The following is a 144,179-nucleotide window of genomic DNA, read 5'->3' as shown; positions in this document are numbered from 1 at the left end:
AGTATCGAAGACATACACTGACACGAAGTAACAAAGACTTACACTGACACCAAGTAACAAAGACATACACTGACACCAAGTAACAAAGACATTCACTGATACCCAGTAACACAGGCACACACCTACACCAAGTAACAAAGACATACACTGATACCCAGTAACACAGACACACACTTACACCAAGTAACAAAGACATACACTGACACCAAGTAACAAAGACATACACTTACACCAAGTAACAAAGACATACACTGACACCAAGTAACAAAGACATACACTTACACCAAGTAACAAAGACATACACTGACACCAAGTAACAAAGACATACACTGATACCCAGTAACACAGACACACACTTACACCAAGTAACAAAGGCATACACTGACACCAAGTAACAAAGACATACACTGACACCAAGTAAAAAAGACATCCACTTGCAACAAGTACAAAGACATACACTGACACCAAGTAACAAAGACATGCACTTACAACAAATAACAAAGACATACACTGGTACCCAGCAACACCGACACACACTTTCACCGAGTAACAAAGACAGACACTGATACCCAGTAACACAGACACACACTTACACCAAGTATCAAAGACATACACTGACACCAAGTAACAAAGACATACACTGACACAAACTAACAAAGACATGCACTTACATCAAGTAAGAAAGACACACACTAACACCAAGTAACACAGACATACACTGACACCAAGTAACAAAGACATACACTGATACCCAGCAACACAGACACACTCTTACACCAAGTAAGACAGACACTGATACCCAGTAACAAAGGCAAACACTGACACCAAGTAACAAAGACATACACTGACACCAAGTAACAAAGACATACATTTACACCAAGTAACAAAGACAAACACTGACACCAAGTAACAAAGACATAAACTGATACCCAGTAACACAGGCACACACCTACACCAAGTAACAAAGACATACACTGATACCCAGTAACACAGACACACACTTACACCAAGTAACAAAAACATACTCTGAAACCAAGTAACAAAGACATACACTGGCACCAAGTAACAAAGACATACACTTACACCAAGTAGCAAAGACATACACTGACACCAAGTAACAAAGACATACACTGACACCAAGTAACAAAGACATACACTGACACCCAGTAACACAGACACACACTTACACCAAGTAAGAAAGGCATACACTGACACCAAGTAACAAAGACATACACTTACACCAAGTAACAAAGACATACACTGACACCAAGTAACAAAGACATACAGTGATACACAGTAACACAGGCACACACCTACACCAAGTAACAAAGACATACACTGATACCCAGTAACACAGACACACACTTACACCAAGTAACACATACATACACTGACACCAAGTAACAAAGACATATACTGACACCCAGGAACACAGATACACACTGACACCCAGTAACACTGAGAAACACTGACACCAAGTAACAAAGACACAAACTGACACCAAGTAACACAGACATACACTGACACCAAGTAAAAAAGACATCCACTTACAACAAGTACAAAGACATACACTGACACCAAGTAACAAAGACATGCACTTACAACAAATAACAAAGACATACACTGATACCCAGCAACACAGACACACACTTTCACCAAGTATCAAAGACATACACTGACACCAAGTAACAAAGACATACACTGACACCAAGTCACAAAGACATGCACTGACACCAAGTCACAAAGACATGCACTTACATCAAGTAACACAGACATACACTGACACCAAGTAACAAAGACATACACTGATACCCAGCAACACAGACACACTCTTACACCAAGTAACAAAGACAGACACTGATACCCAGTAACAAAGGCAAACACTGACACTCAGTAACAAAGACATACACTTACACCAAGTAACAAAGACATACTCTGACACCAAGTAACAAAGACATACACTGGCACCAAGTAACAAAGACATACACTTACACCAAGTAACAAAGACATACACTGACACCAAGTAACAAAGATATACACTGATACCCAGTAACACAGGCACACACCTACACCAAGTAACAAAGACATACACTTACACCAAGTAACAAAGACACACACTGACACCCAGGAACAAAGACATCCACTGACACCAAGTCACAAAGACTGACACTGAGACCCAGAAACACAGACGCACACTTACACCAAGTACCACAGACATACAATGACACCAAGTAACAAAGACATACACTGATACCCAGTAACACAGACATACACTTACACCAAGTAACAAAGACAAACACTTACGCCAAGTAACAAAGACATACACTGACACCAAGTAACAAAGACAAACACTTACACCAAGTAACAAAGACATACACTGACACCAAGTAACAAAGACATGGACTTACACCAAGTATTTTGACATACACTGACACCAAGTAACAAAGACATAAACTGATACGCAGTAACTCAGGCACACACCTACACCAAGTAACAAAGACATACACTGATTCCCAGTAACACAGACACACACTTAAACCAAGTATCAAAGACATACACTGACACCAAGTAACAAAGACATACACTTACACCAAGTAACAAAGACACACACTGACACCAAGTAACAGAGACATACGCTTACACCAAGTAACAAAGACATACACTGATACCAAGTAACAAAGACATACACTTACACCAAGTCACAAAGACATGCACTTACACCAAGTAAGAAAGACATACACTTACACCAAGTAACAAAGACATACACTGACACCAATTAACAAAGACATACACTGATACCTAGTAACACAGCTACACACTTACACCAAGTAACAAAGTCATACACTGACACCAAGTAACAAAGACATACACTTACACCAAGTAACAAAGACATACACTGACACCAAGTAACAAAGACATACACTGATACCCAGTAACACAGGCACACACCGACTCCAAGTAACACAGACATACACTGACACCAAGTAACAAAGTCATATACTGACACCCAGGAACACAGATACACACTGACACCCAGTAACACAGAGGGCGGCACAGTGGCGCAGTGGTTAGCACCGCAGCCTCACAGCTCCAGGGGCACGGGTTCGATTCCAGGTACTGCCTGTGTGGAGTTTGCAAGTTCTCCCTGTGTCTGCGTGGGTTTTCTCCGGGTGCTCCGGTTTCCTCCCACAAGCCAAAAGACTTGCAGGTTGATAGGTAAATTGGCCATTATAAATTGTCACTAGTGTAGGTAGGTGGTAGGGAAATATAGGGACAGGTGGGGATGTTTGGTAGCAATATGGGATTAGTGTAGGATTAGTATAAATGGGTGGTTGATGTTCGGCACAGACTCGGTGGGCCGAAGGGCCTGTTTCAGTGCTGTATCTCTAATCTCTAACCTAAATCTGGAAACACTGACACCAAGTAACACAGACATACACTGACACCAAGGAACAAATACAGACACTGATACCCAGTAACCCAAGTAACAAAGACAGACACTGATACCCAGTAACACAGACACACACTTGCACCAAGTATCAAAGACATACACTTACACCAAGTAACAAAGACATACACTGACACCAAGTAACAAAGACATACACTTACACCAAGTCACAAAGACATACACTGATACCCAGTAACACAGACACACACTGACAACCAGTAACAAAGACATACACTGACACCAAGTCACAAAGACATACACTGATACCAAGTCACAAAGACATACACTGATACCCAGCAACACAGACACACACTGACACCAAGTAACAAAGACATGCACTGACACCGAGTAACAAAGACATGCACTTACACCATCTACCAAAGACACACACTTACACCAAGTAACAAAGACAGACAATTACACCAAGTAACAAAGACATACACTTACACCAATTATTTTGACATACACTGACACCAAGTAACAAAGACATGCACTGATACCCATTAACACAGACACACACTTATACCAAGTAACAAAGACATACACTGACACCAAGTAACAAAGACTTACACAGATACCCAGCAACACAGACACACTCTTACACCAAGTAAGAAAGACAGACACTGATACCCAGGAACACAGACACACACTTACACCAAGTATCAAAGACATACACTGACTCCAAGTAACAAAGACATACACTGACACCAAGTAACAAAGACATACACTTACACCAAGTAACAAAGACATACACTGACACCAAGTAACACAGACATACACTGACACCAAGTAACACAGACATACACTGATACCCAGTAACACAGGCACACACCTACACCAAGTAACAAAGACGTACACTGTGACCAAGTAACAAAGACATACACTGACACCAAGTAACAAAGACATACACTGACACCTAGTAACAAAGACATACACTGATACCCAGTAACACAGGCACACACCTACACCAAGTAACAAAGACATACACTGATACCCAGTAACACAGACACACACTTACACCAAGTAACACAGACATACACTGACACCAAGTAACAAAGTCATATACTGACACCCAGGAACACAGATACACGCTGACACCCAGTAACACAGAGAAACACTGACACCAAGTAACAAAGACATACACTGACACCAAGTAACAAAGACATACACTTACACCAAGTCACAAAGACATGCACTTACACCAAGTACGAAAGACACACACTTACACCAAGTAACACAGACCTACACTGAGACCAAGTATCAAAGACATACACTGATACCCAGCAACACAGACACACTCTGACACTAAGTAACATGGACAGACACTGATACCCAGTAACACAGGCACACACTTACACCAAGTATCAAAGACATACACTGACACCAAGTAACAAAGACATACACTGACACCAAGTAACAAAGACATACACTGATACCTAGTCACACAGACACACACTTACACCAAGTAACAAAGACATACACTGACACCAAGTAACAAAGACATACACTTACACCAAGTAACAAAGACATACACTGACACCAAGTAACACAGGCACACACCTACACCAAGTAACACAGGCACACACCTACACCAAGTAACAAAGACATACACTGATACCCAGGAACACAGATACACACTGACACCCAGTAACACAGAGAAACACTGACATCAAGTAACAAAGACACACACTGACACCAAGTAACACAGACATACAATGACACCAAGTAACAAACACATCCACTTCCACCAAGTACAAAGACATACACTGACACCAAGTAACAAAGACATGCACTTACACCAAGTAACAAAGACATACACTGATACCCAGTAACACAGACACACACTTTCACCAAGTAACAAAGACAGACACTGATACCCAGTAACACAGACACACACTTACACCAAGTATCAAAGACATACACTGACACCAAGTAACAAAGACAGACACTTACACGAAGTAACAAAGACATACACTGACACCAAGTACCAAAGACATACACTGATAACCAGCAACACAGACACACTCTTACACCAAGTAACAAAGACAGACACTGATACCCAGTAACACAGACACACACTTGCACCAAGTAACAGAGTCATACACTTACACCAAGTAACAAAGACATACACTGACACCAAGTAACAAAGACATACACATACAGCAAGTCACAAAGAAATACACTGACACCAAGTTACAAAGACATACACTTACACCAAGTAACACAGACATACACTTACACCAAGTAACACAGACATACACTTACACCAAGTAACAAAGACACACACTTACACCAAGTAAAAAGACACACACTTACACCAAGTAACACAGACATACACTGACACCAAGTAACAAAGACATACACTGATCCCCAGTAACACAGACACACACTTACACCAGCTCACAAAGACACACACTGACACCCAGTAACAAAGACAGACACTGATACCCAGTAACACAGACACACACTTACACCAAGTAACAAAGACAGACACTGATACACAGTAACACAGACACACAATTACACCAAGTCACAAAGACACACACTGACACCCAGTAACAAAGACATACACTTAGACCAAGCAACAAAGACACACACTTACACCAAGTAACAAAGACATACACTGACACCAAGTAACAAACACATGCACTGACACCAAGTAACAAAGACACAAACCTACACCAAGTAACAAAGACACACACTTACACCAAGTAGCACAGACATACACTTACATCAAGTAACAAAGACACAAACATACACCAAGTAACAAAGACACACACTTACACCAAGTAACACAGACACAAACTTACACCAAGTAACAAAGACACACACTGACACCCAGTAACAAAGACATACACTTACACCAAGTAACAAAGACACACACTTACACCAAGTAACACAGACATACACTGACACCAAGTAACAAACACATGCACTGACACCAAGTAACAAAGACACAAACGTACACCAAGTAACACAGACATACACTGACACCAAGTATCAAAGACATACACTGGCACCAAGTAACCAAGACATACACTGATACCCAGTAACACAGACACACACTTACACCCAGTAAGACAGACACACACTGACACCCAGTAACACAGACACACACTTACACCAAGTAACAGAGACATACACTGACACCAAGTTACAAAGACATACACTGACACCAAGTAACAAAGACACACACTGACACCAAGTAACAAAGACATACACTTACACCAAGTAACACAGACCTACACTGACACCAAGTAACAAAGACATACACTGATACCCAGCAACACAGACACACTCATACACCAAGTAACAAAGACAGACACTGATACCCAGTAACACAGAAACACACTTACACCAAGTATCAAAGACATACACTGACACCAAGTAACAAAGACATACACTGACACCAAGTAACAAAGACATACACTGACACCAAGTAACAAAGACATACACTAACACCAAGCAACAAAGACATACACTGATACCCAGTAACACAGGCACACACCTACACCAAGTAACAAAGACATACACTGATACCGAGTAACACAGACACACATTTACACCAAGTAACAAAGACATACACTGACACCAAGTAACAAAGACATACACTTAGACCAAGTAACAAAGACATACACTGACACCAAGTAACAAAGACATACACTGATACCCATTAACACAGACACACACTTACACCAGGTAACAAAGACATACACTGACACCAAGTAACAAAGACATACACTGATACCCAGTAACAACGGCACACACCTACACCAAGTAACAAAGACATACGCTGATACCCAGTAACACAGACACACACTTACACCAAGTAACACAGACATATACTGACACCCAGGAACACAGATACACACTGACACCCAGTAACACAGAGAAACACTGACACCAAGTAACAAAGACACACACTGACACCAGGTAACACAAACATACACAGACACCAAGTAACAAAGACATCCACTTACACCAAGTACAAAGACATACACTGACACCAAGTAACAAAGACATACACTTACACCAAGTCACAAAGACATACACTGACACCAAATAACAAAGACATGCACTTACACCAAGTAACACAGACATACACTTACACCAAGTCACAAAGACATACACTGACACCAAATAACAAAGACATGCACTTACACCAAGTAACAAAGACACACACTTACACCAAGTAACACAGACATACACTGACAAAAAGTAACAAAGACATATACTGAAACCCAGTAACACAGACACACACTTACACCAAGTAACAAAGACAGACACTGATACACAGTAACACAGACACACACTTACACCAAGTAACAAAGACAGACACTAATACCCAGTAACACAGGCACACACTTACACCAAGTCACAAAGACATACACTGACACCCAGTAACAAAGACATACAGTTACACCAAGTAACAAAGACACACACGTACACCAAGTAACAAAGACATACACTGAAACCAAGTAACAAAGACATACACTGAAACCAAGTAACAAAGACATACACTTACACCAAGTAACACAGACATACATTATCGCCAAGGAACAAATACATACACTGACACGAAGTAACAAAGACATACACTTACACCAAGTAACAAAGACATACACTGATACCCAGTAACACAGGCACACACCTACACCAAGTAACAAAGAAATACACTGACACCAAGTAACAAAGACATACACTTGCACCAAGTAACAAAGACATACACTGACACCAAGTAACAAAGACATACACCGATTCCCAGTAACTCAGGCACACACCTACACCAAGTAACAAAGACATACACTGATAACCAGTAACACAGACACACACTGACACCAAGTAACACAGACATACACTGACACCAAGTAACACAGACATACACTGACACCAAGTAACAAAGACACACACTGATACCCAGTAACACAGGCACACACCTACACCAAGTAACAAAGACATACACTGATAACCAGTAGCACAGACACACACTTAAACCAATTATCAAAGACATACACTGACACCAAGTAACAAAGTCATATACTGACACCCAGGAACACAGATACACACTGACACCCAGTAACACAGAGAAACACTGACACCAAGTAACAAAGACACACACTGACACCAAGTAACACAGACATACACTTAGAAACAAGTAACAAAGACATACACTGACACCAAGTAACAAAGACATACACTTACACCAAGTCACAAAGACATGCACTTACACCAAGTAAGAAAGACACACACTTACACCAAGTAACAAAGACCTACACTGAGACCAAGTAACAAAGACATACACTGATACGCATCAACACAGACACACTCTTACACCAAGTAACAAAGACAGACGCTGATAGCCAGTAACACAGACACACACTTACACCAAGTATCAAAGACATACACTGACACCAAGTAACAAAGACATACACTGACACCAAGTAACAAAGACATGCACTGACACCAAGTAACAAAGACATGCACTGACACCCAGTAACACAGGCACACCCCTACACCAAGTAACAAAGACATACACTGACACCAAGTAACAAAGACATACACTTACACCAAGTAACAAAGACATACACTGACTCCAAGTAACAAAGACATACACTGATACCCAGTAACACAGACACACACTTACACCAAGTAACACAGACATACACTCTCACCAAGTAACACAGACATACACTGATACCCAGTAACACAGACACTCACTTACACCAAGTAACAAAGGCATACACTGACACCAAGTAACAAAGACATACACTTACACCAAGTAACAAAGACAGACACTGACACCAAGTAACACAGACATACACTGATACCCAGTAGCACTGGCACACACCTACACCTAGTAACAAAGAGATACACTGATACCCAGTAACACAGACACACACTTACACCATGTAACACAGACATACACTGACACCAAGTAACAAAGACATCCACTTACACCAAGTACAAAGACATGCACTGATACCCAGTAACACAGACACACACTTTCACCAAGTAACAAAGACAGACACTGATACCCAGTAACACAGACACACACTTACACCAAGTATCAAAGACATACACTGACACCAAGTAACAAAGACATACACTTGCACCAAGTAACAAAGACATACACTGACACCAAGTAACAAAGACATACACTTACACCAAGTCACAAAGAAATGCACTTACACCAAGTCACAAAGACACACACTTACACCAAGTAACACAAACCTACACTGACGCCAAGTAACAAAGACAGACACTGATACCCAGTAACACAGACACACACTTACACCAAGTATCAAAGACATACTCTGACACCAAGTAACAAAGACATACACTTACACCAAGTAACAAAGACATACACTGACACCAAGTAACAAAGACATACACTGACACCAAGTAACAAAGACATACACTTACACCAAGTCACAAAGACATACACTGACACCAAGTAACAAAGAAAACACTGACACCAAGTAACACAGACATACACTTACACCAAGTAACAAAGACACACACTTACACCAAGTAACACAGACATACACTGACACCAAGTAACAAAGACATACACTGATACCCAGTAACACAGACACACACTTACACCATTTAACAAAGACAGACACTGATACCCAGTAACAGACACACACTTACACCAGCTCACAAAGACACACCCTGACACCCAGTAACAAAGACAGACACTGATACCCAGTAACACAGACACACACATACACCGAGTAACAAAGACAGACACTGATACCCAGTTACACAGACACACACTTACACCAAGTCACAAAGACATACACTGACACCCAGTAACAAAGACATACACTGACACCAAGTAACAAAGACATGCACTGATACCCAGTAACACAGGCACACCCATCCACCAAGTAACAAAGACATACACTGACACCAAGTAACAAAGACATACACTTACACCAAGTAACAAAGACATACACTGACACCAAGTAACAAAGACATACACTGACACCAAGTAACAAAGACATACACTGATACCCAGTAACACAGACACACACTTACACCAAGTAACACAGACATACACTGACACCAAGTAACAAAGACATACACTGATACCCAGTAACACAGACACACACTTACACCAAGTAACAAAGGCATACACTGACACCAAGTAGCAAAGACATACACTTACACCAAGTAACAAAGACATAAACTGACACCAGGTAACACAGACATACACTGATACCCAGTAGCACTGGCACACACCTACACCTAGTAACAAAGACATACACTGATATCCAGTAACACAGACACACACTTACACCATGTAACACAGACATACACTGACACCAAGTAACAAAGACATCCACTTACACCAAGTACAAAGACATACACTGACACCATGTAACAAAGACATGCACTTACACCAATTAACAAAGACATGCACTGATACCCAGTAACACAGACACACACTTTCACCAAGTAACAAAGACAGACACTGATACCCAGTAACACAGACACACACTTACACCAAGTATCAAAGACATACACTGACACCAAGTAACAAAGACATACACTTGCACCAAGTAACAAAGACATACACTGACACCAAGTCACAAAGACATACACTTACACCAAGTCACAAAGACATGCACTTACACCAAGTCACAAAGACATGCACTTACACCAAGTAAGAAAGACACACACGTACACCAAGTAACACAAACCTACACTGACGCCAAGTAACAAAGACAGACACTGATACCCAGTAACACAGACACACACTTACACCAAGTATCAAAGACATACTCTGACACCAAGTAACAAAGACATACACTTACACCAAGTAACAAAGACAGACACTGACAACAAGTAACAAAGACATACACTTACACCAAGTCACAAAGACATACACTGACACCAAGTAACAAAGACATACACTGACACCAAGTAACACAGACATACACTTACACCAAGTAACACAGACACACACTTACACCAAGTAACACAGACATACTGACACCAAGTAACAAAGACATACACTTACACCAAGTAACAAAGACAGACACTGATACCCAGTAACACAGACACACACTTACACCAGCTCACAAAGACACACCCTGACACCCAGTAACAAAGACAGACACTGATACCCAGTAACACAGACACACACATACACCGAGTAACAAAGACAGACACTGATACCCAGTAACACAGACACACACTTACACCAAGTCACAAAGACATACACTGACACCCAGTAACAAAGACAGACACTTACACCAAGTAACAAAGACACAAACTTACACCAAGTAACAAATACGTACACTGACACCAAGTAACAAAGACACACACTGACACCCAGTAAGACAGACACACACTGACACCCAGTAACACAGACACACACTTACACCAAGTAACACAGACATACAATGACACCAAGTAACAAAGACATACACTGATACCAAGTCACAAAGACACACACTGACACCAAGTAACAAAGACAGACACTGACACCAAGTAACAAAGACATACACTTACACCAAGTACGAAAGACACACACTTATATCAAGTGACACAGACCTACACTGACACCAAGTAACAAAGACATACACTGATACACAGCAACACAGACACACTCTTACACCAAGTAACAAAGACAGACACTGATACCAAGTAACAAAGACACACACTTACACCAAGTAACAAAGACATACACTGTCACCAAGTAACAAAGACATACACTTTCACCAAGTAACAAAGACATGCACTGACACCAAGTAACAAAGGCATACACTTACACCAAGTAACAAAGACATACACTGACACCAAGTAACAAAGACATACACTGATACCCAGTAACACAGACACACACTTATACCAAGTAACAAAGACATACACTGACACCAAGTAACAAAGACATACACTTACACCAAGTAACAAAGACATACACTGACACCAAGTAACAAAGACATACACTGATACCCAGTAACACAGGCACACACCTACACCAAGTAACAAAGACATACACTGATACCCAGTAACACAGACACACACTGACACCCAGTAACACAGAGAAACACTGACACCAAGTAACAAAGACACACACTGACACCAAGTAACAAAGACATACACTGACACCAAGTAACAAAGACATGCACTTACACTAAGTAACAAAGACATACACTGATACCCAGTAACACAGCCACACACTTTCACCAAGTAGCAAAGACAGACACTGACACCAAGTAACAAAGACATACACTTAGACCAAGTCACAAAGACATGCACTTACACCAAGTAAGAAAGACACACACTTACACCAAGTAACACAGACCTACACTGACACCAAGTAACAAAGACGTGCACTTACACCAAGTAACAAAGACATACACTGATACCCAGTAACACAGACACACACTTACACCAAGTATCAAAGACATACACTGACACCAAGTAACAAAGACATACACTTACACCAAGTCACAAAGACATGCACTTACACCAAGTCACAAAGACACACACTTACACCAAGTGACACAGACCTACACTGACACCAAGTAACAAAGACAGACACTGATACGCAGTAACACAGACACACACTTACACCAGCTCACAAAGACACACCCTGACACCCAGTAACAAAGACAGACACTGATACCCAGTAACACAGACACACACACATACACCGAGTAACAAAGACATGCACTGATACCCAGTAACACAGACACACACTTTCACCAAGTAACAAAGACAGACACTGATACCCAGTAACACAGACACACACTTACACCAAGTATCAAAGACATACACTGACACCAAGTAACAAAGACATACACTTGCACCAAGTAACAAAGACATACACTTGCACCAAGTAACAAAGACATACACTGACACCAAGTAACAAAGACATACACTTACACCAAGTCACAAAGACATGCACTTACACCAAGAAAGAAACACACTTACACCAAGTAACACAAACCTACACTGACACCAAGTAACAAAGACAGACACTGATACCCAGTAACACAGACACACACTTACACCAAGTATCAAAGACATACTCTGACACCAAGTTACAAAGACACACACTTTCACCAAGTAACACAGACATACACTGACACCAAGTAACAAAGACATACACTGATATCCAGTAACACAGACACACACTTACACCAAGTAACAAAGACAGACACTGATACCCAGTATCACAGACACACACTTACACCAGCTCACAAAGACACACCCTGACACCCAGTAACAAAGACAGACACTGATACCCAGTAACACAGACACACACATACACCGAGTAACAAAGACAGACACTGATACCCAGTAACACAGACACACACTTACACCAAGTCACAAAGACATACACTGACACCCAGTAACAAAGACATACACTTACACCAAGTAACAAAGACATAAACTTACACCAAGTAACAAATACATACACTGACACCAAGTAACAAAGACAGACACTGACACCAAGTAACAAAGACATGCACTGATACCCAGTAACACAGACACACACTTACACCCAGTAAGACAGACACACACTGACACCCAGTAACACAGACACACACTTACACCAAGTAACACAGACATACAATGACACCAAGTAACAAAGACATACACTGATAACAAGTCACAAAGACACACACTGACACCAAGTAACAAAGACATACACTGACACCAAGTAACAAAGACATACACTTACACCAAGTCACAAAGACATGCACTTACACCAAGTAAGAAAGACGCACACTGACACCAAGGAACAAAGACATACACTGATACACAGCAACACAGACACACTCTTACACCAAGTAACAAAGACATACTCTGACATCAAGTAACAAAGACATACACTGACACCAAGTAACAAAGACATACACTGACACCAAGTAACAAAGACATACACTGACACCCAGTAACACAGGCACACTCCTACACCAAGTAACAAAGACATACACTGATACCCAGTAACACAGACACATACTTACACCAAGTAACAAAGACATACACTGACACCAAGTAACAAAGACATACACTTACACCAAGTAACAAAGACATGCACTGACACCAAGTAACACAGACATACACTGACACCAAGTAACAAAGACATACACTGACACCAAGTAACAAAGACATACACTGACACCAAGTAACACAGACACACACTTATACCAAGTAACACAGACATACACTGACACCAAGTAACAAAGACATACACTTACACCAAGTAACAAAGACATACACTGACACCAAGTAACAAAGACATACACTGATACCCAGGAACACAGGCACACACCTACACCAAGTAACAAAGACATACACTGATACACAGTAACACAGACACACACTGACACCAATTAACAAAGACATACACTGACAGCAAGTAACAAAGACATACACTTACACCAAGTAACAAAGACATACACTTACACCAAGTAACAAAGACATACACTGACACCAAGTAACAAAGACATACACTGATACCCAGGAACACAGGCACACACCTACACCAAGTAACAAAGACATACACTGATACCCAGTAACACAGACACACACTGACACCCAGTAACACAGAGAAACACTGACACCAAGTAACAAAGACATGCACTTACACCAAGTAACAAAGACATACACTGATACCCAGTAACACAGCCACACACTTTCACCAAGTAACAAAGACAGACACTGACACCAAGTAACAAAGACATACACTTACACCAAGTCACAAAGACATGCACTTACACCAAGTCACAAAGACACACACTTACACCAAGTAACAGAGACCTACACTGACACCAAGTAACAAAGACGTGCACTTACACCAAGTAACAAAGACATACACTGATACCCAGTAACACAGACACACACTTACACCAAGTATCAAAGACATACACTGACACCAAGTAACAAAGACATACACTGACACCACGTAACAAAGACATACACTTACACCAAGTCACAAAGACATGCACTTGCACCAAGTAAGAAAGACACACACTTACACCAAGTGACACAGACCTACACTGACACCAAGTAACAAAGACAGACACTGATACCCAGTAACAGAGACACACACTTACACCAAGTATCAAAGACATACACTGACATCAATTAACAAAGACATACACTGACACCAAGTAACAAAGACATACACTTACACCAAGTAACAAAGACATACACTGACACCAAGTAACAAAGACATACACTGACACCAAGTAACAAAGACATACACTTATACCCAGTAACACAGGCACACTCCTACACCAAGTAACAAAGACATACACTGATACCCAGTAACACAGACACACACTTACACCAAGTAACAAAGACATACACTGACACCAAGTAACAAAGACATACACTTACACCAAGTAACAAAGACATGCACTGACAGCAAGTAACAAAGACATACACTTACACCAAGTAGCAAAGACATACACTGACACCAAGTAACAAAGACATACACTGATACCCAGTAACACAGACACACACTTATACCAAGTAACAAAGACATACACTGACACCAAGTAACAAAGGCATACACTTACACCAAGTAACAAAGACATACACTGACACCAAGTAGCAAAGACATACACTGATACCCAGTAACACAGGCACTCACCTACACCAAGTAACAAAGACATACACTGATACCCAGTAACACAGACACACACTGACACCCAGTAACACAGAGAAACACTGACACCAAGTAACAAAGACACACACTGACACCAAGTAACAAAGACATACACTGTCACCAAGTAACAAAGACATGCACTTACACTAAGTAACAAAGACATACACTGATACCCAGTAACACAGCCACACACTTTCACCAAGGAACAAAGACAGACACTGACACCAAGTAACAAAGACATACACTTACACCAAGTCACAAAGACATGGACTTACACCAAGTAAGAAAGACACACACTTACACCAAGTAACACAGACCTACACTGACACCAAGTAACAAAGACGTGCACTTACACCAAGTAACACAGACATACACTTACACCAAGTAACAAAGACACACACTTACACCAAGTAACACAGACATACACTGACACCAAGTAACAAAGACATACACTGATACCCAGTAACACAGACACACACATACACCGAGTAACAAAGACAGACACTGATACCCAGTAACACAGACACACACTTACACCAAGTCACAAAGACATACACTGACACACAGTAACAAAGACATACACTGACACCAAGTAACAAAGACATGCACTGATACCCAGTAACACAGGCACACCCCTACACCAAGCAACAAAGACATACACTGACACCAAGTAACAAAGACATACACTGATACCCAGTAACACAGACACACACTTACACCAAGTAACACAGACATACACTGACACCAAGTAACAAAGACACACACTGATACCCAGTAACACAGACACTCACTTACACCAAGTAACAAAGGCATAGACTGACACCAAGTAACAAAGACATACACTTACACCAAGTAACAAAGACATACACTGACACCAAGTAACACAGACATACACTGATACCCAGTAGCACTGGCACACACCTACACCTAGCAACAAAGACATACACTGATACCCAGTAACACAGACACACACTTACACCATGTAACACAGACATACACTGACACCAAGTAACAAAGACACACACTTACACCAAGTACAAAGACATACACTGACACCATGTAACAAAGACATGCACTTACACCAATTAACAAAGACATGCACTGATACCCAGTAACACAGACACACACTTTCACCAAGTATCAAAGACATACACTGACACCAAGTAACAAAGACATACACTGACACCAAGTAACAAAGACATACACTTACACCAAGTCACAAAGACATGCACTTACACCAAGTAAGAAAGACATGCACTTACACCAAGTAAGAAAGACACACACTTACACCAAGTAACACAAACCTACACTGACGCCAAGTAACAAAGACATACACTTACACCAAGTAACAAAGACACACACTTACACCAAGTAACACAGACATACACTGACACCAAGTAACAAAGACATACACTGACACCAAGTAACACAGACACACACTTACACCAAGTAACAAAGACAGACACTGATACCCAGTAACACAGACACACACTTACACCAGCTCACAAAGACACACCCTGACACCCAGTAACAAAGACAGACACTGAAACCCAGTAACACAGACACACACATACACCGAGTAACAAAGACAGACACTGATACCCAGTAACACAGACACACACTTACACCAAGTCTCAAAGACATACACTGACACCCAGTAACAAAGACATACACTTACACCAAGTAACAAAGACATACACTTACACCAAGTAACAAATACATACACTGACACCAAGTAACAAAGACACAAACTTACACCAAGTAACACAGACATACACTGACACCAAGAATCAAAGACATACACTGACACCAAGTAACAAAGACATGCACTGATACCCAGTAACACAGACACACACTTACACCAGGTAACAAAGACATACACTGATACCAAGTCACAAAGACACACACTTACACCAAGTAACAGAGATACACTGACACCAAGTAACAAAGACATACACTTACAACAAGTCACAAAGACATGCACTTACAACAAGTAAGAAAAACGCACACTTATATCAAGTAACACAGACCTACACTGACACCAAGTAACAAAGACATACACTGATACACAGCAACACAGACACACTCTTACACCAAGTAACAAAGACAGACACTGATACCCAGTAACAAAGACATACACTGACACCAAGTAACAAAGACATACACTTACACCAAGTAACAAAGACATACACTGACACCAAGTAACAAAGACATACACTGATACCCAGTAACACAGGCACACTCCTACACCAAGTAACAAAGACATACACTGATACCCAGTAACAGAGACACACACTTACACCAAGTAACAAAGACATACACTGACACCAAGTAACAAAGACATACACTTACACCAAGTAACAAAGATATGCACTGACACCAAGTAACAAAGACATACACTTACACCAAGTAACAAAGACATACACTGACACCAAGTAACAAAGACATACACTGATACCCAGTAACACAGACACACACTTATACCAAGTAAGAAAGACATACACTGACACCAAGTAACAAAGACATACACTGACACCAAGTAACAAAGACATGCACTTACACTAAGTAACAAAGACATGCACTTACACTAAGTAACAAAGACATACACTGATACCCAGTAACACAGCCACACATTTTCACCAAGTAACAAAGACAGACACAGACACCAAGTAACAAAGACATACACTTACACCAAGTCACAAAGACATGCACTTACACCAAGTCACAAAGACATGCACTTACACCAAGTCACAAAGACACACACTTACACCAAGTAACACAGACCTACACTGACACCAAGTAACAAAGACGTGCACTTACACCAAGTAACAAAGACATACACTGATACCCAGTAACACAGACACACACTTACACCAAGTAACAAAGACATACACTGACACCAAGTAACAAAGACATACACTTACACCAAGTCACAAAGACATGCACTTACACCAAGTAAGAAAGACACACACTTACACCAAGTGACACAGACCTACACTGACACCAAGTAACAAAGACATACACTGATACCCAGCAACACAGACACACTCTTACACCAAGTAACAAAGACAGACACTGATACGCAGTAACACAGACACACACTTACACCAGCTCACAAAGACACACCCTGACACCCAGTAACAAAGACAGACACTGATACCCAGTAACACAGACACACACATACACCGAGTAACAAAGACAGACACTGATACCCAGTAGCAGGGCGGCACAGTGGCGCAGTGGTTAGCACCGCAGCCTCACAGCTCCAGGGACCCGGGTTCGATTCCAGGTACTGCCTGTGTGGAGTTTGCAAGTTCTCCCTGTGTCTGCGTGGGTTTTCTCCGGGTGCTCCGGTTTCCTCCCACAAGCCAAAAGACTTGCAGGTTGATAGGTAAATTGGCCATTATAAATTGTCACTAGTGTAGGTAGCTGGTAGGGAAATATCGGGACAGGTGGGGATGTTTGGTAGGAATATGGGATTAGCGTAGGATTAGTATAAATGGGTGGTTGATGTTCGGCACAGACTCGGTGGGCCGAAGGGCCTGTTTCAGTGCTGTATCTCTAATCTAATCTAATCTAAAACACAGACACACACTTACACCAAGTAACAGACAGACACTGATACCCAGTAACAAAGACATAGACTTAAACCAAGTAACAAAGACATACACTGACACCAAGTAACGAAGGCATACACTGATACCCAGTAACACAGGCACACACCTACACCAAGTAACAATGGCATACACTGATACCCAGTAACACAGACAGACACTTACACCAAGTATCAAAGACATACACTGACACCAAGTAACAAAGACATACACTTACAGCAAGTAACAAAGACATACACTGACACCAAGTAACAAAGACATACACTGAAACCAAGTAACAAAGACATACACTTACACCAAGTCTCAAAGACATGCACTTACACCAAGTAAGAAAGACACACACTTACACCAAGTAACACAGACTTACACAGACACCAAGTAACAAAGACATACACTGATACGCATCAACACAGACACACTCTTACACCAAGTAACAAAGACAGACCCTGATAGCCAGTAACACAGACACACACTTACACCAAGTATCAAAGACATACACTGACACCAAGTAACAAAGACATACACTGACACCAAGTAACAAAGACATGCACTGACACCCAGTAACAAAGACATACACTGATACCCAGTAACACAGGCACACACCTGCACCAAGTAACAAAGACATACACTGATACCCAGTAACACAGACACATACTTACACCAAGTATCAAAGACATACACTGACACCAAGTAACAAAGACATACACTTACAGCAAGTAACAAAGACATACACTGAAACCAAGTAACAAAGACATACACTGAAACCAAGTAACAAAGACATACACTGAAACCAAGTAACAAAGACATACACTTACACCAAGTCTCAAAGACATGCACTTACACCAAGTAAGAAAGACACACACTTACACCAAGTAACACAGACTTACACAGACACCAAGTAACAAAGACATACACTGATACGCATCAACACAGACACACTCTTACACCAAGTAACAAAGACAGACCCTGATAGCCAGTAACACAGACACACACTTACACCAAGTATCAAAGACATACACTGACACCAAGTAACAAAGACATACACTGATACCAAGTAACAAAGACATGCACTGACACCCAGTAACAAAGACATGCACTGACACCCAGTAACACAGGCACACCCCTACACCAAGTAACAAAGACGTACACTGACACCAAGTAACAAAGACATACACTTACACCAAGTAACAAAGACAAACACTGACACCAAGTAACAAAGACATACACTGATACCCAGTAACACAGACACACACTTACACCAAGTGACACAGACATACACTGACACCAAGTAACAAAGACATACACTGATACCCAGTAACACAGACATACACTGACACCAAGTAACACAGACATACACTGACACCAAGTAGCACTGGCACACACCTACACCTAGTAACAAAGACAGACACTGATACCCAGTAACACAGACACACACATACACCGAGTAACAAAGACAGACACTGATACCTAGTAACACAGACACACACTTACACCAAGTCACAAAGACATACACTGACACCCAGTAACAAAGACATACACTGACACCAAGTAACAAAGACATGCACTGATTCCCAGTAACACAGGCACACCCCTACACCAAGTAACAAAGACATACACTGACACCAAGTAACAAAGACATACACTGATACCCAGTAACACAGACACACACTTACACCAAGTAACACAGACATACACTGACACCAAGTAACAAAGACATACACTGATACCCAGTAACACAGACACTCACTTACACCAAGTAACAAAGGCATACACTGACACCAAGTAACAAAGACATACACTTACACCAAGTAACAAAGACATACACTGATACCCAGTAGCACTGGCACACACTAACACCAAGTAACAAAGACATACACTGACACCAAGTAACAAAGACATACACTTACACCAAGTAACAAAGAATTACACTGACACCAAGTAACAAAGACATACAATGACACCAAGTAACAAAGACATCCACCTTCACCAAGTACAAAGACATACACTGACACCAAGTAACAAAGACATACACTGATACCCAGTAACACAGACACACTCTGACACCCAGTAACACAGAGAAACACTGACAGCAAGTAACAAAGACACACACTGACACCAAGTAACACAGACATACACTGACACCAAGTAACAAAGACATCCACCTTCACCAAGTACAAAGACATACACTGACACCAAGTAACAAAGACATGCACTTACACCAAGTAACAAAGACATACACTGATACCCAGTAACACAGACACACACTTTCACCAAGTAACAAAGACAGACACTGATACCCAGTAACACAGACACACACTTACACCAAGTATCAAAGACATACACTGACAACAAGTATCAAAGGCAGACACTTACACCAAGTAACAAAGACATACACTTACACCAAGTAACACAGACTTACACAGACACCAAGTAACAAAGACATACACTGATACGCATCAACACAGACACACTCTTACACCAAGTAACAAAGACAGACCCTGATAGCCAGTAACACAGACACACACTTACACCAAGTATCAAAGACATACACTGACACCAAGTAACAAAGACATACACTGACACCAAGTAACAAAGACATGCACTGACACCCAGTAACAAAGACATGCACTGACACCCAGTAACACAGGCACACCCCTACACCAAGTAACAAAGACGTACACTGACACCAAGTAACAAAGACATACACTTACACCAAGTAACAAAGACATACACTGACACCAAGTAACAAAGACATACACTGATACCCAGTAACACAGACACACACTTACACCAAGTGACACAGACATACACTGACACCAAGTAACAAAGACATACACTGATACCCAGTAACACAGACATACACTGACACCAAGTAACACAGACATACACTGACACCAAGTAGCACTGGCACACACCTACACCTAGTAACAAAGACAGACACTGATACCTAGTAACACAGACACACACTTACACCAAGTCACAAAGACATACACTGACACCCAGTAACAAAGACATACACTGACACCAAGTAACAAAGACATGCACTGATACCCAGTAACACAGGCACACCCCTACACCAAGTAACAAAGACGTACACTGACACCAAGTAACAAAGACATACACTGACACCAAGTAACAAAGACATACACTGATACCCAGTAACACAGACACACACTTACACCAAGTGACACAGACATACACTGACACCAAGTAACAAAGACATACACTGATACCCAGTAACACAGACATACACTGACACCAAGTAGCACTGGCACACACCTACACCTAGTAACAAAGACAGACACTGATACCCAGTAACACAGACACACACATACACCGAGTAACAAAGACAGACACTGATACCTAGTAACACAGACACACACTTACACCAAGTCACAAAGACATACACTGACACCCAGTAACAAAGACATACACTGACACCAAGTAACAAAGACATGCACTGATACCCAGTAACACAGGCACACCCCTACACCAAGTAACAAAGACATACACTGACACCAAGTAACAAAGACATACACTGATACCCAGTAACACAGACACACACTTACACCAAGTAACACAGACATACACTGACACCAAGTAACAAAGACATACACTGATACCCAGTAACACAGACACTCACTTACACCAAGTAACAAAGGCATACACTGACACCAAGTAACAAAGACATACACTTACACCAAGTAACAAAGACATACACTGATACCCAGTAGCACTGGCACACACCTACACCTAGTAACAAAGACATACACTGATACCCAGTAACACAGACACACACTAACACCAAGTAACAAAGACATACACTGACACCAAGTAACAAAGACATACACTTACACCAAGTAACAAAGAATTACACTGACACCAAGTAACAAAGACATACACTGACACCAAGTAACAAAGACATCCACCTTCACCAAGTACAAAGACATACACTGACACCAAGTAACAAAGACATACACTGATACCCAGTAACACAGACACACTCTGACACCCAGTAACACAGAGAAACACTGACAGCAAGTAACAAAGACACACACTGACACCAAGTAACACAGACATACACTGACACCAAGTAACAAAGACATCCACCTTCACCAAGTACAAAGACATACACTGACACCAAGTAACAAAGACATGCACTTACACCAAGTAACAAAGACATACACTGATACCCAGTAACACAGACACACACTTTCACCAAGTAACAAAGACAGACACTGATACCCAGTAACACAGACACACACTTACACCAAGTATCAAAGACATACACTGACAACAAGTATCAAAGGCAGACACTTACACCAAGTAACAAAGACATACACTTACACCAAGTAACAAAGACATACACTGACACCAAGTAACAGACATACACTTACACCAAGTCACAAAGACATGCACTTACACCAAGTAAGAAAGACACACACTTACACCAAGTGACACAGACCGACACTGACACCAAGTAACAAAGACATACACTGATACCCAGCAACACAGACACACTCTTACACCAAGTAACAAAGACAGACACTGATACCAAGTAAGAAAGTCAAACACTGATACCCAGTAACATAGACATACACTGATACCCAGTAACAAAGACATACACTTACACCAAGTAACAAAGACAAACACTGACACCAAGTAACAAAGACATACACTGACACCAAGTAACATAGGCACACACCTACACCAAGTAACAAAGACAGACACTGATACGCAGTAACACAGACACACACTTACACCAGCTCACAAAGACACACCCTGACACCCAGTAACAAAGACAGACACTGATACCCAGTAACACAGACACACACATACACCGAGTAACAAAGACAGACACTGATACCCAGTAGCAGGGCGGCACAGTGGCGCAGTGGTTAGCACCGCAGCCTCACAGCTCCAGGGACCCGGGTTCGATTCCAGGTACTGCCTGTGTGGAGTTTGCAAGTTCTCCCTGTGTCTGCGTGGGTTTTCTCCGGGTGCTCCGGTTTCCTCCCACAAGCCAAAAGACTTGCAGGTTGATAGGTAAATTGGCCATTATAAATTGTCACTAGTGTAGGTAGCTGGTAGGGAAATATCGGGACAGGTGGGGATGTTTGGTAGGAATATGGGATTAGCGTAGGATTAGTATAAATGGGTGGTTGATGTTCGGCACAGACTCGGTGGGCCGAAGGGCCTGTTTCAGTGCTGTATCTCTAATCTAATCTAATCTAAAACACAGACACACACTTACACCAAGTAACAGACAGACACTGATACCCAGTAACAAAGACATAGACTTAAACCAAGTAACAAAGACATACACTGACACCAAGTAACGAAGGCATACACTGATACCCAGTAACACAGGCACACACCTACACCAAGTAACAATGGCATACACTGATACCCAGTAACACAGACAGACACTTACACCAAGTATCAAAGACATACACTGACACCAAGTAACAAAGACATACACTTACAGCAAGTAACAAAGACATACACTGACACCAAGTAACAAAGACATACACTGAAACCAAGTAACAAAGACATACACTTACACCAAGTCTCAAAGACATGCACTTACACCAAGTAAGAAAGACACACACTTACACCAAGTAACACAGACTTACACAGACACCAAGTAACAAAGACATACACTGATACGCATCAACACAGACACACTCTTACACCAAGTAACAAAGACAGACCCTGATAGCCAGTAACACAGACACACACTTACACCAAGTATCAAAGACATACACTGACACCAAGTAACAAAGACATACACTGACACCAAGTAACAAAGACATGCACTGACACCCAGTAACAAAGACATACACTGATACCCAGTAACACAGGCACACACCTGCACCAAGTAACAAAGACATACACTGATACCCAGTAACACAGACACATACTTACACCAAGTATCAAAGACATACACTGACACCAAGTAACAAAGACATACACTTACAGCAAGTAACAAAGACATACACTGAAACCAAGTAACAAAGACATACACTGAAACCAAGTAACAAAGACATACACTTACACCAAGTCTCAAAGACATGCACTTACACCAAGTAAGAAAGACACACACTTACACCAAGTAACACAGACTTACACAGACACCAAGTAACAAAGACATACACTGATACGCATCAACACAGACACACTCTTACACCAAGTAACAAAGACAGACCCTGATAGCCAGTAACACAGACACACACTTACACCAAGTATCAAAGACATACACTGACACCAAGTAACAAAGACATACACTGACACCAAGTAACAAAGACATGCACTGACACCCAGTAACAAAGACATGCACTGACACCCAGTAACACAGGCACACCCCTACACCAAGTAACAAAGACGTACACTGACACCAAGTAACAAAGACATACACTTACACCAAGTAACAAAGACATACACTGACACCAAGTAACAAAGACATACACTGACACCAAGTAACAAAGACATACACTGATACCCAGTAACACAGACACACACTTACACCAAGTGACACAGACATACACTGACACCAAGTAACAAAGACATACACTGATACCCAGTAACACAGACATACACTGACACCAAGTAACACAGACATACACTGACACCAAGTAGCACTGGCACACACCTACACCTAGTAACAAAGACAGACACTGATACCCAGTAACACAGACACACACATACACCGAGTAACAAAGACAGACACTGATACCTAGTAACACAGACACACACTTACACCAAGTCACAAAGACATACACTGACACCCAGTAACAAAGACATACACTGACACCAAGTAACAAAGACATGCACTGATACCCAGTAACACAGGCACACCCCTACACCAAGTAACAAAGACATACACTGACACCAAGTAACAAAGACATACACTGATACCCAGTAACACAGACACACACTTACACCAAGTAACACAGACATACACTGACACCAAGTAACAAAGACATACACTGATACCCAGTAACACAGACACTCACTTACACCAAGTAACAAAGGCATACACTGACACCAAGTAACAAAGACATACACTGATACCCAGTAGCACTGGCACACACCTACACCTAGTAACAAAGACATACACTGATACCCAGTAACACAGACACACACTAACACCAAGTAACAAAGACATACACTGACACCAAGTAACAAAGACATACACTTACACCAAGTAACAAAGAATTACACTGACACCAAGTAACAAAGACATACACTGACACCAAGTAACAAAGACATCCACCTTCACCAAGTACAAAGACATACACTGACACCAAGTAACAAAGACATACACTGATACCCAGTAACACAGACACACTCTGACACCCAGTAACACAGAGAAACACTGACAGCAAGTAACAAAGACACACACTGACACCAAGTAACACAGACATACACTGACACCAAGTAACAAAGACATCCACCTTCACCAAGTACGAAGACATACACTGACACCAAGTAACAAAGACATGCACTTACACCAAGTAACAAAGACATACACTGATACCCAGTAACACAGACACACACTTTCACCAAGTAACAAAGACAGACACTGATACCCAGTAACACAGACACACACTTACACCAAGTATCAAAGACATACACTGACAACAAGTATCAAAGGCAGACACTTACACCAAGTAACAAAGACATACACTTACACCAAGTAACAAAGACATACACTGACACCAAGTAACAGACATACACTTACACCAAGTCACAAAGACATGCACTTACACCAAGTAAGAAAGACACACACTTACACCAAGTGACACAGACCGACACTGACACCAAGTAACAAAGACATACACTGATACCCAGCAACACAGACACACTCTTACACCAAGTAACAAAGACAGACACTGATACCAAGTAAGAAAGTCAAACACTGATACCCAGTAACATAGACATACACTGATACCCAGTAACAAAGACATACACTTACACCAAGTAACAAAGACAAACACTGACACCAAGTAACAAAGACATACACTGACACCAAGTAACATAGGCACACACCTACACCAAGTAACAAAGACATACACTGATACCCAGTAACACAGACACACACTAACACCAAGTAACAAAGACATACACTGACACCAAGTAACAAAGACATACACTTACACCAAGTAACAAAGAATTACACTGACACCAAGTAACATAGACATACACTGACACCAAGTAACATAGACATACACTGACACCAAGTAACAAAGACATACACTGATACCCAGTAACACAGACACACACTTACAACAAGTAAAAAAGACATACACTGACACCAAGTAACAAAGACATACACTTACACCAAGTAGCAAAGACATACACTGACACCCAGTAACACAGGCACACAATTACACCAAGTAACACAGACATACACTGAAACCAAGTAACAAAGACATATATGACACCCAGGAACACAGATACACACTGACACCCAGTAACACAGAGAAACACTGACACCAAGTAACAAAGACACACACTGACACCAAGTAACACAGACATACACTGACACCAAGTAACAAAGACATCCACTTAAACCAAGTACAAAGAAATACACTGACACCAAGTAACAAAGACACGCACTTACACCAAGTAACAAAGACATACACTGATACCCAGGAACACAGACACACACTTTCACCAATTAACAAAGACAGACACTGATACCAAGTAACACAGACACACACTTACACCAAGGATCAAAGACATACACTGACACCAAGTAACAAAGACATACACTGACACCAAGTAACAAAGACATACAAAGATACCCAGTAACACAGACACACACTTACACCAAGTAACAAAGACATACACTGACACCTGGTAACAAAGACATACACTTACGCCAAGTAACAAAGACATACACTGACACCAAGTAACAAAGACATACACTGATACCCAGTAACACAGGCACACTCCTACACCAAGTAACAAAGACATATACTGACACCCAGAAACACAGATACACTCTGACAGCCAGTAACACAGAGAAACACTGACAGCAAGTTACAAAGACACACACTTACACCAAGTATCAAAGACATACTCTGACATCAAGTAACAAAGACATACACTGACACCAAGTAACAAAGACATCCACCTTCAATAAGTACAAAGACATACACTGACACCAAGTAACAAAGACATACACTGATACCCAGTAACACAGACACACACTTACACCAAATAATACAGACATACACTGACACCAAGTAACAAAGACATATACTGACACCCAGAAACACAGATACACTCTGACACCCAGTAACACAGAGAAACACTGACAGCAAGTTACAAAGACACACACTTACACCAAGTAACAAAGACACACACTGACACCAAGTAACACAGACATACACTGACACCAAGTAACAAAGACATCCACCTTCACCAAGTACAAAGACATACACTGACACCAAGTAACAAAGACATGCACTTACACCAAGTAACAAAGACATACACTGATACCCAGTAACACAGACACACACTTTCACCAAGTAACAAAGACAGACACTGATACCCAGTAACACAGACACACACTTACACCAAGTATCAAAGACATACACTGACAACAAGTATCAAAGGCAGACACTTACACCAAGTAACAAAGACATACACTTACACCAAGTAACAAAGACATACACTGACACCAAGTAACAGACATACACTTACACCAAGTCACAAAGACATGCACTTACACCAAGTAAGAAAGACACACACTTACACCAAGTGACACAGACCGACACTGACACCAAGTAACAAAGACATACACTGATACCCAGCAACACAGACACACTCTTACACCAAGTAACAAAGACAGACACTGATACCAAGTAACAAAGACAAACACTGATACCCAGTAACATAGACATACACTGATACCCAGTAACAAAGACATACACTTACACCAAGTAACAAAGACAAACACTGACACCAAGTAACAAAGACATACACTGACACCAAGTAACATAGGCACACACCTACACCAAGTAACAAAGACATACACTGATACCCAGTAACACAGACACACACTAACACCAAGTAACAAAGACATACACTGACACCAAGTAACAAAGACATACACTTACACCAAGTAACATAGACATACACTGACACCAAGTAACAAAGACATACACTGATACCCAGTAACACAGACACACACATACAACAAGTAAAAAAGACATACACTGACACCAAGTAACAAAGACATACACTTACACCAAGTAACAAAGACATACACTGACACCCAGTAACACAGGCACACACCTACACCAAGTAACAAAGACATACACTGATACCCAGTAACACAGACACACACTTACACCAAGTAACACAGACATACACTGAAACCAAGTAACAAAGACATATACTGACACCCAGGAACACAGATACACACTGACACCCAGTAACACAGAGAAACACTGACACCAAGTAACAAAGACACACACTGACACCAAGTAACACAGACATACACTGACACCAAGTAACAAAGACATCCACTTAAACCAAGTACAAAGAAATACACTGACACCAAGTAACAAAGACATGCACTTACACCAAGTAACAAAGACATACACTGATACCCAGGAACACAGACACACACATTCACCAATTAACAAAGACAGACACTGATACCAAGTAACACAGACACACACTTACACCAAGGATCAAAGACATACACTGACACCAAGTAACAAAGACATACACTGACACCAAGTAACAAAGACATACAAAGATACCCAGTAACACAGACACACACTGACACCTGGTAACAAAGACTTACACTTACGCCAAGTAACAAAGACATACACTGACACCAAGTAACACAGGCACACTCCTACACCAAGTAACAAAGACATATACTGACACCCAGAAACACAGATACACTCTGACAGCCAGTAACACAGAGAAACACTGACAGCAAGTAACAAAGACACACACTGACACCAAGTAACACAGACATACACTGACACCAAGTAACAAAGACATCCACCTTCACCAAGTACAAAGACATACACTGACACCAAGTAACAAAGACATGCACTTACACCAAGTAACAAAGACATACACTGATACCCAGTAACACAGACACACACTTTCACCAAGTAAAAAGACAGACACTGATACCCAGTAACAGACACACACTTACACCAAGTATTAAAGACATACACTGACAACAAGTATCAAAGGCATACACAGACACCAAGTAACAAAGACATACACTGACACCAAGTAACAAAGACATACACGTACAACAAGTCACAAAGACATGCACTTACACCAAGTAAGAAAGACACACACTTACACCAAGTAACACAGACCTACACTGACACCAAGTAACAAAGACATACACTGATACCCAGCAACACAGACACACACTTACACCAAGTATCAAAGACATACACTGACACCAAGTAACAAAGACGTACACTTACACCAAGTAACAAAGACATACACTGATACCCAGTAACACAGGCACACTCCTACACCAAGTAACAAAGACATACACTGATACCCAGTAACACAGACACACACTTACACCAAATAACACAGACATACACTGACACCAATTAACAAAGACATATACTGACACCCAGAAACACAGATACACTCTAACACCCAGTAACACAGAGAAACACTGACAGCAAGTAACAAAGACACACACTGACACCAAGTAACACAGACATACACTGACACCAAGTAACAAAGACATCCACCTTCACCAAGTACAAAGACATACACTGACACCAAGTAACAAAGACATGCACTTACACCAAGTAACAAAGACAGACACTGATACCCAGTAACACAGACACACACTTACACCAAGTATCAAAGACATACACTGACAACAAGTATCAAAGGCAGACACTTACACCAAGTAACAAAGACACACACTGACACCAAGTAACACAGACATACACTGACACCAAGTAACAAAGACATCCACCTTCACCAAGTACAAAGACATACACTGACACCAAGTAACAAAGACATGCACTTACACCAAGTAACAAAGACAGACACTGATACCAAGTCACAAAGACACACACTGACACCAAGTAACAAAGACACACACTGACACCAAGTCACGAAGACATGCACTTACACCAAGTAAGAAAGACACACACTTACACCAAGTAACACAGACCTACACTGACACCAAGTAACAAAGACATACACTGACACCAAGTAACAAAGACATACACTTACACCAAGTAACAAAGACATACACTTACACCAAGTAACAAAGACATCCACTGACACCAAGTAACAAAGACATACACTGACACCAAGTAACAAAGACATACACTGATACCCAGTAACACAGGCACACCCTTACACCAAGTAACAAAGACATACACTGACACCAAGCAACAAAGACATACACTGACACCAAGTAACAAAGACATACACTGACACCAAGTAACAAAGACATACACTGATACCCAGTAACAAAGACACACACTTACACCAAGTAACAAAGACATACACTGACACCAAGTAACAAAGACATACACTGACACCAAGTAACAAAGACATACACTTACACCAAGTAACAAAGACATATACTGACACCAAGTAACAAAGACATACAATGACAACAAGTAACAAAGACATACACTGATACCCAGTAACACAGGCACACACCAACACCTAGTAACAAAGACATACACTGATACCCAGTAACACAGACACACACTTACACCAAGTAACACAGACATACACTAACACCAAGTAACAAAGACATATACTGACACCCAGGAACACAGTTACACACTGAAACCCAGAAACAGAGAAACACTGACACCAAGTAACAAAGACACACACTGACACCAAGTAACACACACATACACTGACACCAAGTAACACAGACATACACTGACACCAAGTAACAAAGACATCCACTTACACCAAGTACAAAGACAGACACTGATACCCAGTAACACAGACACACACTGACACCAAGTAACAAAGACATACACTTGCACCAAGTAACAAAGACATACACTGACACCAAGTCACAAAGACATGCACTTACACCAAGTAAGAAAGACTCACACTTACACCAAGTAACACAAACCTACACTGACACCACGTCACAAAGACATACACTGATACCCAGCAACACAGACACACTCTTACACCAAGTAACAAAGACAGACACTGATACCCAGTAACACAGACACACACTTACACCAAGTATCAAAGACATACACTGACACCAAGTAACAAAGACATACACTTGCACCAAGTAACAAAGACATACACTGACACCAAGTAACAAAGACATACACTTACACCAAGTAACACAGACATACACTTACACCAAGTAACAAAGACACACACTTACACCAAGTAACACAGACATACACTGACACCAAGTAACAAAGACATACACTGATACCCAGTAACACAGACACACACTTACACCAAGTAACAAAGACATACACTGATACCCAGTAACAGACACACACATACACCAGCTCACAAAGACACACCCTGACACCCAGTAACAAAGACAGACATTGATACCCAGTAACACAGACACACTTACACCAAGTAACAAATACAGACACTGATACCAAGTAACACAGACACACACTTACACCAAGTCACAAAGACATACACTGACACCCAGAAATAAAGACATAAACTTAAACCAAGTAACAAAGACACACACTTACACAAAGTAACAAAGACATACACTGACACCAAGTAACAAAGACATACAATTACACCAAGTAACACAGACATACACTGACACCAAGTAACAAATACATACACTGACACCAAGTAACAAAGACACAAACTTACACCAAGTAACACAGACATACACTGACACCAAGCATCAAAGACATACAGTGACACCAATTAACAAAGACATGCACTGATGCCCAGTAACACAGACGAAAAATTACACCCAGTAAGACAGGCACACACTTACACCATGTAACGCAGACATACATTGACACCAAGTAACAAAGACATACACTGATACCAAGTCACAAAGACACACACTGACACCATGTAACAAAGACATACACTGACACGAGGTAACAAAGACATACACTTACACCAAGACACAAAGACATGCACTTACACCAATTAAGAAAGACACACACTTACACCAAGTAACACAGACCTACACTGACACCAAGTAACAAAGACATACACTGATACCCAGCAACACAGACACACTCTAACACCAAGCAACAAAGACAGACACTGATACCCAGTAACACAGACATACACTGACATCAAGTAACAAAGACATACACTTACACCAAGTAACAAAGACATACACTGACACCAAGTAACAAAGACATACACTGATACCCAGTAACACAGGCACACACCTATACCAAGTAACAAAGACATACACTGATACCCAGTAACACAGACACACACTTACACCAAGTAACAAAGACATACACTGACACCAAGTAACAAAGACATACACTTACACCAAGTAACAAAGACATACACTGACACCAAGTAACAAAGACATACACTGATACCCAGTAACACAGGCACACACCTATACCAAGTAACAAAGACATACACTGATACCCAGTAACACAGACACACACTTACACCAAGTAACAAAGACATACACTGACACCAAGTAACAAAGAAATACACTGATACCCAGTAACACAGGCATACACCTACACCAAGGAACAAAGACATACACTGACACCAAGTAACAAAGACATACACTTACACCAAGTAACAAAGACATACACTGACACCAAGTAACAAAGACATACACTGATACCCAGTAACACAGGCATACACCTACACCAAGTAACAAAGACATACACTGATACCCAGTAACACAGTCACACACTTACACCAAGTAACACAGACAAACACTGACACCAAGTAACAAAGACATATACTGACACCGAAGAACACAGATACACACTGACACCCAGTAACACAGAGAAACACTGACACCAAGTAACAAAGACACACACTGACACCAAGTAACACAGACATGCACTGACACCAAGTACAAAGAAATACACTGACACCAAGTAACAAAGACATGCACTTACACCAAGTAACAAAGACATGCACTGATACCCAGTAACACAGACACACACTTTCACCAAGTAAAAAAGACAGACACTGATACCAAGTAACAAAGACATACACTGACACCAAGTAACAAAGACATACAACTACACCAAGTCACAAAGACATGCACTTACACCAAGTAAGAAAGACACACACTTACACCAAGTAACACAGACCTACACTGACACCAAGTAACAATGACATACACTGATACCCAGCAACACAGACACACTCTTACACAAAGTAACAAAGACAGACACTGATACCAAGTAACAAAGACATACACTTACACCAAGTCACAAAGACATGCAATTACACCAAGAAAGAAAGACGCACACTTACACCAAGTAACACAGACCTACACTGACACCAAGTAACAAAGACATACACTGATACCCAGCAACACAGACACACTCTTACACCAAGTAACAAAGGCAGACACTGATACCCAGTAACACAGACACACACTTACACCAAGTAACAAAGACATACACTGACACCAAGTAACAAAGACATACACTTCCACCAAGTAACAAAGACATACACTGACACCAAGTAACAAAGATATGTACTGACACCAAGTAACAAAGACATACACTGACACCAAGTAACAAAGACATACACTTCCACCAAGTAACAAAGACATACACTGACACCAAGTAACACAGGCACACACCTACACAAAGTAACACAGACATACACTGACACCAAGTAACAAAGATATATACTGATACCCAGTAACACAGAGAAACACTGATACCAAGTAACACAGACATCCACTTTCACCAAGTGACAAAGACATCCACTTTCACCAAGTACAAAGACATACACTGACACCAAGTAACAAAGACATGCACTTACACCAAGTCACAAAGACACGCACTTACACCAAGTAACACAGACCTACACAGACACCAAGTAACAAAGACATACACTGATACCCAGCAACACAGACACACTCTTGCACCAAGTATCAAAGACATACACTGACAACAAGCATCAAAGACAAACACTTACACCAAGTAACAAAGACATACACGTACACCAAGTCACAAAGACATGCACTTACACCAAGTAAGAAAGACACACACTTACACCAAGTAACACAGACCTGCACAGACACCAAGTAACAAAGACATACACTGATACCCAGCAACACAGACACACTCTTGCACAATGTAACAAAGACAGACACTGACACCAAGTAACAAAGAGATACACTTACACCAAGTCACAAAGACATACACTGACACCAAGTAAGAAAGACACACACTTACACCAAGTAACACAGACACACACTTACACCAAGTATCAAAGACATACACTGACACCAAGTAACAAAGACATACACTTACACCAAGTAACAAAGACATACACTGACACCAAGTAACAAAGACATACACTTACACCAAGTCACAAAGACATACACTGACACCAAGTAACTAAGACATACACTGACACCAAGTAACAAAGACATACACTTACACCAAGTAACACAGACATACACTTACACCCAGGAACAAAGATACACACTTACACCAGCTCACAAAGACACACACTGACACCCAGTAACAAAGACAGACACTGATACCCAGTATCACAGACACACACTTACACCAAGTAACAAAGACAGACACTGATACCCAGTAACACAGACACACACTTACACCAAGTCACAAAGACATACACTGACACCCAGTAACAAAGACATACACTTACACCAAGTAACAAAGACACACACTTACACCAAGTAACAAAGACATACACTGACACCAACTAACAAATATATACACTGACACCAAGTAACAAAGACATACACTTAAACCAAGTAACAAAGACATGCACTTACACCAAGTAACAAAGACATACACTGATACCCAGTAACACAGACAACACTTTCACCAAGTAACAAAGACAGACACTGATACCCAGTAACACAGACACACACTTACACCAAGTATCAAAGACATACACTGACAACAAGCATCAAAGACAAACACTTACACCAAGTAACAAAGACATACACGTACACCAAGTCACAAAGACATGCACTTACACCAAGTAAGAAAGACATACACTGATACCCAGTAACACAGACACACACTTACACCAAGTAACACAGACATACACTGACACCAAGTAACAAAGACATATACTGACACCCAGTAACACAGAGAAACACTGACACCAAGTAACAAAGACACACACTGACACCAAGTAACACAGACATGCACTGACACCAAGTACAAAGAAATACACTGACACCAAGTAACAAAGACATGCACTTTCACCAAGTAACAAAGACATGCACTTTCACCAAGTAACAAAGACATGCACTTACACCAAGTAACAAAGACATACACTGATACCAAGTCACAAAGCCACACACTGACACCATGTAACAAAGACATACACGGACAACAAGTAACAAAGACATACACTTACACCAAGTCACTAAGACATGCACTTACACCAAGAAAGAAAGACACACACTTACACCAAGTAACACAGATCTACACTGACACCAAGTAACAAAGACATACACTGATACCCAGCAACACAGACATGCACTGACACCAAGTAACAAAGACATACACTTCCACCAAGTAACAAAGACATACACTGACACCAAGTAACAAAGACATACACTGATACCCAGTAACACAGGCACACACCTATACCAAGTAACAAAGACATACACTGACACCAAGTAACAAAGACATACACTGACACCAAGTAACAAAGACATACACTGACACCAAGTAACAAAGACATACACTGACACCAAGTAACACAGACATACACTGACACCAAGTAACACAGACATACACTGACACCAAGTAACAAAGACATACACTGATACCCAGTAACACAGGCATACACCTACACCAAGTAACAAAGACATACACTGATACCCAGTAACACAGACACACACTTACACCAAGTAACACAGACAAACACTGACACCAAGTAACAAAGACATATACTGACACCCAGGAACACAGATTCACACTGACACCCAGTAACACAGAGAAACACTGACACCAAGTAACAAAGACACACACTGACACCAAGTAACACAGACATGCACTGACACCAAGTACAAAGAAATACACTGACACCAAGTAACAAAGACATGCACTTACACCAAGTAACCAAGACATGCACTGATACCCAGTAACACAGACACACACTGACACCAAGTAACACAGACATGCACTGACACCAAGTACAAAGAAATACACTGACACCAAGTAACAAAGACATGCACTTACACCAAGTAACCAAGACATGCACTGATACCAAGTAACACAGACACACACTTACACCAAGTATCAAAGACATACACTGACACCAAGTAACAATGACATACACTGATACCCAGCAACACAGACACACTCTTACACCAAGTAACAAAGACAGACACTGATACCAAGTAACAAAGACATACACTTACACCAAGTCACAAAGACATGCACTTACACCAAGAAAGAAAGACGCACACTTACACCAAGTAACAAAGACAGACACTGATACCCAGTAACACAGACACACACTTACACCAAGTAACAAAGACATACACTGACACCAAGTAACAAAGACATACACTTAAACCAAGTCACAAAGACATGCACTTAAACCAAGTCACAAAGACATGCACTTACCCCAAGTCACAAAGACATACACTGACACCAAGTAACAAAGACATACACTTACACCCAGTAACAAAGTCACACACTTACACCAAGTAACAAAGACATACACTGACACCAAGTAACAAAGACATACACTGACACCAAGTAACAAATACATACACTGACACCAAGTAACAAAGACATACACTTAAACCAAGTAACAAAGACATACACTGACACCAAGTCACAAAGACATACACTGATACACAGTAACACAGGCACACACCTACACCAAGTAACAAAGACATACAATGACACCAAGTAACAACGACATCCACTTGCACCAAGTACAAAGACATACACTGACACCAAGTAACAAAGACATGCACTTACACCCTGTAACAAAGACAGACACTGATACCCAGTAACACAGACACACACTTACACCAAGTAACAAAGACAGACACTGATACCCAGTAACACAGACACACACATACACCAAGTCACAAAGACATACACTGACACCCAGTAACAAAGGCATACACTTACACCAAGTAACAAAGACACACACTTACACCAAGTAACAAAGACACACACTGACACCAAGTAACAAAGACATACACTGACACCAAGTAACAAAGACATACATTGACACCAAGTAACAAAGACATACGCTGATACCCAGGAACAGAGATACCCACAGACACCCAGTAACACAGAGAAACACTGACACCAAGTAACAAAGACACACACTGACACCAAGTAACACAGACATACACTGACACCAAGTAACAAAGACATCCACTTGCATCAAGTACAAAGACATACACTGACACCAACATAGACATGCACTTACACCAAGTAACAAAGACATACACTTACACCAAGTAACAAAGACATACACTGACACCAAGTAACAAAGACATACACTGATACCCAGTAACACTGGCACACACCTACACCAAGTAACAAAGACACACACTTACACCAAGTAACACAGACATACACTGACACCAAGTAACAAAGACATATACTGACACCCAGGAACACAGATACACACTGACACCCAGTAACACAGAGAAACACTGACACCAAGTAACAAAGACACACTCTGACACCAAGTAACACAGACATACACAGACACAGAGTAACAAAGACATCCACTGACACCAAGTGCAAAGACATACACTGACACCAAGTAACAAAGACATACACTGACACCAAGTAACAAAGACATACACTGATACCCAGTAACACAGACACACCTACACCAAGTAACAAAGACATACACTGATACCCAGTAACACAGACACACACTTACACCAAGTATCAAAGACATACACTGACACCAAGTAACAAAGACATATACTTACAGCAAGTAACAAAGACATACACTTACAGCAAGTAACAAAGACATACACTGACACCAAGTAACAAAGACATCCACTTACACCAAGTCTCAAAGACATGCACTTACACCAAGTAAGAAAGACACACACTTACACCAAGTAACACAGACCTACACTGACACCAAGTAACAAAGACATACACTGACACCAAGTAACAAAGACATACACTGACACCAAGTAACAAAGACACACTCTTACACCAAGTAACAAAGACATACATTGACACCAAGTAACAAAGACATACACTGATACCCAGTAACACAGGCACACCCCTACACCAAGTAACAAAGACATACACTGACACCAAGTAACAAAGACATACACTTACACCAAGTAACAAAGACATGCACTGATACCCAGTAACGCATGCACACACCTACACCAAGTAACAAAGACATACACTGACACCAAGTAACAAAGCCATACACTGATACACAGTAACACAGACACACACTTACACCAAGTAACACAGACATACACTGACACCAAATAACAAAGACATACACTTACACCAAGTAACAAAGCATACACTGACACCAAGTAACAAAGACATACACTGATACCCAATAACACAGGCACACACCTACACCTAGTAACAAAGACATACACAGATACCCAGTAACACAGACACACACTTACACCAAGTAACACAGACATACACTGACAACAAGTAACAAAGACATACACTGACACCAAGTAACAAAGACATATAATGACACCCAGGAACACAGATACACACTGACACCCACTAACACAGATACACACTGACACCAAGTAACAAAGACACACACTGACACCAAGTAACACAGACATACAATGACACCAAGTAACAAAGACATCCACTTACACCAAGTACAAAGACATACACTGACACCAATTAACAAAGACATTCACTTACACCAAGTAACAAAGACATACACTTACACCAAGTAACAAAGACATACACTGATACCCAGCGACACAGGCACACACCTACACCTAGTAACAAAGACATACACTGATACCCAGTCACACAGACACACAGTTACACCAAGTAACACAGACATACACTGACACCAAGTAACAAAGACATATACTGACACCCAGGAACACAGAGAAACACTGACACCAAGTAACAAAGACACACACTGACACCAAGTAACAAAGACATCCACTGATACCAAGACACACACTGAAACCAAGTAACAAAGACATACACTGACACCAAGTAACAAAGACATACACTTACACCAAGTCACAAAGACATGAACTTACACCAAGTCACAAAGACATGCACTTACACCAAGTAAGAAAGACACACACTTACACCAAGTAACACAGACCTACACTGACACCAAGTAACAAAGACATACACTGATACCGAGCAACACAGACACACTCTTACACCAAGTAACAAAGACAGACACTGATACCCAGTAACACAGACACACACTTACAATAAGTATCAAAGACATACAATGACACGAAGTAACACAGACATACACTGACACCAAGTAACAAAGACATACACTGATACCCAGTAACACAGGCACACACCTACACCAAGTAACAAAGACATGCACTTACACCAAGTCACAAAGACATGCTCTTAAACCAAGTAACAAAGACATACACTGATACCCAGTAACACAGACACACACTTACACTAAGTATCAAATAAATACACTGACACGAAGTAACAAAGACTTACACTGACACCAAGTAACAAAGACATACACTTACACCAAGTAACAAAGACATACACTGATACCCATTAACACAGGCACACACCTACAGCAAGTAACAAAGACATACACTGATACCCAGTAACACAGACACACGCTTACACCAAGTAACAAAGACATACACTGACACCAAGTAACAAAGACACACACTGACACCAAGTAACAAAGACATACACTGACACCAAGTAACAAAGACATACACTGACACCAAGTAACAAAGTCACACACTTACACCAAGTAACAAAGACATACACTGACACCAAGTAACAAAGACATACACTGACACCAAGTAACAAATACATACACTGACACCAAGTAACAAAGACATACACTTAAACCAAGTAACAAAGACATACACTGACACCAAGTCACAAAGACATACACTGATACACAGTAACACAGGCACACACCTACACCAAGTAACAAAGACATACAATGACACCAAGTAACAACGACATCCACTTGCACCAAGTACAAAGACATACACTGACACCAAGTAACAAAGACATGCACTTACACCCTGTAACAAAGACAGACACTGATACCCAGTAACACAGACACACACTTACACCAAGTAACAAAGACAGACACTGATACCCAGTAACACAGACACACACATACACCAAGTCACAAAGACATACACTGACACCCAGTAACAAAGGCATACACTTACACCAAGTAACAAAGACACACACTTACACCAAGTAACAAAGACACACACTGACACCAAGTTACAAAGACATACACTGACACCAAGTAACAAAGACATACATTGACACCAAGTAACAAAGACATACGCTGATACCCAGGAACAGAGATACCCACAGACACCCAGTAACACAGAGAAACACTGACACCAAGTAACAAAGACACACACTGACACCAAGTAACACAGACATACACTGACACCAAGTAACAAAGACATCCACTTGCATCAAGTACAAAGACATACACTGACACCAACATAGACATGCACTTACACCAAGTAACAAAGACATACACTTACACCAAGTAACAAAGACATACACTGACACCAAGTAACAAAGACATACACTGATACCCAGTAACACTGGCACACACCTACACCAAGTAACAAAGACACACACTTACACCAAGTAACACAGACATACACTGACACCAAGTAACAAAGACATATACTGACACCCAGGAACACAGATACACACTGACACCCAGTAACACAGAGAAACACTGACACCAAGTAACAAAGACACACTCTGACACCAAGTAACACAGACATACACAGACACAGAGTAACAAAGACATCCACTGACACCAAGTGCAAAGACATACACTGACACCAAGTAACAAAGACATACACTGACACCAAGTAACAAAGACATACACTGATACCCAGTAACACAGACACACCTACACCAAGTAACAAAGACATACACTGATACCCAGTAACACAGACACACACTTACACCAAGTATCAAAGACATACACTGACACCAAGTAACAAAGACATATACTTACAGCAAGTAACAAAGACATACACTTACAGCAAGTAACAAAGACATACACTGACACCAAGTAACAAAGACATCCACTTACACCAAGTCTCAAAGACATGCACTTACACCAAGTAAGAAAGACACACACTTACACCAAGTAACACAGTCCTACACTGACACCAAGTAACAAAGACATACACTGACACCAAGTAACAAAGACATACACTGACACCAAGTAACAAAGACACACTCTTACACCAAGTAACAAAGACATACATTGACACCAAGTAACAAAGACATACACTGATACCCAGTAACACAGGCACACCCCTACACCAAGTAACAAAGACATACACTGACACCAAGCAACAAAGACATACACTTACACCAAGTAACAAAGACATGCACTGATACCCAGTAACGCATGCACACACCTACACCAAGTAACAAAGACATACACTGACACCAAGTAACAAAGCCATACACTGATACACAGTAACACAGACACACACTTACACCAAGTAACACAGACATACACTGACACCAAATAACAAAGACATACACTTACACCAAGTAACAAAGGCATACACTGACACCAAGTAACAAAGACATACACTGATACCCAATAACACAGGCACACACCTACACCTAGTAACAAAGACATACACAGATACCCAGTAACACAGACACACACTTACACCAAGTAACACAGACATACACTGACAACAAGTAACAAAGACATACACTGACACCAAGTAACAAAGACATATAATGACACCCAGGAACACAGATACACACTGACACCCACTAACACAGATACACACTGACACCAAGTAACAAAGACACACACTGACACCAAGTAACACAGACATACAATGACACCAAGTAACAAAGACATCCACTTACACCAAGTACAAAGACATACACTGACACCAATTAACAAAGACATTCACTTACACCAAGTAACAAAGACATACACTTACACCAAGTAACAAAGACATACACTGATACCCAGCGACACAGGCACACACCTACACCTAGTAACAAAGACATACACTGATACCCAGTCACACAGACACACAGTTACACCAAGTAACACAGACATACACTGACACCAAGTAACAAAGACATATACTGACACCCAGGAACACAGAGAAACACTGACACCAAGTAACAAAGACACACACTGACACCAAGTAACAAAGACATCCACTGATACCAAGACACACACTGAAACCAAGTAACAAAGACATACACTGACACCAAGTAACAAAGACATACACTTACACCAAGTCACAAAGACATGAACTTACACCAAGTCACAAAGACATGCACTTACACCAAGTAAGAAAGACACACACTTACACCAAGTAACACAGACCTACACTGACACCAAGTAACAAAGACATACACTGATACCGAGCAACACAGACACACTCTTACACCAAGTAACAAAGACAGACACTGATACCCAGTAACACAGACACACACTTACAATAAGTATCAAAGACATACAATGACACGAAGTAACACAGACATACACTGACACCAAGTAACAAAGACATACACTGATACCCAGTAACACAGGCACACACCTACACCAAGTAACAAAGACATGCACTTACACCAAGTCACAAAGACATGCTCTTAAACCAAGTAACAAAGACATACACTGATACCCAGTAACACAGACACACACTTACACTAAGTATCAAATAAATACACTGACACGAAGTAACAAAGACTTACACTGACACCAAGTAACAAAGACATACACTTACACCAAGTAACAAAGACATACACTGATACCCATTAACACAGGCACACACCTACACCAAGTAACAAAGACATACACTGATACCCAGTAACACAGACACACGCTTACACCAAGTAACAAAGACATACACTGACACCAAGTAACAAAGACACACACTGACACCAAGTAACACAGACATACACTGACACCAAGTAACAAAGACATACACTGATACCCAGCAACACAGACACACTCTTACACCAAGTAACAAAGACAGACACTGATACCCAGTAACAAAGACAAACACTGACACCAAGTAACAAAGACATACACTGACACGAAGCAACAAAGACATACATTTACACCAAGTAACAAAGACAAACACTGACACCAAGTAACAAAGACATAAACTGATACCCAGTAACACAGGCACACACCTACACCAAGTAACAAAGACATACACTGATACCCAGTAACACAGACACACACTTACACCAAGTAACAAAAACATACACTGACACCAAATAACAAAGACATACACTTACACCAAGTAACAAAGACAAACACTGGCACCAAGTAACAAAGACATACACTTACTCCAAGTAACAAAGACATACACTGACACCAAGTAACAAAGACATACACTGATACCCAGTAACAAAGACAAACACTTACAACAAGTAACAAAGACATACACTGACACCAAGTAACAAAGACATACACTGATACCCAGTAACACAGACACACACTTACACCAAGTAACAAGGACAGACACTGATACCAAGTAACAAATACAAACACTGACAACAAGTAACAAAGACAGACACTGATACCCAGTAACACAGACACACACTTACACCAAGTAACACAGGCATACACTGACACCAAGTAACAAAGACATACACTGATACCCAGTAACACAGACACGCAATTACACCAAGTAACAAAGAAAGACACTGATACCCAGTAACACAGACACACAATTACACCAAGTAACAAAGACAGACACTGATACCCAGTAACACAGACACACACTTACACCAAGTAACAAAGACAGACACTGATACCCAGTAACACAGACACACACTTACACCAAGTCACAAAGACATACACTGACACCCAGTAACAAAGACATACACTTACACCAAGTAACAACGACACACACTTACACCAAGTAACAAAGACATACACTGACACCAAGTAACAAAGACATACACTGACACCAAGTAACAAAGACATACACTGACACCAAGTAACAAAGACACAAACTTACACCAAGTAACACAGACATAGACTGACAGAAAGTAGAAAAGGCATACACTGATACCAAGCAACAAAGACATGCACTGATACCCAGTAACACAGACACACACTTACACCCAGTAAGACAGACACGCACTGACACCCAGTAACAAAGACATACACTGATACCAAGTCACAAAGACACACACTGACACCAAGTAACAAAGACATACACTGACACCAAGTAACAAAGACATGCACTTACACCAAGTCACAAAGACATGCTCTTAAACCAAGTAAGAAAGACACACACTTACACCAAGTAACACAGACCTACACTGACACCAAGTAACAAAGACAGACACTGATACCCAGTAACACAGACACACTTACACTAAGTATCAAAGAAATACACTGACACGAAGTAACAAAGACTTACACTGACACCAAGTAACAAAGACACACAATTACACCAAGTAACAAAGACAGACACTGATACCCATTAACACAGGCACACACCTACACCAAGTAACAAAGACATACACTGATACCCAGTAACACAGACACACGCTTACACCAAGTAACAAAGACATACACTGACACCAAGTAACAAAGACATACACTTACACCAACTAACAAAGACATACACTGACACCAAGTAACAAAGACATACACTTACACCAAGTAACAAAGACATACAATGACACCAAGTAACAAAGACATACACTGTTACCCAGTAACACAGACACACACTTACACCAAGTAACAAAGGCATACACTGACACCAAGTAACAAAGACATACACTTACACCAAGAAACAAAGACATACACTGACACCAAGTAACAAAGACATACACTGACACCAAGTAACAAAGACATACACTTACACCAAGTCACAAAGACATGCACTTACATCAAGGAAGAAAGACACACACTTACACCAAGTAACACAGACATACACTGACACCAAGTAACAAAGACATGCACTGACACCAAGTAACAAAGACATACATTTACACCAAGTAACAAAGACAAACACTGACACCAAGTAACAAAGACATAAACTGATACCCAGTAACACAGGCACACACCGACACCAAGTAACAAAGACATACACTGATACCCAGTAACGCAGACACACACTTACACCAAGTAACAAAAACATACACTGACACCAAGTAACAAAGACAAACACTGGCACCAAGTAACAAAGACATACACTTACACCAAGTAACAAAGACATACACTGACACCAAGTAACAAAGACATACACTGATACCCAGTAACACAGACACACACTTTCACCAAGTAACAAAGACAGACACTGATACCCATTTACACAGACACACACTTACACCAAGTATCAAAGACGTACACTGACACCAAGTAACAAAGACATACACTTACACCAAGTCACAAAGACATGCACTTACACCAAGTCACAAAGACACACACTTACACCAAGTAACACAGACATACACTGATATCCAGCAACACAGACACACTCTTACACCAAGTAACAAAGACAGACACTGATACCAAGTAACAAAGAGAAACACTGACACCAAGTAACAAAGACAAACACTGATACCCAGTAACACAGACAAACACTTACAACAAGTAACAAAGGCATACACTGACACCAAGTAACAAAGACATACACTGATACCCAGTAACACAGACACACACTTATACCAAGTAACAAAGACAGACAATGATACCAAGTAACAAAGACAAACACTGACACCAAGTAACAAAGACATACACTGACACCAAGTAACAAAGACATACACTGACACCAAGTAACAAAGACATACACTGACACCAAGTAACAAAGACATACACTGACACCAAGTAACAAAGACATACACTGACACCAAGTAACACAGACACACACTTACACCAAGTAACAAAGAGACACTGATACCCAGTAACACAGACACACACTTACACCAAGTCACAAAGACATACACTGACACCCAGTAACAAAGACATACACTTGCACCAAGTAACAAAGACATACATTTACACCAAGTAACAAAGACATACACTGATACCCAGTAACACAGGCACACACCTACACCAAGTAACAAAGACATGCACTGATACCCAGTTACACAGACACACACTTACACCAAGTAACAAAGACATACACTGACACCAAGTAACAAAGACATACACATACACCAAGTAACAAAGACATACACTGACACCAAGTAACAAAGACATACACTGACACCAAGTAACAAAGACATACACTGACACCAAGTAACACAGACACACACTTACACCAAGTAACAAAGAGACACTGATACCCAGTAACACAGACACACACTTACACCAAGTCACAAAGACATACACTGACACCCAGTAACAAAGACATACACTTGCACCAAGTAACAACGACACACACTTCCACCAAGTAACAAAGACATACAGTGACACCAAGTAACACAGACATACACTGACACCAAGTAACACAGGCATACACTGACACCAAGTAAAAAAGACATCCACTTACACCAAGTACAAAGACATACACTGACACCAAGTAACAAAGACATGCACTTACAACAAACAACAAAGACATACACTGACACAAAGTAACAAAGACATACACTGACACCAAGTAACAAAGACATACACTTACACCAAGTCACAAAGACATGCACTTACATCAAGTAAGAAAGACACACACTTACACCAAGTAACACAGACATACACTGACACCAAGTAACAAAGACATACACTGACACCAAGTAACAGACACACTCTTACACCAAGTAACAAAGACAGACACTGATACCCAGTAACAAAGAGAAACACTGACACCAAGTAACAAAGACATACACTGACACCAAGTAACAAAGACATACATTTACACCAAGTAACAAAGACAAACACTGACACCAAGTAACAAAGACTTAAACTGATACCCAGTAACACAGGCACACACCTACACCAAGTAACAAAGACATGCACTGATACCCAGTTACACAGACACACACTTTCACCAAGTAACAAAGACATACACTGACATCAAGTAACAAAGACATACACTTACACCAAGTAACAAAGACATACACTTACACCAAGTAACAAAGACATACACTTACACCAAGTAACAAAGACATACACTGACACCAAGTAACAAAGACATACACTTACACCAAGTTAAAAATACATCCACTTACACCAAGTTAAAAATACATCCACTTACACCAAGTACAAAGACATACACTGACACCAAGTAACAAAGACATGCACTTACACCAAGTAACAAAGACATATACTGATACCCAGTAACACAGACACACACTTTCACCAAGTAACAAAGACAGACACTGATACGCAGTAACACAGACACACACTTACACCAAGCATCAAAGACATACACTGACACCAAGTAACAAATACATACACTGACACCAAGTCACAAAGACATGCACTTACACCAAGTAAGAAAGACACACACTTACACCAAGAAACACAGACATACACTGACACCAAGTAACAAAGACATACACTGATACCCAGCAACACAGACACACACTTACACCAAGTAACAAAGGCAGACACTGATACCAAGTAACAAAGACACACACTTTCACCAAGTATCAAAGACAAACACTGACACCAAGTAACAAAGACATACACTGACACCAAGTAACAAAGACATACACTGACACCAAGTAACAAAGACATACACTTACACCAAGTCACAAAGACATGCACTTACACCAAGTCACAAAGACATGCACTTACACCAAGTCAGAAAGACACACACTTACACCAAGTAACAAAGACATACATTTACACCAAGTAACAAAGACAAACACTGACACCAAATAACAAAGACATACACTGATACCCAGTAACACAGGCACACACCTACACCAAGTAACAAAGACATGCACAGATACCCAGTTACACAGACACACACTTACACCAAGTAACAAAGACATACACTGACACCAAGTAACAAAGACATACACTTACACCAAGTAACAAAGACATACACTGACACCAAGTAACAAAGACATACACTGACACCAAGTAACAAAGACATACACTGATGCCCAGTAACACAGACACACACTTACACCCAGGAACACAGATACACACTGACACCCAGTAACACAGAGAAACACTGACACCAAGAAACAAAGACACACACGGACACCAAGTAACACAGACATACACTGACACCAAGTAAAAAAGACATCCACTTACACCAAGTACAAAGACATACACTGACACCAAGTAACAAAGACATGCACTTACACCAAGTAACAAATACATACACTGATACCCAGTAACACAGACACACACTTTCACCAAGTAACAAAGACAGACACTGATACCCAGTAACACAGACACACACTTACACCAAGTATCAAAGACAAACACTGACACCAAGTCACAAAGACATACACTGACACCAAGTAACAAAGACATACACTGACACCAAGTAACAAAGACATACACTTACACCAAGTCACAAAGACATGCACTTACACCAAGTCAGAAAGACACACACTTACACCAAGTAACACAGACATACACTGACACCAAGTAACAAAGACATACACTGATACCCAGCAACACAGACACACTCTTACACCAAGTAACAAAGACAGACACTGATACCAGGTAACAAAGTCAAACACTGACACCAAGCAACAAAGACATACACTGATACCCAGTAACACAGACACACACTTACAACAAGTAACAAAGACATACACTGACACCAAGTAACAAAGACAGACACTGATACCCAGTAACACAGACACACACTTACACCAAGTAACGAAAACATACACTGACACCAAGTAACAAAGACATACACTTACACCAAGTAACAAAGACATACTCTGACACCAAGCAACAAAGACATACTCTTGCACCAAGTAACAAAGACATACACTTGCACCAAGTAACAAAGACATACACTGACACCAAGTAACAAAGACATACACTGATACCCAGTAACACAGACAAACTCTTACACCAAGTAACAAAGACAGACACTGATACCAAGTAACAAAGACAAACACTGACACCAAGTAACAAAGACATACACTGACACCAAGTAACAAAGACATACATTTACACCAAGTAACGAAGACAAACACTGACACCAAGTAACAAAGACATACACTGATACCCAGTAACACAGGCACACACCTACACCAAGTAACAAAGACATGCACTGATACCCAGTTACACAGACACACACTTACACCAAGTAACAAAGACATACACTGACACCAAGTAACAAAGACATACACTGACACCAAGTAACAAAGACATACACTTACACCAAGTAACAAAGACATACACTGATACCCAGTAACACAGACACACACTTACACCAAGTAACACAGACATACACTGACACCAAGTAACAAAGACATATACTGACACCCAGGAACACAGATACACACTGACACCCAGTAACAGAGAAACACTGATACCAACTTAAAAATAAATCCACTTACACCAAGTACAAAGACATACACTGACACCAAGTAACAAAGACATGCACTTACACCAAGTAACAAAGACATATACTGATACCCAGTAACACAGACACACACTTTCACCAAGTAACAAAGACAGACACTGATACGCAGTAACACAGACACACACTTACACCAAGTATCAAAGACATACACTGACACCAAGTAACAAAGACATACACTGACACCAAGTCACAAAGACATGCACTGACACCAAGTAAGAAAGACACACACTTACACCAAGTAACACAGACATACACTGACACCAAGTAACAAAGACATACACTGATACCCAGCAACACAGACACACTCTTACACCAAGTAACAAAGACAGACACTGATACCAAGTAACAAAGACATACACTTACACCAAGTAACAAAGACATACACTGACACCAAGTAACAAAGACACACACTTACACCAAGTAACAAAGACACACACTTACACCAAGTAACAAAGACATAGACAGACACCAAGTAACAAAGACATACACTGACACCAAGTAACAAAGACATACACTGATACCCAGTTACACAGACACACACTTACACAAAGTCACAAAGAGATGCACTGACACCCAGTAACAAAGACATACACTTACACCAAGTAACAAAGACACACACTTACACCAAGTAACAAAGACATACACTGACACCAAGTAACAAAGACATACACTGACACCAAGTAACAAAGACATACACTGATACCCAGTAACACAGGCACACACCTACACCAAGTAACAAAGACATGCACTGATACCCAGTTACACAGACACACACTTACACCAAGTAACAAAGACATACACTGACACCAAGTAACAAAGACATACACTTACACCAAGTAACAAAGACATACACTGACACCAAGTAACAAAGACATACACTGACACCAAGTAACAAAGACTTACACTTACACCAAGTAACAAAGACAAACACTGACACCAAGTAACAAAGACATACACTGATACCCAGTAACAGACACACACTTACACCAAGTAACAAAGACATACACTGACACCAAGTAACAAAGACATATACTGACACCCAGGAACACAGATACACACTGACACCAAGTTAAAAATAGATCCACTTACACCAAGTGCAAAGACATACACTGACACCAAGTAACAAAGACATGCACTTACACCAAGTAACAAAGACATATACTGATACCCAGTAACACAGACACACACTTACACCAGGTAACACAGACATACACTGACACCAAGTAAAAAAGACATCCACTTACACCAAGTACAAAGACATACACTGACACCAAGTAACAAAGACATGCACTTACACCAAGTAACAAAGACAAACACTGATACCCAGTAGCACAGACACACACTTTCACCAAGTAACAAAGACAGACACTGATACCCAGTAACACAGACACACACTTACACCAAGCATCAAAGACATACACTGACACCAAGTAACAAAGACATACACTGATACCCAGTAACAAAGACACACACTTTCACCAAGTAACAAAGACAGACACTGATACCCAGTAACACAGACACACACTTACACCAACCATCAAAGACATACACTGACACCAAGTAACAAACACATACACTGATACCCAGTAACACAGACACACACTTACACCAAGTAACACAGACATACACTGACACCAAGTAACAAAGACATGCACTTACACCAAGTAACAAAGACATACACTGATACCCAGTAACACAGACACACACTTTCACCAAGTAACAAAGACAGACACTGATACCCAGTAACACAGACACACACTTACACCAAGTATCAAAGACAAACACTGACACCAAGTAACAAAGACATACACTGACACCAAGTAACAAAGACATACACTGACACCAAGTAACAAAGACATACACTTACACCAAGTCACAAAGACATGCACTTACACCAAGTAAGAAAGACACACACTTACACCAAGTAACACAGACATACACTGACACCAAGTAACAAAGACATACACTGATACCCAGCAACACAGACACACTCTTACACCAAGTAACACAGACATACACTGACACCAAGTAACCAAGACATATACTGACACCCAGGAACACAGATACACACTGACACCCAGTAACACAGACATACACTGACACCAAGTAACAAAGACATACACTGATACCCAGCAACACAGACACACACTTACACCAAGTAACAAAGAAAGACACTGATACCAAGTAACAAAGACAAACACTGACACCAAGTAACAAAGACATACACAGATACCCAGTAACACAGACAAACACTTACAACTAGTAACAAAGACATACACTGACACCAAGTAACAAAGACATACACTGACACCCAGTAACACAGACACACACTTACACCAAGTAACAAAGACAGACACTGATACCAAGTAACCAAGACAAACACTGACACCAAGTAACAAAGACATACACTGACACCAAGTAACAAAGACAAACACTGACACCAAATAACAAATACATACACTGATACCCAGTAACACAGGCACACACCTACACCAAGTAACAAAGACATGCACAGATACGCAGTTGCACAGACACACACTTACACCAAGTAACAAAGACATACACTGACACCAAGTAACAAAGACATACACTTACAAAAAGAAACAAAGACATACACTGAAACCAAGTAACAAAGACATACACTTACACCAGGTAACAAAGACATACACTGACACCAAGTAACAAAGACATACACTGACACCAAGTAACAAAGACATACACTGATACCCAGTAACACAGACACACACTTACACCAAGTAACACAGACATACACTGACACCAATTAACAAAGACATATACTGACACCCAGGAACACAGATACACACTGACACCCAGTAACACAGAGAAACACTGACACCAAGTAACAAAGACACACACGGACACCAAGTAACACAGACATACACTGACACCAATTAACAAAGACATACACTGATACCCAGTAACACAGACACACACTTACACCAAGTAACACAGACATACACTGACACCAAGTAACAATGACATATACTGTCACTCAGGCACACAGATACACACTAACACCCAGTAACACAGAGAAACACTGACACCAAGTTAAAAATACATCCACTTACACCAGGTACAAAGACATACAATGACACCAAGTAACAAAGACATACACTGACACCAAGTGCAAAGACATACACTGACACCAAGTAACAAAGACATGCACTTACACCAAGTAACAAAGACATATACTGATACCCAGTAACACAGACACACACTTACACCAGGTAACACAGACATACACTGACACCAAGTAAAAAAGACATCCACTTACACCAAGTACAAAGACATACACTGACACCAAGTAACAAAGACATGCACTTACACCAAGTAACAAAGACAAACACTGATACCCAGTAGCACAGACACACACTTTCACCAAGTAACAAAGACAGACACTGATACCCAGTAACACAGACACACACTTACACCAAGCATCAAAGACATACACTGACACCAAGTAACAAAGACATACACTGATACCCAGTAACAAAGACACACACTTTCACCAAGTAACAAAGACAGACACTGATACCCAGTAACACAGACACACACTTACACCAACCATCAAAGACATACACTGACACCAAGTAACAAACACATACACTGATACCCAGTAACACAGACACACACTTACACCAAGTAACACAGACATACACTGACACCAAGTAACAAAGACATGCACTTACACCAAGTAACAAAGACATGCACTTACACCAAGTAACAAAGACATACACTGATACCCAGTAACACAGACACACACTTACACCAAGTATCAAAGACAAACACTGACACCAAGTAACAAAGACATACACTGACACCAAGTAACAAAGACATACACTGACACCAAGTAACAAAGACATACACTTACACCAAGTCACAAAGACATGCACTTACACCAAGTAAGAAAGACACACACTTACACCAAGTAACACAGACATACACTGACACCAAGTAACAAAGACATACACTGATACCCAGCAACACAGACACACTCTTACACCAAGTAACACAGACATACACTGACACCAAGTAACCAAGACATATACTGACACCCAGGAACACAGATACACACTGACACCCAGTAACACAGACATACACTGACACCAAGTAACAAAGACATACACTGATACCCAGCAACACAGACACACACTTACACCAAGTAACAAAGAAAGACACTGATACCAAGTAACAAAGACAAACACTGACACCAAGTAACAAAGACATACACAGATACCCAGTAACACAGACAAACACTTACAACTAGTAACAAAGACATACACTGACACCCAGTAACACAGACACACACTTACACCAAGTAACAAAGACAGACACTGATACCAAGTAACCAAGACAAACACTGACACCAAGTAACAAAGACATACACTGACACCAAGTAACAAAGACATACACTGACACCAAGTAACAAAGACAAACACTGACACCAAATAACAAATACATACACTGATACCCAGTAACACAGGCACACACCTACACCAAGTAACAAAGACATGCACAGATACGCAGTTGCACAGACACACACTTACACCAAGTAACAAAGACATACACTGACACCAAGTAACAAAGACATACACTTACAAAAAGAAACAAAGACATACACTGAAACCAAGTAACAAAGACATACACTTACACCAGGTAACAAAGACATACACTGACACCAAGTAACAAAGACATACACTGATACCCAGTAACACAGACACACACTTACACCAAGTAACACAGACATACACTGACACCAATTAACAAAGACATATACTGACACCCAGGAACACAGATACACACTGACACCCAGTAACACAGAGAAACACTGACACCAAGTAACAAAGACACACACGGACACCAAGTAACACAGACATACACTGACACCAATTAACAAAGACATACACTGATACCCAGTAACACAGACACACACTTACACCAAGTAACACAGACATACACTGACACCAAGTAACAATGACATATACTGTCACTCAGGCACACAGATACACACTAACACCCAGTAACACAGAGAAACACTGACACCAAGTTAAAAATACATCCACTTACACCAGGTACAAAGACATACAATGACACCAAGTAACAAAGACATACACTGACACCAAGTAACAAAGACATACACTTACACCAAGTACAAAGACATACACTTACACCAAGTCACAAAGACATGCACTTACACCAAGTAAGAAAGACACACACTTACACCAAGTAACACAGACATACACTGACACCAAGTAACAAAGACATTCACTGATACCAAGCAACACAGACACACTCTTACACCAAGTATCAAAGACATACACTGACACCAAGTAACAAAGACATACACTGACACCAAGTAACAAAGACATACACTTACACCAAGTCACAAAGACATGCACTTACACCAAGTCACAAAGACACGCACTTACACCAAGTAACACAGACATACACTGACACCAAGTAACAAAGACATACACTGATACCCAGCAACACAGACACACTCTTACACCAAGTAACAAAGACAGACACTGATACCCAGTAACACAGACAAACACTTACAACATGTAACAAAGACATACACTGACACCAAGTAACAAAGACTTACACTGATACCCAGTAACAGACACACACTTACACCAAGTAACAAAGACAGACACTGATACCAAGTAACAAAGACAAACACTGACACCAAGTAACAAAGACATACACTGACACCAAGTAACAAAGACATACACTGACACCAAGTAACAAAGACATACACTGACACCAAGTAACAAAGACAAACACTGACACCAAGTAACAAAGACATACACTGATACCCAGTAACACAGGCACACACCTACACCAAGTAACAAAGACATGCACAGATACCCAGTTACACAGACACACACTTACACGAAGTAACAAAGACATACACTGACACCAAGTAACAAAGACATACACTTACACCAAGTAACAAAGACATACACTGACACCAAGTAACAAAGACATACACTGATACCCAGCAACACAGACACACTCTTACACCAAGTAACAAAGACAGACACTGATACCAAGTAACAAAGACAAACACTGACACCAAGTAACAAAGACATACACTGATACCCAGTAACACAGGCACACACCTACACCAAGTAACAAAGACATACACTGATACCAAGTAACAAAGACATACACTTACACCAAGTAACAAAGACATACACTGACACCAAGTAACAAAGACATACACTGATACACAGTAACACAGGCACACACCTACACCAAGTAACAAAGACATACACTGATACCCAGTAACACAGACACACACTTACAACAAGTAACACAGAGAAACACTGATACCAAGTAACAAAGCCACACACTGACACCAAGTAACAAAGACATGCACTTACACCAAGTAACAAAGAGAGACACTGATGCCCAGTAACAGACAGACACTTTCACCAAGGATCAAAGACATACACTGACACCAAGTAACAAAGACATACACTTACACCAAGTAAGAAAGACACACACTTACACCAAGTAACACAGACCTACAATGACACCAAGTAACAAAGACATACACTGATACCCAGCAACACAGACTCACTCTTACACCAAGTAACAAAGACAGACACTGATACCAAGTAACAAAGACATACACTTCCACCAAGTCACAAAGACATGCACTTACACAAAGTAAGAAAGACACACACTTACACCAAGTAACACAGACCTACACTGACACCAAGTAACAAAGACATACACTGATACCCAGCAACACAGACACACACTGACACCAAGTAACAAAGACATACACTGACACCAAGTAACAAAGACATACACTGATACCCAGTAACACAGGCACAAACATACACCAAGGAACAAAGACATACACTGACACCCAGGAACACAGATACACACTGACACCCAGTAACAAAGAGAAACACTGACACCAAGTAACAAAGACGCACACTGACACCAAGTAACACAGACATACACTGACACCAAGTAACAAAGACATCCACTTACACCAAGTACAAAGAAATACACTGACACCAAGTATCAAAGACATGCACTTACACCAAGTAACAAAGACAAACACTGATACCCAGTAACACAGACACACACTTTCACCAAGGAACAAAGACAGAAAATGATACCCAGTAACACAGACACACACTTACACCAAGTAACAAAGACAGACGCTGATACCCAGTAACACAGACACACACTTACACAAAGTCACAAAGACACGCACTGACACCCAGTAACAAAGACATACACTTACACCAAGTAACAAAGACACACACTTACACCAAGTAACAAAGACACACACTTACACCAAGTAACACAGACATACACTGACACCAAGTAACAAATACATACACTGACACCAAGTAACAAAGACATACACTTACACCAAGTAACAAAGACATACACTGATACCCAGTAACTCAGACACACACTTACACCCAGTAAGACAGACACACACTGACACCCAGTAACACAGACACACACTTACACCAAGTAATAAAGACAGACACTGATACCCAGTAACACAGACACACACTTACACCAGCTCACAAAGACACACACTGACACCCAGTAACAAAGACATACACTTACACCAAGTAACAAAGACACACACTTACACCAAGTAACAAAGACATACACTGACACCAAGTAACAAAGACATACACTGACACCAAGTAACAAAGACACACACTTACACCCAGTAAGACAGACACACACTGACACCCAGTAACACAGACACACATTTACACCAAGTAACACAGACATACACTGATACCCAGCAACACAGACACACTCTTACACCAAGTAACACAGACATACACTGACACCAAGTAACCAAGACATATACTGACACCCAGGAACACAGATACACACTGACACCCAGTAACACAGACATACACTGACACCAAGTAACAAAGACATACACTGATACCCAGCAACACAGACACACACTTACACCAAGTAACAAAGAAAGACACTGATACCAAGTAACAAAGACAAACACTGACACCAAGTAACAAAGACATACACAGATACCCAGTAACACAGACAAACACTTACAACAAGTAACAAAGACATACACTGACACCAAGTAACAAAGACATACACTGACACCCAGTAACACAGACACACACTTACACCAAGTAACAAAGACAGACACTGATACCAAGTAACCAAGACAAACACTGACACCAAGTAACAAAGACATACACTGACACCAAGTAACAAAGACATACACTGACACCAAGTAACAAAGACATACACTGACACCAAGTAACAAAGACAAACACTGACACCAAATAACAAATACATACACTGATACCCAGTAACACAGGCACACACCTACACCAAGTAACAAAGACATGCACAGATACGCAGTTGCACAGACACACACTTACACCAAGTAACAAAGACATACACTGACACCAAGTAACAAAGACATACACTTACAAAAAGAAACAAAGACATACACTGAAACCAAGTAACAAAGACATACACTGAAACCAAGTAACAAAGACATACACTGACACCAAGTAACAAAGACATACACTGATACCCAGTGACACAGACACACACTTACACCAAGTAACACAGACATACACTGACACCAATTAACAAAGACATATACTGACACCCAGGAACACAGATACACACTGACACCCAGTAACAGAGAAACACTGACACCAAGTAACAAAGACACACACGGACACCAAGTAACACAGACATACACTGACACCAATTAACAAAGACATACACTGATACCCAGTAACACAGACACACACTTACACCAAGTAACACAGACATACACTGACACCAAGTAACAATGACATATACTGTCACTCAGGCACACAGATACACACTAACACCCAGTAACACAGAGAAACACTGACACCAAGTTAAAAATACATCCACTTACACCAGGTACAAAGACATACAATGACACCAAGTAACAAAGACATACACTGACACCAAGTAACAAAGACATACACTTACACCAAGTACAAAGACATACACTTACACCAAGTCACAAAGACATGCACTTACACCAAGTAAGAAAGACACACACTTACACCAAGTAACACAGACATACACTGACACCAAGTAACAAAGACATTCACTGATACCAAGCAACACAGACACACTCTTACACCAAGTATCAAAGACATACACTGACACCAAGTAACAAAGACATACACTGACACCAAGTAACAAAGACATACACTTACACCAAGTCACAAAGACATGCACTTACACCAAGTCACAAAGACACGCACTTACACCAAGTAACACAGACATACACTGACACCAAGTAACAAAGACATACACTGATACCCAGCAACACAGACACACTCTTACACCAAGTAACAAAGACAGACACTGATACCCAGTAACACAGACAAACACTTACAACAAGTAACAAAGACATACACTGACACCAAGTAACAAAGACTTACACTGATACCCAGTAACAGACACACACTTACACCAAGTAACAAAGACAGACACTGATACCAAGTAACAAAGACAAACACTGACACCAAGTAACAAAGACATACACTGACACCAAGTAACAAAGACATACACTGACACCAAGTAACAAAGACATACACTGACACCAAGTAACAAAGACAAACACTGACACCAAGTAACAAAGACATACACTGATACCCAGTAACACAGGCACACACCTACACCAAGTAACAAAGACATGCACAGATACCCAGTTACACAGACACACACTTACACGAAGTAACAAAGACATACACTGACACCAAGTAACAAAGACATACACTTACACCAAGTAACAAAGACATACACTGACACCAAGTAACAAAGACATACACTGATACCCAGCAACACAGACACACTCTTACACCAAGTAACAAAGACAGACACTGATACCAAGTAACAAAGACAAACACTGACACCAAGTAACAAAGACATACACTGATACCCAGTAACACAGGCACACACCTACACCAAGTAACAAAGACATACACTGATACCCACTAACACCGACACACACTTACACCAAGTAACAAAGACATACACTGACACAAAGTAACAAAGACATACAATTACACCAAGTAACAAAGACATACACTGATACCCAGTAACACAGGCACACACTTACAACAAGTAACAAAGACATACACTGACACCAAGTAACAAAGACATACACTTACACCAAGTAACAAAGACATACACTGACACCAAGTAACAAAGACATACACTGATACACAGTAACACAGGCACACACCTACACCAAGTAACAAAGACATACACTGATACCCAGTAACACAGACACACACTTACAACAAGTAACACAGAGAAACACTGATACCAAGTAACAAAGCCACACACTGACACCAAGTAACAAAGACATGCACTTACACCAAGTAACAAAGAGAGACGCTGATGCCCAGTAACAGGCAGACACTTTCACCAAGGATCAAAGACATACACTGACACCAAGTAACAAAGACATACACTTACACCAAGTAAGAAAGACACACACTTACACCAAGTAACACAGACCTACAATGACACCAAGTAACAAAGACATACACTGATACCCAGCAACACAGACTCACTCTTACACCAAGTAACAAAGACAGACACTGATACCAAGTAACAAAGACATACACTTCCACCAAGTCACAAAGACATGCACTTACACAAAGTAAGAAAGACACACACTTACACCAAGTAACACAGACCTACACTGACACAAAGTAACAAAGACATACACTGATACCCAGCAACACAGACACACACTGACACCAAGTAACAAAGACATACACTGACACCAAGTAACAAAGACATACACTGATACCCAGTAACACAGGCACAAACATACACCAAGGAACAAAGACATACACTGACACCCAGGAACACAGATACACACTGACACCCAGTAACAAAGAGAAACACTGACACCAAGTAACAAAGACGCACACTGACACCAAGTAACACAGACATACACTGACACCAAGTAACAAAGACATCCACTTACACCAAGTACAAAGAAATACACTGACACCAAGTATCAAAGACATGCACTTACACCAAGTAACAAAGACAAACACTGATACCCAGTAACACAGACACACACTTTCACCAAGGAACAAAGACAGAAAATGATACCCAGTAACACAGACACACACTTACACCAAGTAACAAAGACAGACGCTGATACCCAGTAACACAGACACACACTTACACAAAGTCACAAAGACACGCACTGACACCCAGTAACAAAGACATACACTTACACCAAGTAACAAAGACACACACTTACACCAAGTAACACAGACATCCACTGACACCAAGTAACAAATACATACACTGACACCAAGTAACAAAGACATACACTTACACCAAGTAACAAAAGACATACACTGATACCCAGTAACTCAGACACACACTTACACCCAGTAAGACAGACACACACTGACACCCAGTAACACAGACACACACTTACACCAAGTAATAAAGACAGACACTGATACCCAGTAACACAGACACACACTTACACCAGCTCACAAAGACACACACTGACACCCAGTAACAAAGACATACACTTACACCAAGTAACAAAGACACACACTTACACCAAGTAACAAAGACATACACTGACACCAAGTAACAAAGACATACACTGACACCAAGTAACAAAGACACACACTTACACCCAGTAAGACAGACACACACTGACACCCAGTAACACAGACACACATTTACACCAAGTAACACAGACATACACTGATACCCAGTAACACAGGCACACACCTACACCAAGTAACAAAGACATGCACTGATACCCAGTTACACAGACACACACTTACACCAAGTAACAAAGACATACACTGACACCAAGTAACAAAGACATACACTTACACCAAGTAACAAAGACATACACTGACACCAAGTAACAAAGACATACACTTACACCAAGTAACAAAGACATACACTGACACCAAGTAACAAAGACATACACTGACACCAAGTAACAAAGACAAACACTGACACCAAGTAACAAAGACATATACTGACACCCAGGAACACAGATACACACTGACACCCAGTAACACAGAGAAACACTGACACCAAGTTAAAAATACATCCACTTACACCAAGTACAAAGACATACACTGACACCAAGTAACACAGACACACACTTGCACCAAGTAACAAAGACAGACACTGATACCCTGTAACAAAGACATACACTTACACCAAGTAACAAAGACACACACTTACACCAAGTAACAAAGACATACACTGACACCAAGTAACAAAGACATACACTGACACCAAGTAACAAAGACATATACTGACACCCAGGAACACAGATACACACTGACACCCAGTAACACAGAGAAACGCTGATACCCAGTAACACAGGCACACACCTACACCAAGTAACAAAGACATGCACAGATACCCAGTTACACAGACACACACTTACACCAAGTAACAAAGATATACACTTACACCAAGTAACAAAGACATACACTGACACCAAGTAACAAAGACATACACTTACACCAAGTAACAAAGACATACACTTACACCAAGTAACAAAGACAAACACTGACACCAAGTAACAAAGACATACACTGATACCCAGTAACACAGACACACACTTACAGTAAGTAACACAGACATACACTGACACCAAGTAACACAGACATACACTGACACCAAGTAACAAAGACATACACTGACACCAAGTAACAAAGACATATACTGACACCAAGTAACAAAGACATACACTGACACCAAGTAACAAAGACATATACTGACACCAAGTAACAAAGACATATACTGACACCAAGTAACAAAGACATATACTGACACCCAGGAACACAGATACACACTGACACCCAGTAACACAGAGAAACACTGACACCAAGTAACGAAGACACACACGGACACCAAGTAACACAGACATACACTGACACCAAGTATAAAAGACATACACTGATACCCAGTAACACAGGCACACACCTACACCAAGTAACAAAGATATACACTGATACCCAGTAACACCGACACACACTTACACCAAGTAACAAAGACATACACTGACACCAAGTAACAAAGACATACACTGACACCAAGTAACAAAGACATGCACTGATACCCAGTAACACAGGCACACACTTTCACCAAGGATCAAAGACATACACTGACACCAAGTAACAAAGACATACACTTACACCAAGTCACAAAGACATGCACTTACACCAAGTCACAAAGACACACACTTACACCAAGTAACACAGACCTGCAATGACACCAAGTAACAAAGACATACACTGATACCCAGCAACACAGACTCACTCTTACACCAAGTAACAAAGACAGACACTGATACCAAGTAACAAAGACATACACTTCCACCAGCTCACAAAGACATGCTCTTACACAAAGTAAGAAAGACACACACTTACACCAAGTAACACAGACCTACACTGACACCAAGTAACAAAGACATACACTGATACCCAGTAACACAGACACACACTGACACCAAGTATCAAAGACATACACTGACACCAAGTAACAAAGACATACACTGACACCAAGTAACAAAGTCATACTCTGACACCAAGTAACAAAGACATACACTTACACCAAGTAACAAAGACATACACTGACACCAAGTAACAAAGACATACAAAGATACCCAGTAACACAGACACACACTTACACCAAGTAACAAAGACATACACTGACACCAAGTAACAAAGACATACACTTACACCAAGTAACAAAGACATACACTGACACCAAGTAACAAAGACATGCACTGATACCTAGTAACACAGACACACACTTACACCAAGTAACACAGACATACACTGACAACAAGTAACAAAGACATATACTGACACCCAGGAACACAGATACACACTGACACCCAGTAACACAGACATACACTGACACCAAGTAACAAAGACATATACTGACACCCAGGAACACAGATACACACTGACACCCAGTAACAAAGAGAAACACTGACACCAAGTAACAAAGACACACACTGACACCAAGTAACACAGACATACACTGACACCAAGTAACAAAGACATCCACTTACACCACGTACAAAGAAATACACTGATACCCAGTAACACCGACACACACTTACACCAAGTAACAAAGACATACACTGACACCAAGTAACAAAGACATACACTTACACCAAGTATCAAAGACATGCACTGATACCCAGTAACACAGGCACACACTTACACCAAGTAACAAAGACATCCACTTACACCAAGTACAAAGAAATACACTGACACCAAGTAACAAAGACATGCACTTACACCAAGTATCAAAGACAGACACTGATACCCAGTAACACAGACACACACTTTCACCAAGGATCAAAGACATACACTGACACCAAGTCACAAAGACATGCACTTACACCAAGTAAGAAAGACACACACTTACACCAAGTAACACAGGCCTGCAATGACACCAAGTAACAAAGACATACACTGATACCCAGCAACACAGACTCACTCTTACACCAAGTAACAAAGACAGACACTGATACCAAGTAACAAAGACATACACTTCCACCAAGTCACAAAGACATGCACTTACACCAAGTAAGAAAGAAACACACTTACACCAAGTAACACAGACCTGCAATGACACCAAGTAACAAAGACATACACTGATACCCAGCAACACAGACTCACTCTTACACCAAGTAACAAAGACAAACACTGATACCCAGTAACACAGACACACACTTGCACCAAGGAACAAAGACAGAAAATGATACCCAGTAACACAGACACACACTTACACCAAGTAACAAAGACAGACGCTGATACCCAGTAACACAGACACACACTTACACAAAGTCACAAAGACATGCACTGACACCCAGTAACAAAGACATACACTTACACCAAGTAACAAAGACACACACTTACACCAAGTAACAAAGACATACACTGACACCAAGTAACAAAGACATACCCTTACACCAAGTAACACAGACATAAACTGACACCAAGTAACAAATACGTACACTGACACCAAGTAACAAAGACACAAACTTACACCAAGTAACACAGACATACACTGACACCAAGTATCAAAGACATACACTGACACCAAGTAACAAAGACATACACTGACACCAAGTAAGACAGACACACACTGACACCCAGTAACAGACACACACTTACACCAAGTAATAAAGACAGACACTGATACCCAGTAACACAGACACACACTTACACAAGCTCACAAAGACACACACTGACACCCAGTAACAAAGACAGACACTGATACCCAGTAACACAGACACACACTTGCACCAAGTAACAAAGACAGACACTGATACCCAGTAACACAGACACACACTTACACCACGTCACAAAGACATACACTGACACCCAGTAACAAAGACATACACTTACACCAAGTAACAAAGACATGCACTGACACCAAGTATCAAAGACATACACTGACACCAAGTAACAAAGACATACACTGATACCCAGTAACACAGACACACACTTACACCCAGTAAGACAGACACACACTGACACCCAGTAACACAGACACACACTTACACCAAGTAATAAAGACAGACACTGATACCCAGTAACACAGACACACACTTACACCAGCTCACAAAGACACACACTGACACCCAGTAACAAAGACAGACACTGATACCCAGTAACACAGACACACACTTGCACCAAGTAACAAAGACAGACACTGATACCCAGTAACACAGACACACACTTACACCACGTCACAAAGACATACACTGACACCCAGTAACAAAGACATACACTTACACCAAGTAACAAAGACAGACAATTACACCAAGTAACAAAGACATACACATACACCAAGTATTTTGACATACACTTACACCAAGTAACAAAGACACACACTTACACCAAGTAACAAAGACACACACTTACACCAAGTAACAAAGACATACACTGACACGAAGTAACAAAGACACAAACTTACACCAAGTAACACAGACATACACTGACACCAACTATCAAAGGCATACACTGACACCAAGTAACAAAGACATACACTGATACCCTGTGACACAGACACACACTTACACCCAGTAAGACAGACACACACTGACACCCAGTAGCACAGACACACATTTACACCAAGTAACACAGACATACACTGACACCAAGTAACAAAGACATACACTGATGCCAATTCACAAAGACACACACTGACACCAAGTAACAAAGACATATACTGAGACCAAGTAACAAAGACATACACTGACACCAAGTAACAAAGACAAACACTGACACCAAGTAACAAAGACATACACTGATACCCAGTAACACAGGCACACACCTACACCAAGTAACAAAGACATGCACTGATACCCAGTTACAGACACACACTTCCACCAAGTAACAAAGACATACACTGACACCAAGTAACAAAGACATACACTGACACCAAATAACAAAGACATACACTTACACCAAGTAACAAAGACATACACTGACACCAAGTAACAAAGACATACACTGACACCAAGTAACAAAGACATACACTGACACCAAGTAACAAAGACATACACTTACACCAAGTAACAAAGACAAACACTGACACCAAGTAACAAAGACATACACTGATACCCAGTAACACAGACACACACTTACACCAAGTAACACAGACATACACTGACACCAAGTAACAAAGACATATAATGACACCCAGGAACACAGATACACACTGACACCCAGTAACACAGAGAAGCACTGACACCAAGTTAAAAATACATCCACTTACACCAAGTACAAAGACATACACTGACACCAAGTAACAAAGACATGCACTTACACCAAGTAACAAAGACATATACTGATACCCAGTAACACAGACACACACTTTCACCAAGTAACAAAGACAGACACTGATACCCAGTAACACAGACACACACTTACACCAAGTATCAAAGACATACACTGACACCAAGTAACAAAGACATACACTGACACCAAGTAACAAAGACGAACACTGATACCAAGTCACAAAGACATGCACTTACACCAAGTAAGAAAGACACACACTTACACCAAGTAACACAGACATACACTGACACCAAGTAACAAAGACATACACTGATACCCAGTAACACAGACACACACTTACACCAAGTCACAAAGACAGACACTGATACCAAGTAACAAAGACAGACACTGACACCAAGTAACAAAGACACACACGGACACCAAGTAACAAAGACATACACTAACACCAAGTAACAAAGACATACACTGACACCAAGTAAAAAAGACATCCACTTACACCAAGTACAAAGACATACACTGACACCAAGTAACAAAGACACACATTTTCACCAAGTAACAAAGACAGACACTGATACCCAGTAACACAGACACACTCTTACACCAAGTAACAAAGACAAACACTGACACCAAGCAACAAAGACATACACTGACACCAAGTAACACAGACATACATTTACACCAAGTAACAAAGACAAACACTGTCACCAAGTAACAAAGACATACACTGATACCCAGTAACACAGACACACACTTACACCAAGTAACACAGAAATACACTTTCACCAAGGAACAAAGACAGAAAATGATACCCAGTAACACAGACATACACTTACGCCAAGTAACAAAGACAGACACTGATACCCAGTAACACAGACACACACTTACACCAAGTAACACAGACATACACTGACACCAAGTAAAAAAGACATCCACTTACACCAAGTACAAAGACATACACTGACACCAAGTAACAAAGACATGCACTTACACCAAGTAACAAAGACACACACTTACACCAAGCATCAAAGACATACACTGAAACCAAGTAACAAAGACATACACTTTCACCCAGTAACATAGACACACACTTACACCAAGCATCAAAGACATACACTGACACCAAGTAACAAAGACATACACTGATACCCAGTAACACAGACACACACTTACACCAAGTAACACAGACATACACTGACACCAAGTAACAATGACACACACGGACACCAAGTAACAGAGAAACACTGACACCAAGTTAAAAATACATCCACTTACACCAAGTACAAAGACATACACTGACACCAAGTAACAAAGACATGCACTGATACCCAGTAACACAGGCACACACTTTCACCAAGGATCAAAGACATACACTGACACCAAGTAACAAAGACATACACTTACACCAAGTCACAAAGACATGCACTTACACCAAGTCACAAAGACACACACTTACACCAAGTAACACAGACCTGCAATGACACCAAGTAACAAAGACATACACTGATACCCAGCAACACAGACTCACTCTTACACCAAGTAACAAAGACAGACACTGATACCAAGTAACAAAGACATACACTTCCACCAGCTCACAAAGACATGCTCTTACACAAAGTAAGAAAGACACACACTTACACCAAGTAACACAGACCTACACTGACACCAAGTAACAAAGACATACACTGATACCCAGTAACACAGACACACACTGACACCAAGTATCAAAGACATACACTGACACCAAGTAACAAAGACATACACTTACACCAAGTAACAAAGACATACACTGACACCAAGTAACAAAGTCATACTCTGACACCAAGTAACAAAGACATACACTTACACCAAGTAACAAAGACATACACTGACACCAAGTAACAAAGACATACAAAGATACCCAGTAACACAGACACACACTTACACCAAGTAACAAAGACATACACTGACACCAAGTAACAAAGACATACACTTACACCAAGTAACAAAGACATACACTGACACCAAGTAACAAAGACATGCACTGATACCTAGTAACACAGACACACACTTACACCAAGTAACACAGACATACACTGACAACAAGTAACAAAGACATATACTGACACCCAGGAACACAGATACACACTGACACCCAGTAACACAGACATACACTGACACCAAGTAACAAAGACATATACTGACACCCAGGAACACAGATACACACTGACACCCAGTAACAAAGAGAAACACTGACACCAAGTAACAAAGACACACACTGACACCAAGTAACACAGACATACACTGACACCAAGTAACAAAGACATCCACTTACACCACGTACAAAGAAATACACTGATACCCAGTAACACCGACACACACTTACACCAAGTAACAAAGACATACACTGACACCAAGTAACAAAGACATACACTTACACCAAGTATCAAAGACATGCACTGATACCCAGTAACACAGGCACACACTTACACCAAGTAACAAAGACATCCACTTACACCAAGTACAAAGAAATACACTGACACCAAGTAACAAAGACATGCACTTACACCAAGTATCAAAGACAGACACTGATACCCAGTAACACAGACACACACTTTCACCAAGGATCAAAGACATACACTGACACCAAGTCACAAAGACATGCACTTACACCAAGTAAGAAAGACACACACTTACACCAAGTAACACAGGCCTGCAATGACACCAAGTAACAAAGACATACACTGATACCCAGCAACACAGACTCACTCTTACACCAAGTAACAAAGACAGACACTGATACCAAGTAACAAAGACATACACTTCCACCAAGTCACAAAGACATGCACTTACACCAAGTAAGAAAGAAACACACTTACACCAAGTAACACAGACCTGCAATGACACCAAGTAACAAAGACATACACTGATACCCAGCAACACAGACTCACTCTTACACCAAGTAACAAAGACAAACACTGATACCCAGTAACACAGACACACACTTGCACCAAGGAACAAAGACAGAAAATGATACCCAGTAACACAGACACACACTTACACCAAGTAACAAAGACAGACGCTGATACCCAGTAACACAGACACACACTTACACAAAGTCACAAAGACATGCACTGACACCCAGTAACAAAGACATACACTTACACCAAGTAACAAAGACACACACTTACACCAAGTAACAAAGACATACACTGACACCAAGTAACAAAGACATACCCTTACACCAAGTAACACAGACATAAACTGACACCAAGTAACAAATACGTACACTGACACCAAGTAACAAAGACACAAACTTACACCAAGTAACACAGACATACACTGACACCAAGTATCAAAGACATACACTGACACCAAGTAACAAAGACATACACTGACACCAAGTAAGACAGACACACACTGACACCCAGTAACAGACACACACTTACACCAAGTAATAAAGACAGACACTGATACCCAGTAACACAGACACACACTTACACAAGCTCACAAAGACACACACTGACACCCAGTAACAAAGACAGACACTGATACCCAGTAACACAGACACACACTTGCACCAAGTAACAAAGACAGACACTGATACCCAGTAACACAGACACACACTTACACCACGTCACAAAGACATACACTGACACCCAGTAACAAAGACATACACTTACACCAAGTAACAAAGACATGCACTGACACCAAGTATCAAAGACATACACTGACACCAAGTAACAAAGACATACACTGATACCCAGTAACACAGACACACACTTACACCCAGTAAGACAGACACACACTGACACCCAGTAACACAGACACACACTTACACCAAGTAATAAAGACAGACACTGATACCCAGTAACACAGACACACACTTACACCAGCTCACAAAGACACACACTGACACCCAGTAACAAAGACAGACACTGATACCCAGTAACACAGACACACACTTGCACCAAGTAACAAAGACAGACACTGATACCCAGTAACACAGACACACACTTACACCACGTCACAAAGACATACACTGACACCCAGTAACAAAGACATACACTTACACCAAGTAACAAAGACAGACAATTACACCAAGTAACAAAGACATACACATACACCAAGTATTTTGACATACACTTACACCAAGTAACAAAGACACACACTTACACCAAGTAACAAAGACACACACTTACACCAAGTAACAAAGACACACACTGACACGAAGTAACAAAGACACAAACTTACACCAAGTAACACAGACATACACTGACACCAACTATCAAAGGCATACACTGACACCAAGTAACAAAGACATACACTGATACCCTGTGACACAGACACACACTTACACCCAGTAAGACAGACACACACTGACACCCAGTAGCACAGACACACATTTACACCAAGTAACACAGACATACACTGACACCAAGTAACAAAGACATACACTGATGCCAATTCACAAAGACACACACTGACACCAAGTAACAAAGACATATACTGAGACCAAGTAACAAAGACATACACTGACACCAAGTAACAAAGACAAACACTGACACCAAGTAACAAAGACATACACTGATACCCAGTAACACAGGCACACACCTACACCAAGTAACAAAGACATGCACTGATACCCAGTTACAGACACACACTTCCACCAAGTAACAAAGACATACACTGACACCAAGTAACAAAGACATACACTGACACCAAATAACAAAGACATACACTTACACCAAGTAACAAAGACATACACTGACACCAAGTAACAAAGACATACACTGACACCAAGTAACAAAGACATACACTGACACCAAGTAACAAAGACATACACTTACACCAAGTAACAAAGACAAACACTGACACCAAGTAACAAAGACATACACTGATACCCAGTAACACAGACACACACTTACACCAAGTAACACAGACATACACTGACACCAAGTAACAAAGACATATAATGACACCCAGGAACACAGATACACACTGACACCCAGTAACACAGAGAAGCACTGACACCAAGTTAAAAATACATCCACTTACACCAAGTACAAAGACATACACTGACACCAAGTAACAAAGACATGCACTTACACCAAGTAACAAAGACATATACTGATACCCAGTAACACAGACACACACTTTCACCAAGTAACAAAGACAGACACTGATACCCAGTAACACAGACACACAGTTACACCAAGTATCAAAGACATACACTGACACCAAGTAACAAAGACATACACTGACACCAAGTAACAAAGACGAACACTGATACCAAGTCACAAAGACATGCACTTACACCAAGTAAGAAAGACACACACTTACACCAAGTAACACAGACATACACTGACACCAAGTAACAAAGACATACACTGATACCCAGTAACACAGACACACACTTACACCAAGTCACAAAGACAGACACTGATACCAAGTAACAAAGACAGACACTGACACCAAGTAACAAAGACACACACGGACACCAAGTAACAAAGACATACACTAACACCAAGTAACAAAGACATACACTGACACCAAGTAAAAAAGACATCCACTTACACCAAGTACAAAGACATACACTGACACCAAGTAACAAAGACACACATTTTCACCAAGTAACAAAGACAGACACTGATACCCAGTAACACAGACACACTCTTACACCAAGTAACAAAGACAAACACTGACACCAAGCAACAAAGACATACACTGACACCAAGTAACACAGACATACATTTACACCAAGTAACAAAGACAAACACTGTCACCAAGTAACAAAGACATACACTGATACCCAGTAACACAGACACACACTTACACCAAGTAACACAGAAATACACTTTCACCAAGGAACAAAGACAGAAAATGATACCCAGTAACACAGACATACACTTACGCCAAGTAACAAAGACAGACACTGATACCCAGTAACACAGACACACACTTACACCAAGTAACACAGACATACACTGACACCAAGTAAAAAAGACATCCACTTACACCAAGTACAAAGACATACACTGACACCAAGTAACAAAGACATGCACTTACACCAAGTAACAAAGACACACACTTACACCAAGCATCAAAGACATACACTGAAACCAAGTAACAAAGACATACACTTTCACCCAGTAACATAGACACACACTTACACCAAGCATCAAAGACATACACTGACACCAAGTAACAAAGACATACATTGATACCCAGTAACACAGACACACACTTACACCAAGTAACACAGACATACACTGACACCAAGTAACAATGACACACACGGACACCAAGTAACAGAGAAACACTGACACCAAGTTAAAAATACATCCACTTACACCAAGTACAAAGACATACACTGACACCAAGTAACAAAGACATGCACTTACACCAAGTAACAAAAACATACACTGATACCCAGTAACACAGACACACACTTTCACCAAGTAACAAAGACAGACACTGATACCCAGTAACACAGACACACACTTACACCAAGTATCAAAGACAAACACTGACACCAAGTAACAAAGACATGCACTGACACCAAGTCACAAAGACATGCACTTACACCAAGTAAGAAAGTCACACACTTACACCAAGTAACACAGACATACACTGACACCAAGTAACAAAGACAGACACTGATACCAAGTAACAAAGACTAACACTGACACCAAGTAACAAAGATATACACAGATACCCAGTAACACAGACAAACACTTACAACAAGTAACAAAGACATACACTGACACCAAGTAACAAAGACATACACTGATACCCAGTAACACAGACACACACTTACACCAAGTAACAAAGACAGACACTGATACCAAGTAACAAAGACAAACACTGACACCAAGTAACAAAGACATACACTGACACCAAGTAACAAAGACAAACACTGACACCAAATAACAAAGACATACACTTACACCAAGTAACAAAGACATACACTAACACCAAGTAACAAAGACATACACTGACACCAAGTAACAAAGACATACACTGACACCAAGTAACAAAGACATACACTGACACCAAGTAACAAAGACATACACTTACACCAAGTAACAAAGACAAACACTGACACCAAGTAACAAAGACATACACTGATACCCAGTAACACAGACACACACTTACACCAAGTAACAAAGACAGACACTGATACCAAGTAACAAAGACAAACACTGACACCAAGTCACAAAGACATGCACTGACACCAAGTCACAAAGACATGCACTTACACCAAGTAATAAAGTCACACACTTACACCAAGTAACACAGACACACTCTTACACCAAGTAACAAAGACAGACACTGATACCAAGTAACAAAGACTAACACTGACACCAAGTAACAAAGACATACACTTACACCAAGTAACAAAGACATACACTTACACCAAGTAACAGAGACATACACTGACACCAAGTAACAAAGACATACACTGACACCAAGTAACAAAGACATACACTGACACCAAGTAACAAAGACATACACTTACACCAAGTAACAAAGACAAACACTGACACCAAGTAACAAAGACATACACTGATACCCAGTAACACAGACACACACTGATACCCAGTAACACAGACATACACTGACACCAATTAACAAAGACATATACTGACACCCAGGAACACAGATACACACTGACACCAAGTATCAAAGACACACGGACACCAAGTAACACAGACATACACTGACACCAAGTAAAAAAGACATCCACTTACACCAAGTACAAAGACATACACTGACACCAAGTAACAAAGACATACACTGACACCAAGTAACAAAGACAAACACTGATACCCAGTAGCACAGACACACACTTTCACCAAGTAACAAAGACAGACACTGATATCCAGTAACACAGACACACACTTACACCAAGCATCAAAGACATACACTGACACCAAGTAACAAAGACATACACTGATACCCAGTAACACAGACACACACTTACACCAAGTAACACAGACATACACTGACACCAAGTAACAATGACATATACTGTCACTCAGGAACACAGATACGCACTAACACCCAGTAACACAGAGAAACACTGACACCAAGTTAAAAATACATCCACTTACACCAAGTACAAAGACATACACTGACACCAAGTAACAAAGACATGCACTTACACCAAGTAACATAGAAATACACTGATACCCAGTAACACAGACACACACTTTCACCAAGTAACAAAGACAGACACTGATACCCAGTAACACAGACACACACTTACACCAAGTAACAAAGACATACACTGACACCAAGTAACAAAGACATACACTGACACCAAGTAACAAAGACATACACTTACACCAAGTCACAAAGACATGCACTTACACCAAGTAAGAAAGACACACACTGACACCAAGTAACAAAGACAGACACAGATACCCAGTAACACAGACAAACACTTACAACAAGTAACAAAGACATACACTGACACCAAGTAACAAAGACATACACTGACACCAAGTAACAAAGACATACACTGACACCAAGTAACAAAGACAAACACTGACACCAAGTAACAAAGACATACACTGATACCCAGTAACACAGACACACACTAACACCAAGTAACACAGACATACACTGACACCAAGTAACAAAGACATACACTGACACCAAGTAACAAAGACATGCACTGACACCAAGTAACAAAGACATGCACTTACACCAAGTAACAAAGACAAACACTGATACCCAGTAACACAGACACGCACTTTCACCAAGTAACTAAGACAGACATAGATACCCAGTAACACAGACGAACACTTACAACAAGTAACAAAGACATACACTGACACCAAGTAACAAAGACTTACACTGATACCCAGTAACACAGACACACACTTACACCAAGTAACAAAGACAGACACTGATACCAAGTAACAAAGACAAACACTGACACCAAGTAACAAAGACATACACTGACACCAAGTAACAAAGACATACACTGACACCAAGTAACAAAGACAAACACTGACACCAAGTAACAAAGACAAACACTGACACCAAGTAACAAAGACATACACTGATACCCAGTAACACAGGCACACACTTACACGAAGTAACAAAGACATACACTGACACCAAGTAACAAAGACATACACTTACACCAAGTAACAAAGACATACACTGACACCAAGTAACAAAGACATACACTTACACCAAGTAACAAAGACATACACTGACACCAAGTAACAAAGACATACACTGACACCAAGTAACAAAGACAAACACTGACACCAAGTAACAAAGACATACACTGATACCCAGTAACACAGACACACACTAACACCAAGTAACACAGACATACACTGACACCAAGTAACAAAGACATACACTGACACCAAGTAACAAAGACATGCACTGACACCAAGTAACAAAGACATGCACTTACACCAAGTAACAAAGACAAACACTGATACCCAGTAACACAGACACACACTTTCACCAAGTAACAAAGACAGACACTGATACCCTGTAACACAGACACACACTTACACCAAGTATCAAAGACATACACTAACACCAAGTAACAAAGACATACACTTACACCAAGTCACAAAGACATGCACTTACACAAAGTAAGAAAGACACACACTTACACCAAGTAACAAAGACATACACTGACACCAAGTAACAAAGACACACACTTACAACAAGTAACAAAGACATACACTGACACCAAGTAACAAAGACATACACTTACACCAAGTAACAAAGACATACACTGACACCAAGTAACAAAGACATACACTGACACCAAGTAACAAAGACATACACTGATACACAGTAACACAGGCACACACCTACACCAAGTAACAAAGACATACACTGATACCCAGTAACACAGACATACACTGACACCAAGTAACAAAGAAATATACTGACACCCAGATACACAGATACACACTGACACCCAGTAACACAGAGAAACACTGACACCCAGTAACAAAGCCACACACTGACACCAAGTAACACAGACATACACTGACACCAAGTAACAAAGACATGCACTTACACCAAGTAACAAAGACAGACACTGATACCCAGTAACACAGACACACACTTTCACCAAGGATCAAAGACATACACTGACACCAAGTAACAAAGACATACACTTACTCCAAGTCACAAAGACATGCACTTACACCAAGTAAGAAAGACACACACTTACACCAAGTAACACAGACTCACTCTTACACCAAGTAACAAAGACAGACACTGATACCAAGTAACAAAGACATACACTGACACCAAGTAACAAAGACATGCACTTACACCAAGTAACAAAGACAAACACTGATACCCAGTAACACAGACACACACTTTCACCAAGTAACAAAGACAGACACTGATACCCAGTAACACAGACACACACTTACACCAAGTATCAAAGACATACACTGACACCAAGTAACAAAGACATACACTGACACCAAGTAACAAAGACATACACTTACACCAAGTAACAAAGACATACACTGACACCCAGTAACACAGGCACACACCTACACCAAGGAACAAAGACATACACTGATACCTAGTAACACAGACACACACTTACACCAAGTAACACAGACATACACCTACACCAAGTAACAAAGACATACACTGATACCCAGTAACACAGACATACACTGACACCAAGTAACAAAGAAATATACTGACACCCAGATACACAGATACACACTGACACCCAGTAACAGAGAAACACTGACACCCAGTAACAAAGCCACACACTGACACCAAGTAACACAGACATACACTGACACCAAGTAACAAAGACATGCACTTACACCAAGTAACAAAGACATGCACTTACACCAAGTAACAAAGACACGCACTTACACCAAGTAACACAGACCTACAATGACACCAAGTAACAAAGACATACACTGATAACCAGCAACACAGACTCACTCTTACACCAAGTAACAAAGACATACACTGACACCAAGTAACAAAGACGTACACTTACACCAAGTAACAAAGACATACACTGACACCAAGTAACAAAGACATACACTGACACCAAGTAACAAAGACATACACTTACACCAAGTAACAAAGACATACACTGACACCAAGTAACAAAGACATACACTGATACCCAGTAACACAGGCACACACCTACACCAAGGAACAAAGACATACACTGATACCTAGTAACACAGACACACACTTACACCAAGTAACACAGACATACACTGACACCAAGTAACAAAGACATATACTGACACCCAGGAACACAGATACACACTGACACCCAGTAACAAAGAGAAACACTGACACCAAGTAACAAAGACGCACACTGACACCAAGTAACACAGACATACACTGACACCAAGTAACAAAGACATCCACTGACACCAAGTAACAAAGACATGCACTTACACCAAGTAACAAAGACAAACACTGATACCCAGTAACACAGACACACACTTTCACCAAGGAACAAAGACAGACGCTGATACCCAGTAACACAGACACACACTTACACCAAGTAACAAAGACAGACGCTGATACCCAGTAACACAGACACACACTTACACAAAGTCACAAAGACACGCACTGACACCCAGTAACAAAGACATACACGTACACCAAGTAACAAAGACACACACTTACACCAAGTAACAAAGACATACACTTACACCAAGTAACACAGACATACACTTACACCAAGTAACACAGACATACACTGACACCAAGTAACAAATACATACACTGACACCAAGTAACAAAGACACAAACTTACACCAAGTAACACAGACATACACTGACACCAATTATCAAAGGCATACACTGACACCAAGTAACAAAGCCACACACTGACACCAAGTAACACAGACATACACTGACACCAAGTAACAAAGACATGCACTTACACCAAGTAACAAAGACAGACACTGACACCAAGTATCAAAGGCATACACTGATACCCAGTAACAAAGACACAAACTTACACCAAGTAACACAGACATACACTGACACCAAGTATCAAAGGCATACACTGACACCAAGTAACAAAGACATACACTGATACCCAGTAACACAGACACACACTTACACCCAGTAAGACAGACACACACTTACACCCAGTAAGACAGACACACACTGACACCCAGTAACACAGACACACACTGACACCCAGTAACACAGACACACACTGACACCCAGTAATAAAGACAGACACTGATACCCAGTAACACAGACACACACTGACACCCAGTAACAAAGACAGACACTGATACCCAGTAACACAGACACACACTTGCACCAAGTAACAAAGACAGACACTGATACCCAGTAACAGACACACACTTACACCAAGTCACAAAGACATACACTGACACCCAGTAACAAAGACAGACACTTACACCAAGTAACAAAGACACACACTTACACCAAGTAACAAAGACATACACTGACAACAAGTAACAAAGACATACACTGACAACAAGTAACAAAGACATACACTTACACAAAGTAACAGACATAGACTGACACCAAGTAACAAATACATACACTGACACCAAGTAACAAAGACACAAACTTACACCAAGTATCAAAGACATACACTGACACCAAGTAACAAAGACATACACTGACACCAAGTAACAAAGACATACACTGATACCCTGTGACACAGACACACACTTACACCCAGTAAGACAGACACACACTGACACCCAGTAACACAGACACACATTTACACCAAGTAACACAGACATACACTGACACCAAGTAACAAAGACATACACTGACACCAATTCACAAAGACACACACTGACACCAAGTAACAAAGACATACACTGAGACCAAGTAACAAAGACATACACTGACACCAAGTAACAAAGACATACACTGACACCAAGTAACAAAGACATACACTGACACCAAGTAACAAAGACAAACACAGACACCAAGTAACAAAGACATACACTGATACCCAGTAACACAGGCACACACTTACACCAAGTATCAAAGACATACACTGACACCAAGTAACAAACACATACACTGACACCAAGTAACACAGACACACACTTACACCAAGTAACACAGACATACACTGACACCAAGTAACCAAGACATATACTGACACCCAGGAACACAGATACCCACTAACACCCAGTAACACAGAGAAACACTGACAGCAAGTTAAAAATACATCCACTTACACCAAGTACAAAGACATACACTGACACCAAGTAACAAAGACATGCACTTACACCAAGCAACAAAGACATACACTGATACCCAGTAACACAGACACACACTTACACCAAGTATCAAAGACATACACTGACACCAAGTAACAAAGACATACACTGACACCAAGTAACAAAGACATACACTGACACCAAGTAACAAAGACATACACTGATACCCAGCAGCACAGACACACTCTTACACCAAGTAACAAAGACAGACACTGATACCAAGTAACAAAGACAAACACTGACACCAAGTAACAAAGACAAACACTGACACCAAGTAACAAAGACATACACAGATACCAAGTAACACAGACAAACACTTACAACAAGTAACAAAGACATACACTGACACCAAGTAACAAAGACAGACACTGATACCAAGTAACAAAGACAAACACTGAAACCAAGTAACAAAGACATACACTGACACCAAGTAACAAAGACATACATTTACACCAAGTAACAAAGACAAACACTGACACCAAGTAAAAAAGACATACACTGATACCCAGTAACACAGGCACACACCTACACCAAGTAACAAAGGCATGCACAGATACCCAGTTACACAGACACACACTTACACCAAGTAACAAAGACAGACACTGATACCAAGTAACAAAGACAAACACTGACACCAAGTAACAAAGACATACACTGACACCAAGTAACAAAGACATACATTTACACCAAGTAACAAAGACAAACACTGACACCAAGTAACAAAGACATACACAGATACCCAGTTACACAGACACACTTACACCACGTAACAAAGACATACACTGACACCAAGTAACAAAGACATACACTTACACCAAGTAACAACGACATACACTTACACCAAGTAACAACGACATACACTTACACCAAGTAACAACGACATACACTTACACCAAGTAACAAAGACATACACTTACACCAAGTAACAAAGACATACACTTACACCAAGTAACAAAGACATACACTGACAGCAAGTAACAAAGACATACACTTACACCAAGTAACAAAGACATACACTGACACCAAGTAACAAAGACAGACACTGACACCAAGTAACAAAGTCATACACTTACACCAAGTAACAAAGACAAACATAGACACCAAGTAACAAAGACATACACTGATACCCAGTAACACAGACACACACTTACACCAAGTAACACAGACATACACTGACACCAAGTCGCAAAGACATATACTGACACCCAGGAACACAGATACACACTGACACCCAGTAACACAGAGAAACACTGACACCAAGTAACAAAGACACACACGGACACCAAGTAACAAAGACATACACTGACACCAAGTAAAAAAGACATCCACTTACACCAAGTACAAAGACATACACTGACACCAAGTAACAAAGACATGCACTTACACCAAGTAACAAAGACAGACACTGATACCCAGTAACACAGACACACACTGACACCAAGTATCAAAGACATACACTGACACCAAGTAACAAAGACATACACTGACACCAAGTAACAAAGACATACACTGACACCAAGTCACAAAGACATGCACTTACACCAAGTCACAAAGACATGCACTTACACCAAGTAACACAGACATACACTGACACCCAGCAACACAGACGCACTCTTCCACCAAGTAACAAAGACAGACACTGATACCAAGTAACAAAGACAAACACTGACACCAAGTAACAAAGACATACACTGATACCCAGTAACACAGACACACGCTGACACCCAGTAAAAAAGACATACACTGACACCAAGTAACAAAGACATACACTTATACCAAGTAAAAAAGACACACTTCCACCAAGTAACACAGACATACACTGACACAATGTAACAAAGACAGACAATTACACCAAGTAACAAAGACATACACTTACACCAAATATTTTGACATACACTGACACCAAGTAACAAAGACATACACTGATACCCAGTAAGGGAAACACAGACTTACACCAAGTAACAAAGACATACACTGACACCAAGTCACATAGACATACACCGATACCCAGTAACACAGACACACACACCTGCACAAAGTAAAAAAGACATAAACTGACACCTAGTCACAAAGACATACACTTAAACCATGTAACAAAGACATACACTGACACCAAGAAACACAGACGCACGCTGACACCCAGTAAAAAAGACATACACTGACACCAAGTCACAAAGACATACACTTAAACCAAGTAAAAAAGACATAAACTGACACCAACACAGACACACACTGACACCCAGTAAAAAAGACATACACTGACACCAAGTATAAAAGACATACACTGACGCCCAGTAACACCGACACACACTTACACCAAGTAACAAAGACATACACTGACACCAAGTAACAAAGACATACACTGACACCAAGTCACATAGACATACACCGATACCCAGTAACACAGACACACACACCTGCACAAATTAAAAAAGACATAAACTGACACCTAGTCACAAAGACATACACTTAAACCAAGTAACTAAGACATACACTGACACCAAGAAACACAGACACACACTGACACCCAGTAAAAAAGACATACACTGACACCAAGTCACAAAGACATAGACTGACACCAAGTAACAAAGACATACACTTACACCAAGTAAAAAAGACATACACTGACACCAAGTAACAAAGACATACACTTACACCAAGTAAAAAAGACACACACTTCCACCAAGTAACAAAGACATACACTGACGCCCAGTAACAAAGACATACACTGACACCCAGTAACTCAGACACACACGGACACCAAGTAACAAAGACACACACGGACACCAAGTAACACAGACTCACACTGACACCCAGTAACACAAACAAAAACACTGAAACCAAGTAACAAAGACATACAGTGTCACCCAGTAACAAAGACATCCACTGACACCAAGTCACAAACACATACAATGACGCCAAGTAACAAAGACATGCACTGACACCCAGTAACACACCCACACACTGGGCGGCACAGTGGCGCAGTGGTTAGCACTGCAGCCTCACAGCTCCAGGGACCCGGGTTCGATTCTGGGTACTGCCTGTGCGGAGTTTGCAAGTTCTCCCTGTGTCTGCGTGGGTTTCCTCTGGGTGCTCCGGTTTCCTCCCACATGCCAAAGACTTGCAGGTTGATAGGTTAATATGCCATTATAAATTGCCCCTAGTTTCGGTAGGTGGTAGGGAAATATATAGGGACAGGTGGGGATGTGATAGAAATACGGGATTAGTGTAGGATTAGTATAAATGGGTGGTTGATGGTCGGCACAGACTCGGTGGGCCGAAGGGCCTGTTGAAGTGCTTTATCTCTAAACTAAACTAAATACTGACAGCAACAAAGAAAGACACTGCTACCCAGTAACACAGACACACACTTACACCAAGAAACAAGGACACACACTGACACCCAGTAACAAAGACATACACTGATACCCAGTAACACAAACAAACACACACTGACAGAGAAACACTGATACACAGTAACAAAAGACATGCACCGATACCCAGTAACACAGACACACACTTAAACCAAGTCACAAAGACATACATTGACACCAAGTCACAAAGACATACACTTACATGAAGTAAAAAAGACACACACTTCCACCAAGTAACAGACATACACTGACACCAAGTAACGAAGACATACACTGACACCAAGTCACATAGACATACACAGATACCCATTAACACAGACAAACACCTACAACAAGTAACAAAGACATACACTGACACCAAGTAACAAAGACATACACTGATACCCAGTAACACAGATACACACTTACACCAAGTAACAAAGACAGACACTGATACCAAGTAACAAAGACAAACACTGACACCGAGTAACAAAGACATACAATGACACCAAGTAACAAAGACATACATTTACACCAAGTAACAAAGACAAACACTGACACCAAGTAACAAAGACATACACTGATACCCAGTAACACAGACACACACTTACACCAAGTAACACAGACATACACTGACACCAAGTAGCAAAGACATATACTGACACCCAGGAACACAGATACACACTGACACCCAGTAACACAGAGAACCACTGACACCAAGTAACAAAGACATACATTTACACCAAGTAACAAAGACAAACACTGACACCAAGTAACAAAGACATACACTGATACCCAGTAACACAGGCACACACCTACACCAAGTAACAAAGACATGCACAGATACCCAGTTACACAGACACACACTTACACCAAGTAACAAAGACATACACTGACACCAAGTAACAAAGACATACACTTACACCAAGTAACAAAGACATACACTGACAGCAAGTAACAAAGTCATACACTGACACCAAGTAACAAAGACAAACACTGACACCAAGTAACAAAGACATACACTGATACCCAGTAACAAAGACAAACACTGACACCAAGTAACAAAGACAGACACTGATACCAAGTAACAAAGACAAACACTGACACCAAGTAACAAAGACATACACTGATACCCAGTAACACAGGCAAACACCTACACCAAGTCACAAAGACATACACTGATACCCAGTAACAAAGACATACACTGACACCAAGTAACAAAGACATACACTGATGCCCAGTAAGAGAAACACACACTTACACCAAGTAACAAAGACATACACTGACACCAAGTCACAGACATACACCGACACCCAGTAACACAGACACACACACCTGCACAAAGTAAAAAAGACATACACTTAAACCAAGTAACAAAGACATACATTGACACCAAGAAACACAGACACACACTGACACCCAGTAAAAAAGACATACACTGACACCAAGTCACAAAGACATACATTGACACCAAGTAAAAAAGACATACACTGACACCAAGTAAAAAAGACACACACTGACACCAAGTAAAAAAGACACACACTTACACCAAGTAAAAAAGACACACACTTACACCAAGTAACAAAGACATACACTTACACCAAGTAACAAAGACATACACTGACACCCAGTAACAAAGACATACACTGACACCAAGTAACAAAGACACACACTTACACCAAGTAACAAAGACACACACTTACACCAAGTAACAAAGACACACACTTACACCAAGTAACAAAGACACACACTGACACCCAGTAACACAAACAAAAACACTGAAACCAAGTAACAAAGACATACAGTGTCACCCAGTAACAAAGACATCCACTGACACCAAGTTAGAAACACATACAATGACGCCAAGGAACAAAGACATGCACTGACACCCAGTAACACAGACACACACTGGGCGGCACAGTGGCGCAGTGGTTAGCACTGCAGCCTCACAGCTCCAGGGACCCGGGTTCGATTCTGGGTACTGCCTGTGCGGAGTTTGCAAGTTCTCCCTGTGTCTGCGTGGGTTTCCTCTGGGTGCTCCGGTTTCCTCCCACATGCCAAAGACTTGCAGGTTGATAGGTTAATTGGCCATTATAAATTGCCCCTAGTAGGTGGTAGGGAAATATATAGGGACAGGTGGGGATGTGATAGAAATACGGGATTAGTGTAGGATTAGTATAAATGGGTGAACAAAGAACAAAGATAATTACAGCACAGGAACAGGCCCTTCGGCCCTCCAAGCCTGCGCCGATCCAGATCCTCTCTCTAAACATGTCGCCTATTCTCTAAGGTTCTGTATCTCTTTTCTTCCTACCCATTTATGTATCTGTCAAGATACATCTTAAAAGACTCCATCGTGCCCGCATCTACCACCTCCGCTGGCAATGCGTTCCAGGTGCCCACCACCCTCTGCGTAAAGAACTTTCCACGCATATCCCCCCTAAACTTTTCCCTTTTCACTTTGAACACGTGTCCTCTAGTAATTGAAACCCCCACTCTGGGAAAAAGCCTCTTGCTATCCACCCTGTCTATACCTCTCATGATTTTGTACACCTCAATCAGGTCCCCCCTCAACCTCCGTATTTCTAATGAAAATAATCCTAACCTGCTCAACCTCTCTTCATAGCTAGCGCCCTCCATACCAGGCAACATCCTGGTGAACCTCCTCTGCACCCTCTCCAAAGCATCCACATCCTTTTGATAATGTGGCGACCAGAACTGTACGCAGTATTCCAAATGTGGCCGAACCAAAGTCCTATACAACTGTAACATGACCTGCCAACTCTTGTACTCAATGCCCCGTCCGATCAAGGAAAGCATGCCGTATGCCTTCTTGACCACTCTATTTACCTGCGTTGCCACCTTCAGGGAACAGTGGACCTGAACACCCAAATCTCTCTGGACATCAATTTTCCCCAGGACTTTTCCATTTACTGTGTAGTTCACTCTTGAATTGGATCTTCCAAAATGCATCACCTCGCATTTGCCCTGATTGAACTCCATCTGCCATTTCTCTGCCCAACTCTCCAATCTATCTATATTCTGCTGTATTCTCTGACAGTCCCCTTCACTATCTGCTGCTCCACCAATCTTAGTGTCGTCTGCAAATTTGCTAATCAGTCCACCTATACTTTCCTCCAAATCATTAATGTATATCACAAACAGTGGTCCCAGCACGGATCCCTGTGGAACACCACTGGTCACACGTCTCCATTTTGAGAAACTCCCTTCTACTGCTACTCTGTCTCCTGTTGCCCAGCCAGTTCTTTATCCATCTAGCTAGTACACCTTGGACCCCAAGCGCCTTGACCTTCTCCATCAGCCTGCCATGGGGAACCTTATCAAACGCCTTACTGAAGTCCATGTATATGACATCGACAGCCTTTCCCTCATCAATCAACTTTGTCACTTCCTCAAAGAATTCTATTAAGTTGGTAAGACATGACCTTCCCTGCACAAAACCATGTTGCCTATCACTGATGAGCCCATTTTCTTCCAAATGGGAATAGATACTTTCCCTCAGTATCTTCTCCAGCAGCTTCCCTACCACTGACGTCAGGCTCACCGGTCTATAATTACCTGGATTATCCCTGCTACCCTTCTTAAACAAGGGGGCAACATTAGCAATTCTCCAGTCCTCCGGGACCTCACCCGTGTTTAAGGATGCTGCAAAGATATCTGTTAAGGCCCCAGCTATTTCCTCTCTCGCTTCCCTCAGTAACCTGGGATAGATCCCATCCGGACCTGGGGACTTGTCCACCTTAATGCCCTTTAGAATACCCAACACTTCCTCCCTCCTTATGCCGACTTGACCTAGAGTAATCAAACATCTGTTCCTAACCTCAACATCCGTCATGTCCCTCTCCTCGGTGAATACCGATGCAAAGTACTCGTTTAGAATCTCACCCATTTTCTCTGAGTCCAAGCATAACATTCCTCCTTTGTCCTTTAGTGGGCCAATCCTTTCTCTAGTTACCCTCTTTCTCCTTATATATGAATAAAAGGCTTTGGGATTTTCCTTAACCCTGTTTGCTAAAGATATTTCATGACCCCTTTTAGCCCTCTTAATTCCTCGTTTCAGATTGGTCCTACATTCCCGATATTCTTTCAAAGCTTCGTCTTTCATCAGCCGCCTAGACCTTATGTATGCTTCCTTTTTCCTCTTAGCTAGTCTCACAATTTCACCTGTCATCCATGGTTCCCTAATCTTGCCATTTCTATCCCTCATTTTCACAGGAACATGTCTCTCCTGCACGCTAATCAACCTCTCTTTAAAAGCCTCCCACATATCACATGTGGATTTACCTTCAAACAGTTGCTCCCAATCTACATTTCCCAGCTCCTGCCGAATTTTGGTGTAGTTGGCCTTCCCCCAATTTAGCACTCTCCCTTTTGGACCACTCTCGTCTTGTCCATGAGTATTTTAAAGCTTACGGAATTGTGATCACTATTCCCAAAGTAGTCCCCTACTGAAACTTCAACAACCTGGCCGGGCTCATTCCCCAACACCAGGTCCAGTATGGCCCCTTCCCGAGTTGGACTATTTACATACTGCTCTAGAAAACCCTCCTGGATGCTCCTTACAAATTCTGCTCCATCTGGACCTCTAACACTAAGCGAATCCCAGTCAATGTTGGGAAAATTAAAATCTCCTATCACCACCACCCTGTTGCTCCTACATCTTTCCATAATCTGTTTACATATTTGTACCTCTATCTCACGCTCGCTGTTGGGAGGCCTGTAGTACAGCCCCAACATTGTTACCGCACCCTTCCTATTTCTGAGTTCTGTCCATATTGACTCACTGCTCGAGTCCTCCATAGTGCCCTCCTTCAGCACAGCTGTGATATCCTCTTTGACCAGTAATGCAACTCCTCCACCCCTTTTACCTCCCTCTCTATCCCGCCTGAAGCATCGATATCCTGGGATATTTAGTTGCCAATCATGCCCTTCACTCAACCAAGTCTCAGTAATAGCAATAACATCATACTCCCAGGTACTAATCCAAGCCCTAAATTCATCTGCCTTACCTACTACACTTCTTGCATTAAAACAAATGCACCTCAGACCACCAGTCCCTTTATATTCATCATCTGCTCCCTGCCTGCTCTTCCCCTTAGTCACACTGACTTCATTATCTAGTTCCTTACAGGCTTTTGTTACTACCTCCTTACTGTCAACTGACCTCAATTGGTTCCCATCCCCCTGCCACATTAGTTTAAACCCTCCCCAACAGCGTTAGCAAAAGCACCTCCAAGGACATTGGTTCCAGTCCGGCCCAGGTGTAGACCGTCCAATTTGTAATAGTCCCACCTCCCCCAGAACCGGTCCCAATGTCCCAAAAATCTGAACCCCTCCTTCCTGCACCATCTCTCAAGCCACGCATTCATCCTGACTATTCTTTCATTTTTACTCTGACTATCACGTGGCACTGGTAGTAATCCTGAGATTACTACCTTTGAGGTCCTACTTTTTAACTTGGCTCCTAACTCCCTAAACTCTGCATGTAGGACCTCATCCCGTTTTTTACCTATATCATTAGTGCCTATGTGCACAATGACAACTGGCTGTTCACCCTCCCCCTTTAGAATGTTCTGCAGTCGATCTGAGACGTCCCTGACCCGTGCACCCGGGAGGCAACATACCATTCGGGAGCCTCGTTTTCGACCACAGAACCGCCTATCTACTCCCCTTACAATCGAATCCCCTACGACTATAGCCCTTCCACTCTTTTTCCCGCCCTTCGGAACAGCAGAGCCAGCCACGGTGCCATGGACCTGGCTACTGCTGCCTTCCCCTGGTGAGCCATCTCCCTCAACAGTATCCAAAACGGTATACTTGTTTTGGAGGGAGATGACCGCAGGGGACTCCTGCGCTGGATTCCTGCTCTTTCTCTGCCTTTTGGTCACCCATTCACTTTCTCCCTCAGCAATCCTAATCTGCGGTGTGACCAATTCACTAAACGTGCTATCCACGACCTCCTCAGCATCGCGCATGCTCCAAAGTGAGTCCATCCGCAGCTCGAGAGCCGTCATGCGGTCTGACAAGAGCTGCAGCTAGACACACTTCCTGCACGTGAAGGAGTCAGGGTCATCAGCCATGTCCCTGAGCTCCCACATTGAGCAAGAGGAGCATGATACGGGTCTGAGATCCCCTGCCATTTTTAATCTTTAGTTTAAACTTAGTTAAATGAAAAAGGAACGAAAAGTTTTTACCAATCACAACAAAACCAGAGAAATCGAAAAAGCCTTACCTTATAAACACCCCACCGAGTCCTTTTTTTTGGTTAGAGGAGGAGGGCGGGTGGGAGACACTACAAGTGTGGTGTCTCGGGTTCAGAAACCGCCCAAATATATAGTGTTTTACTTACCCAGCAGCCCCCTGGCCTCCGCCGAAAAACAAAAGGAAATTAAATTTACTTTCAAACGGACTTTCCCAGCTGCTCACTCGCTCACACGCTGCTCCCGAAAAAGCTGCTGCACTGAAAGGAAAGTTATTTTAAATCGCCCAAATATATAGTGTTTTACTTACCCATCAGCCCCCTGGCCTCCGCCGAAAAACAAAAGGAAATTAAATTTACTTTCAAACGGACTTTCCCAGCTGCTCGCTCGCTCACACGCTGCTCCCGAAAAAGCTGCTGCACTGAAAGGAAAGTTATTATAAACCGCCCAAATATATAGTGTTTTACTTACCCAGCAGCCCCCTGGCCTCCGCCGAAAAACAAAAGGAAATTAAATTTACTTTCAAACGGACTTTCCCAGCTGCTCACTCGCTCACACGCTGCTCCCGAAAAAGCTGCTGCACTGAAAGGAAAGTTATTTTAAATCGCCCAAATATGTAGTGTTTTACTTGCCCATCAGCCCCCTGGCCTCCGCCGAAAAATAAAAGGAAATTAAATTTACTTTCAAACGGACTTTCCCAGCTGCTCGCTCGCTCACACGCTGCTCCCGAAAAAGCTGCTGCACTAAAAGGAAAGTTATTTTAAACCGCCCAAATATATAGTGTTTTACTTACCCAGCAGCCCCCTGGCCTCCGCCGAAAAACAAAAGGAAATTAAATTTACTTTCAAACGGACTTTCCCAGCTGCTCACTCGCTCACACGCTGCTCCCGAAAAAGCTGCTGCACTGAAAGGAAAGTTATTTTAAATCGCCCAAATATATAGTGTTTTACTTACCCATCAGCCCCCTGGCCTCCGCCGAAAAACAAAAGGAAATTAAATTTACTTTCAAACGGACTTTCCCAGCTGCTCGCTCGCTCACACGCTGCTCCCGAAAAAGCTGCTGCACTGAAAGGAAAGTTATTATAAACCGCCCAAATATATAGTGTTTTACTTACCCAGCAGCCCCCTGGCCTCCGCCGAAAAACAAAAGGAAATTAAATTTACTTTCAAACGGACTTTCCCAGCTGCTCACTCGCTCACACGCTGCTCCCGAAAAAGCTGCTGCACTGAAAGGAAAGTTATTTTAAATCGCCCAAATATGTAGTGTTTTACTTGCCCATCAGCCCCCTGGCCTCCGCCGAAAAATAAAAGGAAATTAAATTTACTTTCAAACGGACTTTCCCAGCTGCTCGCTCGCTCACACGCTGCTCCCGAAAAAGCTGCTGCACTAAAAGGAAAGTTATTTTAAACCGCCCAAATATATAGTGTTTTACTTACCCAGCAGCCCCCTGGCCTCCGCCGAAAAACAAAAGGAAATTAAATTTACTTTCAAATGGACTTTCCCAGCTGCTCACTCGCTCACACGCTGCTCCCGAAAAAGCTGCTGCACTGAAAGGAAAGTTATTTTAAATCGCCCAAATATATAGTGTTTTACTTACCCAGCAGCCCCCTGGCCTCCGCCGAAAAACAAAAGGAAATTAAATTTACTTTCAAACGGACTTTCCCAGCTTCTCACTCGCTCACACGCTGCTCCCGAAAAAGCTGCTGCACTGAAAGGAAAGTTATTTTAAATCGCCCAAATATATAGTGTTTTACTTACCCATCAGCCCCCTGGCCTCCGCCGAAAAACAAAAGGAAATTAAATTTACTTTCAAACGGACTTTCCCAGCTGCTCGCTCGCTCACACGCTGCTCCCGAAAAAGCTGCTGCACTGAAAGGAAAGTTATTTTAAATCGCCCAAATATATAGTGTTTTACTTGCCCATCAGCCCCCTGGCCTCCGCCGAAAAATAAAAGGAAATTAAATTTACTTTCAAACGGACTTTCCCAGCTGCTCGCTCGCTCACACGCTGCTCCCGAAAAAGCTGCTGCACTAAAAGGAAAGTTATTTTAAACCGCCCAAATATATAGTGTTTTACTTACCCAGCAGCCCCCTGGCCTCCGCCGAAAAACAAAAGGAAATTAAATTTACTTTCAAACGGACTTTCCCAGCTGCTCACTCGCTCACACGCTGCTCCCGAAAAAGCTGCTGCACTGAAAGGAAAGTTATTTTAAATCGCCCAAATATATAGTGTTTTACTTACCCAGCAGCCCCCTGGCCTCCGCCGAAAAACAAAAGGAAATTAAATTTACTTTCAAACGGACTTTCCCAGCTTCTCACTCGCTCACACGCTGCTCCCGAAAAAGCTGCTGCACTGAAAGGAAAGTTATTTTAAATCGCCCAAATATATAGTGTTTTACTTACCCATCAGCCCCCTGGCCTCCGCCGAAAAACAAAAGGAAATTAAATTTACTTTCAAACGGACTTTCCCAGCTGCTCGCTCGCTCACACGCTGCTCCCGAAAAAGCTGCTGCACTGAAAGGAAAGTTATTATAAACCGCCCAAATATATAGTGTTTTACTTACCCAGCAGCCCCCTGGCCTCCGCCGAAAAACAAAAGGAAATTAAATTTACTTTCAAACGGACTTTCCCAGCTGCTCACTCGCTCACACGCTGCTCCCGAAAAAGCTGCTGCACTGAAAGGAAAGTTATTTTAAATCGCCCAAATATATAGTGTTTTACTTGCCCATCAGCCCCCTGGCCTCCGCCGAAAAATAAAAGGAAATTAAATTTACTTTCAAACGGACTTTCCCAGCTGCTCGCTCGCTCACACGCTGCTCCCGAAAAAGCTGCTGCACTAAAAGGAAAGTTATTTTAAACCGCCCAAATATATAGTGTTTTACTTACCCAGCAGCCCCCTGGCCTCCGCCGAAAAACAAAAGGAAATTAAATTTACTTTCAAACGGACTTTCCCAGCTGCTCACTCGCTCACACGCTGCTCCCGAAAAAGCTGCTGCACTGAAAGGAAAGTTATTTTAAATCGCCCAAATATATAGTGTTTTACTTACCCAGCAGCCCCCTGGCCTCCGCCGAAAAACAAAAGGAAATTAAATTTCCTTTCAAACGGACTTTCCCAGCTTCTCACTCGCTCACACGCTGCTCCCGAAAAAGCTGCTGCACTGAAAGGAAAGTTATTATAAACCGCCCAAATATATAGTGTTTTACTTACCCAGCAGCCCCCTGGCCTCCGCCGAAAAACAAAAGGAAATTAAATTTACTTTCAAACGGACTTTCCCAGCTGCTCACTCGCTCACACGCTGCTCCCGAAAAAGCTGCTGCACTGAAAGGAAAGTTATTTTAAACCGCCCAAATATATCGTGTTTTACTTACCCAGCAGCCCCCTGGCCTCCGCCGAAAAACAAAAGGAAATTAAATTTACTTTCAAACGGACTTTCCCAGCTGCTCACTCGCTCACACGCTGCTCCCGAAAAAGCTGCTGCACTGAAAGGAAAGTTATTTTAAATCGCCCAAATATATAGTGTTTTACTTACCCAGCAGCCCCCTGGCCTCCGCCGAAAAACAAAAGGAAATTAAATTTACTTTCAAACGGACTTTCCCAGCTGCTCACTCGCTCACACGCTGCTCCCGAAAAAGCTGCTGCACTGAAAGGAAAGTTATTATAAACCGCCCAAATATATAGTGTTTTACTTACCCAGCAGCCCCCTGGCCTCCGCCGAAAAACAAAAGGAAATTAAATTTACTTTCAAACGGACTTTACCAGCTGCTCACTCGCTCACACGCTGCTCCCGAAAAAGCTGCTGCACTGAAAGGAAAGTTATTTTAAATCGCCCAAATATATAGTGTTTTACTTACCCATCAGCCCCCTGGCCTCCGCCGAAAAACAAAAGGAAATTAAATTTACTTTCAAACGGACTTTCCCAGCTGCTCGCTCGCTCACACGCTGCTCCCGAAAAAGCTGCTGCACTGAAAGGAAAGTTATTATAAACCGCCCAAATATATAGCGTTTTACTTACCCAGCAGCCCCCTGGCCTCCGCCGAAAAACAAAAGGAAATTAAATTTACTTTCAAACGGACTTTCCCAGCTGCTCACTCGCTCACACGCTGCTCCCGAAAAAGCTGCTGCACTGAAAGGAAAGTTATTTTAAACCGCCCAAATATATAGTGTTTTACTTACCCAGCAGCCCCCTGGCCTCCGCCGAAAAACAAAAGGAAATTAAATTTACTTTCAAACGGACTTTCCCAGCTGCTCACTCGCTCACACGCTGCTCCCGAAAAAGCTGCTGCACTGAAAGGAAAGTTATTATAAACAGCCCAAATATACAGTGTTTTACTTACCCAGCAGCCCCCTGGCCTCCGCCGAAAAACAAAAGGAAATTAAATTTACTTTCAAACGGACTTTCCCAGCTGCTCACTCGCTCACACGCTGCTCCCGAAAAAGCTGCTGCACTGAAAGGAAAGTTATTTTAAACCGCCCAAATATATAGTGTTTTACTTACCCAGCAGCCCCCTGGCCTCCGCCGAAAAACAAAAGGAAATTAAATTTACTTTCAAACGGACTTTCCCAGCTGCTCACTCGCTCACACGCTGCTCCCGAAAAAGCTGCTGCACTGAAAGGAAAGTTATTTTAAACCGCCCAAATATATAGTGTTTTACTTACCCAGCAGCCCCCTGGCCTCCGCCGAAAAACAAAAGGAAATTAAATTTACTTTCAAATGGACTTTCCCAGCTGCTCACTCGCTCACACGCTGCTCCCGAAAAAGCTGCTGCACTGAAAGGAAAGTTATTTTAAACCGCCCAAATATATAGTGTTTTACTTACCCAGCAGCCCCCTGGCCTCCGCCGAAAAACAAAAGGAAATTACATTTACTTTCAAACGGACTTTCCCAGCTGCTCACTCGCTCACACGCTGCTCCCGAAAAAGCTGCTGCACTGAAAGGAAAGTTATTTTAAACCGCCCAAATATATAGTGTTTTACTTACCCAGCAGCCCCCTGGCCTCCGCCGAAAAACAAAAGGAAATTAAATTTACTTTCAAACGGACTTTCCCAGCTGCTCACTCGCTCACACGCTGCTCCCGAAAAAGCTGCTGCACTGAAAGGGTGGTTGATGGTCGGCACAGACTCGGTGGGCCGAAGGGCCTGTTGAAGTGCTTTATCTCTAAACTAAACTAAATACTGACACCAAGCAACAAAGAAAGTCACTGCTACCCAGTAACACAGACACACACTTACACCAAGAAACAAGGACACACACTGACACCCAGTAACAAAGACATACACTGATACCCAGTAACACAAACAAACACACACTGACACCCAGTAACACAGAGAAACACTGATACACAGTAACAAAAGACATACACTGACACCAAGTAACACAGACACACACTGACACCCAGTAAAAAAGAGATAAACTGACACCAAGTCACAAAGACATACACTTAAACCATGTAACACAGACATACACTGACACCAAGTAACAAATACATACACTGACACCAAGTAACAAAGACACAAACTTACACCAAGTAACACAGACATACACTGACACCAAGTAACAAAGACATACACTGACACCAAGTAACAAAGACATACACTTACACCAAGTAACAAAGACATACACTGACACCAAGTAACAAAGACATACACTGATACCCAGTAACACAGACACACACTTACACCCAGTAAGACAGACACACACTGACACCCAGTAACACAGACACACACTTACACCAAGTAATAAAGACAGACACTGATACCCAGTAACACAGACACACACTGACACCAGCTCACAAAGACACACACTGACACCCAGTAACAAAGACAGACACTGATACCCAGTAACACAGACACACACTTGCACCAAGTAACAAAGACAGACACTGATACCCAGTAACACAGACACACACTTACACCAAGTCACAAAGACATACACTGACACCCAGTAACAAAGACATACACTTACACCAAGTAACAAAGACACACACTTACACCAAGTAACAAAGACATACACTGACACCAAGTAACAAAGACATACACTTACACAAAGTAACACAGACATACACTGACACCAAGTAACAAATACATACACTGACACCAAGTAACAAAGACACAAACTTACACCAAGTAACACAGACATACACTGACACCAAGTAACAAAGACATACAATGACACCAAGTAACAAAGACATACACTTACACCAAGTAACAAAGACATACACTGACACCAAGTAACAAAGACATACACTGATACCCAGTAACACAGGCACACACCTACACCAAGGAACAAAGACATACACTGACACCAAGTAACAAAGACATACAATGATACCCAGTAACACAGACACACACGGACACCAAGTAACACAGACATACACTGACACCAAGTAACAAAGACATCCACTTACACCAAGTACAAAGACATACACTGACACCAAGTAACAAAGACATGCACTTACACCAAGTAACAAAGACAAACACTGATACCCAGTAACACAGACACACACTTTCACCAAGGAACAAAGACAGAAAATGATACCCAGTAACACAGACACACACTTACACCAAGTAACAAAGACAGACGCTGATACCCAGTAACACAGACACACACTTACACAAAGTCACAAAGACATGCACTGACACCCAGTAACAAAGACATACACTTACACCAAGTAACAAAGACACACACTTACACCAAGTAACAAAGACATACACTGACACCAAGTAACAAAGACATACACTTACACCAAGTAACACAGACATGCACTGACACCAAGTAACAAATACATACACTGACACCAAGTAACAAAGACAGAAACTTACACCAAGTAACACGGACATACACTGACACCAAGTATCAAAGTCATACACTGACACCAAGTAACAAAGACATACACTGATACCCAGTAACACAGACACACACTTACACCCAGTAAGACAGACACACACTGACACCCAGTAACACAGACACACACTTACACCAAGTAATAAAGACAGACACTGATACCCAGTAACACAGACACACACTTACACCAGCTCACAAAGACACACACTGACACCCAGTAACAAAGACAGACACTGATACCCAGTAACACAGACACACACTTGCACCAAGAAACAAAGACAGACACTGATACCCAGTAACACAGACACACACTTGCACCAAGAAACAAAGACAGACACTGATACCCAGTAACACAGACACACACTTACACCAAGTCACAAAGACATACACTGACACCCAGTAACAAAGACATACACTTACACCAAGTAACAAAGACACACACTTACACCAAGTAACAAAGACATACACTGACACCAAGTAACAAAGACATACACTGACACCAAGTAACAAAGACACAAACTTACACCAAGTAACACAGACATACACTGACACCAAGTATCAAAGACATACACTGACACCAAGTAACAAAGACATACACTGATACCCTGTGACACAGACACACACTTACACCCAGTAAGACAGACACACACTGACACCCAGTAACACAGACACACATTTACACCAAGTAACACAGACATACACTGACACCAAGTAACAAAGACATACACTGATGCCAATTCACAAAGACACACACTGACACCAAGTAACAAAGACATACACTGAGACCCAGTAACAAAGACATACACTGACACCCAGTAACACAGACACACACGGACACCAAGTAACAAATACACACACTTACACTAAGTAACACAGACACACACTGACACCCAGTAACACAAACAAACACACTGACACCCAGTAACACACACACACGCTGGGCGGCACAGTGGCGCCGTGGCTGGCACTGCAGCCTCACAGCTCCAGGGACCCGGGTTCGATTCTGGGTACTGCCTGTGCGGAGTTTGCAAGTTCTCCCTGTGTCTGCGTGGGTCTCCTCCGGGTGCTCCGGTTTCCTCCCACATGCCAAAGACTTGCAGGTTGATAGGTTAATTGGCCATTATAAATTGCCCCTAGTATAGGTAGGTGGTAGGGAAATATATAGGGACAGGTGGGGATGTGATAGAAATTCGGGATTAGTGTAGGATTAGTATAAATGGGTGGTTGATGGTCGGCACAGACTCGGTGGGCCGAAGGGCCTGTTGAAGTGCTTTTTCTCTAAACTAAACTAAATACTTACACCTAGTGTCACAGACACACACTGACACCCAGCAACACAAACAAACACACACTGACACCCAGTAACACAGAGAACAACTGATACACAGTAACAAAGACATAAACTGACACCAAGTAACACAGACACACACTGACACCCAGTAACAAAGAAATACACTGACACCAAGTCACAAAGACATTTGCTGACACAAAGTAACAAAGACATATACTTACACCAAGTAACAAAGACACACACTTACACCAAGTAACACAGACATACACTGACACCAAGTAACAAAGACATCCAATGATACCCAGTAACACAGACACACACTTACACCAAGCAACAAAGACGTACACTGACACCAAGGAACAAAGACATACACTGACACCCAGTAACACAGACACACACGGACACCAAGTAACAAAGACATACACTGACACCCAGTAAGACAGACACACACTGACACCCAGTAACACAGACACACACTTACACCAAGTAATAAAGACAGACACTGATACCCAGTAACACAGACACACACTTACACCAGCTCACAAAGACACACACTGACACCCAGTAACAAAGACAGACACTGATACCCAGTAACACAGACACACACTTGCACCAAGTAACAAAGACAGACACTGATACCCAGTAACACAGACACACACTTACACCAAGTCACAAAGACATACACTGACACCCAGTAACAAAGACATACACTTACACCAAGTATCAAAGACATACACTGACACCAAGTAACAAAGACATACACTGATACCCTGTGACACAGACACACACTTACACCCAGTAAGACAGACACACACTGACACCCAGTAACACAGACACACATTTACACCAAGTAACACAGACATACACTGACACCAAGTAACAAAGACATACACTGATGCCAATTCACAAAGACACACACTGACACCAAGTAACAAAGACATACACTGAGACCCAGTAACAAAGACATACACTGACACCCAGTAACACAGACACACACGGACACCAAGTAACAAATACACACACTTACACTAAGTAACACAGACACACACTGACACCCAGTAACACAAACAAACACACTGACACCCAGTAACACACACACACACTGGGCGGCACAGTGGCGCAGTGGCTGGCACTGCAGCCTCACAGCTCCAGGGACCCGGGTTCGATTCTGGGTACTGCCTGTGCGGAGTTTGCAAGTTCTCCCTCTGTCTGCGTGGGTTTCCTCCGGGTGCTCCGGTTTCCTCCCACATGCCAAAGACTTGCAGGTTGATAGGTTAATTGGCCATTATAAATTGCCCCTAGTATAGGTAGGTGGTAGGGAAATATATAGGGACAGGTGGGGATGTGATAGAAATTCGGGATTAGTGTAGGATTAGTATAAATGGGTGGTTGATGGTCGGCACAGACTCGGTGGGCCGAAGGGCCTGTTGAAGTGCTTTTTCTCTAAACTAAACTAAATACTGACACCTAGTGTCACAGACACACACTGACACCCAGCAACACAAACAAACACACACTGACACCCAGTAACACAGAGAACAACTGATACACAGTAACAAAGACATAAACTGACACCAAGTAACACAGACACACACTGACACCCAGTAACAAAGACATACACTGACACCAAGTCACAAAGACATTTGCTGACACAAAGTAACAAAGACATATACTTACACCAAGTAACAAAGACACACACTTACACCAAGTAACACAGACATACACTGACACCAAGTAACAAAGACATCCAATGATACCCAGTAACACAGACACACACTTACACCAAGCAACAAAGACGTACACTGACACCAAGGAACAAAGACATACACTGACACCCAGTAACACAGACACACACGGACACCAAGTAACAAAGACATACACTGACACCCAGTAAGACAGACACACACTGACACCCAGTAACACAGACACACACTTACACCAAGTAATAAAGACAGACACTGATACCCAGTAACACAGACACACACTTACACCAGCTCACAAAGACACACACTGACACCCAGTAACAAAGACAGACACTGATACCCAGTAACACAGACACACACTTGCACCAAGTAACAAAGACAGACACTGATACCCAGTAACACAGACACACACTTACACCAAGTCACAAAGACAGACACTGACACCCAGTAACAAAGACATACACTTACACAAAGTAACACAGACATACACCGACACCAAGTAACAAATACATACACTGACACCAAGTAACAAAGACACAAACTTACACCAAGTAACACAGACATACACTGACACCAAGTATCAAAGACATACACTGACACCAAGTAACAAAGACATACACTGATACCCTGTGACACAGACACACACTTACACCCAGTAAGACAGACACACACTGACACCCAGTAACACAGACACACATTTACACCAAGTAACACAGACATACACTGACACCAAGTAACAAAGACATACACTGATGCCAATTCACAAAGACACACACTGACACCAAGTAACAAAGACATACACTGAGACCCAGTAACAAAGACATACACTGACACCCAGTAACACAGACACACACGGACACCAAGTAACACAAACAAACACACTGACACCCAGTAACACACACACACACTGGGCGGCAAAGTAGAAATTCGGGATTAGTGTAGGATTAGTATAAATGGGTGGTTGATGGTCGGCACAGACTCGGTGGGCCGAAGGGCCTGTTGAAGTGCTTTATCTCTAAACTAAACTAAATACTGACAGCAAGCAACAAAGAAAGACACTGCTACCCAGTAACACAGACACACACTTACACCAAGAAACAAGGACACACACTGACACCCAGTAACAAAGACATACACTGATACCCAGTAACACAAACAAACACACACTGACACCCACTAACACAGAGAAACACTGATACACAGTAACAAAAGACATACACTGACACCAAGTAACACAGACACACACTGACACCCAGTAAAAAAGAGATAAACTGACACCAAGTCACAAAGACATACACTTAAACCATGTAACAAAGACATACACTGACACCAAGAAACACAGACACACGCTGACACCCAGTAAAAAGACATACACTTACACCAAGTAAAAAAGACACACACTTCCACCAAGTAACACAGACATACACTGACACCAAGTAACAAAGACAGACAATTACACCCAGTAACAAAGACATACACTGATACCAAGTCACAAAGACATGCACTGATACCCAGTAACACAAACAAACACACACTGACACCCAGTAACACAGAGAAACACTGATACACAGTAACAAAAGACATACACTGACACCAAGTAACACAGACACACAATGACACCCAGTAAAAAAGAGATAAACTGACACCAAGTCACAAAGACATACACTTAAACCATGTAACAAAGACATACACTGACACCAGGAAACACAGACACACGCTGACACCCAGTAAAAAAGACATACACTGACACCAAGTAACAAAGACATACACTTACACCAAGTAAAAAAGACACATACTTCCACCAAGTAACACAGACATACACTGACACAAAGTAACAAAGACAGACAATTACACCAAGTAACAAATACATACATTTACACCAAGTAACAAAGACAGACAATTACACCAAGTAACAAAGACATACACTTACACCAAGTATTTTGACATACACTGACACCAAGTAACAAAGACATACACTGATACCCAGTAAGAGAAACACACACTTACACCAAGAAACAAGGACACACACTGACACCCAGTAACAAAGACATACACTGATACCAAGTCACAAAGACATACACTGATACCCAGTAACACAAACAAACACACACTGACACCCAGTAACACAGAGGAACACTGATACACAGTAACAAAAGACATACACTGACACCAAGTAACACAGACACACACTGACACCCAGTAAAAAAGAGATAAACTGACACCAAGTCACAAAGACATACACTTAAACCATGTAACAAAGACATACACTGACACCAAGAAACACAGACACACGCTGACACCCAGTAAAAAAGACATACACTGACACCAAGTAACAAAGACATACACTTACACCAAGTAAAAAAGACACACACTTCCACCAAGTAACACAGACATACACTGACACAATGTAACAAAGACAGACAATTACACCAAGTAACAAAGACATACACTTACACCAAGTATTTTGACATACACTGACACCAAGTAACAAAGACATACACTGATACCCAGTCAGAGAAACACACACTTACACCAAGTAACAAAGACATACTCTGACACCAAGTCACATAGACATACACCGATACCCAGTAACACAGACACACACACCTGCACAAAGTAAAAAAGACATAAACTGACACCTAGTCACAAAGACATACACTTAAACCAAGTAACAAAGACATACACTGACACCAAGAAACACAGACACACACTGACACCCAGTAAAAAAGACATACACTGACACCAAGTCACAAAGACATACATTGACACCAAGTAACAAAGACATACACTTACACCAAGTAAAAAAGACATACACTGACACCAAGTCACAAAGACATACATTGACACCAAGTAACAAAGACATACACTTACACCAAGTAAAAAAGACACACACTTACACCAAGTAACAAAGACATACACTGACGCCCAGTAACAAAGACATACACTGACACCCAGTAACTCAGACACACACGGACACCAAGTACCAAAGACATACACTGATGCCCAGTAAGAGAAACACACACTTACACCAAGTAACAAAGACATACACTGACACCAAGTCACATGGGCATACACCGATACCCAGTAACACAGACACACACACCTGCACAAAGTAAAAAAGATATAAACTGACACCAAGTCACAAAGACATACACTTAAACCAAGTAACAAAGACATACACTGACACCAAGAAACACAGACACACACTGACACCGAGTAAAAAAGACATACACTGACACCAAGTCACAAAGACATACATTGACACCAAGTAACAAAGACATACACTTACACCAAGTAAAAAAGACATACACTGACACCAAGTCACAAAGACATACATTGACACCAAGTAACAAAGACATACACTTACACCAAGTAAAAAAGACACACACTTACACCAAGTAACAAAGACATACACTGACGCCCAGTAACAAAGACATACACTGACACCCAAAAACTCAGACACACACGGACACCAAGGAACAAAGACACACACTTACACCAAGTAACACAGACACACTCTGACACCCAGTAACACAGACACACACTTACACCAAGTAACACAGGCATAAACTGACACCAAGTAACAAAGACATACACTGACACCCAGTAACTCAGACACACACGGACACCAAGTAACAAAGACACACACGGACACCAAGTAACACAGACTCACACTGACACCCAGTAACACAAACAAAAACACTGAAACCAAGTAACAAAGACATACAGTGTCACCCAGTAACAAAGACATCCACTGACACCAAGTCACAAACACATACAATGACGCCAAGTAACAAAGACATGCACTGGCACCCAGTAACACAGACACACACTGGGCGGCACAGTGGCGCAGTGGTTAGCACTGCAGCCTCACAGCTCCAGGGACCCCGGTTCGATTCTGGGTACTGCCTGTGCGGAGTTTGCAAGTTCTCCCTGTGTCTGCGTGGGTTTCCTCCGGGTGCTCCGGTTTCCTCCCACATGCCAAAGACTTGCAGGTTGATCGGTTAATTGGCCATCATAAATTGCCCCTAGTAGGTGGTAGGGAAATATATAGGGACAGGTGGGGATGTGATAGAAATACGGGATTAGTGTAGGATTAGTCTAAATGGGTGGTTGATGGTCGGCACAGACTCGGTGGGCCGAAGGGCCTGTTGAAGTGCTTTATCTCTAAAATAAACTAAATACTGACTCCAAGCAACAAAGAAAGTCACTGCTACCCAGGAACACAGACACACACTGATACCCAGTAACACACACTGACACCCAGTAACACAGAGAAACACTGATCCACAGTAACAAAAGACATACACTGAAACCAAGTAACACAGACACACACTGACACCCAGTAAAAAAGAGATAAACTGACACCAAGTCACAAAGACATACACTTAAACCATGTAACAAAGACATACACAGACACACGCTGACACCCAGTAAAAAAGACATACACTGACACCAAGTAACAAAGACATACACTTACACCAAGTAAAAAAGACACACACTTCCACCAAGTAACACAGACATACACTGACACAAAGTAACAAAGACAGACAATTACACCAAGTAACAAATACATACACTTACACCAAGTAACAAAGACAGACACTTACACCAAGTATTTTGACATACACTGACACCAAGTAACAAAGACATAAACTGATACCCAGTAAGAGAAACACACACTTACACCAAGTAACAAAGACATACACTGACACCAAGTAAAAAGGACACACACTTCCACCAGGTAACACAGACATACACTGACACCAAGTAACAAAGACATACACTGATACCCAGTAAGAGAAACACACACTTACACCAAGTAACAAAGACATACACTGACACCAAGTCACATAGACATACACTGCTACCCAGTAACACAGACACACACTTACACCAAGTAACAAAGACAGACACTGATACCCAGTAACACAGACACACACTTACACCAAGAAACAAGGACACACACTGACACCCAGTAACAAAGACATACACTGATACCAAGTCACAAAGACAAACACTGACACCAAGTAACAAAGACATACACAGATACCCAGTAACACAGACAAACACTTACAACAAGTAACAAAGACATACACTGACACCAAGTAACAAAGACAGACACTGATACCAAGTAACAAAGACAAACACTGACACCAAGTAACAAAGACATACACTGACACCAAGTATCAAAGACATACATTTACACCAGGTAACAAAGACAAACACAGACACCAAGTAACAAAGACATACACTGATACCCAGTAACACAGGCACACACCTACACCAAGTAACAAAGACATGCACAGATACCCAGTAACACAGACACACACTTACACCAAGTAACAAAGACAGACACTGATACCAAGTAACAAAGACAAACACTGACACCAAGTAACAAAGACATACACTGACACCAAGTATCAAAGACATACATTTACACCAAGTAACAAAGACAAACACAGACACCAAGTAACAAAGACATACACTGATACCCAGTAACACAGGCACACACCTACACCAAGTAACAAAGACATGCACAGATACCCAGTTACACAGACACACACTTACACCAAGTAACAAAGACATGCACTGACACCAAGTAACAAAGACATACAGTTACACCAACTAACAAAGACATACACTGACAGCAAGTAACAAAGACATACACTTACACCAAATAGCAAAGACATATACTGACACCCAGGAACACAGATACACACTGACACCCAGTAACACAGAGAAACACTGACACCAAGTAACAAAGACACACACGGACACCAAGTAACACAGACATACACTGACACCAAGTAAAAAAGACATCCACTTACACCAAGTACAAAGACATACACTGACACCAAGTAACAAAGACATGCACTTACACCAAGTAACAAAGACAAACACTGATACCCAGTAACACAGACACACACTGACACCAAGTATCAAAGACACGCACTGACACCAAGTAACAAAGACATACACTGACACCAAGTAACAAAGACATACACTTACACCAAGTCACAAAGACATGCACTTACACCAAGTAAGAAAGACACACACTTACACCAAGTAACACAGACATACACTGACACCAAGTAACAAAGACATACACTGATACCCAGCAACACAGACATACTCTTACACCAAGTAACAAAGACAGACACTGATACCAAGTAACAAAGACAAACACTGACACCAAGTAACAAAGACATACACTGATACCCAGTAACACAGGCACACACCTACACCAAGTCACAAAGACATACACTGATACCCAGTAACACCGACACACACTTACACCAAGTAACAAAGACATACACTGACACCAAGTAACAAAGACATACACTTACACCTAGTAACAAAGACATACACTGATACCCAGTAACACAGGCACACACTTACAACAAGTAACAAAGACATACACTGACACCAAGTAACAAAGACATACACTGACACCATGTAACAAAGACATACACTGATACACAGTAACACAGGCACACACCTGCACCAAGTATCAAAGACATACACTGATACCCAGAAACACAGACACACACTTACACAAAGTAACACAGACATACACTGACACCAAGTAACAAATACATACACTGACACCAAGTAACAAAGACACAAACTTACACCAAGTAACACAGACATACACTGACACCAAGTAACAAAGACATACACTGACACCAAGTAACAAAGACATACACTTACACCAAGTAACAAAGACATACACTGATACCCAGTAACACAGGCACACACCTACACCAAGGAACAAAGACATACACTGATACCTAGTAACACAGACACACACTTACACCAAGTAACACAGACATACACTGACACCAAGTAACAAAGACATATACTGACACCCAGGAACACAGATACACACTGACACCCAGTAACAAAGAGAAACACTGACACCAAGTAACAAAGACACACACTGACACCAAGTAACACAGACATACACTGACACCAAGTAACAAAAACATCCACTTACACCAAGTACAAAGAAATACACTGACACCAAGTAACAAAGACATGCACTTACACCAAGTAACAAAGACAAACTCTGATACCCAGTAACACAGACACACACTTTCACCAAGGAACAAAGACAGAAAATGATACCCAGTAACACAGACACACACTTACACCAAGTAACAAAGACAGACGCTGATACACAGTAACACAGACACACACTTACACAAAGTCACAAAGACATGCACTGACACCCAGTAACAAAGACATACACTTACACCAAGTAACAAAGACACACACTTACACCAAGTAACAAAGACATACACTGACACCAAGTAACGAAGACATAAACTTACACCAAGTAACACAGACATACACTGACACCAAGTAACAAATACATACACTGACACCAAGTAACAAAGACACAAACTTACACCAAGTAACACAGACATACACTGACACCAAGTATCAAAGTCATACACTGACACCAAGTAACAAAGACATACACTGATACCCAGTAACACAGACACACACTTACACCCAGTAAGACAGAAACACACTGACACCCAGTAACACAGACACACACTTACACCAAGTAATAAAGACAGACACTGATACCCAGTAACACAGACACACACTTACACCAGCTCACAAAGACACACACTGGCACCCAGTAACAAAGACAGACACTGATACCCAGTAACACAGACACACAATTGCACCAAGTAACAAAGACAGACACTGATACCCAGTAACACAGACACACACTTACACCAAGTCACAAAGACATAGACTGACACCCAGTCACAAAGACATACACTTACACCAAGTAACAAAGACACACACTTACACCAAGTAACAAAGACATACACTGACACCAAGTAACAAAGACATACACTTACACAAAGTAACACAGACATTCACTGACACCAAGTAACAAATACATACACTGACACCAAGTAACAAAGACACAAACTTACACCAAGTAACACAGACATACACTGACACCAAGCATCAAAGACATACACTGACACCAAGTAACAAAGACATACACTGATACCCTGTGACACAGACACACACTTACACCCAGTAAGACAGACACACACTGACACCCAGTAACACAGACACACATTTACACCAAGTAACACAGACATACACTGACACCAAGTAACAAAGACATACACTGATGCCAATTCACAAAGACACACACTGACACCAAGTAACAAAGACATACACTGAGACCCAGTAACAAAGACATACACTGACACCCAGTAACACAGACACACACGGACACCAAGTAACAAATACACACACTTACACTAAGTAACACAGACACACACTGACACCCAGTAACACAAACAAACACACTGACACCCAGTAACACAGACACACACTGACGCCAAGTAACAAAGACATGCACTGACACCCAGTAACACACACACACACCGGGCGGCACAGTGGCGCAGTGGCTGGCACTGCAGCCTCACAGCTCCAGGGACCCGGGTTCGATTCTGGGTACTGCCTGTGCGGAGTTTGCAAGTTCTCCCTGTGTCTGCGTGGGTTTCCTCCGGGTGCTCCGGTTTCCTCCCACATGCCAAAGACTTGCAGGTTGATAGGTTAATTGGCCATTATAAATTGCCCCTAGTATAGGTAGGTGGGAGGGAAATATATAGGGACAGGTGGGGATGTGATAGAAATTCGGGATTAGTGTAGGATTAGTATAAATGGGTGGTTGATGGTCGGCACAGACTCGGTGGGCCGAAGGGCCTGTTGAAGTGCTTTTTCTCTAAACTAAACTAAATACTGACACCTAGTGTCACAGACACACACTGACACCCAGCAACACAAACAAACACACACTGACACCCAGTAACACAGAGAACAACTGATACACAGTAACAAAGACATAAACTGACACCAAGTAACACAGACACACACTGACACCCAGTAACAAAGACATACACTGACACCAAGTCACAAAGACATTTGCTGACACAAAGTAACAAAGACATATACTAACACCAAGTAACAAAGACACACACTTACACCAAGTAACACAGACATACACTGACACCAAGTAACAAAGACATCCAATGATACCCAGTAACACAGACACACACTTACACCAAGCAACAAAGACGTACACTGACACCAAGGAACAAAGACATACACTGACACCCAGTAACACAGACACACACGGACACCAAGTAACAAAGACATACACTGACGCCCAGTAACAAAGACATACACTGACACCCAGTAACTCAGACACACACGGACACCAAGTAACAAAGACATACACTGATGCCCAGTAAGAGAAACACACACTTACACCAAGTAACAAAGACATACACTGACACCAAGTCACATAGACATACACCGATACCCAGTAACACAGACACACACACCTGCACAACGTAAAAAAGACATAAACTGACACCTAGTCACAAAGACATACACTTAAACCAAGTAACAAAGACATACACTGACACCAAGAAACACAGACACACACTGACACCCAGTAAAAAAGACATACACTGACACCAAGTCACAAAGACATGCATTGACACCAAGTAACAAAGACATACACTTACACCAAGTAAAAAAGACATACACTGACACCAAGTCACAAAGACATACATTGACACCAAGTAACAAAGACATACACTTACACCAAGTAAAAAAGACACACACTTACACCAAGTAACAAAGACATACACTGACGCCCAGTAACAAGGACACACACTGACACCCAGTCACACATACACACACTGACACCAAGCAACAAAGAAAGACACTGCTACCCAGTAACACAGACACACACTTACACCAAGTAACAAAGACAGACACTGATACCCAGTAACACAGACACACACTTACACCAAGAAACAAGGACACACACTGACACCCAGTAACAAAGACATACACTGATACCAAGTCACAAAGACAAACACTGACACCAAGTAACAAAGACATACACAGATACACAGTAACACAGACAAACACTTACAACAAGTAACAAAGACATACACTGACACCAAGTAACAAAGACATACACTGATACCCAGTAACACAGACACACACTTACACCAAGTAACAAAGACAGACACTGATACCAAGTAACAAAGACAAACACTGACACCAAGTAACAAAGACATACACTGACACCAAGTAACAAAGACATACATTTACACCAAGTAACAAAGACAAACACTGACACCAAGTAACAAAGACATACACTGATACCCAGTAACACAGGCACACACCTACACCAAGTAACAAAGACATGCACAGATACCCAGTTACACAGACACACACTTACACCAAGTAACAAAGACATACACTGACACCAAGTAACAAAGACATACACTTACACCAAGTAACAAAGACATACACTGACAGCAAGTAACAAAGACATACACTTACACCAAGTAACAAAGACATACACTGACACCAAGTAACAAAGACATACACTGACACCAAGTAACAAAGACATACACTTACACCAAGTAACAAAGACAAACACTGACACCAAGTAACAAAGACATACACTGATACCCAGTAACACAGACACACACTTACACCAAGTAACACAGACATACACTGACACCAAGTAGCAAAGACATATACTGACACCCAGGAACACAGATACAAACTGACACCCAGTAACACAGAGAAACACTGACACCAAGTAACAAAGACACACACGGACACCAAGTAACACAGACATACACTGACACCAAGTAAAAAAGACATCCACGTCCACCAAGTACAAAGACATACACTGACACCAAGTAACAAAGACATGCACTTACACCAAGTAACAAAGACAAACACTGATACCCAGTAACACAGACACACACTTTCACCAAGTAACAAAGACAGACACTGATACCCAGTAACACAGACACACACTGACACCAAGTATCAAAGACATACACTGACACCAAGTAACAAAGACATACACTGACACCAAGTAACAAAGACATACACTTACACCAAGTCACAAAAACATGCACTTACACCAAGTAAGAAAGACACACACTTACACCAAGTAACACAGACATACACTGACACCAAGTAACAAAGACATACACTGATACCCAGCAACACAGACACAATCTTACACCAAGTAACAAAGACAGACACTGATACCAAGTAACAAAGACAAACACTGACACCAAGTAACAAAGACATGCACTGATACCCAGTAACACAGGCACACACCTACACCAAGTCACAAAGACATACACTGATACCCACTAACACCGACACACACTTACACCAAGTAACAAAGACATACACTGACACCAAGTAACAAAGACATACACTGACACCAAGTAACAAAGACATACACTGATACCCAGGAACACAGGCACACACTTACAACAAGTAACAAAGACATACACTGACACCAAGTAACAAAGACATACACTGACACCAAGTAACAAAGACATACACTGATACACAGTAACACAGGCACACACCTACACCAAGTAACAAAGACATACACTGATACCTAGTAACACAGACACACACTGACACCCAGTAACACAGAGAAACACTGACACCAAGTAACAAAGCCACACACTTTCACCAAGGATCAAAGACATACACTGACACCAAGTAACAAAGACATACACTTACACCAAGTCACAAAGACATGCACTTGCACCAAGTCACAAAGACATGCACTTACACCAAGTAAGAAAGACACACACTTACACCAAGTAACACAGACCTACAATGACACCAAGTAACAAAGACATACACTGATACCCAGCAACACAGACTCACTCTTACACCAAGTAACAAAGACAGACACTGATACCATGTAACAAAGACATACACTTCCACCAAGTCACAAAGACATGCACTTACACCAAGTAAGAAAGACACACACTTACACCAAGTAACACAGACCTACACTGACACCAAGTAACAAAGACATACACTGATACCCAGCAACACAGACACACTCTTAAATCAAGTAACAAAGACAGACACTGATACCCAGTAACACAGACACACACTGACACCAAGTATCAAAGACATACACTGACACCAAGTAACAAAGACCATACACTTACACCAAGTAACAAAGACATACACTGACACCAAGTAACAAAGTCATACTCTGACACCAAGTAACAAAGACATACACTTACACCAAGTAACAAAGACATACACTGACACCAAGTAACAAAGACATACAAAGATACCCAGTAACACAGACACACACTTACACCAAGTTACAAAGACATACGCTGACACCAAGTAACAAAGACATACACTTACACTAAGTAACAAAGACATACACTGTCACCAAGTAACAAAGACATACACTGATACCCAGTAACACAGGCACACACCTACACCAAGGAACAAAGACATACACTGATACCTAGTAACACAGACACACACTTACACCAAGTAGCACAGACATACACTGACACCAAGTAACAAAGACATATACTGACACCCAGGAACACAGATACACACTGACACCCAGTAACAAAGAGAAACACTGACACCAAGTAACAAAGACACACACTGACACCAAGTAACACAGACATACACTGACACCAAGTAACAAAGACATCCACTTACACCAAGTACAAAGAAATACACTGACACCAAGTAACAAAGACATGCACTTACACCAAGTAACAAAGACAAACACTGATACCCAGTAACACAGACACACACTTTCACCAAGGAACAAAGACAGAAAATGATACCCAGTAACACAGACACACACTTACACCAAGTAACAAAGACAGACGCTGATACCCAGTAACACAGCCACACACTTACACAAAGTCACAAAGACATGCATTGACACCCAGTAACAAAGACATACACTTACACCAAGTAACAAAGACACACACTTACACCAAGTAACAAAGACATACACTGACACCAAGTAACAAAGACATACACTTACACCAAGTAACACAGACATACACTGACACCAAGTAACAAATACATACACTGACACCAGGTAACAAAGACACAAACTCACACCAAGTAACACAGACATACACTGACACCAAGTATCAAAGTCATACACTGACACCAAGTAACAAAGCCACACACTGACACCAAGTAACACAGACATACACTGACACCAAGTAACATAGACATCCACTTACACCAAGTACAAAGAAATACACTGACACCAAGTAACAAAGACATGCACTTACACCAAGTAACAAAGACAGACACTGATACCCAGTAACACAGACACAAACTTTCACCAAGGATCAAAGACATACACTGACACCAAGTAACAAAGACATACACTTACACCAAGTCACAAAGACATGCACTTACACCAAGTAAGAAAGACACACACTTACACCAAGTAACACAGACCTACAATGACACCAAGTAACAAAGACATACACTGATACCCAGCAACACAGACTCACTCTTACACCAAGTAACAAAGACAGACACTGATACCATGTAACAAAGACATACACTTCCACCAAGTCACAAAGACATGCACTTACACCAAGTAAGAAAGACACACACTTACACCAAGTAACACAGACCTACACTAACACCAAGTAACAAAGACATACACTGATACCCAGCAACACAGACACACTCTTACATCAAGTAACAAAGACAGACACTGATACCCAGTAACACAGACACACACTGACACCAAGTATCAAAGACATACACTGACACCAAGTAACAAAGACCATACACTTACACCAAGTAACAAAGACATACACTGACACCAAGTAACAAAGACATACAAAGATACCCAGTAACACAGACACACACTTACACCAAGTTACAAAGACATACACTGACACCAAGTAACAAAGACATACACTTACACCAAGTAACAAAGACATACACTGTCACCAGGTAACAAAGACATACACTGATACCCAGTAACACAGGCACACACCTACACCAAGGAACAAAGACATACACTGATACCTAGTAACACAGACACACACTTACACCAAGTAACACAGACATACACTGACACCAAGTAACAAAGACATATACTGACACCCAGGAACACAGATACACACTGACACCCAGTAACAAAGAGAAACACTGACACCAAGTAACAAAGACACACACTGACACCAAGTAACACAGACATACACTGACACCAAGTAACAAAGACATCCACTTACACCAAGTACAAAGAAATACACTGACACCAAGTAACAAAGACATGCACTTACACCAAGTAACAAAGACAAACACTGATACCCAGTAACACAGACACACACATTCACCAAGGAACAAAGACAGAAAATGATACCCAGTAACACAGAAACACACTTACACCAAGTAACAAAGACAGACGCTGATACCCAGTAACACAGACACACACTTACACAAAGTCACAAAGACATGCACTGACACCCAGTAACAAAGACATACACTTACACCAAGTAACAAAGGCACACACTTACACCAAGTAACAAAGACATACACTGACACCAAGTAACAAAGACATACACTTACACCAAGTAACACAGACATACACTGACACCAAGTAACAAATACATACACTGACACCAAGTAACAAAGACACAAACTCACACCAAGTAACACAGACATACACTGACACCAAGTATCAAAGTCATACACTGACACCAAGTAACAAAGACATACACTGATACCCAGTAACACAGACACACACTTACACCCAGTAAGACAGACACACACTGACACCCAGTAACACAGACACACACTTACACCAAGTAATAAAGACAGACACTGATACCCAGTAACACAGACACACACTTACTCCAGCTCACAAAGACACACACTGACACCCAGTAACAAAGACAGACACTGATACCCAGTAACACAGACACACACTTGCACCAAGTAACAAAGACAGACACTGATACCCATGAACACAGACACACACTTACACCCAGTAAGACAGACACACACTGACACCCAGTAACACAGACACACACTTACACCAAGTAATAAAGACAGACACTGATACCCAGTAACACAGACACACACTTACACCAGCTCACAAAGACACACACTGACACCCAGTAACAAAGACAGACACTGATACCCAGTAACACAGACACACACTTGCACCAAGTAACAAAGACAGACACTGATACCCAGTAACACAGACACACACTTACACCAAGTCACAAAGACATACACTGACACCCAGTAACAAATACATACACTGACACCAAGTAACAAAGACACAAACTTACACCAAGTAACACAGACATACACTGACACCAAGTAACAAAGACATACAATGACACCAAGTAACAAAGACATACACTTACACCAAGTAACAAAGACATACACTGACACCAAGTAACAAAGACATACACTGATACCCAGTAACACAGGCACACACCTACACCAAGGAACAAAGACATACAATTACACCAAGTAACAAAGACAAACACTGACACCAAGTAACACAGACATACACTGATACCCAGTAACACAGACACACACTTACACCAAGTAACACAGACATACACTGACACCAAGTAGCAAAGACATATACTGACACCCAGGAACACAGATACACACTGACACCCAGTAACACAGAGAAACACTGACACCAAGTAACAAAGACACACACGGACACCAAGTAACACAGACATACACTGACACCAAGTAAAAAAGACATCCACTTACACCAAGTACAAAGACATACACTGACACCAAGTAACAAAGACATGCACTTACACCAAGTAACAAAGACAAACACTGATACCCAGTAACACAGACACACACTTTCACCAAGTAACAAAGACAGACACTGATACCCAGTAACACAGACACACACTGACACCAAGTATCAAAGACATACACTGACACCAAGTAACAAAGACATACACTGACACCAAGTAACAAAGACATACACTGACACCAAGTAACAAAGACATACACTTACACCAAGTCACAAAGACATGCACTGACACCAAGTAAGAAAGACACACATCTACACCAAGTAACACAGACATACACTGACACCAAGTAACAAAGACATACACTGATACCCAGCAACAAAGACACACTCTTACACCAAGTAACAAAGACAGACACTGATACAAAGTAACAAAGACAAACACTGACACCAAGTAACAAAGACATACACTGATACCCAGCAACACAGACACACTCTTACACCAAGTAACAAAGACAGACACTGATACCAAGTAACAAAGACAAACACTGACACCAAGTAACAAAGACATACACTGATACCCAGTAACACCGACACACACTTACACCAAGTAACAAAGACATACACTGACACCAAGTAACAAAGACATACACTGACACCAAGTAACAAAGACATACACTTACACCAAGTAACAAAGACATACACTGATACCCAGTAACACAGGCACACACTTACAACAAGTAACAAAGACATACACTGACACCAAGTAACAAAGACATACACTGACACCAAGTAACAAAGACATACACTGATACACAGTAACACAGGCACACACCTACACCAAGTAACAAAGACATACACTGATACCCAGTAACACAGACACACACTTACACCAAGTAACACAGACATACACTGACACCAAGTAACAAAGAAATATACTGACACCCAGATACACAGATACACACTGACACCCAGTAACACAGATATACACTGACACCAAGTAACAAAGACATCCACTTACACCAAGTACAAAGAAATACACTGACACCAAGTAACAAAGACATGCACTTACACCAAGTAACAAAGACAGACACTGATACCCAGTAACACAGACACACACTTTCACCAAGGATCAAAGACATACACTGACACCAAGTAACAAAGACATACACTTACACCAAGTCACAAAGACATGCATTTACACCAAGTAAGAAAGGCATACACTTACACCAAGTAACACAGACCTACAATGTCACCAAGTAACAAAGACATACACTGATACCCAGCAACACAGACTCACTCTTGCACCAAGTAACAAAGACAGACACTGATACCAAGTAACAAAGACATACAGTTCCACCAAGTCACAAAGACATGCACTTACACCAAGTAAGAAAGACACACACTTACACCAAGTAACACAGACCTACACTGACACCAAGTAACAAAGACATACACTGATACCCAGCAACACAGACACACTCTTACATCAAGTAACAAAGACAGACACTGATACCCAGTAACACAGACACACACTGACACCAAGTATCAAAGACATACACTGACACCAAGTAACAAAGACATACACTTACACCAAGTAACAAAGACATACACTGACACCAAGTAACAAAGTCATACTCTGACACCAAGTAACAAAGACATACACTTACACCAAGTAACAAAGACATACACTGACAACAAGTAACAAAGACATACAAAGATACCCAGTAACACAGACACACACTTACACCAAGTAACAAAGACATACACTGACACCAAGTAACAAAGACATACACTTACACCAAGTAACAAAGACATACACTGTCACCAAGTAACAAAGACATACACTGATACCCAGTAACACAGGCACACACCTACACCAAGGAACAAAGACATACACTGATACCTGGTAACACAGACACACACTTACACCAAGTAACACAGACATACACTGACACCAAGAAACAAAGACATATACTGACACCCAGGAACACAGATACACACTGACACCCAGTAACAAAGAGAAACACTGACACCAAGTAACAAAGACACACACTGACACCAAGTAACACAGACATACACTGACACCAAGTAACAAAGACATCCACTTACACCAAGTACAAAGAAATACACTGACACCAAGTAACAAAGACATGCACTTACACCAAGTAACAAAGACAAACACTGATACCCAGTAACACAGACACACACTTTCACCAAGGAACAAAGACCGAAAATGATACCCAGTAACACAGACACACACTTACACCAAGTAACAAAGACAGACGCTGATACCCAGTAACACAGACACACACTTACACAAAGTCACAAAGACATGCACTGACACCCAGTAACAAAGACATACACTTACACCAAGTAACAAAGACACACACTTACACCAAGTAACAAAGACATACACTGACACCAAGTAACAAAGACATACACTTACACCAAGTAACACAGACATACACTGACACCAAGTAACAAATACATACACTGACACCAAGTAACAAAGACACAAACTTACACCAAGTAACACAGACATACACTGACACCAAGTATCAAAGTCATACACTGACACCAAGTAACAAAGACATACACTGATACCCAGTAACTCAGACACACACTTACACCCAGTAAGACAGACACACACTGACACCCAGTAACACAGACACACACTTACACCAAGTAATAAAGACAGACACTGATACCCAGTAACACAGACACACACTTACACCAGCTCACAAAGACACACACTGACACCCAGTAACAAAGACAGACACTGATACCCAGTAACACAGATACACACTTGCACCAAGTAACAAAGACATACACTGACACCCAGTAACAAAGACATACACTTACACCAAGTAACAAAGACACACACTTACACCAAGTAACAAAGACATACACTGACACCAAGTAACAAAGACATACACTTACACAAAGTAACACAGACATACACTGACACCAAGTAACAAATACATACACTGACACCAAGTAACAAAGACACAAACTTACACCAAGTAACACAGACATACACTGACACCAAGTATCAAAGACATACACTGACACCAAGTAACAAAGACATACACTGATACCCTGTGACACAGACACACACTTACACCCAGTAAGACAGACACACACTGACACCCAGTAACACAGACACACATTTACACCAAGTAACACAGACATACACTGACACCAAGTAACAAGGACATACACTGATGCCAATTCACAAAGACACACACTGACACCAAGTATCAAAGACATACACTGAGACCCAGTAACAAAGACATACACTGACAACCAGTAACACAGACACACACGGACACCAAGTAACAAATACACACACTTACACTAAGTAACACAGACACACACTGACACCCAGTTACACAAACAAACACACTGACACCCAGTAACACAGACACACACTGACGCCAAGTAACAAAGACATGCACTGACACCCAGTAACACACACACACACTGGGCGGCACAGTGGCGCAGTGGCTGGCACTGCAGCCTCACAGCTCCAGGGACCCGGGTTCGATTCTGGGTACTGCCTGTGCGGAGTTTGCAAGTTCTCCCTGTGTCTGCGTGGGTTTCCTCCGGGTGCTCCGGTTTCCTCCCACATGACAAAGACTTGCAGGTTGATAGGTTAATTGGCCATTATAAATTGCCCCTAGTATAGGTAGGTGGGAGGGAAATATATAGGGACAGGTGGGGATGTGATAGATATTCGGGATTAGTGTAGGATTAGTATAAATGGGTGGTAGATGGTCGGCACAGACTCGGTGGGCCGAAGGGCCTGTTGAAGTGCTTTTTCTCAAAACTAAACTAAATACTGACACCTAGTGTCACAGACACACACTGACACCCAGCAACACAAACAAACACACACTGACACCCAGTAACACAGAGAACAACTGATACAGAGTAACAAAGACATAAACTGACACCAAGTAACACAGACACACACTGACACCCAGTAACAAAGACATACACTGACACCAAGTCACAAAGACATTTGCTGACACAAAGTAACAAAGACATATACTTACACCAAGTAACAAAGACACACACTTACACCAAGTAACACAGACATACACTGACACCAAGTAACAAAGACATCCAATGATACCCAGTAACACAGACACACACTTACACCAAGCAACAAAGACGTACACTGACACCAAGGAACAAAGACATACACTGACACCCAGTAACACAGACACACACGGACACCAAGTAACAAAGACATACACTGACACCCAGTAAGACAGACACACACTGACACCCAGTAACACAGACACACACTTACACCAAGTAATAAAGACAGACACTGATACCCAGTAACACAGACACACACTTACACCAGCTCACAAAGACACACACTGACACCCAGTAACAAAGACAGACACTGATACCCAGTAACACAGACACACACTTGCACCAAGTAACAAAGACAGACACTGATACCCAGTAACACAGACACACACTTACACCAAGTCACAAAGCCATACACTGACACCCAGTAACAAAGACATACACTTACACCAAGTAACAAAGACACACACTTACACCAAGTAACAAAGACATACACTGACACCAAGTAACAAAGACATACACTTACACAAAGTAACACAGACATACACTGACACCAAGTAACAAATACATACACTGACACCAAGTAACAAAGACACAAACTTACACCAAGTAACACAGACATACACTGACACCAAGTATCAAAGACATACACTGACACCAAGTAACAAAGACATACACTGATACCCTGTGACACAGACACACACTTACACCCAGTAAGACAGACACACACTGACACCCAGTAACACAGACACACATTTACACCAAGTAACACAGACATACACTGACACCAAGTAACAAAGACACACACTGACACCAAGTAACAAAGACATACACTGAGACCCAGTAACAAAGACATACACTGACACCCAGTAACACAGACACACACGGACACCAAGTAACACAAACAAACACACTGACACCCAGTAACACACACACACACTGGGCGGCAAAGTAGAAATTCGGGATTAGTGTAGGATTAGTATAAATGGGTGGTTGATGGTCGGCACACACTCGGTGGGCCGAAGGGCCTGTTGAAGTGCTTTATCTCTAAACTAAACGAAATACTGACACCAAGCAACAAAGAAAGACACTGCTACCCAGTAACACAGACAAACACTTACACCAAGAAACAAGGACACACACTGACACCCAGTAACAAAGACATACACAGATACCCAGTAACACAAACAAACACACACTGACACCCACTAACACAGAGAAACACTGACACACAGTAACAAAAGACATACACTGACACCAAGTAACACAGACACACACTGACACCCAGTAAAAAAGAGATAAACTGACACCAAGTCACAAAGACATACACTTAAACCATGTAACAAAGACATACACTGACACCAAGAAACACAGACACACGCTGACACCCAGTAAAAAGACATACACTTACACCAAGTAAAAAAGACACACACTTCCACCAAGTAAAAAAGACACACACTTCCACCAAGTAACACAGACAGACAATTACATCAAGTAACAAATACATACACTTACACCAAGTAACAAAGACAGCAATTACACCAAGTAACAAAGACATACACTTACACCAAGTATTTTGACATACACTGACACCAAGTAACAAAGACATACACTGATACCCAGTAAGAGAAACACACACTTACACCAAGAAACAAGGACACACACTGACACCCAGTAACAAAGACATACACTGATACCAAGTCACAAAGACATACACTGATACCCAGTAACACAAACAAACACACACTGACACCCAGTAACACAGAGAAACACTGATACACAGTAACAAAAGACATACACTGACACCAAGTAACACAGACACACACTGACACCCAGTAAAAAAGAGATAAACTGACACCAAGTCACAAAGACATCCACTTAAACCATGTAACAAAGACATACACTGACACCAAGAAACACAGACACACGCTGACACCCAGTAAAAAAGACACACACTGACACCAAGTAACAAAGACATACACTTACACCAAGTAAAAAAGACACACACTTCCACCAAGTAACACAGACATACACTGACACAATGTAACAAAGACAGACAATTGCACCAAGTAACAAAGACATACACTTACACCAAGTATTTTGACATACACTGACACCAAGTAACAAAGACATACACTGATACCCAGTAAGAGAAACACACACTTACACGAAGTAACAAAGACATACACTGACACCAAGTCACATAGACATGCACCGATACCCAGTAACACAGACACACACACCTGCACAAAGTAAAAAAGACATAAACTGACACCTAGTCACAAAGACATACACTTAAACCAAGTAACAAAGACATACACTGACACCAAGAAACACAGACACACACTGACACCCAGTAAAAAAGACATACACTGACACCAAGAAACACAGACACACACTGACGCCAAGTAACAAAGACATACACTTACACCAAGTAAAAAAGACATACACTGACACCAAGTAACAAAGACATACATTGACACCAAGTAACAAAGACATACACTTACACCAAGTAAAAAAGACACACACTTACACCAAGTAACAAAGACATACACTGACGCCCAGTAACAAAGACATACACTGACACCCAGTAACTCAGACATACATTGACACCAAGTAACAAAGACATACACTTACACCAAGTAAAAAAGACACACACTTACACCAAGTAACAAAGACATACACTGACGCCCAGTAACAGAGACATACACTGACACCCAGTAACTCAGACACACACGGACACCAAATAACAAAGACACACACTTACACCAAGTAACACAGACTCACACTGACACCCAGTAACACAAACAAAAACACTGAAACCAAGGAACAAAGACATACAGTGTCACCCAGTAACAAAGACATCCACTGACACCAAGTCACAAACACATACAATGACGCCAAGTAACAAAGACATGCACTGACACCCAGTAACACAGACACACACTGGGCGGCACAGTGGCGCAGTGGTTCGCACTGCAGCCTCACAGCTCCAGGGACCCGGGTTCGATTCTGGGTACTGCCTGTGCGGAGTTTGCAAGTTCTCCCTGTGTCTGCGTGGGTTTCCTCCGGGTGCTCCGGTTTCCTCCCACATGCCAAAGACTTGCAGGTTGATAGGTTAATTGGCCATTATAAATTGCCCCTCGTATAGGTAGGTGGTAGGGAAATATATAGGGACAGGTGGGGATGTGATAGAAATACGGGATTAGTGTAGGATTAGTATAAATGGGTGGTTGATGGTCGGCACAGACTCGGTGGGCCGAAGGGCCTGTTGAAGTGCTTTATCTCTAAACTAAACTAAATACTGACACCAAGCAACAAAGAAAGACACTGCTACCCAGTAACACAGACACACACTTACACCAAGAAACAAGGACACACACTGACACCCAGTAACAAAGACAGACAATTACACCAAGTAACAAAGACATACACTGACGCCCAGTAACAAAGACATACACTGACACCCAGTAACTCAGACACACACGGACACCAAGTAACAAAGACATACACTGATGCCCAGTAAGAGAAACACACACTTACACCAAGTAACAAAGACATACACTGACACCAAGTCACATAGACATACACCGATTCCCAGTAACACAGACACACACACCTGCACAAAGTAAAAAAGACATAAACTGACACCTAGTCACAAAGGCATACACTTAAACCAAGTAACAAAGACATACACTGACACCAAGAAACACAGACACACACTGACACCCAGTAAAAAAGACATACACTGACACCAAGTCACAAAGACATACATTGACACCAAGTAACAAAGACATACACTTACACCAAGTAAAAAAGACATACACTGACACCAAGTCACAAAGACATACATTGACACCAAGTAACAAAGACATACACTTACACCAAGTAAAAAAGACACACACTTACACCAAGTAACAAAGACATACACTGACGCCCAGTAACAAAGACATACACTGACACCCAGTAACTCAGACACACACGGACACCAAGTAACAAAGACATACACTGATGCCCAGTAAGAGAAACACACACTTACACCAAGTAACAAAGACATACACTGACACCAAGTCACATAGACATACACCGATACCCAGTAACACAGACACACACACCTGCACAAAGTAAAAAAGATATAAACTGACACCTAGTCACAAAGACATACACTTAAACCAAGTAACAAAGACATACACTGACACCAAGAAACACAGACACACACTGACACCCAGTAAAAAAGACATACACTGACTCCAAGTCACAAAGACATACATTGACACCAAGTAACAAAGACATACACTTACACCAAGTAAAAAAGACATACACTGACACCAAGTCACAAAGACATACATTGACACCAAGTAACAAAGACATACACTTACACCAAGTAAAAAAGACACACACTTACACCAAGTAACAAATAGATACACTGACGGCCAGTAACAAAGACATACACTGACACCCAGTAACACAGACACACACGGACACCAAGTAACAAAGACAAACACTTACACCAAGTAACACAGACAGACACTGATACCCAGTAACACAAACAAAAACACTGAAACCAAGTAACAAAGACATACAGTGTCACCCAGTAACAAAGACATCCACTGACACCAAGTCACAAACACATACAATGACGCCAAGTAACAAAGACATACACTGACACCAAGAAACACAGACACACACTGACACCCAGTAAAAAAGACATACACTGACACCAAGTCACAAAGACATACATTGACACCAAGTAACAAAGACATACACTTACACCAAGTAAAAAAGACATACACTGACACCAAGTCACAAAGACATACATTGACACCAAGTAACAAAGACATACACTTACACCAAGTAAAAAAGACACACACTTACACCAAGTAACAAATAGATACACTGACGGCCAGTAACAAAGACATACACTGACACCCAGTAACACAGACACACACGGACACCAAGTAACAAAGACACACACTTACACCAAGTAACACAGACTCACACTGACACCCAGTAACACAAACAAAAACACTGAAACCAAGTAACAAAGACATACAGTGTCACCCAGTAACAAAGACATCCACTGACACCAAGTCACAAACACATACAATGACGCCAAGTAACAAAGACATGCACTGACACCCAGTAACACAGACACACACTGGGCGGCACAGTGGCGCAGTGGTTAGCACTGCAGCCTCACAGCTCCAGGGACCCGGGTTCGATTCTGGGTACTGCCTGTGCGGAGTTTGCAAGTTCTCCCTGTGTCTGCGTGGGTTTCCTCCGGGTGCTCCGGTTTCCTCCCACATGCCAAAGACTTGCAGGTTGATAGGTTAATTGGCCATTATAAATTGCCCCTAGTATAGGTAGGTGGTAGGGAAATATATAGGGACAGGTGGGGATGTGATAGGAATACGGGATTAGTGTAGAATTAGTATAAATGGGTGGTTGATGGTCGGCACAGACTCGGTGGGCTGAAGGGCCTGTTGAAGTGCTGTTTCTCTAAACTAAACTAAATACTGACACCTAGTGTCAATGACACAAAGTAACACAAACAAACACACACTGACACCCAGTAACACAGACACACAGTGACACCAAGTAACAAAGACACACACTTACACCAAGTAACACAGACATACACTGACACCAAGTGACAAAGACATACACTGATACCCAGTAACACAGACACACACTTACACCAAGTAACAAAGACATACACTGACACCAAGTCACAAAGACACACACTGACACCCGGTAACAAAGACAAACACTGACACCAAGTCACAAAGACATACACTGATACCCAGTAACACAGACACACACTTACACCAAGTAACACAGACATACACTGACACCAAGTGACAAAGACATACACTGATACCCAGTAACACAGACACACACCTACACCAAGTAACAAAGACATCCACTGACACCAAGTAACAAAGACATACACTGATACCCAGTAACACAGACACACACTTACACCAAGTAACACAGACATCCACTGACACCAAGTAACAAAGACATACACTGATACCCAGTAACACAGGCACACACTAGTTGGGGGGGGGGGGGGGGGGGGGCACATCGGCGCTTTGGTTTGCCAAAGACTTGCAGGTTGTTAGGTTAATTGGCCATCATAAATTGCCCCGAATATAGGTAGGTGGTAGGGAAATATATAGGGACAGGGATGGATGTGATAGGCATACGGGAATAAAAGCAAAATACTGCGGATGCTGGAAATCTGAAACAAAAACAAGAAAATCCGGATTCACTCAGCAGGTCTGGCAGCATCTGTGGAAAGAGAAGCAGAGTTAACGTTTCGGGTCAGTGACCCTTCTTCGGAACTGACAAATATTAGAAAAGTCACAGATTATAAACAAGTGAGATGGGGGTTGGGTAAGAGATAACAAAGGGGAAGGTGCAGATTGGACCAGGCCACATAGCTGACCAAAAGGTCACGGAGCAAAGGCAAACAATATGTTAATGGTGTGTTGAAAGACAAAGCATTAGTACAGATTGGGTGTGAATATACTGAATATTGAACATCAGCAAGTGCAAACCTGAAGAAGAACAACAACCTGAAAAAAACAGTGGGTAAGCAAACTGAACAAACTAAGATGAAATGAAATAAATGCAAAAAAATATTGTAAAAAATGTAAAAAGGAATGCAAAAAAAAAGGAAGAAAAAATAACTAAAAATGACTAAAAATGAAAGTAAAGTGGGGGGCTGTCATGCTCTGAAATTATTGAACTCAATGTTCAGTCTGGCAGGCTGTAGTGTCCCTAATCGGTAGATGAGATGCTGTTCCTCGAGCTTGCGTTGATGTTCACTGGAACACTGCAGCAATCCCAGGACAGAGATGTGAGCATGAGAGCAGGGGGGAGTGTTGAAATGGCAAGCAACCAGAAGCTCAGGGTCCTGCTTGCGGACTGAGCGGAGATGTTCCGCAAAGCGGTCACCCAGTCTGCGCTTGGTCTCCCCAATGTAGAGGAGACCACACTGTGAGCAGCGAATACAGTATACTACATTGAAAGAAGTACAAGTAAATCGCTGCTTCACCTGAAAGGAGTGTTTGGGGCCTGGGATAGTGAGGAGAGAGGAGGTAAATGGGCAGGTATTACACCTCCTGCGATTGCAAGGGAAGGTGCCCTGGGACGGGGACGAGGTGGTGGGGGTAATGGAGGAGTGGACCAGGGTGTCGCGGAGGGAACGATCCCTTCGGAATGCTGACAGGGGAAGGGAGGGGAAGATGCGACTGGTAGTGGCGTCACGCTGGAGGTGGCGAAAATGGCGGAGGATGATCCTTTGGATATGGAGGCTGGTGGGATGAAAAGTGAGGACAAGGGGAATCCTGTCACGGTTCTGGGAGGGAGGGGAAGGGGTGAGGGTAGAGGTGCGGGGAATGGGTCGGACACGGTTGAGGGCCCTGTCAACCACAGTGGGGGGAAATCCTCGGTTGAGGAAAAAGGAGGTCATATCAGAAGCACCGTCATGGAAGGTAGCATCATCAGAGCAGATGCGTTGGAGACGGAGAAACTGGGAGAATGGAATGGAGTTCTTACAGGAGGAAGGGTGTGAAGAAGTGTAGTCGAGGTAGCTGTGGGAGACAGTGGGCTTATAATGGATATTGGTAGACAACCTATCCCCAGAGATGGAGACAGAGAAGTCGAGGAAGGGAAGGGAAGTGTCAGAGATGGACCATGTAAAGGTGAGAGAAGGGTGGAAATTGGAAGCAAAGTTGATAAAGTTTTCTAGTTCGGGGCGGGAGCAGGAAACGGCACCGATACAGTCATCAATGTACCGGAAAAAGAGTTGGGGGAGGGGGCCTGAGTAGGACTGGAACAAAGAATGCTCGACATATCCCACAAAAAGACAGGCATAACTAGGACCCATGCGGTTACCCATAGCGACACCTTTTACTTGAAGGAAATGCATGGAGTTGAAGGAGAAGTTGTTCAATGTGAGAACAAGTTCAGCCATGCGGAGGAGGGTGTTGGTGGATGGGGACTGGTTGGGCCTCTGTTCCAGGAAGAAGCGGAGAGCCCTCAAACCATCCTGGTGGGGGATGGAGGTGTAGAGCGATTGGACGTCCATAGTGAAGAGGAGGCGGTTGGGACCAGGAAACTGGAAATTGTCAAAATGACGTAGGGCGTCAGAAGAGTCACGGATGTAGGTGGGAAGAGACTGGACCAGCGGAGAAAAGATAGAGTCTAGATAGGAAGAAATAAGTTCAGTTGGGCAGGAGCAGGCTGACACAATGGGTCTGCCGGGACAGTCCCGTTTGTGGATTTTGGGAAGGAGGTAGAAGCGGGCTGTCCGGGATTGCGGGACTATGAGTTTGGAAGCTGCAGAGGGAAGATCTCCAGAGGGGATGAGGTCAGTGACAGTCCTTTGGACGGTGGCTTGATGTTCGGTGGTGGGGTCATGGTCCAGAGGGAGGTAGGAAGAGGTGTCTGTGAGTTGGCGTTGAGCTTCTGCAAGGTAGAGGTCGGTACGCCATACAACAACAGTACCACCCTTGTCTGCAGGTTTGATGACCATGTCGGGGTTAGACCTGAGAGAAGGCAGTGCCTCAAGTTCAGAGGGGGACAGGTTAAAGTGAGTGAGGGGTGCAGAGAAATTGAGACGACCAATGTCTCGCCGACAGTTTTCAATGAAGAGATCAAGAGCGGGTAAGAGGCCAGGGTGAGGGGTCCTGGTAGAGGGAGAATGCTGGAGGCGGGTGAATGGGTCTGCTGGTGGGGGGGAGGACTCCTGGTCGAAGAAGTGAACCCGGAGGCGGAGGCGACGGAAAAAGAGATCAACGTCATGCCGAGCGCGAAATTCATTGAGGTGGGGGCGTAAGGGGATAAAACTGAGACCTTTGCTGAGTACAGAACGCTCAGCATCAGAGAGGGGGAGGTCAGAGGGTATAGTGAATACACGGCAAGGGGTCAGATCAGAAGGGGTGGGGTCAGAGGGAAGTGAAGCGGAAGGAGGATCTGGAGGGGCATTAGTCCCCATCAGCTGCTGGAGCTTGCGTTCCTTAACACCTGAAAGGAAGAAAAAAAGTTTTTTGTTAATGAGTCGGATGAGACGTAAGATGAGATGAAACTGCGGAGTCGAACAGATTTGAGATAAGGTGAGACGGTGCTGCTGGATAGAGAGGTCCAGTGTGTGCATATGGCGGCGCATAGCACTGAGTGTGGATCTCAGGATGCGGCGAGAGTAGCAGTCCGAGGAACGTTGTATTTCTCGGAGATACCTGTGATCCTGGGTGGTTTCAAAGCATGATGGGTGAAACTGCATTTGGAATCCACGTGGAATCAGTCGGAGCCGGAGACAGTCACTGAGGAAGGAGATGTGGCTGTGAAAACGAGTTTTGGTAGATACCTTATCAAACACCAGGAGGGAAATAGAAAGCAATGAAGGTGAACAAGGTAAAAGAGACAAACGAAAATCCCGTCGGAGAGAAGAGCACAACTTCTTCAAGGTAGGCATTCCTGGAAGAGAAGTGGCAGTGAATTAAACACTAAAATAAAAGGAAAATACTGCGGATGCTGGAAATCTGAAACAAAAACAAGAAATGCCGGATTCACTCAGCAGGTCTGGCAGCATCTGTGGAAAGAGAAGCAGAGTTAACGTTTCGGGTCAGTGACCCTTCTTCGGAACTGACAAATATTAGAAAAGTCACAGATTATAAACAAGTGAGGTGGGGGTTGGGCAAGAGATAACAAAGGAGAAGGTGCAGATTGGACCAGGCCACATCGCTGACCAAAAGGTCACGGAGCAAAGGCAAACAATATGTTAATGGTGTGTTGAAAGACAAAGCATTAGTACAGATTAGGTGTGAATATACTGAATATTGAACATCAGCAAGTGCAAACCTGAAGAAGAACAACCTGAAAAAAACAGTGGGTAAGCAAACTGAACAAACTAAGATGAAATGAAATAAATGCAAAAAAATATTGTAAAAAATGTAAAAAGGAATGCAAAAAAAAAAGGAAGAAAAAATAACTAAAAATGACTAAAAATGAAAGTAAAGTGGGGGGCTGTCATGCTCTGAAATTATTGAACTCAATGTTCAGTCCGGCAGGCTGTAGTGTGCCTAATCAGTAGATGAGATGCTGTTCCTCGAGCTTGCGTTGATGTTCACTGGAACACTGCAGCAATCCCAGGACAGAGATGTGAGCATGAGAGCAGGGGGGAGTGTTGAAATGGCAAGCAACCAGAAGCTCAGGGTCCTGCTTGCGGACTGAGCGGAGATGTTCCGCAAAGCGGTCACCCAGTCTGCGCTTGGTCTCCCCAATGTAGAGGAGACCACACTGTGAGCAGCGAATACAGTATACTACATTGAAAGAAGTACAAGTAAATCGCTGCTTCACCTGAAAGGAGTGTTTGGGGCCTGGGATAGTGAGGAGAGAGGAGGTAAATGGGCAGGTATTACACCTCCTGCGATTGCAAGGGAAGGTGCCCTGGGACGGGGACGAGGTGGTGGGGGTAATGGAGGAGTGGACCAGGGTGTCGCGGAGGGAACGATCCCTTCGGAATGCTGACAGGGGAAGGGAGGGGAAGATGCGACTGGTAGTGGCGTCACGCTGGAGGTGGCGAAAATGGCGGAGGATGATCCTTTGGATATGGAGGCTGGTGGGATGAAAAGTGAGGACAAGGGGAACCCTGTCACGGTTCTGGGAGGGAGGGGAAGGGGTGAGGGTAGAGGTGCGGGGAATGGGTCGGACACGGTTGAGGGCCCTGTCAACCACAGTGGGGGGAAATCCTCGGTTGAGGAAAAAGGAGGTCATATCAGAAGCACCGTCATGGAAGGTAGCATCATCAGAGCAGATGCGTTGGAGACGGAGAAACTGGGAGAATGGAATGGAGTTCTTACAGGAGGTAGGGTGTGAAGAAGTGTAGTCGAGGTAGCTGTGGGAGACAGTGGGCTTATAATGGATATTGGTAGACAACCTATCCCCAGAGATGGAGACAGAGAAGTCGAGGAAGGGAAGGGAAGTGTCAGAGATGGACCATGTAAAGGTGAGAGAAGGGTGGAAATTGGAAGATAAGTTGATAAAGTTTTCTAGTTCGGGGCGGGAGCAGGAAACGGCACCGATACAGTCATCAATGGACCAGAAAAAGAGTTGGGGGAGGGGGCCTGAGTAGGACTGGAACAAAGAATGCTCGACATATCCCACAAAAAGACAGGCATAACTAGGACCCATGCGGTTACCCATAGCGACACCTTTTACTTGAAGGAAATGCATGGAGTTGAAGGAGAAGTTGTTCAATGTGAGAACAAGTTCAGCCATGCGGAGGAGGGTGTTGGTGGATGGGGACTGGTTGGGCCTCTGTTCCAGGAAGAAGCGGAGAGCCCTCAAACCATCCTGGTGGGGGATGGAGGTGTAGAGCGATTGGACGTCCATAGTGAAGAGGAGGCGGTTGGGACCAGGAAACTGGAAATTGTCAAAATGACGTAGGGCGTCAGAAGAGTCACGGATGTAGGTGGGAAGAGACTGGACCAGCGGAGAAAAGATAGAGTCTAGATAGGAAGAAATAAGTTCAGTTGGGCAGGAGCAGGCTGACACAATGGGTCTGCCGGGACAGTCCCGTTTGTGGATTTTGGGAAGGAGGTCGAAGCGGGCTGTCCGGGGTTGCGGGACTATGAGTTTGGAAGCTGTAGAGGGAAGATCTCCAGAGGGGATGAGGTCAGTGACAGTCCTTTGGACGGTGGCTTGATGTTCGGTGGTGGGGTCATGGTCCAGAGGGAGGTAGGAAGAGGTGTCTGTGAGTTGGCGTTGAGCTTCTGCAAGGTAGAGGTCGGTACGCCATACAACAACAGTACCACCCTTGTCTGCAGGTTTGATGACCATGTCGGGGTTAGACCTGAGAGAAGGCAGTGCCTCAAGTTCAGAGGGGGACAGGTTAGAGTGAGTGAGGGGTGCAGAGAAATTGAGACGACCAATGTCTCGCCGACAGTTTTCAATGAAGAGATCAAGAGCGGGTAAGAGGCCAGGGTGAGGGGTCCTGGTAGAGGAAGAATGCTGGAGGCGGGTGAATGGGTCTGCTGGTCGGGGGGAGGACTCCTGGTCGAAGAAGTGAGCCCGGAGGCGGAGGCGACGGAAGAAGAGCTCAACGTCATGCCGAGCGCGAAATTCATTGAGGTGGGGGCGTAAGGGGATAAAACTGAGACCTTTGCTGAGTACAGAACGCTCAGCATCAGAGAGGGGGAGGTCAGAGGGTATAGTGAATACACGGCAAGGGGTCAGATCAGAAGGGGTGGGGTCAGAGGGAAGTGAAGCGGAAGGAGGATCTGGAGGGGCATTAGTCCCCATCAGCTGCTGGAGCTTGCGTTCCTTAACACCTGAAAGGAAGAAAAAAAGTTTTTTGTTAATGCGTCGGATGAGACGTAAGATGAGATGAAACTGCAGAGTAGAACAGATTTGAGATAAGGTGAGACGGTGCTGCTGGAGAGAGAGGTCCAGTGTGTGCATATGGCGGCGCATAGCACTGAGTGTGGATCTCAGGATGCGGCGAGAGTAGCAGTCCGAGGAACATTGTATTTCTCGGAGATACCTGTGATCCTGGGTGGTTTCAAAGCATGATGGGTGAAACTGCATTTGGAATCCACGTGGAATCAGTCGGAGCCGGAGACAGTCACTGAGGAAGGAGATGTGGCTGTGAAAACGAGTTTTGGTAGATACCTTATCAAACACCAGGAGGGAAATAGAAAGCAATGAAGGTGAACAAGGTAAAAGAGACAAACGAAAATCCCGTCGGAGAGAAGAGCACAACTTCTTCAAGGTAGGCATTCCTGGAAGAGAAGTGGCAGTGAATTAAACACTAAAATAAAAGGAAAATACTGCGGATGCTGGAAATCTGAAACAAAAACAAGAAATGCCGGATTCACTCAGCAGGTCTGGCAGCATCTGTGGAAAGAGAAGCAGAGTTAACGTTTCGGGTCAGTGACCCTTCTTCGGAACTGACAAATATTAGAAAAGTCACAGATTATAAACAAGTGAGGTGGGGGTTGGGCAAGAGATAACAAAGGAGAAGGTGCAGATTGGACCAGGCCACATCGCTGACCAAAAGGTCACGGAGCAAAGGCAAACAATATGTTAATGGTGTGTTGAAAGACAAAGCATTAGTACAGATTAGGTGTGAATATACTGAATATTGAACATCAGCAAGTGCAAACCTGAAGAAGAACAACCTGAAAAAAACAGTGGGTAAGCAAACTGAACAAACTAAGATGAAATGAAATAAATGCCAAAAAATATTGTAAAAAATGTAAAAAGGAATGCAAAAAAAAGGAAGAAAAAATAACTAAAAATGACTAAAAATGAAAGTAAAGTGGGGGGCTGTCATGCTCTGAAATTATTGAACTCAATGTTCAGTCCGGCAGGCTGTAGTGTGCCTAATCAGTAGATGAGATGCTGTTCCTCGAGCTTGCGTTGATGTTCACTGGAACACTGCAGCAATCCCAGGACAGAGATGTGAGCATGAGAGCAGGGGGGAGTGTTGAAATGGCAAGCAACCAGAAGCTCAGGTTCCTGCTTGCGGACTGAGCGGAGATGTTCCGCAAAGCGGTCACCCAGTCTGCGCTTGGTCTCCCCAATGTAGAGGAGACCACACTGTGAGCAGCGAATACAGTATACTACATTGAAAGAAGTACAAGTAAATCGCTGCTTCAACTGAAAGGAGTGTTTGGGGCCTGGGATAGTGAGGAGAGAGGAGGTAAATGGGCAGGTATTACACCTCCTGCGATTGCAAGGGAAGGTGCCCTGGGACGGGGACGAGGTGGTGGGGGTAATGGAGGAGTGGACCAGGGTGTCGCGGAGGGAACGATCCCTTCGGAATGCTGACTTGGGAAGGGAGGGGAAGATGCGACTGGTAGTGGCATCACGCTGGAGGTGGCGAAAATGGCGGAGGATGATCCTTTGGATATGGAGGCTGGTGGGATGAAAAGTGAGGACAAGGCGAACCCTGTCACGGTTCTGGGAGGGAGGGGAAGGGGTGAAGGTAGAGGTGCGGGGAATGGGTCGGACACGGTTGAGGGCCCTGTCAACCACAGTGGGGGGAAATCCTCGGTTGAGGAAAAAGGAGGTCATATCAGAAGCACCGTCATGGAAGGTAGCATCATCAGAGCAGGTGCGACGGAGACGGTGAAACTGGGAGAATGGAATGGAGTCCTTACAGGAGGAAGGGTGTGAAGAAGTGTAGTCGAGGTAGCTGTGGGAGTCAGTGGGCTTATAATGGATATTGGTAGACAACCTATCCCCAGAGATGGAGACAGAGAAGTCGAGGAAGGGAAGGGAAGTGTCAGAGATGGACCATGTAAAGGTGAGAGAAGGGTGGAAATTGGAAGCAAAGTTGTGGATAGGAATACGGGATTAGTGTAGGATTAGTATAAATGGGTGGTTGATGGTCGGCACAGACTCGGTGGGCCGAAGGGCCTGTTTCAGCGCTGTATCCATAAACTAAACTAAATACTGACACCTAGTGTCACAGACACAAACTGATACACAGTAACAAAGACATACACTGACACCCAGAAACACAGACACACACTGACATCAAGTAACAAAGACATACACTGACACCCAGTAACAAAGACATACACTGACACCCAGTAACAAAGACACACACGGACACCAAGTAACAAAGACACACACTGACACCAAGTCACACAGACACACACTGACACCCAGTAACACAAACAAACACACTGACACCCAGTAACAATGACATACACTGACACCAAGACACAAAGACATACACTGATACCCAGTAACACAGACACACACTTACACCAAGTAACAAAGACATACACTGACACCAAGTAACAAAGACATACACTGACACCAAGTAACAAAGACACACACTTACACCAAAGAACACAGACATGCACTGACACCAAGTAACAAAGACATGCACTTACACCAAGTAACAAAGACAAACACTGATACCCAGTAACACAGACACACACTTACACCAAGTAACAAAGACATACACTGACACCCAGTAACAAAGACATACACTGACACCAAGTCACAAACACATACACTGACACCAAGTAACAAAGACATAAACTTACACCAAGTAACAAAGACATACACTGATACCCAGTAACACAGACACACACTTACACCCAGTAACACACACACTGACACCCAGTTAGAAACACACACTCACCCCCAGTAACACAGACACACACTTACACCAAGTAACACAGACATACACTGACACCAAGTAACAAAGACATACACTGATACCCAGTAACACAGGCACACACTGGGGGGGGGGGGGGGCGGGGGCACATCGGCGCAGTGGTTAAAACCGCAGCCTGACAGCTCCAGGGACACGGGTTCGATTCTGGGTGCTGCCTGTGCGGAGTTTGCAAGTTCTCCCTGTGTCTGCGTCAGTTTCCTCCGGGTGCTCCGGTTTCCTCCCACATGCCAAAGACTTGCAGGTTGATAGGTTAATTGGCCATCATAAATTGCCCCTAGGATAGTTAGGTGGTAGGGAAATATATAGGGACTGGTGGGGATGTGATAGGAATACGGGATTAGTGTAGGATTAGTATAAATGGGTGGTTGATGGTCGGCACAGACTCGGTGGGCCGAAGGGCCTGTTTCAGTGATGCATCTCCAAACTAAACTAAATACTGACACCTAGTGTCACAGACACACACTGACACTTAGTAACAAAAACAAACACACACTGACACCCAGTAACACAGAGAACCACTGATACACAGTAAAAAGGACATACACTGACACCAAGTAACACAGACACACACTGACACCCAGTAACAAAGACATACACTGACACCAAGTAACAAAGACATACACTGACACCAAATAACAAAGACATACACTGATACACAGTAACACAGACACACACTTACACCAAGTAACAAAGACACACACTTACACCAAGTAACAAAGACAGAAACTTACACCAAATAACAAAGACATACACTGACACCAAGTCACAAAGACATACACTGACACAAAGTAACAAAGACACACACTTACACCAAGTAACACAGACATACACTGAAACCAAGTATTTTGATATACACTGACACCAAGTAACAAAGACCTACACTGACACCCAGTAACACAGACACACACTTACACCAAGTAACACAGACATACACTGACACCAAGTAACAAATACATAGACTGACACCCAGTAACACAGACACACACGGACACCAAGTAACAAAGACACACACTTACACCAAGTAACACAGACACACACTGACACCCAGTAACACAGACACACACTTACACCAAGTAACATAGAGATACACTGACACCAAGTAACAAAGACATACACACATACCCAGTAACACAGGCACACACTTACACCAAGTAACACAGACATACACTGACATCAAGTAACAAAGACATACACTGACACCAAGTCACAAAGACATACACTGATACACAGTAACACAGACACACACTTACACCAAGTAACAAAGACATACTCTGACACCCAGTAACACAGACACACACTGACACCCAGTAACACAGACACACACTTCCACCATGTAAATCAGACATACACTGACACCAAGTGACAAAGACATACTCTGATACCCAGTAACACAGGCACACACTTACACCAAGTAACACAGACATACACTGACAACAAGTAACAAAGACATACACTGACACCAAGTAACAAAGACATACACTTACACCAATGAACACAGACACACACTTACACCAAGTAACCCAGACATACACTGAAACCAAGTAACAAAGACAGACAATTACACCAAGTAACAAAGACATACACTGATACCCAGTAACACAGACACACACTTCCACCAAGTAACAAAGAAATACACTGTCATGAAGTCACAAAGAAACACACTGACACCCAGTAAAAAAGACATTCACTGACACCAAGTCACATAGACATACACTGATACCCAATAACACAGACACACACTTACACCAAGTAACACAGACATACAGACACCAAGTCACAAAGACACACACTGACACCCAGTAACAAAGACATACACTGAAACCAAGTCACAAAGACATACACTGTTACCCAGGAACACAGACACACACTTACACCAAGTAGCACAGACATACACTGACACCAAGTAACAAAGACAGACACTGATACCCAGTAACACAGACACACACTTACACCAAGTAACAAAGACAGACACTGATACACAGTAACACAGACACACACTTCCACCAAGTAACAAAGACATACACTGACACCCAGTAACAAAGACATACACTGACACCCAGTAACACAGACACACTGACACCAAGTAACAAAGACACACATTTACACCAAGTAACACAGACACACACTGACACCCAGTAACACAAACAAACACACTGACACCAAGTGACACAGACATACACTGACACCAAGTAACAAAGAAATACACTGACACCAAGTAACACAGAAACACACTGACACCAGGTAACAAAGACACACACTTACACCAAGTAACAAAGACACACACTTACACCAAGTAACACAGACATACACTGAAATCAAGTATTTTGACATACACTGACACCAAGTAACAAAGACATCCACTGATACCCAGTAACACAGACACACATTTACACCAAGCAACAAAGACGTGCACTGACACCAAGTCACAAAGACATACACTGATACCCAGTAACACAGACACACACTTACACCAAGTAACACAGACATGCACTGACACCAAGTAACAAAGTCATACACTGACACCCAGTAACACAGACACACACGGACACCAAGTAACAACGACACACACTTACACCAAGTAACACAGACACACACTGACACCCAGTAACACAGACACACACTTACACCAAGTAACACAGACATACATTGACACCAAGTAACAAAGACAAACACTTACACCAAGTAACACAGGCACACACTTACACCAAGTAACACAGACATACACTGACATCAAGTAACAAAGACATACACTGATACACAGTAACACAGACACACACTTACACCAAGTAACAAAGGCATACTCTGACACCCAGTAACAAAGACATACACTCACACCCAGTAACACAGACACACATGGACACCCTGTAACTAAGACACACACTTACACCAAGGAACACAGACACACACTGACACCCAGTAACACAGACACACACTTACACCAAGTAAATCAGACATACACTGACACCAAGTGACATAGACATACTCTGATACCCAGTAACACAGGCACACACTTACACCAAGTAAGACAGACATACACTGACACCAAGTAACAAAGACATACACTGACACCAAGTAACAAAGACATACACTTACACCAAGTAACAAAGACACACACTGACACCAAGTAAACCAGACATACACTGAAACCAAGTAACAAAGACAGACAATTACACCAAGTAACAAAGACATACACTTACACCAAGTATTTTGACATACACTGACACCAAGTAACAAAGACATACACTGATACCCAGTAACACAGACACACACTTCCACCAAGTAACAAAGACAGACAATTACACCAAGTATTTTGACATACACTGACACACAGTAACAAAGACATACACTGATACCCAGTAACACAGACACACACTTCCACCAAGTAACAAAGAAATACACTGACATGAAGTCACAAAGAAACACACTGACACCCAGTAACAAAGACATACACTGACACCAAGTCACAAAGACATACACTGATACCCAATAACACAGAAACACACTTACACCAAGTAACAAAGACATACACTGACACCAAGTCACAAAGACACACACTGACACCCAGTAACAAAGACATACACAGAAACCAAGTCACAAAGACATACACTGTTACCCAGTAACACAGACACACACTTACACCAAGTAACACAGACATACACTGACACCAAGTAACAAAGACATACACTGATACCCAGTAACACAGACACACACTTACACCAAGTAACAAAGACAGACACTGATACCCAGCAACACAGACACACACTTCCACCAAGTAACAAAGACATACACTGACACCTAGTAACAAAGACATACACTGATACCCAGTAACACAGACACACAGGACACCAAGTAACAAAGACACACACTTACACCAAGTAACACAGACACACACTGACACCCAGTAACACAAACAAACACACTGACACCAAGTGACACAGACATACACTGATACCAAGTAACAAAGACATACACTGACACCAAGTAACACAGACACACACTTACACAAAGTAACACAAACACACACTGACACCAAGTAACAAAGACACACAATTACACCAAGTAACCCAGACATAGACTGACACCATATAACAAAGACACACACTTACACCAAGTAACACAGACATACACTGACACCAAGTAACAAAGACATACACTCATACCCAGTAACACAGGCACACACTTACACCAAGTAACACAGACATACACTGACATCAAGTAACAAAGACATACACTGACACCAAGTCACAAAGACATACACTGATACATAGTAACACAGACACACACTTACACCAAGTAACAAAGACATACCCAGTAACACAGACACACACTGACACCCAGTAACACAGACACACACTTACACCAAGTAAATCAGACATACACTGACACCAAGTGACAAAGACATACTCTGATACCCAGCAACACAGGCACACACTTACACCAAGTAACACAGACATACACTGACACCAAGTAACAAAGACATACACTGACACCAAGTAACAAAGACACACACTGACACCAAGTAACCCAGACATACACTGCAACCAAGTAACAAAGACAGACAATTACACCAAGTAACAAAGACATACACTTACACCAAGTATTTTGACATACACTGACACCAAGTAACAAAGACATACACTGATACCCAGTAACACAGACACACACTTCCACCAAGTAACAAAGACAGACAATTACACCAAGTATTTTGACATACACTGACACACAGTAACAAAGACATACACTGATACCCAGTAACACAGACACACACTTCCACCAAGTAACAAAGAAATACACTGGCATGAAGTCACAAAGAAACACACTGACACCCAGTAACAAATACATACACTGACACCAAGTCACAAAGACATACACTGATACCCAATAACACAGAAACACACTTACTCCAAGTAACAAAGACATACACTGACACCAAGTCTCAAAGACACACACTGACACCCAGTAACAAAGACATACACTGAAACCAAGTCACAAAGACATACACTGTTACCCAGTAACACAGACACACACTTACACCAAGTAACAAAGACATACACTGACACCAAGTAACAAAGACATACACTGATACCCAGTAACACAGACACACACTTACACCAAGTAACAAAGACAGACACTGATACCCAGCAACACAGACACACACTTCCACCAAGTAACAAAGACATACACTGACACCTAGTAACAAAGACATACACTGATACCCAGTAACACAGACACACAGGACACCAAGTAACAAAGACACACACTTACACCAAGTAACACAGACACACACTGACACCCAGTAACACAAACAAACACACTGACACCAAGTGACACAGACATACACTGATACCAAGTAACAAAGACATACACTGACACCAAGTAACACAGACACATACTTACACCAAGTAACACAAACACACACTGACACCAAGTAACAAAGACACACACTTACACCAAGTAACCCAGACATAGACTGACACCATATAACAAAGACACACACTTACACCAAGTAACACAGACATACACTGACACCAAGTAACAAAGACATACACTCATACCCAGTAACACAGGCACACACTTACACCAAGTAACACAGACATACACTGACATCAAGTAACAAAGACATACACTGACACCAAGTCACAAAGACACACACTGACACCCAGTAACAAAGACATACACTGAAACCAAGTCACAAAGACATACACTGTTACCCAGGAACACAGACACACACTTACACCAAGTAGCACAGACATACACTGACACCAAGTAACAAAGACAGACACTGATACCCAGTAACACAGACACACACTTACACCAAGTAACAAAGACAGACACTGATACACAGTAACACAGACACACACTTCCACCAAGTAACAAAGACATACACTGACACCCAGTAACAAAGACATACACTGACACCCAGTAACACAGACACACTGACACCAAGTAACAAAGACACACATTTACACCAAGTAACACAGACACACACTGACACCCAGTAACACAAACAAACACACTGACACCAAGTGACACAGACATACACTGACACCAAGTAACAAAGAAATACACTGACACCAAGTAACACAGAAACACACTTACACCAAGTAACACAAACACACACTGACACCAGGTAACAAAGACACACACTTACACCAAGTAACAAAGACACACACTTACACCAAGTAACACAGACATACACTGAAATCAAGTATTTTGACATACACTGACACCAAGTAACAAAGACATCCACTGATACCCAGTAACACAGACACACATTTACACCAAGCAACAAAGACGTGCACTGACACCAAGTCACAAAGACATACACTGATACCCAGTAACACAGACACACACTTACACCAAGTAACACAGACATGCACTGACACCAAGTAACAAAGTCATACACTGACACCCAGTAACACAGACACACACGGACACCAAGTAACAACGACACACACTTACACCAAGTAACACAGACACACACTGACACCCAGTAACACAGACACACACTTACACCAAGTAACACAGACATACATTGACACCAAGTAACAAAGACAAACACTTACACCAAGTAACACAGGCACACACTTACACCAAGTAACACAGACATACACTGACATCAAGTAACAAAGACATACACTGACACCAAGTCACAAAGAAATACACTGATACACAGTAACACAGACACACACTTACACCAAGTAACAAAGGCATACTCTGACACCCAGTAACAAAGACATACACTCACACCCAGTAACACAGACACACATGGACACCCTGTAACTAAGACACACACTTACACCAAGGAACACAGACACACACTGACACCCAGTAACACAGACACACACTTACACCAAGTAAATCAGACATACACTGACACCAAGTGACAAAGACATACTCTGATACCCAGTAACACAGGCACACACTTACACCAAGTAAGACAGACATACACTGACACCAAGTAACAAAGACATACACTGACACCAAGTAACAAAGACATACACTTACACCAAGTAACAAAGACACACACTGACACCAAGTAACCCAGACATACACTGAAACCAAGTAACAAAGACAGACAATTACACCAAGTAACAAAGACATACACTTACACCAAGTATTTTGACATACACTGACACCAAGTAACAAAGACATACACTGATACCCAGTAACACAGACACACACTTCCACCAAGTAACAAAGACAGACAATTACACCAAGTATTTTGACATACACTGACACACAGTAACAAAGACATACACTGATACCCAGTAACACAGACACACACTTCCACCAAGTAACAAAGAAATACACTGACATGAAGTCACAAAGAAACACACTGACACCCAGTAACAAAGACATACACTGACACCAAGTCACAAAGACATACACTGATACCCAATAACACAGAAACACACTTACACCAAGTAACAAAGACATACACTGACACCAAGTCACAAAGACACACACTGACACCCAGTAACAAAGACATACACAGAAACCAAGTCACAAAGACATACACTGTTATCCAGTAACACAGACACACACTTACACCAAGTAACACAGACATACACTGACACCAAGTAACAAAGACATACACTGATACCCAGTAACACAGACACACACTTACACCAAGTAACAAAGACAGACACTGATACCCAGCAACACAGACACACACTTCCACCAAGTAACAAAGACATACACTGACACCTAGTAACAAAGACATACACTGATACCAAGTAACACAGACACACAGGACACCAAGTAACAAAGACACACACTTACACCAAGTAACACAGACACACACTGACACCCAGTAACACAAACAAACACACTGACACCAAGTGACACAGACATACACTGATACCAAGTAACAAAGACATACACTGACACCAAGTAACACAGACACACACTTACACAAAGTAACACAAACACACACTGACACCAAGTAACAAAGACACACAATTACACCAAGTAACCCAGACATAGACTGACACCATATAACAAAGACACACACTTACACCAAGTAACACAGACATACACTGACACCAAGTAACAAAG

The sequence above is a fragment of the Heterodontus francisci genome, chromosome 21, assembly GCF_036365525.1.
Source record: "Heterodontus francisci isolate sHetFra1 chromosome 21, sHetFra1.hap1, whole genome shotgun sequence".
Lineage (NCBI taxonomy): Eukaryota > Metazoa > Chordata > Chondrichthyes > Heterodontiformes > Heterodontidae > Heterodontus > Heterodontus francisci.
Note: the sequence above shows the minus strand (reverse complement) of the source record.